This window comes from Leopardus geoffroyi, chromosome A2 (genome assembly GCF_018350155.1).
Source record: "Leopardus geoffroyi isolate Oge1 chromosome A2, O.geoffroyi_Oge1_pat1.0, whole genome shotgun sequence".
In the NCBI taxonomy this organism is placed as follows: Eukaryota; Metazoa; Chordata; class Mammalia; order Carnivora; family Felidae; genus Leopardus; species Leopardus geoffroyi.
Genome location: NC_059331.1, coordinates 145,197,791 through 145,338,473, shown reverse-complemented (window position 1 = coordinate 145,338,473; position 140,683 = coordinate 145,197,791). Strand labels below are relative to the sequence as shown.

Genomic DNA, 140,683 nt, shown 5'->3' with positions numbered 1-140,683 from the left:
CTTAGCTCAAAACAACACAGATTTATTATCTCATATTTGTGGAGGTTGGAAATCGAAAATAGATCCTCCAGGCAGTGCTCCTTCTAGGGGCTTGAGAGGACAACCCTTTATCTTGTCTTGTCCGGCTTCTAGAGGCTGCCTGAATTCTTTGGCTCGTGGCAACTTCCTCCAGCTTCAAAGCAGCAGCTCATTGTCTGTCTGACCTTTGCTTCCATTTTCACATCTGCGCTGACTCTGACCCTCCTGTTTCCCTCGTATGAGGATTCTTATGATTACATTGGGCCCACTAGGATAATCCAGGATAATCTCCCACCTCCAACCCTTAACATAGTCACGCCTGCAAAGTCCCTTTTGCCACGTAAGGTGACATAGTCACAGATCCTAGAGATTAGGATGTGGACATCTTCGGAGGGTCGTTATTCAACTTTCCACACCTAGCCAGGATGCTCACTTCCTCCACAGCTGAGGGAGTATTTACAGCACGTTTATGATGAGCCTCGTTCTACCCCATGCTAAACACCATCAATATTATCTCTCACCATCCCTGTGAGGTGGGCGTAGGTCCCCACTCTATAGATGAAGGGCCTGACTAACTCCAGAGCCTGTGGGTTTGCTGTGATCCCAAGGCTGTCTCCTCAGCCTGGAAACGAGCGCCTCCTCCAGGAAGCCCTCTGCTGGGGCTCCAAGTCCCTGGGGTTTGCATCCTGATCTGGCCTGCAAGCTCCCTGAGGCAGGGGTTGTGTCTCTGCCCTTGGGGCCCTGGCGTGGGGCACCGAGGAATAAGTACCTGGGCAATGCTGAGACAGAAGGAAAGATCGGATTTGTGGACTGGGGTTCAGGGATGGGCTCCGGAGGACCTATGACCCCCCTGCTGTGTGTGCCAAGATTGTGTGTCTGTTCATTTTTCTGGGCAGAGGGAGCAGAATTTCCACTAGATTCTCAGAAGGGGCTCGATTTCTAAGGATCAAGAAATCCTGCTCTAGGGTCTGCCCCCAGCCCCCTTTCCTGGGCTTCCTTCTCTGAACCAGCCTGTTACCAGAGTTCACTCAGCACCAGGGGCCATGGCGGCAGGGGGGTGGGGGTGGGGGGGAGGCTGTGAGGACGTGCTGGGAAGAGGGGCTGGTCAATGGAGCACCCTGAATAGCATGGCTCTAGAGGAGCCACCTTTATCCCCTTCTCCCCTGCATCCTTTCAATGATTCAATGCTTCTGAGTTCTGAGAATATATCATTGTCTGCCCTCCCTCCCATGTCACCCCCCACCCTGCCTCCTACGCACACAATGGCTGTGAGGACGCTTCCTTACTCTTAGCAGTCTGGTCCTTTTGGGGAGGAGCACAGCCTTCCTCAGGGGGACCAGGATGAATGAAGCAGGCTCTCCTCACCTCTGGGTCCCCTTATCACCTTCCAGGCCTCCCAGTGGCCCCGTCCTCCAAGCTCTTCCTGTCATCGCCCTTTGCACACATGACCTCACCCTCCTATCAGCAGTGGCCCGGTCCTGAGAGAAGCCATGGAACATTCTTCACAGCTCTGCCCAAGACAGGACTGGAACACGGGCCTTCTGGTTCCCGAGTGAGACTGATTCAGACACATCCTTCGGGTGTCAGAATTGAGGATAGAATTCGAGGAATGGCTGCTTTCACCTTGTAAAGCCAGAGGTGTGTTGTTTTGTTTTTTGTTTTTTGTTTTTTTTCAACGTTTATTTATTTTTGGGACAGAGAGAGACAGAGCATGAATGGGGGAGGGGCAGAGAGAGAGGGAGACACAGAATCGGAAACAGGCTCCAGGCTCTGAGCCATCAGCCCAGAGCCCGACGCGGGGCTCGAACTCACGGACCGCGAGATCGTGACCTGGCTGAAGTCGCACGCTTAACCGACTGCGCCACCCAGGCGCCCCAAACCAGAGGTGTGTTTTAAGCAATCTGTTCCAATAGCCCGAAGCAATAGGGTTTCCGGTTTGTCCCCTTCACCTGTGCCCTTCTTCCTGGAAAGGTTCTACCAAGGAGTTCCCGCGGGCAGCTGATCAGGGGCTATGCCCGTGATGGGGGCGGGCAGGGCGCAGAGGGCAGACACAGGTAGAACACAAGCCTCTGTACCCACAGCCTGCACCCTGGTAGCGAACTCCCCACTCCCTGCCCAGGAGAGAGGATAGGAGGGGCGGGTGAGGGAGAGAAAGGACCGGAAGGTATCCAGAAGGGTTCCTCTCTTCTCTCCCAGCAGCCCAGACACAGAGAACGTCCCCTCCCTCATTCCCTGCCCAGCCCAGGCCCTCTGGGAGGCGAGGTGGATTTTTGAGTGTCCCCAGCATCAACTTTGCCATTTGGTCATCCTGCCATTTACATAACCAAGGCATCGCGTCTCAGGAAGCAGGGAGGAGGGCTGAGATGAGGAACAGAGATTGCTTTAAGGTTCCTTCCCAGCCCTCGGCGGCAGGGGTGAGGGAAGCCCGCTGAGGAGAGCTAGCGCCTGGGGCCTGTGCTGGGGCTGCTGGCTTCTCTTCTGTTGGAAGGGGGTGCCCCCCTCCCGCGGCACCCTCACCAGGCCTCACGTGGGTGCCAACGTAGCGGCTCTGGTGTGGCCTCCAGCGCCCTCCACCCCCACCCCACAGGCCCCTCGGCTGTTCCTCTCTGTCCTCCGAGCCCGTGAAGGATGGGGACACAACCAGGGAAGGGGGGAGGGTCACGGGCAGCAGGGGCTCAGGGTGGCCGCTCCCCCTGCTGTGGGGAAACAGCTGAGTCCCCCTGGCAGTTGTGGGAAGGCTTCAGGCTGTCCAACACCAAAGCCCGGCTGAATCTGCCCCCCGCCCCCCTACATGTGTGGGAGGAGGGGCTTGCCGCTGAGCCCCCAGCTCGGCCATGGACCTGTCCGCTCAGCACCACCCCCCATCCTGCGCCTGGGTGGTCCAGAGTAGGGGACCTCTGCTCTAAGCAGGGCGTGTGCTTTTTCACAGGGATGTGAGAATCAGGACACTTTTCCCTGGGGCCTACTCTGCCCTATAAAACTTAAACAGATCAAGCTTACAGATGGTATCACAGCTCCTCCCAGCCACAGCCTCTTTACCTCTACCTGGTGGCTAGTGCGGCCCTTGTGGCCCATCCCCTGGTAGGAATCCTTCTCCCCCAGACACCTTCATCTCCCCCTTGTCCCCGCTGCCCCTGTTTCCCCATCACCCCGCGATCTCTTCGGTCCCCTGCCCCCAAACTTCTCCGCCTCCATCCGCGCCCCCCCCCCAGCCCCCGCCCAGCGGCTTTATTTGTCACTCCTGGAACCCTAACACCATAGTAACATGGTAGCAAACGCTTCTACGGTACATCTGTGTTCAAAGCACTTCATAGATACTAACTCACTTAGTGGTCTCAGTGACTCTGTGAGGGAAGGGCTACTATTATCCCCATTTTACAAATGAGGAATCTGATACACTGGAGCACAGTAAGGTTGAGTTAAGTCTAAGGGCTGCAGAAACAAGGAGATAGAGACCCACCAAGCAGACTCCTGGGAGCAGCTGTCCTTGTCAAAAGATTAAAGCACCGGTCCTCTCTTTCTTTCTTTCTTTTTTTTTTTTAATTACAACATAATGTGTGCAGCAGACCTCCCTGACCCCTGCCCTATCCACCCTAATCCCCAAGAGCTAAAGACACAAAGAGATGAAATGCAGGAACTCACTGGAGGGACCCTTTGCCAGCCTGCCTCAGCTCCCCTAGCCTAGGAGCCGGTGGCAGGAGGAAAGAAGGATGGGGACCAGAGCAGAGTAGGACTCCTTGGTCCCCATCTCTGTTCCTCAGGCCTCCTTCCCTTCACCGCTGCTCCTTCCATTCACTTCTACATTCTTCGTGTCTCCTGGAGAGAGCCGGCAGTCACCTGCAGGCACTGGCCTTCTGGACGCCCGGGAAGATGCTCTGACCTCCTAGGGGAGGGCTGCCCCACGCAGCTTTCGTTTATGCCTTCACCACATTTGTGCGTATTCCTAAAAAAATGCCGAGAAGCAAGAATGATCTAGCTGGTAAAGGAAAGGATGGTTTTGTACTAGGTGGAGACTTCCAGGAAGAGGGATGCCGAGCAGAGCCTCTGGTTCTTGGTGTGGCTTTGGCTTCTCTGAGAGTTTACCAGAACCTTTTCTGGAAATGTCAGCGGGCAAGGTCACCCTAAGTTCTAGCATTGCTGTTGAGAAATCCAAAGCCTTTCTGGTATCTAATCCTTTGTATGTTACTTTGTTTTGGAAGTTTCTAGAGGCTTCTCTTTAATTTGCCTTGGTGGGAGTTTATTTCCATCTAAAGCGTTGGGTCTTAGTGGACACACCTTTAATGACCTGGCAACTCACGCCCTTCTGTTCTGGAAAATTAGTTCATTGAGGAATATCTTCTCTTCCATTTTCCTGGGTTGTTTTTTCCTTTTTTTTTTTTTTTTTATTTTTTTTAACGTTTATTTATTTTTGAGACAGAGAGAGACAGAGCATGAACAGGGGAGGGGCAGAGAGAGAGGGAGATACAGAATCTGAAACAGGCTCCAGGCTCTGAGCTGTCAGCACAGAGCCTGACGCGGGGCTCAAACTCACGGACCGTGAGATCATGACCTGAGCCGAAGTCAGACGCTTAACTGACCGAGCCACCCAGGTGCCCCTTGTTTTTTCCTTTTTTAAAAAAAAGTTTATTTATTTTTGACAGAGACAGAGACAGTGCAAGTGGGGGGAGGGGCAGAGAGAGGGAGAGAGAATCCCAAGCAGGCTTCACAGAGCAGAGCCCTCCGCAGGGCTTGAACTCAAGAACTGGGAGATCATGACCCCAGCCAAAATCAAGAGTCAGATGTTTAAATGACTGAGCCACCCAGGCACCACCCCCTCACCTTTCTTTTTTCTTATTGGAGCTTCTGTTATTTTGATGTTGAACTCCTGCAATTGTCCTGTAATGTTTTACTCTTTTGTTTTATTTTCTTAGTATGCTTGGTTGGTTTTTAGGGAGATTTAGTCAACTTTATGTTCCTATCTTTCTGACATTTTGTTTCTGCTGTCATGATTTTATTTTTCGAGACACAGTTGTTGCTCTTGCTATATTCTGGGTGTTCCTTTGTATAGCATATAGTTCTTGTTTCATAGATGTACTATCTTGTCTTATCTCTCTAAGGATATTAAAAATGGGCTTTTTGGACCCTTTCTTCTCTCTGTATAACCTGTTTCCTGCAAGTTACTTCTCTTATTGTTTGTTTTGTCTCTCTCTTTGCATTAGAAAATTTCCTGCATGTCTGGGAATGTTTGGCCATGATTAAGGTTGTGGAGGGCTAGAGGGCTAGTCAAAAACTCTGAGCCAACTCACAGGCTGGGTTTGCGACTGTAGGGTGACACCGCTGGGTTGTTTGGGGGGAAGCCTCTATGTTAGTATCTTTAGGTCTTCCCTCTAGGGCTGGTGAAATACCCCAGAGTAGAATCTTCCAGTTTCCTGCCTAAACAGCAAAGGTCCTACTCTGAGCACTTTGGGACCCCAACAGTAGAAGGCTAGGGTTCTGTGCCATAGGACATGGTCACTTAATCCCCTTGTTTCTAGTATTTTCGGTATGGTATCTCTGTTCACAACTGCATTTGAAGCTTCTCCGATCCAGATATGCTCTTTTTTTTTTTTTTTTAATGTTTATTTTTGGGAGAGAGAGAGAGAGAGGCAGAGGGGCAGAGTGAGAGGGAGACTCCCTATCTTACCATCCTGAGAGGAAAATCTTCCAGACCATGGCTGGGATGGGGAGGGACTTGTAGTCCCCTGGCTTGGAGTTAGGGAAGAAATCTAGGGATTTAACTGCTTTTCATCATGGCCTTTATTTTAGCAACCTCTTCCACCGTTCCAGAGGGACCTTGGTTGGCAGTTTGTGTGCCTTCTGAGAACCTTGCAATGTAAATCAAGTTGGCTTCATTTTCCCCACTGCCAGTTGAGATGTCTTTTTCCTCAGGGCTGATAAGTCAGTAACCGCATGGCTGTCTGCCATCCTGCTTCAAAAATTCTGTGGCTGTTGTCTGTTTTCCTGCTCTCTCCATCCTTCAGGGTTTATCTCTCGATTTAAAAATTTCTTTATTGAAATTTTAGTGGGGTTTTGGGAGGGAGTGAAATTAGATACATGCATTTAATCACCATCTTAACCCAAAACCCTAACTTCCCTTTTCAATATATTTTTTTAAAATATAATTCCTGGGAATAACCCTACTTGGTTATAACCCTACTTGGAAGATTGCTGTTTTAATGTTCTGGGGTGTGTTTATTTCTGTCTCTCCATTTAGAAGTCTTTAAGTGAACACGATTAGCAGGAAATGAGCCCTTCTATGGGGAGGATTCAAGGGAAGTGTCTCTAGTAGGATAACTTTTATTAAGTATATGAGAGAAAACTAGAGGCTGGATCCCAGTATGCAGCCTTCGGGCAGCCCCTAAAGGGCTTGGGGGGAGGATCCCTACTAAAACAGGGATCCTATAGCGATCCCAGAGGATGCATCCAGGGAATGCCCTTCGCAATGTTATGTTTAGCGACCCAGAAGAAATACCAGCCTTCATCGTAGGCATCCCCTGGAAAAGGGATCAGTGGGTTGCCTGATTTATCTTACACCAACTGAAGGGATTCTGTGATGAGAAGGTGAGCCCTAGATGCCTTTCTGAAACACAACCCATGGTCCCAAGGACCCCAGAATTATTCATTTGTTTGTTATTTACTCATCTGATATTCATTGAGCACCTAACCCGGGCATCTCTCTATGTGAGCTCTTTTTTTTTATTTATTTATTTAAAAAAATTTTTTTTTCCCAACGTTTATTTATTTTTGGGACAGAGAGAGACACAGCATGAACGGGGGAGGGGCAGAGAGAGAGAGAGAGACACAGAATCGGAAGCAGGCTCCAGGCTCTGAGCCATCAGCCCAGAGCCCGACGCGGGGCTCGAACTCACAGACCGCGAGATCGTGACCTGGCTGAAGTCGGACGCTTAACCGACTGCGCCACCCAGGCGCCCCTAAAATATTTTATTTTCAAGTCATCTCCACACCCAACGTGGGGCTCAAACTCACAACCCCGAGAGCAAGAGCCGCATGCTCTACCGGCAGAGCCAGCGGGCGCCCCTAAATACTAGCATTTTTGGAGGAACACTTGGAGGGATTTAGCGACCCAAGATAATACAAACAGAAGAGCTGGAACTACTTAAATCAGTCGCTGGGACAGTATAATAGGGTCCATAAAGTATCCACAGTGACCACTCTGCTCATTTGTCATCTTCAACACTGGGTTAGCCTTGGCCTGGGCTTTCACATTCCTGAAGCTGCACACTCTGACTTCACTGTTCTCCTTTCATCTCTTACTGGAAAAAAGTTATAATCCACGCCTCACATGCAGTTTAGGCTCAGCATTCTTGCTGGCATACATTTCTGAAACTCTTGAGTATTTGGGGGAGATCAGTTTAAAAAAAAAAAAAAGGGTACACACTGATTGACATCCTGCAGTTCACCTGTGAAGGGTTGCCGGCACTCCCGTGTAGCGGTACAACTGTCGAAAGCCACCAACCAGGTTGTAGAGAGGGCAGCAGAGAGACTGGGTACTGAGGTCCCTGACAAGCTGTGTAATCTTGGGCAAATTCGGTACTTTTCTGAGCCTTAATTTACCGATCCGTGAAATGGGGACACCCAGAGGATTGTGGTGAGGACTAATGAGATATTACACTTCTACTCACGGCTTAACAAACGCCGTGGTTCTTCCGGCCCGGGGTGCCGTCCTGGGGCAGGCTGCCGCGTACGCGCGCGCGCGCGCGCGCGTGTGTGTGTGTGTGTGTGCACGCGTGTGCGCGCGCGGGGCTTCGGCCCAAGGCTGTGTTTCCCGGGGAAGGAGGGCGTGCGGATGTGTGTGCTGGGCCGCCCAGGGAGTGTGCGGCGGCCGGCGCCGGGCCGAGAGCGAGGCTCCCGCGCTCGCCGCGGCCGATTGGCGGCGCCGGGTGAATGAGCGCGCGTCGGGGCGTCGGGCACAGAGGCGGCGGCGCTGGGCGCTGCGGTGCGCGCCCGCCTGCCGGCCGGGGTAGGGGGCGGGCCGCGGGTGGGAGGGGGAGGGGGAGGGGAGGAGGAGGGAGGGGCGGGATCGAGGGAAGCTGGCGGAGGGAGGGAGGGAGGGCGGTCAGAGCGCGGCTGCCGCGGAGCCCGGCGCGGGCGGCTCTGCCGGGGAGCGGGGGGCTCGCAGCCAGGAGGCGGCGCCGCGGGGAGGGAGCGCGGGACGCAGGGCCGGACCGGGCCGGCCGCGGGGGACCGCGCTGCGGGTCGCCGGCAGGGCCAAGCCGGACCGGGGGCAGTGTGGCGGCGTAGCCGCGGTCGCCGGGACTCGCCGAGGGGGCGTCGGGCGCGACCGAGAGAACGGGCGAGACTCGGCGGAGCGTTGTCCAGCTGGGCGCCTGGGCCGCCGCGACCTCCGGTTCTCGGGGGACTTGGCAGAGGAGACCCGCCTGCGGGAGGGAGCGAGAGGAACAGGTCGGCGGGTCCGGGCAGGGGGAGAGAGAGGGCGAGAGCAGCGTGAGCGAGAGAGCGAGCGAGCCTTCGAGGGGTGGTGGGTGTGTAGGGGGACGAAGGTGTGTGATGTGTCTGCACGGAGTGTGTGAATGTGTGTGTAGGGGTGTGTGTGCCTCTCTGTGTGACTGTATACACTGTGCGTGTCTGTGAGAGGCGTGTGTGTGCGTGTGTGTGTGTGTGTGTGTGAGAGAGAGAGAGGGAGAGAGAGAGAGAGGAGGCTGGGAGCTCACAGAGCTTGGGTCTGAACCCGTGTAAGAGGGAGGGGGCTTGGCAGAATCGGATGTGGGTGTGTGCACACGTGTGTGTGCAGGGGTGTGTGAAGGGTGAGTGTGTCACGGGTGCTAGGTGTGGCTGTGTGTGATGTAAGGGGGCCGGGTGCACGTGTATCCCTGGCTCACCCTCCCCTTCCCCCACCAGATGTGTGTTCATGGAGGGGGTATTCAGGGAGGAGGTAGGACGCGGCTGCAGCAGCCCCTTGCGGGGCTTGCCTGCCTGGCCATCTTCCCCGGGAAGCCGGAGCTGGCCAAGCTGCCCCTCCCCCCAAATACTTCTAGGGTTAAGGGGAAGGGAGCAGGCCAAGCCCCAAGAAAGAGGAGAAAGGCCGAAGGGACAGCTTCTGCCAGACCAGGGCACCCTGCCTCTCTGGCGGGAGCCTGGCTGCCTTCTCCACCTCAGCCTGATCGCGGGGCTCTGCGCTTTGCCCCTCCCAGGGCCCTGTGTTCCTTGGGGTCTGAGTGAGAGAGGGTGCCAACCTCTCAGGTTGGAGCCCAGGGTGGGGGGTGGGAGCAGCGTGAGGCTTCTCCATGAGTGTTGCTTGCTCACAGTTGTACTAGCAGAAGGGTGCTTGGCACGTAGTAGGCCTCAATAAATATCTGAGGGAGGACAGGAGGCGAGACAGAAGAGAGGGAGGGAAAGGATCTGAGTCGGGAAGTCTGAGTGCCCCCCCTCAGCTATCAGGGAGGATGAGGGCGGCTGATTGCCTTTAGGCCCCAGCCCCCAGATTGAGCAGGTTGGGGAGCAGGGGTTTGGGGAGAGGGGCTTTAGCTAGAAGAGAAGGGGAACCGCAGGGAAGAGATCTGTTCTGGGCCTGAATGGAGGGAGGAGCTGGCAACTCTCCTTGGGCAGAGCCCTTTGCGTCCTGTCCCCACCACCTGCTTCTCTGTGATCAGCAACCTCTCTCTGGGGCATCTGATCCCAGGCAGCGAGCGCTCATAGCGCCTCTCCTCTCTCCAGGATCTTCCAGCTCGAAAGGTGCTGAAGAACTGAGCCCCCTGCCCACTGAGGCCACCACCCAAGGCCAGGTGGGGCCATGGCAGGGCATGGCTGTCTGGGGCTGTTCTGCTGGGTCCTGCTTGCTGTTCCTGTGGGCCCCCAGCCTGTCTCCTCCGTCTCGGGTGTCCCTCTCACCACTTTGACCCCACCACCTCAGAGTGAGGCCTCTATGCTGTCTCTCAACCTGGGACTTAACTTCAAATTCCACCTTCGGGGACCCGCTGCTGCCTGGGGGATCTCTGTCACAGAGACCCAGCCGCTCTCTCCTGGGCCCAGCCGGGAGCCAGAGGAAGAGGTGGCCAGGGGGCTGAGGACTGACCCCATTTGGGAACTGCTGGTGGGCTCCCTTGGGAACTCCCCCCCGGAGTGGGGCTCTGCTGAAGGCAGCTCTACGCCCTGGGCCCCCTCCCAGTCTCCAGAGTCCACATTCCCCCTCTCTGGGCCCACTGACCGGCCCACTGCTCCCTATCAGCCCGGGATGGGCACTGTCACCTGGGACACTGCTCTGACAGCTACGGCACCTCTATCCAGTGCTCCCAGGCTCCGCCAGAGCGAGCTGGAGCTGAAGTTTGACATGGCACTGAGAGCAGGCGCAGCCCCCACGCTCGGGCATCGAACGCTGCCCCTGCTGCCCAGCCTGCGGGCCAGCCTGGCAGAGATTGCTGGGCGCCTGGGACCCTTTGGTGAGTACCTACCCCATCTGGAGAAGAGCCCCTGCCGGGCAGCCTGGCAGGTAGGAGGAAGCTTCAGCCCGGGCTCCTTTTGCAGGGTTCTTCGGCACTACTCTGTCCCCGCTGCGGAACTTCTCAGGCCCAAGCCCTCTAGGCCCCACTCGATCCCCAGGCTCTGCCTCTAGAGTTTCAGATTCTCCAGGTGAGTGTTTATTTTGTTGCAACAAACACTTAGGGCACACTTCTACGTGCCAGGCACTGTGCTAGGGGCCTAATCAGACCTCCCTGTCTTCTTTGACTCTGTGTTGCTTTTCCCCCCCCGGGCCTGGGACACGGGCCACTGCTCCTATGGGGAAATGCCCTCTTTGCCATACTGAGTCTGATTTGGTCCTTGTAGCTTAGCTCCCAGTGTACATGTGGCTACAATTCCTGTTCGGTATACATTGGCTCCCTTAGGGCAAGATCTGGGGAAGGACAGGATTTTCTCCAAAGCCCCAACTGCCAAGACTGGCTGGCAGGATAGTGCTTGAACCCCACGTGCTCCTTTTGCAGGGTTCTTTGGCACCACTGTGTCCCCACCCCCCACCCCCCTGGAGAGAAAGCTCCCAAGCTCAGGCCCTTTGGACCCAGCTGATTCCCTAAGGTCTGTCACGGTTGCAACAGCATCACTAGGTAAGTGTCTAGTTCACTTGCACGTGACATTTATTTAGCAGTTACTACATGCTAGCCACTCATTGGCGTTCTGGGGCTCTTTTATTTCGTTGTCATCATAATCATAATCACCATTCTCTTCATCGTCACCATGGCGATACATATTCATGGTCTGAGAACAAGTGTTGCTGGGGACGGTCCCACACAGAGTTAAGTAATGGTCCTCCGGGAGTTTTGCAACCACAGGCAGCGCAGGATGTAGACAAATGTATCAGAGGCAGACAGACACAGGGACTCCTTCATGATTTCCCACAGCCTCGGTGCCAACTGCACCCTTCACTCCAGTCTGCCTGGCCTGCCTCTCCACCCCCCCCCCCCCGCCCCGCGCCCCAACCTTGGGGCTCTCTCCTTTGCCGTCTGATCTGACATGACATGTTGTCAGATATGGGCAGAACTGGGCCCCTCGTTGGGAAGACAGTGAAGAGAAGACCTTCAGCAGACGGACGCCACCCTTATTTAAAGGAGTCTTTCAGAACATGCACCCAGACAAGCTAGTGGTGCAGAGGAAAGACTAGGGGCTCTGGAATCTTGAGACTCGGCTTAGAATCCCAGTTCACTGACCAACTGGCCGGGTGACCTCGGGAAAGTTATTAACTCTTCCTGAGCCTAAATTTGCTTGAGTATCTAGGGCTTAATAATAGTACCTATCTTGTTATTGTGAAGCTTCCAGAGCATGTAAGCTCCTGGCCTGAGGCTGGGCATGAAGTTGAAGTTTCTTAAATAGTAGCTGGTAACCTTGGTTCTGCCTTGACTGCATCCCAGATGCACCTCCAGAGCCTACCTCTCTGACCCCGCAACCTTGGCGCCAAGATGTGATGGCCACCATGACCCACAGGGCAGAGAGCACTCTCAGGCTCCGGTAGGTGAGGCCAAGGGAGCCACAAAGAGGGTCCCCTAGGCCCAGCCTTGTTCTGCAAAGCATTTACTATAGCTGTGAATCCGCTCAGCCCTTCACAGTAGGAACCAGCTCCGCAGTGGAAAGCACTGGTCCCCCAGCTTCTTCCAGTTCCGGACTTAACACAGCACCTGGCTGTAGCTCACTCCGGAGCAGTCACTGCGCTCCCGCTCCTGGCATGTGGGCGAGGAGGCTGCTGTCCCCTCCCCATCCAGAGACCTGCTGTGGGGTCGGGGGCAGGCTCTGTGGCCCCGGGGGGAAGGATGCTGGCTGGCTGGCGGTCTGTCAGCCTTGGTGACAGTGCTGGCCAGGCAGGTTTAATGAGTCTGGACAGTATCAGAGGAAGCGAGCTCGCTGCCCCACCCCCTCCCCCCTCCTTACTGACGGCTGCAGGAACTCAGCCTCTTCCTGGCTAGTTCTCTCAGATAAACCCAGGAGGGCGACAGGCCCCTTGAAGAGAAGGCCAAGGGGCCTTGCTCAAGCCAGCAGTGTATTAGGGGACAAGGGGAGTCCCTGTCTCCTCTGGGATCTTTCTAACCTAGGTGTGGTTAACCTTTGACTCTAGGACCTCTCTTTTGAATTGGGTCCCCTTCACCTTGGACAGAACCAGCATGCAGCTGGAAGAAGTTGTGCAGGTCATTAACATATCGCAAGACTTTCCTACAAGTTGATAAGTACCCACTGGGCTTAGCCCCCTGAGCACTCGCTCCCCTCCACTCCCCGGACACCCTGGCCGACATCTATTCTGATTGGCTGCCATCTGTGCCCTTTACAGTTGTCCAGTATTTCAAATGCCAGTGGCCCTTACAAAGAGGATCAATCTTCTATGATCTGAGAGGTGGGGGTGGGGAGAGGAATGGGGCCAGGCCGCTGAATGGACCACAGCTTCTATTGGGAGAGAGAGAGATTCCCCAGCCCTTTGATCTGGGCAGCTGGTAGATAATCAGGCCTGACTTTTCCATAAATCGAGCAGGCCCCTCTCCCTGACTCCATCCCAGCCAGCCGTGACCTTACCAATTACTCACACTGACATCCTATCTCCTTTCTTGCCCCTGAGGTCAAGAGGGGCCACAGGGCCAGAGTGGGACTACCTTGTAAGAGAGGGCTCCTCCAGAGAGGGTCTAGGAAGTCACTATCTTCTGGACTCCTCTGGGGGAGACTGAGGGCTCTTTCTGGGCAAGCCTCAAGTGGGAAAACAGGGGATGAGCTCAAATGGACTCTCCAAAGACAGAAGCTGGGTATTCTCTGCCTGTCCCTGCCTACAACATGGCCCAACCCCGGGTACACAGGGTATGCCCAGTCTCCCAAGGAAGGAATGCTCCTAGTCCAGAACTGCCTCCTCTGACACCTGAGCTACGCCTACGCTTTGCCTGTTTTCTGCTTTTGATTTTCTTCTGGCTTCTCGGTAATGTCCAATCCTTGCTCTCCTTGCCACAGTGCTTTGGGACAGAGGTGAGAGATGGGGTTTCTTTTGGCCCTTGGGTAAGGAGTGGAGCTGGGGGAAGGTGAGGTAGGACAGACCTCTGAGAGCTGTATTTGTCTGCACAGTGAGCAAAGAGGAGGCCGTGAGGGGTGCCAGGCTGGCTCAGGCTGTGGGGCTCCCGGGCACAGTCTCCTTGCCTTTCCGCAGAGCCTGCTAAAGCCGAGGAAACGCCAAGCGAACTCATCCACTTTCCAGAAGCGGTTGGGCAAGAGCATCTGAGAGGACGAGGGAAGGGGGTTGAAGGAGGAGGTGCAAGTGTTTGATCCTGTTCATGTGGGACTGATGCCTACCCCCCAGGAGCAAGCCATCCCAGCTGAATGGTTCCCCTTTTAATTCCTGTCTGTGTCTTCATTAGGCACTCAGGGGTGGTCAGTCCATCCAAAGGGTGTTCTTCAGATAGGGTTCGCACAGTGAAACGATGTTTTGATGTTTGCTCATTTGACTAACGGTGGTCTTCCTAAGCAAGTTTCGGACGTGCTGAGAGACAGCAGCCTTTCGTTAGTTACATCAAGAACTAGTTTGAGGCCAGAAATCGTCATACTCCCGTGGACACAAACCGATGACTGATCGGTGATAAACATTAGCTGATCATGATGATACCAACAACGATCACATCTCGAATGCTCATTATGCACCAGGCACTCGGAGGAGCTTTGGACACGTCGTCCATTTATCCTCCTAACAGCCTTATGCAATAGGTGCTCTTCCCCAATTCAGACTTGAGGAATGTGATGGACCAGGAACCAGGGCGCATACTGCCATTTGCAGTAGGCAGCAAGCTGTGTATATTTAATTTTTGGCTGCTCCCTCTCTGCCCTCCCCAGTTGTCTGATTCTATCTTCCCCTCCTCTCTCTCCAGAGCTGCTTTCTGCCCCCCTCACTCCTTTTCCTTGTCCTCAGGATTGCTGTGTTTTGCATGTTCCCAGCCTGAGCTGGCAGTGCCTGGGGGTGGGAGTGCACCTGGGGTCTTCCTATATCGTACAGCTGGGGCAAGGCTGGAGCACGGCCAGGCTGCTGGGGCAGGGGTCTGGCTGTCAGAAGACCCGCCCTCCCTCATTCTGCATCTGCCTCCTGTGCACCTTCCCCTCCTCACCAGGGTGTCTCCATCCTTCACCACCATGTTTCTCCCTCCATAGTGTTTGCAGCTGCCGTTCTGCTGAGCTTGCTAGGTGGAGTAGGGAGAGGTTCAGCCTGAAGCATCTTCTTTTGCTGCTTGGCCGTGGGAAGAATCCTTGGATCTCTTTCCAACTCTTCTCTTGCTCCAGGAAAGTAAATTAGGGATCTTACTCCTCACCCTCTTTGACTTGACTTCCCTTTCCCCAGGGAGGGTGGGGAAGGTGTTGGTGCACGGAGTGGGGCTAGGGGCCTAAGTTAGCAAACCCTAGGGCACCTGAGGGGCTCACTCACGAAGATGGCACCTTATCCCACTATGATCTTCCCAGTGGTTCCTTCCTGGGAGTTCAAGGGTAGCCTTGAGACCCCCGGGGAGTCCATCTCAATGTCACCTATAAAATGGAGAACTGAAGTGGCTTATATATTAAGAGTCTTAGACCAATGGCTTTGTGATTGAGTCAGGATGGGGACGATGGCCATGAGTAAGCCAAGGGTTGGGGGTGTGGCAGACGGGAAGGCCTGTGGATGGGAAAGGTTGTGTTCTCCTCAGGTGCTGGGGACGGGAATGTCTTACCTCTCCCTCTGCTGCCTGCATGCATATGTGTGTAGGGGCTATTCCTGAAGAGACAGAAAGGGGGAGGCGGTTGAAAAGGGGCAAGGGAAGCTTCTCTTAGCACCAAGGTGGGAGTTGGGAGTCAGGGGCACAGAATAAGAGATAAGCAAATCAGTGTCATGAAAAAGCTCTGGAATCACGAGAAGAGGCTCAGACTGGTGCTTCAATCTGGATTCTAGTGGCAGCTCTGCCGATTTGTGACCTTGGACAAGTCACTTCGCTTCTCTGTAGAGCCTCGGTGTTTTCATGGGGGCAAAAAGAGGATTCATTTATTCAGGGAATATCTGCTCAGTGCCAACTCTGGGCCAGGTACCATTTTAGGCATGGAGATTCAGATGTGAGCAAAGCAAACAAAAATCTTTGTTCTCATCAAGCTTTCTTTCTCGTCAGAGGATTGAACTAGAGGGGGCTTCTCCAGGTCCTTCCGGTTGTAAAGTTCTGTGGCTTCTTAAAAACTCTTTTCAGTAGAATCACAGAGTGATGAAGGGAAACGAACAAAGCAGGGGGCGGGGGTGGGGGGTGGGTTAGGGATGGGGGGAAGGGATGAGAGCTGAAAGTGTTGTGTGAGGAGTTTGATGGGGAGGGGAAGGCGAGCAGCTGAGAGGGTGAGCCTTGTATTTCAGACAAGGGTGTCCTAGATGCTATGAGACTCTGACTGGTATACAGGTCACCGGCTGTGGGGAGGGGAGGAGGAGGGCTGCATAATTGCCTCAGACAAACGTTCTTTGCCCACAGACCCCACCAGGCCCACCTCTGGCCCGGATGACCCCTCTCCTGCCAGCCTTGGGAAGCCTTCCGTGCAGCCAGAGTGTGGGCCAGGGTCCTGCAGCGTGGGAGAATTGCCTGAACGCGAGGGGCAGCCTCCTGTGGCCCCGAGGGCCCTCTTCTTCCTGACCCTGGAGGCCGACTGGGCAGAGGCCAGAGCTCGCTGGGGGCTGGCCTGGGAGGCCCACGTGTACGGGGTAGGCACGCTCTTCGGCCTAGTGGCCCTGCTGGCGCTGCTGGCCCTAGCCCTTTTGCCCTGGCGCTGCCCGCCAGGCGCCCCCTGCCTGGCGCTGCTGGACCTGCTCCTGCTGTCGGCCGGGACCACGCGGGCCTTCCCGCTCTTCTACGACGCCTATGGGCACCGCGACCGGCTGCCCCCGCTCGCCTGGCTGCTGCTGCAGGACCTTCCGCTGCCCTGCCTGGCCGCCGGCCTGGGCCTGGCCTGCCTGCTGCTGGCCCGGCCGCGCCCGCCGCGGTGTCCCGCCGGGCTGGCCGCGCTCCTGCTCCTGGGGCTGGGGCTGGCGGCCGCCGCCGCCCTCGGGAGCGCGGCCCACCGCCCGCTGCGGCCCCTGCGGCTCGCCTCCCGCGGACTGCACGCCTTCCTCGCCGCCCTCCTTTCTGGGCTCCTGCTGGCGCTCTCCTGCTGGGGGGGAAGGCGGCGGCGGGCCGGAGCGCCCCTGGGAGGGTCTGGTTTCAAGGGCGCCACCCCTCTGCCGCAGGCGCGCAGCCCCTTCGCCCCGCGCGAGTCCTGGCGGCGCGCGGCCCGCACAGCCCCGGTGGCGGGCACCTTCGGGCTGCTGAGCGGAGCCCTGCAGGGCTACGAAGTGCTGCACGCCCTGGGCTATGGCGGCCAACCTGGCCTGGAGGGACCCTGGCCCTGGTGGGCCTTCCAGCTAGGCCTGCGCTTGGGCGAGGTGGGCGTCGCGCTCCCGTTGGCGCTGCTGGGCCTCTACCCGGCGCTCTGCAGCCCCCGTGTGCCGCCGCGCTGCTGGGCCAAGCTCTTCCGCCTGTCCCCGGGCCACGCGGCCCCGCTGCTGCCCGGGGGCTGGGTCACCGGGCCCCCCGACAAGGAGCCCCTGGGTGGCGCCATCGCGCGTGGCGACGCGGAGCTGCTGCAGCTGTGCGCCCTGGCGGGGCCGGGCCCCGACCTCCTACTCCAGGGAGGCGGCTGCCGGGGCTTCGAAGGCGCGGCGGTCAACCCGGCCCCTTCTCCGGCCTCCTCCCCCTGCAGCGATTACACCGTGGATTTCCGCCCGCCCTCCCCAATCAACCTGCGGCGCAGCATTGAGGAGGCCCTCTGCAGCGAGGCCCTGCTCACTCCCGGCCTTTTCCAGGGCCCTGCCTACGGGGAAGCCTTGCCTGGGCTGGGCCTCTACCGCACCGCCTCGTTGGGGGCGAAGACCGGGGCCGGACCCAGTGAGAGGTCTGAGGAGGCCCTTGGCTCTCCAGCACCGCAGGAGCTCCCCTCTCCCGGGGCCTGGCCCGCGGGCAGCAGCGCCTCTTCCGGCTCACTGTGCGGACTTTCGAGGGACAGCTCGTCCATGCTGCTATGCTCCAGCCCCGACAGGCCTCCACGCTGTCCGCTGGTCTGCGTCCTCAGTCCCCCGCGGCCCTCGGGAAGCCGCCCTAGCCTCCCGGGCTCAGGCTCTTACCAGGCCCTGTCCCCACCCTCCCGCGACTCCCCAGAGCCTACTCTTGAGCTGCAGGCCGCAGAAGCTTTGCTGCAGGAGCAATTCCTGGACGCCTGCCGACAGATCGACGAGCTGAGCGTGGGCAGCGACACCATAGACCTGTGAAGAGGCGCCCCCCCCCCCCCCAGGTGCACCAGCCTACGCCCCCTCCTGGCGCCTGCTCTGCCCGAGACCTCCACACTGTAACCCTTCCTCAATCCTGCCTGGCTCAGATACCTCTCCCCGCTTCCTTCTCCATCCAGGGGTCCCTGGGTGGGTGGGTCAGCAGCCAGGCTCTGTTGATTGGGAATTAGTGCCACCTCCTCTGGAGCCCTGGGCTCTGATGCCCTCTGCTGCAATTCTAGGCTGGCAGGGGTCCCACTTTCCTTGGCATTCACCAGCAATAAAGCCCCAAGGTGCTCCACTCCTGACCACCACTCCCCACTCTGGTGCTGAGTGAGAGGGGCTGTCCTCAGAGGACCTCGAGACCGGCTTCAGTCCCCAAACCCACCTCTGCCATACCCAGGAATCCCATTCCTGTATGAGTGAGCCTCCCTGTCCTCCATGTGATCCTTCCCCATAGAAGGGTCCATAGCTCATCTAGGAGACTCTACAGCAGTTGGGTGGGAGGTGAACGCTTTCAGAGTTAATTTATCAATAAAATATTTTCAGAGAAAGGTCTGATCTTCTTGGAAAAGCTTAGATGAGGCAACAGCAGCAGCGGTTCCATCAGTTCGGGAAGAGAAGCGGTGTTGGGGTGGGGTGGGTTCATCTCAGACCCCAGTGACCCTCCTTCCTGACTGCAAGTATTGTCCTGTAGCTGGAATGAGTGAGGGTCCTGGGAGTGACCCCTGGAAGGCCCTCTGACTCTCTGGGAAGTGGCTTGTCAGAGATGAAACCGGCCTTGAGAGGTGAGGCGGGAACTCCACGGTCATTGGTGGAAATGTCTGCATTCCTAGGAGCCTGGCTGCAGGTTGTGGTGGACAGCTGGCTAGGGACCAGTTGCTGGTAAAGTCCTTCACGGAAATGATACGTCAAGGGTTGGATCACTTTGATCTGGGATCCCCAGCCATCTCCCTGCCACGTTACAGAGGATTTCTGGATTCACAGAGGAAACCACCTGCCCCACCTACCAATAGGGCCTCTTCAAGGTCGGACTCACAAACCCTCTTCCCTGGCACTCCCCTCCCACAGGTGCAGATCCTCCCTGAAGAAAGCCTGCCTTTCCCAAACCCCTGCCCTGTCCTACTCACCAAAGCAGAACTCACCGTGCAGAGACCCTGGCCACCAGGCACTCTGTAACCCCTCCCTTGTTCAGAGCATTTGGCTCTGCGCTCTGCAGAGTGCATTTGTCATTTGGCTAAAATGCAGGAAGTTCGGAGTGGCGCCAAAACAGGGTCGTAAGATGAGGTTTGAAAGTGAAAATCGGCCAGTGCTCTGGCAGACATCTCGCACATCACACGGAAACCTAGAGGGGCACGACATATCAGGCTTGAAGTGGAAAAACAGGAATGGGAGTGTTTTTCCTTCCAAGTCTGCCCATCAACTCTTGGGAATCCGAGAAGGCAGGCGGGGGACCCAGAAGGAAAGCAGAGAGGCCCGGAGGGGTGGGCCCTCACCAGACCAGGTCCACGCACTACTGGAAGAATTAATGCACTGCTCTCCTTGCGCATGAAGATCTGTCTTGCCTGAGGGGCGTGTCCAGGGTCTGGGACCTCAGAGGAAGGAAGAGTCAGTGATGTTTGGGGAGAGTGAGGGTCATAATAGGGAAGACAATGAGAAGAGGGTGGGGCAGGCACCTTGGGGGATGGAACTAGAGTGGTGTTGACCGTGTCTCCTCCATCACCTGGCTCAACTTGGCTCAGAAATTCTTGCTGCATAGTCACTCTGGGCTGAGGCCCAGAGAACTGCCAGCCTCCTAATTACAGGCATTTCTCACTGCTGTCGTAGCCGCCGCCGTAGCGGACCCAGCATCGGAGCTGCTTTGTCTCATGCAAGGAGCGCTTGCTGCTCGGATAAATTGCTCCCTTTCCTCCCCACTTATGCTCCCATCTGCCTCTGCTCACACTCAACTCTCGGCCGCCTCTTCCTCGCCCTAACGCTCGCCAGCCTGCTCATTCACTCTACCCACCAGGGGACCCCGGAGTTCATGCACGCGCGCTCTGATAGAGCAGTCCTAGCCCACATACCCCCAGTCAGTCTGTTGGCCTGTCTGTCTGTCTCTCCCCCCTCCATACACCCACTCCTTTTCTGTCTGGAGGCTCTGAATGGGGCTGGTGAGCCAAGGAGGAGGGATATAGCTCAGTGTTCACCAGCTCCAACTTCTTTGCTTTTCCTCAGCAAGAATGACCTCAGCCCTTCGACTTTGTACAGAGGCCAATACTTTGGTGAGACAACCCTTCCCTTTTGTCCCATGCCTCAGCCCTTACCCAAAGCAGGTTTCCCAGAGGAGCCCAGGTCGATCCTAATGCATACACCCTTCAGCTTCAGTTCTTAGCCCTGTAGGGGACTGAGAGACAGACTCACCCTTGTTTACTCAATGTCTTTAAAACATTTTATTGAATGCTTACAACGTGCCAGGTGCTGAAGGGACAGAGGTGAGTGAGGTGGACACCAGCCCGGAACTTACGAACTTGAAGGCCTTTGGGGGAAGGCAGACATTGAAGAACTAATCGTAAGGGCACCTGGGTGGCTCAGTCGGTAGGGCATGTGACTCTTGAGATTTTGAGTTCAAGCCCCACGTTGGGTGTAGAGATGACTTAAAAATAAAATATTAAATCAAAGAGCCAATCATATAAATAATTACAATAGCACTAACTACAGCTGTGAGAGGTGCTAAGAACAAGAAGTAAGTGGTATTATATGAAGGTTTGGCTTGCAGGGGGGAAGGGAACCAGAGGGATGGGGCCTGGGAGAGGCTGGCTGGGAGAGAGCACAGCCCAGGCCTTTCTTCCTTCCTTTCCGGGCTCCTGCACAGTGATGGATGAGAGAGAAGCCAACAATTTATTTCCCCTGGAAGCCACATTGCTGATGTGGTGCAGGGCACCACAATTCCTGCTATTTAATAAAGAACCCTGCGTGTGTCCTGGGTAGATGGATGAGCAAATATTCCTGACTGAAGCACCACGTGGCCTCCCAGATGTGAATGGGTAGGAGGGGAGGGGCTGAGGTTGAGGCTGGAAGCCCGAGATGGGGGGGGGGGGGGGGTGGGAGGCAGGTCGGAAACTGGGTATCTGAAATCGATGTCCTCCTTTGGGGACAGAGAAGTCCTCCGCATTGTGAGTGGCTGCTGCCCCCTGTTGGGCACAGGCACACAGTTTTGTTTTGTTCTCTAAGGATGGTCTGAGTGAGACAACACTCATTTAAAACAGCACTGTAGGGGGGCACCTGGGTGGCTCGGGCGGTGGGGTGCCCGCTTCGGTTTGAGTCGTGATCCTGCGGTGGTTTGTGGGTTTGAGCCCCGCGTTGAGCTCTGTGCCGACAGCTTGGAGCCTGCTTTGGATTCTGTGTTTCTCTCTTCTCTGTCTCTCAAAAATAAATAAACTTAAAAAAAATAAAAATAAAATAATAAAACAGCACTGTAGGGGTAGCCCAAAGGGATGTTGGAACAGCCCTCTAAGGGTTCTTACCCTGTGTATACTGCAGCCAGCACTGGGAAGGCTTCCCTATAGCTAGAGCCCTGAAGCTTGCAGTTTAGTTTTTGGGGATAGAATTTTGATTTCTAAAGTGGTGAGTGGGCAGAAGAGGAGGAGAAAAGAAGAGGGAGGAATGTGGAATCCCAAACCAACTTTATTTCAATGACCCACCTTACTTCTTTTGTCTATTTGTTTCTGTTTATCCTGGATAGGATTAACCCTACAGCCTTAAAAATCTGTTTTGTATTTGAGTACTTTGTCTCTTGAGTTATGTGTTTAAAAATAACTGGTGTTTTCTTTTGAGCATACACTATTTACTTGGAGCTGGGGCTTCATAAATCTTTTTTTTTTTTTTTAATGTTTATTTATTTTTGAGACAGAGACAGAGCATGAGCGGGGGAGGGGTAGAGAGACAGAGGGAGACACAGAATCCGAAGCAGGCTCCAGGCTCTGAGCTGTCAGCACAGAGCCCAATGTGGGGCTTGAACTCAGGAACTGTGAGATCATGACCTGAGCTGAAGTCGGACGCTCAACCGACTGAGCCACCCAGGCGCCCCATAGCTTCATAAATCTAAAGTTAAGTGTTCTCCCCTCCCCCCACCCTGCCATTACCATCAATCAGTCATCCCATCTATCCAAAATGTATTGAAAGCAAATGGGGTTTGAAGAGAAAGGGAAAATTACTTTTCACTGTACTTTTTGAATTTTCTACCTACCGTGTGTTCAGATTATACCACTTAAAAGTAATTACCGAGGGGTGCCTGGGTGGCTCTGCGGGTTAAGCTAAGCGTTCGAATTTGGCTCAGGTCATGATCTCCCAGTTCATGGGTTCCAGCCCCGCATCAGGCTTTCTGCTGTCAGCGCGGAGCCCACTTTGGATCCTCTGTCTCCCCTCTCTGTCTGCCCCTCCCCCCCTCTTAAAAATAAATAAACATTAAAAAATAAAATAAAATCAAAATCATTATTGAAAAAGTGCATTTTCTCAGCTGGATGTCCTGCAGGGTACTGCAGTCTTGCACACAGGTTGGTTCCCGAACCCAGTGAAATGGCAAATAGTCTCTGCCTTCCAGGTTCTAGGGGCACCCAGATCTCCCACTGGTCAGTAAGATCCCTCAGCCTTGGGTCTGACCCATAAGCTGACCTGAGGGAAGGTCTTCTCCTGTCTCTGGGAGGACCTGCCTTCTGGGTCTATGTGTATGTGTTATGTTTGCTTTGGGTATGTTCCCATGTTATCTTGTAGCGTGCATGCTGTGATTTATTTGTAAAGTTTTTAAATGAATGTCTGTCTACCCCTACTAGACTTGATTCTCCATGAGAGCAGGGACTCTCTCTCTCTTTTTTTTTTTTTAGCTCACCAATTTTATCCTTAGTGCCTGGCACATAGTAGGAGCTCAGTAAATATTTATTGAAAGAATGATTGTGTGTGATCTGTGTGTGCGTGCGCTCTGGCAGCTATATTTTGTTTGTCATTGGCACAGTTATAGTTATCTGTTATAGTGTGACAGATGTCTCATATTCTCTGAGAATATGAGAGTTGTTCGAATAATGTGTTTGATGTGTGCATCTATGTGCATTCTGGTTGCATTTTTTTTTTAATTTTTTTTCAACGTTTATTTATTTTTGGGACAGAGAGAGACAGAGCATGAATGGGGGAGGGGCAGAGAGAGAGGGAGACACAGAATCGGAAGCAGGCTCCAGGCTCTGAGCCATCAGCCCAGAGCCTGACGCGGGGCTCGAACTCACGGACCGCGAGATCGTGACCTGGCTGAAGTCGGACGCTTAACCGACTGCGCCACCCAGGCGCCCCTACTGGTTGCATTTTTTACACATAATCTGGGAGTCTGTGGTGGCACTAAAGAAAGCATTTATTTATTTTTAAATTTTTAATGTTTATTTCTTTTTGAGGGAGAGAGAGACAGAGCACAAGCAGGTGAGGGGCGGGACACAGAATCCAAAGCAGGCTCCAGGCTCTGAGCTGTCAGCACAGAGCCCGAAGCGGGGCTCAAACTCACAAACATGAGAGATCATGACCTGAGCTGAAGTCGGATGCTCAACCGACTGAGCCACCCAGGTGCCCCTAAAGAAAGTATTTATTAAATAGCCAATACATGTAAGGCCTCGAGCAAAAAAAAACGACTTCCTCTGCCTGCCGTGGTACTTTGGGATCCATAATCCTGGAAGTGAGATTTTAAACTGGGTAGGAGAGGGACGCCTGGGTCGCTCAGTCGGTTGAGAGTCAGACTTCAGCTCAGGTCATGATCTCATGGTTTGTGAGTTCGAGCCCCGTGTAGGGCTCTGTGCTGACCGCTCAGAGCCTGGAGCCTGCTTCCTATTCTGTGTCTCCTCTCTCTCTGCCCTCCCATGCTCACACTCTGTCTCTCTCTCTTAAAAAACAACAACAACAACAAAATAAATAAACTGGGTAGGAGCTAGCGATACCTGTTCCCTACAGTAGCCCAGGGTGTAGGGGACGGGGCGAAAGTACTGGGACTAGGGGTGGAGACCCGCTCAAGAAGCTCCGCTCCTGGGCGGCACCTTTTTTTTTTTTTTTTTTTTTTTTCCTTCACTCCGGAACGTTTTTTCTCCCTTCCCACCATGTTTTCCTCCGGACTCTTTTGAATGACGAGCACTTCCGGAATCTCCGGGCAGGTTGGCGTGGTCGGCCTGCTAAAGCCGGCTCCTTGACTCGCGTGCGCGGGCCTGGTTTGCTTGTGGTCTCGCGCGCCTTCGTTTCCCAGCCTCATGGCGGGGCTGACCCTGTTTGTAGGCCGCCTGCCACCCTCGGCCCGCAGTGAGCAGCTGGAGGAGCTGTTCAGTCAAGTGGGGCCGGTGAAGCAGTGCTTCGTGGTGACTGAGAAAGGTAAGGGGGCGGGGCAGCTGAGGCTAGGGCTGGGGTTCCTGGGAGCGGGATCCCGGCGAGGACATCAGCGAGCCGTAGAATCCTTGACCCGCCCCAATGAGAAGGGAAGGGGGATTGAGCTTCTTTTTTTTTTTTTTTTTTTTTTTTAATTTTTATTTATTTTTGAGACAGAGAGAGACAGAGCATGAACAGGGGAGGGGCAGAGAGAGAGGGAGACACAGAATCTGAAACAGGCTCCAGGCTCTGAGTGGTCAGCACAGAGCCCGACGCGGGGCTTGAACTCATGGACCGTGAGATCATGACCCGAGCCGAAGTCGGACGCTTAACCGACCAAACCACCCAGGCGCCCCTTGAGCTTCTTTTTTAAACTGACTCGGCTCTGGAAGAGTCCATAGAGGCCCGATTCTGAAAGTCAAGGCATTGCCTTAGGTTTACAAAGCGCTTTCCGTTTAGTATGCGCGCTCACACATGCTGTCTCATTTGGTAACAATGTAATAGTTAACTTTTAATGAACCTTGTTGAGAGTCAACTGAGGGCCAGGCACGGTGCTGAATTCCACTCGTGTTAATCTCGTTTAATTTTCTCAACAGTCTTGGGAGGACAGTCTTAACCTCATTTTACAGACAGGAGTCTGGGGCTTGGGGAAATTTGGTAACTTTGGTTTAAGTTCATACAGCTTGTAAGTAATGGATCCAGAATTTGATCACGAGACCCGAAACTCCTAACTAGTATGTTATTCATTTACTCATTTATTCAGTAAATATTTTTCGAATGTCTGCTGTGTACTAGGCACTGTTGGAGGTCATTAGGATACAGCAGTGCCCCAAACCAAGCCAAAAAACTTGCTCTTAAGTCTTCAAGATGGAGAAGACAGGCAATAAATAGGCAAAACGTATAGTGATACAGGCGCCTGGGTGGCTCAGTCGGTTAAGCATCTGACTTTGGTTCAGGTCATGATCTCACTGTTTGAGGGTTCGAGCCCCGAGTTGAGCTCTGTGTTTGGCAGCTCAGAGCTTGGAGCCTGCTTTGGATTCTGTCTCCCTCTCTCTCTGCCTCTGCTTGTGCTGTCTCTCTCAAAAATAAATAAACATTTAAAAAAATATATATATATATATAGTGATAATGGTGGTAAATACGAAGGAGAAAAATAAGGATAAGGAGTCTCTGTGTTGGTAAGCGTGTGTGTGTGGGGCGGGGGGGAGGGTTGGGGGGTGAGAAATGACAGTTATCTATAGAGTAGCCAGGGAAGGCCTGCTTGAGATGAAGGAGTGAACATGTATCTGTCCGGGAGGAGGAGTCTAGGCAGAGGAAACACTAAGCTCAAGGATACTAAAGAGGACTACTCCTGGTATATTGAAGAAATAGCAGCAAGAACAGGATGACAGAATAAGTGAGTGAAGGTAAGAGAATTAGGAGATGAGATTCTAGGGTACCAGATCATGTAGGACCTATTGCAAAGATTTTGGAGGACTTTGGCTTTTACTCTGATACCAGAAACTACTAGTTTTGGATAGGGAGCAGTAAGTATGATCTGGCTTACATTTTGAAAGATCCTCTGAGGCCGCCCTTGGAGAAAAGGACAAAAGCAGGGAGACCAAACATTAGCCTCTTGCAGTCCAGGTAAGAAATACAGTGTGTTGGACCAGGATGATAGCAGTGGAGGTGGTAAAAAGTGATTGGAGTATGGATATTTTCAAAGGTAGAACCGAGAGGATTTGCTGATGGGTGAGATGTGGGGTATGAGAAAAAGAGGAGTTAAGTCTGACTCCCAAGATTTTTGGCTTGAGCCACTGGGGATATTTGCTTATTGGTGGAATACTGCTACATGGCTTATACTCTGTGTGCTGCTCATCGCATCACTAGGAGAAAGGGTTGGCATGTATTGGAAGGAGGAAGAATTGTAAGGGTTTTAATTGTAGAAGCATTCCTTCTTCTTAACCTAGACTTCAGGGGACACTTGACAGGCACCTGATGTTAAATTTCACTCCCTTCTAAGTCATCAGTCTGTCTCTGTAAGTGGCTGCTTCTTTGCCTTGCAGCAGAACAACTGGTGGAAACTGGCATTTTGAGGATCCCTGTTTCCCCCCGTGGTATCTGAGTATGTGAGTAGACAGGCTAACTTGTGTGCTAATAATCCTCCATCATTAACTTCTATTTTGTTAGTAACAGAGGTTAGAGTTAGGATTGTCGACATGGCTCTGATTGCTCTACAGGCTATGACACCTGCCTGGTTCTTTGTCATTTTAAGCATAGATATGGGTGAGTGAGAGATGAGAGGGCTCCACAGTAGTGTTTCTTCAACTGCAGATCATTCCTCATTAGTGGGTCTTGAGTGGGTCAATACTTTTTTTAAATAGAGTGTATCTATCTATACGTGGTAAAGGGTTAGTACTCATAAAACTTTTTTGTTTTTGTTTTTAGGATTTTATCTTTAAGTAATCTCTACACCCAGTGTGGGGCTCGAACTTAACAACCCCAAGATCAAGAGTCACACGCTCCACCAGCTGACCTAGCCAGGCATCCCTTTGGTTTTATATAAAAAAGGCATATGTGTACTGGGTTCTACTATAAGTTACATTCATTACTGTGGTTGTCAAACTGTCCAGTGCTTGGTGGTTCTGTCCCAGGGAAGAACAGACCATTGAATGGGAATTCTCTTTTGTGTCCTCAGAATTTCGACAGAGTATAACCTTACCTTGTATTCTGTGTATGTGGTCTAAATCTTAAGAAATACAAAGCTTTATCCCCTGTTTAAAATAGTATGTATTTTCCTGTCCAGATAGGCAAGATGTGTTGGAAAGAGTGTTGTACTTAATGGGATGGGAACAAGGAGTGGGGGTTGGGGGTGGGTGGGATGAGGTCTTAGTAGAGGTGACTTCACCTCTTTAAGATGGGAATAATTTTACAGGATGGTTGTAAAATATGATGCTTTGTGCAAATATGTTGTGAGCACATACTTTTATTTTGGTACTGAACTGCTTTACATTTCAACTGCTTTGTCTTTGATCAGGAAGAGCCCTGATTTTTCTTGTTCTAATTTTCTGACTTTGAGTGGGCAGGCTTTTGTGAGAAGGAGTCCCAAGAAAAAAGACACCAATCTCCAAATCACAGTATGCTTTCCTAATGCAGTGTCAGCTTTAACCAGTGTATGTGGATCAACATCCTGTGTTTGAGGGCTTCTACCTTGAAGTAGGTTCGAGTGTAGTTCAAAAAGAAGCAGAGCATGTATTTCTTCTTTGGGTCATAGGCGGACTACTCGGTCTGTCTTTTTCCTTTTTTTTTTTTTTTTTCAACGTTTATTTACTTTTGGGACAGAGAGAGACAGAGCATGAACGGGGGAGGGGCAGAGAGAGAGGGAGACACAGAATCGGAAACAGGCTCCAGGCTCTGAGCCATCAGCCCAGAGCCTGATGCGGGGCTCGAACTCACGGACCGCGAGATCGTGACCTGGCTGAAGTCGGACGCTTAACCGACTGCGCCACCCAGGCGCCCCATGTCTTTTTCCTTTTTGATGCAGTAAATGACTTAACATTTTAGTACATAAAAATGTTATCGAGAAAAAGCAAACCAGAAAGGGCAAAGGTGGGTTACAGTTTTTATTTGCAACTATTCATCTGGTTGGTCCTAATATTCTTCTCTTTATATTCGCCTTTATATTGGTGGAGTCCCATGGAAAGAACATGGGGCTAGTCATGAGGAATTCATTCAGCTACTAACACTCCGGTGTGTTAGCCAGTTCACTTACTTTCCTCCATCTTAAGTTATTTATTTGGAAAGAAGGGATGATAGTATTCACTTTACCTACCTTAGTGTGGTTCTGAAGATAAAAGTGAGTTAAGAGATTTACAGCTAGTTTGAAAAAGGTTAGATTTGATATTGATTGCTAAGGCTTGGTAATAATGGTAATAGTATCTGCAGGCTCCCAAAGCAATGCTTATTGTTTATTGAGGTTCTTTTGTCAGGGCCTCAGGCATTAGTTTCTGATCTGGATAATTGTAGTTTTCAAAGCTGCCATACTTCCCTTTCCCACCTTCTCTGGTGATGTTCCATTCTATTTGAGGTTGAGTTCTTCACTGGGGATGTAATAGATATCATGGGCCCTCCATATTCTCAAGATGATCAGAAAAGGAAGAAGAAGAGAGGCTAACAGTGAAGGCACCAAATTAGAAGAGGAAGCCTGACAATTTCTGAGCAAAGTGGGGAAGGGGCCACGGATGCCAATCTCATTTTTGTCCCTCCTGAGAATTTTGGCAAACTAATAAATGGGATGGCTTGACAGTATCTGCTAGTTTAGGGCATTGCCAATTTAATGGTTTAGGGCTCTTGGCTTACAGTTCTGTCCCTTTCCCCTACTGTTCAGGAAGTAAGGCATGTCGAGGCTTTGGCTATGTCACTTTTTCTATGCTGGAAGATGTTCAGAGGGCCCTCAAGGAGATTACCACCTTTGAAGGCTGTAAGATCAATGTGACTGTTGCCAAGAAGAAACTGAGGAAGAAGTCCAAGGAAAAGGGGGAAAATGGTGAGTTTCTAGTAACTTAAAGGAATTTTCCCTTAGGGTGAGGAAGAAGAGGTGGGTGGTTGGGGGGGATAGCTTCTGCTTTGAAAGCTTCCTAAATTTCCCTTTGATGTCCAAAATCATCTAATGTATTTTATTACTCATTTTTGTCTTTTATTTAACTCTAACTTTGGAAATCTGGTGGTCCTGGGTGTTGCCATACTTAGTCCTGTGGGAAATGTCATCTTTTGCTAGTAGCTTCTTTCCTGTGATGTTCTGGGCCTAGAGGTGAGTGGTTTGGGATCACAGATTTATTCTGTTGCCTCTTATTTTTTAGAAAATTCAGAGTCCCCAAAGAAGGAGCTGAAGCCAAAAAAACCCAAAGTGGCTGATAAGAAAGCCAGGTTAATTATTCGGAACCTAAGCTTTAAGGTGAGTGACAGAGAAAACTAACATTACCTGTTCTGAAGGCTGTTGGTGCTCATTGGTTGAACTCTTCACCAGGATGGTCTAATTGGACATAATTCCTTCTGGGAATGAATCGTAGCCTTGTTGAATACAGAAAATGGGCCTGTATAAATAAGGACTAATTAAGGATAGTAAGTGTGAAGATGCCTTCCTTTTGGGACACTACTGCTGAGATAGGGAGGAGGGAGGAAGAGCTCTTTGATATCTGTTCTCTTTGTCTGTTAGGTACAAAGCAAGATGGCTTCTGTTCAGAGATGTTTTATGTCCTAGTCTCAAAAGTCAAAGAGTAAAAATATTCAAGCTCTTTGTGATGGACTAATTTAATGGTTGATGTTTCATGTTTATTTTCTGTGATAAGATCTCTTTTTCTTCACTTTTGGTGTCAGTGTTCAGAAGATGAACTGAGAACGGTGTTTGCTCAATATGGATCTGTCCTGGAAGTAAGCATCCCCAGGAAGCCAGGTACTAGCACGCCATCATTTGTTGTGAGTTAGATTAAGATGACGTAACATAATGGTCTTTTTCCATTTCACCCTTGAACTAACCACTATTTGAAATAGAAATACAAGAAATACAAGGTTCACGTCATACTCTCTGTGAGCCCCAGATGATAGGAGATATATATATATGTGTATATATATATATATATATATATATAGTATAGGAGGTATATGTATATATATATATATATATAGTATAGGAGGTGTATATATATATATATACCTCCTATACTATATATATATATATATGTATGTAGTATCAGGCACCGTGCTTGACACAGCAAAAACTCAAAAATAGTGCTTATTTCCTGGATGGCGTTTTTAGTTAGATTAAAACTGGTTTTAGAAGACAAGTTATAGTTTAGGGAAATGCATTGCTCTCCCCAAGCTTGAGCCAGGGTATACTCAGCAGGAGGACATTAGCTATTGCTTCGGGGCTGACTGGTTGGCAGGACTTGGGCCATCTTTCCAGCCCTGGTTGCTGTAGTGTCCTTCTTGGTGTTTGTTGGCTCCTCACCTGCTGCCTCTAACTTCTTTGTACATCCTGCACACAGATGGAAAGATGCGTGGTTTTGCTTTTGTCCAGTTCAAAAACCTCCTAGAGGCAGGAAAAGCTCTCAAAAGCATGAACATGAAGGAGATAAAAGGTAAGTTTTTTATACCCATACCGTTCACCCAGATATTTCTGGTGTTTGGGTGGAATTAGCACAGTAACCCACTTTCTACATTTTCAAAAAGTGTTTGATTTGTTGAGAGTCTTACTGCTAATATAGAAGCTGTTTTGGTGAAATATTCCTAGTGCTTGATCTTAGGGTTCAACTTGAAAGAACCCATGACATTATTCACTTGTCTTTATTTGGTTATGAGTGTGCATTTAAATCCGTAATGGAAAAAATGTCCCTGAAATAATCACTGATAGATGCTGGTTGCTGTCTAGGGGATGTGGGATTTGCAGATTTCTCCCTCGGTGTCATGATCACTATTCAGCACCTGTGGGCTGTTAAACGGACTGTGAGGCCACTCGGGGTGTTCATTTACCAGGTACTAAAGAGGGGCTTGGCTTAGAGACTTGGTAACTTTCTGTTAATCTTGGGCTTTGGGTATCTTTCACCCAAAATTCTGACAGACTTGGTAACTTCTGTGTAGATTGCAGATTATTCCAGATATTTGTTTTGCCTCTTGCTTAGTCTAACTGGAAACTTGTCTAACTGTAAGCACTGCTCCCATTCTTTCTTTCTTTACTTTTTTACTCTCTCATCCCAGGTGCGGTGGTTATATAGAAAGGTGAAATAACTGCTTATTGATAAAAAGCTTAAAGTTCAGGGGCACCTGGGTGGCTCAGTCAGTTAAATGTCTGACTTCAGCTCAGGTCATCATCGCATAGTTCTTGAGTTTGAGCCCCGCATTGGGCTCTGTGCTGACAGCTCAGAGCCTGCAGCCTGCTTCGGATTCTGTGTCTCCCTCTCTCTCTGGTCCTCCCCTGCTTGTACTCTATGTTTCTTTTTCTCAAAAATAAACAAACATCACAAAAAAAATAACAGCTTAAGGTTTAAAAAGGATAGGCTACTCTGAGCTTTATTTTAGGATGAACATTCTCTGAATCGGCAGTTTCTTTGTCTGTTTTGGTTCCATCTTTCTGACTGGTTGGCAGGACTTGGGCCATCTTTGGTGATGTCTTTGATGAATAGGAAGTCATTTATAAGAGATGTTAAAAAGAGGAGGACCTTCTGACGCTACTTTTCTGTCTGACAGGGCGGACAGTGGCTGTGGATTGGGCCGTGGCAAAGGATAAATATAAAAATACACAGTCTGCCTCTGCACCAGGTAAGATGGAGTGGTGGTGGGCAGGAGGGATTGTATGTCCTGAGGTGAGTATGGAAACAACTCTACCTACGGTAAAATTATAAGGGAACCTGCTAGTCTGTCAGAATTTTGGGTGAAAGATACCAAAAGCACAAGACTAACGGAAAGAATGAGACTGAGGATAAAGAAAAATTCTGAATTCTACAGGCTCAGAAATGAGTGTAGAGCTGTTTATTGATTCGTGTTGTGCCATCTGGTGATCTAGTCTCAAAACATAGGATCATTTGAATCTAAGCCCACCCCTGGGTGTGAACGTGAGTGAGGAGTGGGGCCTGAGTTCATTTTCCCCTCTGCTGGCTCTCTTTTCCCAACTTCTCATAATAGAGGGTGATGGAATATTATGAATAGGGAGACTTACAACTTAAGTTTTACTTAGAAAACAGTTGGCTTTTAAGCCACCAGGAGCTCAGAGAACAGAACTCACCGAGATTAAAGTTGATGCCTGGGCTTCACGGTGAGCACCCTGCTGGCTGTGGTGCACGATGGCAGGCTGTTTGTGGAGTCTCAGTGGCTGCTTTTCTCCTTCTGAGTCTGATTTTCCCTCAGGCTTCTGATGAATAGGACAGGCTTCCAGGCAGTCTTTGTGATGAGGGGTTCTTGTTGTTGTTTTAGCTTTTTTCCCTCATGCTTTCTCTCACATACAGTAAGAAAAATACTGGGGGAAAATGGCACTTAAAGTCCTAGCCCTAGTCCCGAGGAACTAGGAACTTGGGGTGTTAGTTACTCTTGTCCAAATAACCTTGTTTTGGATACTAAGTGAATTCCTAATTTTCTTTACTTCCATGTGTAGGTGAGAAGAGGCTTGGACCTAAACATCAGGAATTAAGTAAAGAGAATGGCAGGGAAGAAGAGGATGGTACAGAAGAGGAAGAAGAGGAGGAGGAGGAGGGGGAGGACAATAAAGAAGCAAGGGTGACCAAGCCTACACAAATTCCAAAGAAGTAAGCAGCTCAGCTCGTTGGAGATAATGGAGGAAGATTTAGGATTGTCTCTGGGAGGAGCATGTCTTCCCTGCCCCCATCGCCGCAGTGGTGACGCGTGTCATGAGGTTGGATAGGATTAGATCCTAACCCTGTCAGTTCTGAACTGTGCCATTGCAGAGCCATCAAGAAGGCCCCAACTGTAGAGAGCAGCGAGGAGGATCATTCTGACGAGGACAGCGACCTGGAGGAAAGCGATAGCGTTGATGATGGAGACGAACTGGCTCAGAGTGACACCGACAGTGAACAGCAAGAGGATGAAGGTTTGCCTGGGATCTTTGTAGACAGCTTTGCACTGAAAATCAGTTACCGAGGGGCGCCTGGGTGGCTCCATTGGTTAAGTGTCCGACTTGGTCTCGGGTCACGATCCCATGGTCCTTGAGTTCAAGCCCCGCGTCAGGCTCTGTGCTGACAGCTCAGGGGCCCGGAGCCTGCTTTGGATTCTGTCTTCCTCTCTCTGCCCCTGCCTCACGCTTTGTCTCTCACTCTCTCTCAAAAATAAACATTAAAACAAAATTTTTTTTTAATAAAGTGAAATCAGTCACTGAGAAATGTGTAGCAGTTCAGCACAGGCCTCTTTTTAAATAGGATCCTAACTTATGTTCTGTCAGATGTGCTAAAAAGGATACCTGATAATCCTTCTAAAGTTCTTGTTTTGATTTTTAAATACGTTTGGCATGATGTTTGAGGGTGAAGATTCCCAGGGAACTTAAAACCTGGCTTAATGCTGAGGTCCTACGTCTCTTGCTTATCCAAGGTGAGTGAATAACTGGATCAGCAGGATATCGTGTCCTAACACTGAGGTGGATTTTAGACAACTTTTAGGAGTTAAGATGGGGATAAAGGGCCTCTTGGGGCATTTTGTAAAACTGTAATCAAACCCTGTTGCTACCTTTATAAAGAATATTGGGTGAAACTCAACTTGTTTATTGAAGGAGGACAGGTCATTAGGGAATAAGGAATGGCCAATAACTGGTTCCTTAGGTTAAGTCTGGCATATTGGTTTGGCCATATAAAAAAATGAGGAAATAAGCTTTTTCCATGAGGAGAGAATGGTCGACACCTTAGAATCAGAGAAGCTTGTATACTGAGGGGACTATGAGACCTCGCATTCAACAGCCATGTTCATCTATCTCGTACCATTCTTTACCTTGAAAAAATTACTGGGCCAATACATAATGCAGAAAATTAAAAAAGAAAGTGCAGAAGAGTGTAATATAGAAAGTAAAATGTTCTTGGGACACCTGGGTGGCTCAGTTGGGTGAGCATCCGACTCTTGATTTCAGCTCGAGTCATCATCCCAGGGTCGTGGGATTGAGCCCCACATTGGGCTCTATGTTGAGTGTGCAGCCTGCTTGAAGTTCTCTCTCTCCCTCTCCGCCTCTCTCCCCCCCCCCCCCACTCTCTCCCTCTCCTCCTCTCCTCCCTTTCCCTCTCTTTCTCTCTCCCTCTCCCCCTCTCTCCTCTCCTTCTCCCTCAACCCCTCTCCCCCTCTCTCCCTCTCCCTGTCCCCTTGCCCCTCTCTTCCTCCCTCTGTCCCTCCTCCACTCATGCATATGCTCTCTCTCTCAAATTGAAAAAAAAGTTTCTCACCAATCCCCCAAGAGTCCCTCAGAGTAACCACTGTTGTTTCTTTCACATTGTTTCAGAAGTTTTCTATGTATATGTATGTCTATTTTTGACATACATGCATATATGTCTATTTTTGAAATCAGTGAGTCTCCCTTGTACCCAGCCACTTAGGGCCCCTCTCTGGAGACACCCAATATTAAATGTTTCTTGTGTATCTATTTAATACCTTTGTAAGGAAAAATGTGTGTGAGCACGCACATCCAATATAGTGTATTCTTGTGTATGTGAATGTGTATTTTTTTCTCTTCAAATATTCTAAATGTTTATACAGTCACGATAGTATGTATGAATGTCTTTTTCCCCACACCCTTACCACATTGGATTTCATTAGTTTTTTTGGTTTCTGCTAATCTGTTGGAATGAAAAATAGCATCTTATTTCTTGTGCTATGAGAGTAAGTTTGAGCATCTTTTCAAGTGTTTTGTTGTATATTCTTTGCTCACTTTTAACTAGATTTTTTCTTATTCGTTTATGCAAGATTTTTATATATCTGTGGAGTAACCCCTTGTCATGTGGGTGGCACTAAGTCTTTTTCAGTTTATGGTTTTTTTTTTTTTTTTTTTTTTTTTTTTTTACTTTAGATGTACAAGTCTCAAAGAAAAAGAAGAGGAAGTTACCCTCTGATGTGAATGAAGGGAAGACTGTTTTTATCAGGTACGCTTTTGTACCTTGAGAACTGCTGTTTATGTTGTCTGCACAGATTTTTTTCTTTCTTTCTTTCTTTCTTTCTTTCTTTCTTTCTTTCTTTCCTTCTTTCTTTCTTTCTGTCTCTGTCCATTTTTTTAAAAATGGAGTAATTTCGGAGTAATTTTTTATTTTTGAGTAATCTCTACACCCACCATGGGGCTTGAACGCACAACCCTGAGATCAAGGGTTGCATGGTCTACCAACTGAGCCAGCCAGGTGCCCCACTCTTTTTTTTTTTTTTTTTTTTTTTGTACTAGTTCTTCTAGGTAAGCCAGAAAATCAGATGCCTCTAAGATCGTTAATATATCGGGCCCTAGGAATATAGCCAACAGTGAGAATTTATGAGAACCAGAACTATATACAGAAGATAAATAGATAAATAGCAGGGATCTTCATATTTTATCCTCATTTACATTTCATTCTTTGTAATTTGGGTAGCATCATTTGGAACAAATCAATTCTTCAACTGTTAGAAACATTTTGCTTCTGGCCTTTGTTTTAGGGGAAGTACTGGGGAGAGGTGACATCACTTGTCTCCGGTAGTTTCTGTCTTCTTGCCAACTCACCTTTATCCAGAATAGAATAAGGCATCCCATCTGTTTCCAGGGAAACTTAAGGAGGGAGTCAGGTGGAAATAGGTTTTATTTTATGTTGTCATTGCCGTTTTAGTCTGTGGTAGATTGGCCTTTTCACAGAGTCAGGCTGTCTTCAGTATACCTCAGGCATGCCTTCTTGTCTTTTCTTAAGTGCCAATGTACTAGGGCTGTTTGGGTCATATTTTAAAGATGTGTATTCTTTCTGCCTGTAAAGTCTTTTTTTTTTTTTTTTTAATTTTATTTATTTTGAGATAGGGTGTGTGGCGTGCAGGGGAGGGGCAAAGAGAGGGAGAGAGAGCGAGAATCCCAAGCAGGCTCCGCACTGTCAGCACAGAGCCCGATGTGGGGCTCATGAGATCATGACCTGAGCCGAAGTTGGAGGCATGCCCAACTGAGCCACCCAGGAGCCCCTTCCTATAGTCTTTTAAGATTGTTTTTATACACAAGTAATTTGTGCTTATTGTGGGAAATTGAGGAAATAAGTGAGCAAAAACACACCCAAAAATATTAACCTTAATTATTACTCAGAGAACACCCACACACATGCCCACATCATAGCTATTTATAAAGGTGGGTTTAACCTATACAAGCCATGCTGTAGCCCATTTTCTGCCTTAACACAGTGTCTCTCCATAGTTGTTTTTACTGTTTGGAATTGGCCATATAAATAATTTTGTGTTTGTAGAGGATTCTGTCTGATAGGAAGGAAGAACTGTCACACTTAAGAGCCTATGACCTCAATCCCAAGGATACCATTTCTTAACATTCCTACATCTTTTAATTAATAAAAAACTGAGGGGGGTGCCTGGTGGCTCAGTCGGTTAAGCGGCTGACTTCAGCTCAGGTCATGATCTCGCGGTCCGTGAGTTCGAGCCCCGTGTCGGGCTCTGTGCTGACAGCTCAGAGCCTGGAGCCTGTTTCAGATTCTGTGTCTCCCTCTCTCTGACCCTCCCCTGTTCATGCTCTGTCTCTCCCTGTCTCAAAAATAAATAACACGTTAAAAAAAATTTTTTTTTTAAAAAAAACAAAACTGAGGAAAGTTAAGAGGTGGGAGAGAGAAAACTACCCATAATGCAAATTAGAAAAAATAACGTGGCTAGGATATGTCTTATTGCAGAACATCATTTTTTTGTCTCGATTACTTCATAAGATGGAATTGTTTATGGGGTTGTTAACTGAGTCTAAGAGAAGTAAAATTATAGATATTTATTTGGGACTGTTTGTTTGTTTTTACCCTGGAAGGATGTTCATAGCTGGGAAAATGAAGGATCTTTAGAATGTATTGAAATTTAGTAGAACAAAATCTTCCAACACTTTTTAATTACGTTGAGAGAAATACTTATTCTTTTCTTGTTTTGCATGTAGCTAGTAAACTTTTCCATGTTTTGCTTTTGAGTTATTATTTGAAGGATTTTGTTTGTTGTTTTTTGTTTTTAGGATTTTCTGACTTTTATATAGTTTTAACTGAAACCTAGTTTTCACAGCAATGCAAGGGGGGAAGTGAGTAATTGAGAGAGCTAGATACACACACGTGTATCTTGACTTTTCTTATTAGCCTGCTCTTTTGGTTGTAGTAAGAGAAACTAATTTTGGTCAATTTAAGTGAAAAAGTCTGTTTGTTGGATGAACATGGGTGGCTCACAGAATCAAAGGTGTCAAAAAAAACAAACCTTAAGGAGATGAAAATCTGGGATGTTTGGGGCCCTAGCTGTAGGAGGCTGGGGTTTTTTTCTCTGGGGACACTGCCTTTTTTTTTTTTATTCCTTCTTAAGGTATAACATATATTCTGTAAAGTGCATTAATCTAGGCGTACAGTGCAGTGACATTTTTCATACATATATGTCCATGTAACCACCACCCAGATCAATCTATAGAATATTTTCAGATTTCAGCTTCCCAGGAGTTTCCTTTGGATTGAGTACTACTATTTTGAAATGAATCTACATCTTCGCTTCTGGTCTTTTTATATGCCTGTTCAAGTTTTAAATTCCTGGGGGAGAGAATCTGATGGACGCAGAAAGGCCAGTCAATAATGGCTGAGGGACAGAATCACACAGCAGAGGCTAGGCTGGTGGAGGCCGCCCCTGTGCATTGGTGCTATTCCCGAACAAGAGAGGGTGGCCGTGAGCAAGAGTGCCACTTCAGTTGGTGTCTTACCTTGTACTAGAACACAGGATCTCACTTTTGTAATTGGCTTTTCTTGTGACCTGTCTTCCATAGAAACCTGTCTTTTGACTCAGAGGAAGAAGAACTCGGGGAGCTCCTCCAGCAATTTGGAGATCTCAAATACGTCCGTGTCGTCTTACATCCAGACACAGAGCATTCTAAAGGTATTTGCTGTCAGCTTGGCAGGTCCTAAAAAGGTTGAGACCGCTGCCATGGGCACTGACTAGGTTACATGAGAGCACAACGTGTGCCATTCTGAGGGGTCTACGGTCCACCCAGCCCGGGTTTCTGTGGCCCATAGAAGCACCAAGGACATTCTGAGGTTGTCTTCTAAGATATCACACTCAGCATCTTTAATGGTGCTGCCAGCCACAATTTTGTCTAAGCTTTTTAAGCCCTTGCTTATTTACTTTAGGGTAATGAATTCCATTTGTTGTTCTCCTTTGAATTTCAAATGTGATAGCATCTCATGGGTATTAATCATTCCACATTGCTTGAAATTACTGGGATCTTTTTCAGTTGCTTTTGTTAGAGATGGAAGCTAACAGAAATTTTGTTGCAGCAGCAATAGTCAGAAGGAAAACTGTGTATAGCAGGACTGCTGCCTTAGATTTTTTTCCTGAAGCTATTTCCTTTGAACTTTAAGGATTGGCCACAATTCCTTTTAGTATACTGTTGTTAGGTAAGCAGCATCTTTACAGCCTATTCATGATCTTTGATTTCATCAACTGCAGTCATTCTCCTAAAGCAGTGAGTTCTTAATTCATTCTGATTCTTGATTCCTTTGAGATCTAGCAAAAGCTATGAACCTTCTCTCCAGAAAAATGCCACTTCTGAGGGTTTGTGGGCTCTCTGGAATCTACTCAAGGATTCACAGAACCTCTATTCCAACCTTACTTTCCAAATTGATGAAACCTGATTGGTTTTGGTTTTTGCTTAGCCAAAAAGATATAAATAGGGCAGTATGATGGAAAGAAAACTGAACTGCTTCCTGGAGATTAGGGATCTAATTGTAGCTGAGCCATAGACCAGCTGGGTGATTTTTGGCAAATTGTTTAACCACTGCGGGCTTCATTTTCTTATCTGTAAAATGAATGGGTTCAACTAGAGTAATCACTTAAGGTGCTTTCAACTCTTAATATTCAACTATACTTCTTGGACCTTCTCCATTTCCAGTATGCTTTTCTAAAAACAGATGACTAGAATTGCATAGAATGTTCCAAGTACTGTAGGATATTGCTTTATTTTGATGATATCTTTTGTTTCTTTTTGAGTGCAGTAGTGTATTGGGTTGGTATTTTCAGAATGTAGTCAATACTTAACTTGCTCAGTCTCTTTCTCGGTCTATTAATATTAGCTCAGAGTTAATAATCTTAGCATAGTTTTCATTAGTTTTTTAACGTGTTGTCTTTTTCTAGCTCATACTAAATTTTTTTGCCTACTCACACAGCCTTGGCCTCCTCCTACCATTTATCTCTGTCAGCATGCCATTTTGCTGTCTAGGAGAGCTAAAAATTTAGACTTTAGGAAAGTGTTAACTCTAAACCCAATACTGACCCTGGGAATTCCAGTAATAAAATTCTTACCCATTCAGAGAGAAGTACACATTTTCTTCAAATTGGATGAATAAGCTATTCTGCCTATTAGAAACATTTTCCTCCATCTTCCTTTCTTTCTTTCTGTATCATTCGTTTCTTCTATTGAGTGTCTGTTAATGCCAGACACTATGATAGGTGCTAGCAATATAGAAACAGCCAAGAAACATGGGCCTTACTCCTGAGACACTCATTCTGTTTGAGATAATGCCACCTGACCAGTGCTGTAATAGAGAGATGTGATTGGAGGACTGAGGGGGACGAGGGCGGGGGGTGCTTGGCTCTGCCTGGAGGAGGCAGGGAAGACCTCACCTAGATGGTGACTTTTGGGTCGGCCTGCCACATGTGTTGTGTCAGTCTCCTGCCATTCATTCTTATAGGGGACAAAAGATCAATCAGTGCCCCAGTAGCTCTAGGAAGTTTGACATTTTTTTCATATATGAGGGAATATTTAAATTTGTATAAAGGAATACTAGCAAAATATTATGAGACTTGTATTTCTTTTTTGGAGTCTACTATAAGGTGAACTTTTTTCCTTTGCTTATAAAAACTGCTTTTTATCAGTAGCAGAAATTAGGATGGGTTGATTGGCCCTGCATCTAACCAGTCAGAGGTGTGTCTTTGCAAATTCTAGAGTATGAGTCAGGAATTGAGCTTATGGCTTTCTGGTTCACTGCTGTATTCATGCGATAGAGGCCAGGGACTTGACTCCAAGAGGTCAGTCTGCTCATATCTGATGTCTCCCACGTAGCTTTGATGACAGTGAGATGTGTAATTAATTTCAGGTTAAGTGGTTCCTGCCTCGTTTTTTACTCCTCTAAAAGGCAAGCAGTAAGTGATGCTGAATCGAGTGGAATTTCTCTACCATATCTTGTGGCTTTTTCTTACCAAGGAGAGCAATGGTGAGACTGAAGTTCTAAGAAGCATTGGAAAAGATGATGAAGTAATAGTAAAATTTCATGATAAGCACCTGTCCTCTTTTGTCTGCCTTTGAACCTTCAGTGCCCGACACGGTGCCTGTCTCGTAGCACCCTAACAAGATGGGAGTCTTGTCCACTTCGTCTCAGGCTGCCGCCATGTGTAGTGTTATCTTTGGCACCCTGGTGGGCCAGGGGAGTTTGGCATGTCACTTAATTTTGTCTCTGTGCAGGTTGTGCATTTGCCCAGTTCATGACTCAAGAAGCAGCACAGAAATGCCTTGAAGCTGCTTCTCCAGAGACTGAGGTAAGGAGGACATTTCTTTTACTCCATAATTTAGGGGATAATGGCTCCAAAGGCCAGAGCCTGCTGTTCACATACAGCTTGATGATTTCTGTCAATAATGTAATAAGATAAGGCCAACACTTACTGAGAACTTAGTGTGTGTTAGACACTGAGCTTTATATGTATTACCTTATTTAATCCTTATATCACTTCTACAGGGGTATGTAACGTAAGTAAAATTATTATACCTATTTTATAAGTAAGGAAACAGGTTAAAAATGTATCTAATGTTTATTGATTACTGTCTGTACGTCAGCCTCTCTCCTAGGCTGATGACATGAAAGGTTGGGACAAGAAGGGATTAAGGTCATCTATGAAGTGGAGTAAATGAGAGAAAATGTATGGGTGATGGAGAATTTTTCTGTGTGTTCTATAGCCCAGTATAAATTGTTCTGAGATAAATTATCCTGTGTTGCCATTATCTCTTAAATTCTCTTAAGTAGAGTTAACACTACCATTTTGTTAGCTTTCTTTAGAATTTAAAGATCATTTTCTTTAATTCTGGCCTACTTTGGTACTAATCAACTCCTATAAAATAAATTACTGCTAACTGCCCTAAGTGTACACGTGGCTTTTTTTTTTTTTTTTTTTTTTTTAAATTAAGTAGGCTCCACACCCACCGTGGGGCTTGAACTCACAGCCCTGCAATCAAGAGTCGCATGCTCTACCGACCGTGCCAGCCAGGCACCCCTACACGTGGCCTTTTGCACAGCTATACTAAGTATTAGACTCAGTGGTCAACCTGCACCCGCCTGGGCTAAAACATCCTAGGGGTTGGGTTCCACAGCATAATTGGGGTTTGCTGTTTTCCCTTTCCTTGGCATTCCTTGTTAGGTGCTTAATTTCTACCCATTATGAATTTTAAGAGAGAGAGTTGCGGTCTGTTACAGGGTGGTGGGCTTAAACTGGATGGCCGACTGCTCAGAATCGACTTGGCCGTGACGCGTGACGAGGCTGCAAAGCTCCAGACAAAGAAGGTGAAGAAGCCAACTGGAACCCGGAACCTTTACCTGGCCAGAGAAGGCTGTGAGTAGTGGGAGGGAGCTGTGAACCAGGCTTGAGTAGCTGGCCCTGTGCAGTGGCAGTGAGCAGCAGTAGGATGTTTGGGGGCATGTTTCAAATTGAAAACCCACATGTCCTCCTTACCAGCATTATATTATTCCACTTTAGCTTATAATATAACACTATAGCTTATAATATAACAGCATTATATTATTCCACTTTAGCAGATGTAGCTTTCTGTTAGGAAGACTTCGCCCATCTCTTGTCTGCCTGCTAGCTTTTAGACCTTTAGATCAGAGGATTAGCAGGGCAGAGAGGGAGGAAAAATTCAAATTGCCTTTGCTTCTTGTCATGAGTTCTGATAATTTTCCTGAAGGAGTTGAAAATTATCACTAAAATTATTGCTTTTTTGGATTATGAATATAAATTGTGTGCTCAGTACCTTCCCTTTAATGTCAGAAGGATAATCAGAAATTAGCTTCAATTAAAAAAAAAAATCCCTTCCTCTAGGTCATGCAGTATTTGTCAGCCCACCTGCTGCACAGCTGCACAGCCTGGACTGGTGATGTAAGGCTGTTAGCCTTCAGTTGTAGGCCTCTTATGGCCATATTGCTGTTTTCGGGTTGGCTTAACTCACTGCTTTCTACTGGCAGTACTAAGTACAGTACTTAATACATGAGGGACAGTAAAATTCCAAGGGCAGGTTACAAGTAGAGCGGTTTTGTATTCCAAATATCTAAAATGTACTTCCTTTCAGACCTTCCTCTAGGCCTTTCCATTAGACTTCGGGCATGCACATGAAGTTTTTGAGGGGAGGGAAGGAGAAAAGGAACAAATTCACAAAATGTTCAGTTTTTAGTCCTTGAGAGCAGCTCAGAGCTGAGAACTTAGCCCTGTAGCCTATTTCTGGACCTACCCAAATGCCACTATGTCCTGGCCAGCATAGTCCTCTGGGCCTGTACAAAGAGCTTGCATCATTCAAATCACATTCCTCTTGTTGCTCAGTGAAAATTCCCTTGCTGATGTCTTGGCCTTTTTCCCTCTTTCTGCAGTGATTCGTGCTGGGACTAAGGCTGCTGAGGGTGTGAGCGCCGCCGATATGGCCAAAAGAGAACGGGTGGGTAGATTAGGCGCCAGCCTACGGGATCTGCATGACTTCGTACAAATCAGTAAATAATAACTGTTGAATGCTGGAGGTGCTTATCACAGAGCTAAGCATCAGTCACAGACCCTGCTTATGCTCTTGTTAGAGGAAAACATACAGATGAAACAGCAAAGAAGCCAACACTGAACATAATACACGAGTACTGTATGCCATTATAAGGACTGGGTCTTCTTGTGTAATTTCCCGATGCCCAGCAGTAAGTGTTGGCCATATAGTATGCTTTCTACAGCATAGAGGCCAAGGCTGTGTATAATTAAGTGTCAGTGTAAATACAGAATGACGTAAGAAAGGAAGATGAGAATAGGCTGGAGTTAGTAGGGAAAGAGGTAGATGGGGTTCTTGGAAGAGTTAAGATGTCCTTTTTTGGTAGGAGGTTATGTTCAGATTAGAAAAATCATATTAGGGGGTGCCTGGTGCCTCATTGGTTAGGTGGCCAACTCTTGCTTTCAGCTCAGGTCATGATCTCCCTGTCTGTGAGTTCGAGCCCTGTGTCGGGCTCTGTGCTGACAGCTCAGAGCCTGGAGCCTGCTTTGGATTCTGTGTCTCCTTCTCTCTGCCCCTCCCCCAATCACACTGTATCTGCTGTCTCAAAAATAAATAAATGTTTTTAAAAAAAAAAAAAAAAGACAACTAGCTTTGGAGTCTGAGGGTACAGAGATGGAGAACAGAGATGAGAATATAATGACACCAAGAGGCAGTGTGTTTTTTCAGTGTACAGTTTCTAGACTCATGTTCACAACTTTTTTAGTAGTGAACATCTGGAAACCATGGTGTTTGGGGGGCATTATATGCCCTTTATCACATCGCCTATCACAATGTGATAGTGACACATTTAATTTTCCCTTAGAATGAATTTTTCTAGCAAAAAACTCACTGGATTATATGCATCATAATTCACAGTTGTTTCTTTTAAGACTGTTGAACGTAGGCATGAGAGCCACTTCGAATAATCCTTTAATATTCATTTTCAGAGAATCTGATCATTTTGTAATTTGTTAGGACCTTTACCAAATAAGGAACAGCAGAAATGAGACCTGATTAAAGAAAAAATTTAAAACTTTTTTTCTACTAATCTAATTAAAAAAAATTTTTTAATGTTATTTATTTTTGACAGAGAGAAAAAGAAAGAGATCAGGAGCTAAGGAGAGGCAGAGAGAGAGGGAGACACAGAATCTGAAGCAGGCTCCAGGCTCTGAGCTGTCAGCACAGAGCCTGATATGGGGCTCAAACCCACAAACAGTGAGATTATGACCTGAGCCCAAGTTGGACACTTAACTGACTGAGTCAACCAGGCGCCCCCATCTACTAACCTAATTTTAAAAACAAAGCAGGAAAAGAATGTTATCCTCTCACTTTGGAGAGTGGACCCCTGGGACTGGTGCAACATCCTTGAGGCCAGTGCTCTAGAAGCAGAATTCATCTCTGTGATCATAGACAGTCTTCTGCCTCAAGGTGGCAGAGTCGAGACAACATTCTAGCAAGTATTCTGTAAATAAATTCCACATCCTTTTGGAAAAACTAGAAAATTAGTTTGAGTTGGTGGACAGATAAGGACTGGGCATAGACGTTAACCACAGGATTATGTATTATTTGCTTTAGGCCAGCTTTTGAGTTTGGGATTTTTTGTGTATTACTTCATTTCAGCCTCACATCAGTGCTGAGAGATTGGTATTTTGATCTACAGTTCCACTTTGTAGGGGGAAAAACTGAGGCTTAAAAAATTTCATGTAACTTCGCCAGTTAGGATGGATTTCTAATTTAGTCTGAATCCAGAGCCCATGATCTTACCACATACCCACCATCTGGCCTCTTTGAACCTGTCTTTCCCTAGGCTACACATCATAAGGCTGTGGGTGGGCGATTTCCTTTCTTTTTTCTATATGCGTGGTTATTGGATTGCGGGGGGCGGGGGGGGGTTGGTCACAGTTTGTTCCTTTTGGAGAATTAGGAACCTGCATTTTTAAAAGGTAGATTGTATTGTTAACAGTTTATTGTTCTTTCAGTTTGAGCTGCTGAAACATCAGAAACTCAAGGACCAGAATATCTTTGTCTCCCAGACCAGGCTCTGCCTGCACAACCTCCCAAAGGCTGTGGATGACAAAGAGCTCAGAAAGCTGCTGCTGAATGCCACACGAGGGGAAAAAGGGGTGCGCCTCAAGGAGGTGAGAGTTGGCCCTGCCCACCCACAACTTCAGTACTCATCATGGGTCGTTTTGAGCATTTTTTTCAGACTGTGGTGCTAGCAGATTGACAGCGGTTTTTTTTTGGACACGTTGTCAACAGTTAAGGCAGTTTTCACGTTTGCTTGTTTATTTTCTCTTCTTAGAACTGCCTTTCAGAGGCACCTGGGTGGCTCGGTTGGTTAAGCATCTGACTCTTGATTTTGGCTCAGGTCATGATCTCACAGTTCGTGGGATTGAGCCCTGAGTCAGGTTCTGTGCTGACAGCACAGAGCCTGGTTGGGATTCTCGCCCCCCGCCTCACCCCCATGTGCCTTCTCCCTCTCTCTCTCCCTGTCTCGCTCTCTGTCTGCCCCTCCCTCATGCCCCTTCTCTCTCTCTCTCTCTCTCTCAAAATAAAGAAAAACTTTTTTTTTTTTAATTTTTTTTTTTCAACGTTTATTTATTTTTGGGATAGAGAGAGACAGAGCATGAACGGGGGAGGGGCAGAGAGAGAGGGAGACACAGAATCAGAAACAGGCTCCAGGCTCTGAGCCATCAGCCCAGAGCCCGATGCGGGGCTCGAACTCCCGGACCGCGAGATCGTGACCTGGCTGAAGTCGGACGCTTAACCGACTGCGCCACCCAGGCGCCCCAAAATAAAGAAAAACTTTAAATGACAGTCTTAAAAAAAAAAAGAACGGCCTTTCACACACACTGTCCAAGTTGCAGCAGAATGCGAGGAAGTGTCTGCCTCATGAATTAATTTGCATGCTTGCTATGTGCTCAGCATCATAGCAGGTGCTGTAATGTTAATTTTTTTTGCAGAGAAAATAATCTGTGTAGTTTGGTCTTTAGAAGAACATTTTGCTGCCATTTAGGCCCGTACTGTATAAAAAGAGTCCTCAGTGGTATGTGGTAAGCACAGAGAGCCACACGGGTCTTCAACAGTTGTATTAGACAAACACTGGATTCAGACCAAGACTTGATTACACAGTGAGTGCAGACACTGTTCCCCTGCCCCCACAACACCCTCTGTAACCCTTTGTCATAGCACTTACTATTACACTGTCCTGTAATTGTCTGCCAGTCATTTCTCCCGACCACACTGAGCTCTTGGAGAGTAGGTATCCCACTGTTCCTAGTCCTTGGCAGAGTACCTGGAACATAGTCATCTCTCATCAGTACCTATTGAATAAGTAACGTAGCCAGTATTATAAATCTGCTTTGCTCTGATTGGTGACTATAAGCTGTTTTCCTAATCCTGGAAAATCTCTTAAAATGTATGGCATTGGTATTTGGGGAATTACATGAGGGAATGTGAACATATCAGCACATATCTGACACTGCTCTTAGTAAAACTGTTCAAAGTGTTACTGGTGTAGGGGTCACTTGTGAAATTTCTCATATCAGCATCCACAGTACTTAGTAAGTGCCTGTACATCATCAGTTAGGAAAATTTAGGAGTTTACAGTGTTTGCACTGTATTGAATTTTCTCTTTAATTCTTTCATATGCTCACCTCATGAAGGTATAGTATGTCAGCAAGATTATAAGCTTCTTGAGGACAGGAACCTCATTTTATGCTTTTCTTGGTTTCTCTACAGTACATGGCACAGCTCTAGGGACAGAGAAGTACCAGAAGTATACCAAATGCAGCATCCACATGTCCTTAATACCTACATTTCTCCATTATGTGGTAACTACAGCTTCCAGGAGTAATAGCATATAAACAGTATCCTAAGATAGACTGCTATGATATGGTATCTTCAATGCCCCAGGATGCTTGTTACATTTAAGTAAAGGATTTTTTTTTTTTTCAACGTTTTTATTTTATTTTTGGGACAGAGAGAGACAGAGCATGAACAGGGGAGGGGCAGAGAGAGAAGGAGACACAGAATCGGAAACAGGCTCCAGGCTCTGAGCCACCAGCCCAGAGCCCGACGCGGGGCTCGAACTCACGGACCGCAAGATCGTGACCTGGCTGAAGTCGGACGCTCAACCGACTGCGCCACCCAGGCGCCCCTAAGTAAAGGATTTAAGGAAACATCACACCAGAGACAATCTGAGCTCTGAGCGAAGCCAGCTGAAGCTTCTTCCTGTTTTTCTAGGTTATATGTTAGGCAGGTTCTTCCCCACACCTGAATGTATTTCTTAACTAAAGCCATCAGACCTTCTTTCCCTTCTTCAGTTATTTCCTTTTTCAGTGGTTTCTTCAGTGATGAGATCTATGGATGGTGCTTCATCCTTAGTGATAACTTGTATAGTTTAAAGTTCTATAAACCTCTCAACTTATATGTATTATTAGCAGTTAGCTGTCATAATTTTGGGGGGAGGAAGTTTGTTTTATTTACGTGCTTATATATAGGTTTTTGGTGGTCTCTGTAAACTCTTAGAAAGCCAGAAGGTATCTATTTAATTGGTTTTGTGCTTTCTAGTAGGTGTATTCTATTAAGACAGACACTGGTAAGTATATTTTCCAGTATGACTGTTGTGATGGTGATATAGATCAGGATTCTGTTCCAGTAACCTGATTACTTAGTGAATCTGTTCACGTTCTTATCCTGTAATCAAGGATTTTTGTTTTCTTGCTGTACTCTTAGTGTAGGGTGATGCGAGATCTCAAAGGAGCGCATGGAAAGGTTAAGGGTCAGTCCCTGGGCTACGCCTTTGCAGAGTTCCAGGAGCACGAGCATGCCCTGACAGCCCTTCGCCACATCAACAACAATCCCGAGATCTTTGGGCCTCTGAAGGTGAGCCTTTTCCTGTGGGGAGACCTGATCCTCTGAGGGCCATTTGCAGAAAACCATTTCTCTCCTTTATGTCCAGTGTCCTCTGACTTGTGTGTGGTGGGGAAGAGTAGCCAGTCGGTGGAGGGAATAGCAGTGATTCAGCTGATGATTAGAAGGAATTGAAATCTAAATTGGACAGCCTGCTTGCAGAACTGGCCCCCTACCTTTAAGTAGAGTAAGTGAGCAGGAGAGAGGGGAGTAGTGGAGGACAGCTTAGGTCATTGCACTCAGAAATTAAGAAATCTATTGAATGACATTTTCCTTTTGACACAGAGACCGATAGTGGAGTTCTCTTTGGAAGATCGAAGGAAACTTAAAATAAAGGAACTGAGGATTCAGCGCAGCCTGGTACAGCACTGAAATGTTTTTCTGTTTTTGTTTGTTTTTAATTGTGGTCAGATACACATAACACAAAATTTGCTGTTTTTAAGTGTACAGTTCAGTTAAAACGATTTATTTCAGGGACACCTTGGCTCAGTTGGTTAAGTGTCCAACTCTTGATTTCAGCTCAGGTCATGATCTCACGGTTTGTGAGTTCAAGCCCCGCATCAGACTCTGCACCAACAGTGCAGATTCTCTCTTGGGATTCTCTCTTCCTCTCTCTCTGCCCCTCCCCTACTCACGTGCACACTTTCTGTCTTTCAAAATAAATAAATAAGCTTAAAAAAAAAAACTATTTCAGTTAAAACAATATATTTAAACTCCTGTTTTGTTCAGTTTGTGGTTCTGCACCCTTGAAATAGGTCTCTCTACCTGATTTGGTTCTTTGTTACCCTTTACTCTTAGTTCCCTAGAACTCTCAGGCCATCTTCTCCTCTGCTAGCCTATCCTGTGATAGCTCCACAGGAGGGAAAGGAAGGAGAGAGGAGAATCAGGCTGATATTATTAGCGATGAGCAATGCCAGTACAGTGTTTGGTGATGGTACATGTCAGAGGTAGTGGCCCAGATGAAAGTTTTACATTGCTGTAGATTTCATCTACCTCTTCCAGAATTCTTAGATGGCTCCAGAAGTGTGATTCCTGATAGTGTTTTAGTGTTGTTTTTAAGCCAGTGTGGTGTCAAGGAAAGAACAAGCACAGGAATACTTATGGTCATGGTCGGGCTCAGGCTCTTCCTCTGAGTTCCTTAGCAAGTTAGTACCTTTCTCAGCTTCAGTTTCGTTTGTAAAATAGGATCAACAGCATCTACCTCGCATGATTGCCAGGGATTAAGTGGTAACAGTGCATGGTCAGCACTCATTTTCTTACCCATCTTGCCCCAGGGCGTAGGAGGCCAGGTTATTCTTGATACCATAACTCCTACAGCCTCCATTGGTAGCATATCTAAACTTGCTTATATACCAAATATTTGTACTCTTTGTGGTGTGTATGGTGGACTGACCAATAGAAGAGCAGTTTCGGTGGTTAATACAGTGGTCTTGGGTCGGAAAACCTGAGATCTGGTTCTTGTTCAAGGCAGCTTTGTTGTTCTAGATGTAGACTTATTTACTGCTGTAAGCTATTGCTGTGGAGTGATTCTGAAGCTAGTGACTTAGAAAACTACTCAGATGGCTCTTTTGTTGCCTATACTTGTGTACATACTGCTCTTTCTGTGTAAAATTGCCCCTTTCCCTTGGCTCAAGGATACTTCTACACAATTTTCATATTCAGATCAAATGTGCTTCCTCTAGCATTTTTCTACCTCTCTCAGAAGAGGTAAGACCTTACTTGTACTTTCGTGAACTTCCCTAAGATCTTTAGTTTTCACTTTGCTTTGTTTGTGTGTCTCTTGTCTCCACTAGGCTGAAAGTACTGAAAGGGAAACACTATTCTTTCCCTCTGGACCCTTACCTTAGAAACTGACACTGGCACAGTACAGGCTTATAGCAGATCTTTGTTGTGTCAATTATGACACTAATTTCACGTGAATCTGCTTTTTCTTCTTCTACTACAGTGCAACATAAATCTGTAACACCTTATGCCTTCCTTCTCATAGCATCTTTTCCGCATCTTCATTTATTCCTTCTCTAGTGTTCTTCCTTTCGTTATGTAGATTTGAGTTTCTGACCTAGGTCATCTTCCTCCTTTGAAGAAATTCACTTAGCCTTTCTTGCAAGATAGGTCCCCTGGTGACAGATTCCTTCCTTTAGTTTTTTGGGGGGTGTGTGTGTGTGTGTGCGTGTGTGTGTGTGTGTGTGTGTGGTTTTTATTTCTTTTTTTGAGAAAATCTTTATTTCTCCTTCACTTTTGAATGATAATTATACTAGATACAGAATTCTAAGTTGGTGACTCCCCCCCGCCCTGCTCAAACTTTAAATATTTCTGTGTTCTCTTCTTTCTTACATGGTTTCTGAAGAGTTCAGTGTAATCCTCTGTAGGTAAGGTATTCTCTACCCTTCCCCTCCCCCCAGCTACTTTCCAGATTTTCACTTGGTCTTTAATTTTCTGCAGTTTTGTATGATGTGCCTGGGTGTAGAGTTACTGGTATATATTTGGCTGAGCTTCCTGGATCTGTGGTTTAGTATCTGTCACTAAGTTTGGAAAACTTTCAGCCCGGTTACTTCAAATATTTCTTCTCCCTCTGGGATTCCTCTCACACATGTGTTACACCTTTGGTAATTGTCCCATGCTACTGGCATGTTCCTACTGGCTTTTGAGTCTTGGACATACATGTACTTTCCCCTGTCTCTGCATATGGGGAGGGAAGTAGTGGTTTCATGTCCCCCAAACTGGTAACCATCTGTTACTGTGTATTCACTTTCCTATAATTTGTAACTATTCAGGGGAAGAACTCCCCTGCTTTCACTAGGCTCACATAAAGCTCCTTTTCTGCTGAGTGTTTCCAGCAAATAAGCCTCATCCAGAAACCTGATGGCAGTCTCTTGTTTTATGCAGCAAAAAGTGAAATCCAAGCCTGCAACTGGTGAGCCCCAGCAGGAACAGCCAGTGCTTGGAAAAGACCGGCAGCGGAAAGCAGCTCAAAACCACACACAGGAACAAAGCAAGGCCGCCCTGGAGCAGAAGGGAAAGGTGCATTCTACCTCGTGGACGGGGTTCCAGACCAAGGCTGAAGTGGAGCAGGTGGAGCTGCCTGACGGAAAGAAGAGAAGGAAGATCCTGGTGCTCCCCTCACACCGAGGCCCCAAAATCAGGTGAGATGCAGGACTGTGGCATAGAGCAGTGGGTGGCTTCTAAAAGGGTTTGTTCTCACTTAATGCTTTCTTATTGTAGCTTTTGTTTGGATGAAAGGGATGTTTAGTACCGTGTCAGTCCCCCACGAGGGGTTCGTGTGCAGGCATCTCTACACTAGCAGAGATGTGCTCTTGGACCACCGGGAGGCTGGAAGAAGCACTAGCAGAGGGGACCTCGGGGCAGCCTTCTAGGGCAGGCCTTCGTGCCTTTTTCCCTCTTCTGAAGAGCCTCCTCCCATCCGCAGGGCTGTCTCTGTTGGCTGACGGCCACCTACTCAAGGTTATTTTGCAGATCCTATTTGAGGCAACAGATTAGTGCTATCCACAAAAGTCAGTCTTTACAAAATATTTGTTAAATAAGTGAAGGTTTTTGAGGATCCTGTGAGGTTTTAAGCTGAAACAAGAACAAATACAAAATGTTGAGCCTTAGGATATTCTGTTACAGTATTCTTTTTTAGAATGACTTGTCATGGACTTAGAGCCAGTGTTAAAAAAGGAATTTTATCTTCTGGCTTAGACAGCCTCAGAGGTGCCAGTTAGAGGAAGAACTCAGAGTGACACTTACCTGACCTCTTATTTCAGGCTCCGGGACAAAGGCAAAGTGAAGTCTCTCCCTCCCAAAAAGCCAAAGCCCCAGATAAACCAGCAGAAGCAAGAGAAGCAGAAATTACCTTCCAAGCAGGTGAGTTCTGTAGGGTACCGGGCTTTGGTATAGCATAGCTCTGCCCGGGGCTGGCAGCCACTTTTGTGCTCTGATTAGTTAAGCAAAAAGAAAGGGCTTCTGGATTGCAGCTACATGCAGGACTACAGCTTTATAGAGGATGTTGAGGTAAATATATAGTTTTCAAAGTGGAGAGAATCTGGGACACCTGGCTAACTCAGAAGAGCATGCAACTCTTGACCTTGGGGTCGTGAGTTTGAGTCCCATGTTGGGTATAGAGATTACTAAAAAAAAAAAAAAAAAAAATTAAATAAAGTTAAAAAAATAGGGGCACCTGGCTGACTCTTGATCTCAGGGTCGTGAGTTCGAGCCCCACATTGGGTGTAGAGAGCACTTAAAAATGTTGAAAAATGAATAAATAAAAGATAAATAAATATTATAAATAAAATAGTGGAGAGGACCAAGTGTATCAGTTACTCTGTTTTTCAACAATTATCTTATTTTACTTATTCCTCATACATACTGTCCCCTGCCCACAACATATTAAAGCAAACTGCTTCGCGTATAAATATGCCTTATAAGAAAATGAGGTATATTGCTCAGAAAAATACCTCAGAATGCATCTCCAACTTACCAGGCCTTAAAAATATACATATATTATGCCATTATCATATTTAATGAAATTAATAGGAAGCCCTTAATATCATTTAATATGCAGCCCATATTAAAATGCCCCCAGTTGCCTCAAAAATGTTCTGTTATAGTTGGCTAGTACAAATCAAGGTCCAGAAAGAGTCCGCACATTACATTTGGTTTTTATATCTCTTAAATTTTTTTTCCCCCTATAATACTCTTCCTTATCACCTCCCTTTTTCCATGCTGATAATTCCTTGGAGAAACTGAGTCATTTGCCCTTTAGAATTTATTACGTTTTAACTTAAGCTGCTTGCTTCCTTGTGGTATCATTTACCTTGTTCCTGTGATAACCATGTAGTGCCTGTAAACTGGTAGCTAGATGTCCCGGCTTGATTAGAGTCAAGTTCCATTTTCTTTTTTTTTTTTGAAAGATTTTATTTATTTTTAAGTAATCTCTCCACCCAACATGGGGCTGGAAGGCACAACCCCAAGATCAAGAGTCATACGCTCCACCAACTGAGCCAGCCGGGTGCCCCTCAAGTTCACTTTTCTTGGCAAGAGTATTTCATGGGTAGTGCTGGGTGCTTTCTGGTGCGTTGACACCCTAAGGCACATAATGTCTGGTTGCCCCACGTTTAGCGATGCTCAGGGGTTGATCAGTAGATCTGTAAGCTTAGGGGTTGTCTGCCTGTCTTCTGTTTGTAAAGTTCCCATCAGCTTCTCACCTGATGGTTTTAGCACATACTGATGATTGCTATCTAGATCTGTGATTTCAATATGGGTTCCAGATGGTGGGTTTTTAGGGGTTTGTTTTTGTTTTTGTTTTTCCTCAGTTCTTCTACATTGTTTTAGTAGAACTTTAGAGAAAAGAATTTTCCCTTGTCAACTATTTGGTTACCATGCAATACCATTTGTGTTGGAAAGGCAGGATAAATGCTTGATTTCGTTTCTCTTTTGTCCGTTTTCAGAGTAGTGATTTGGTGCCCTACCAGTGAGATTTTTTTAGTATTATAGATTCGTAAGTTTTTGTATACTTGATATGTTTCAGTCAAATATAGTTATTATTCTTGTCCCATCTTAAGCCAGCAGAAGCCCTTCAGGGTGGCTCTCGATGCTTTCTGATATGAGCCTGTCTGTGGTAGTGTCCTTGCTTTCTGGTACAACCCGATGTTGCAGCTCATCTTACATAATTTTTCCCCTGGTCCTGGCATTAGCCATTTTCCCAAGCAGCCCTAGTTTCTTTTAGTAGAAAATGGTTGTTCTACATTCTTGAACATCTGAGGTCAAGCATTCTTTTCTCCTTCCCTAGTCCCTTTCTGTTAAGTTTCAAGGGCAAAGGAAGCATTAGCTTCTCCTCCTCCTCAAGGAATCTGTCTCTGGGAAGTCTGATCCATGTTGTACTATCTTATGGAGCTCTGTCTCTGAAATCCCATAAGCAGTATTCTTTTTTTTTTTTTTTTTCCAACGTTTATTTATTTTTGGGACAGAGAGAGACAGAGCATGACCGGGGGAGGGGCAGAGAGAGAGGGAGACACAGAATCGGAAACAGGCTCCAGGCTCTGAGCCATCAGCCCAGAGCCTGACGCGGGGCTCGAACTCACGGACCGCGAGATCGTGACCTGGCTGAAGTCGGACGCCCAACCGACTGCGCCACCCAGGCGACCCAAGCAGTATTCTTGTTAAGGGAAAGGGCCAGCGAGAAGGTCTAGACTCTGGGCTGACTCTTTTGCAAGAAGACTCACGTGAGCATCTAAGGGCTAGAGCTCAGGAGCACCTGCAGTGTTTTAGAGGGGCCCTTCTCTTAGGCATTCCTGGTCTGGTTTCTTGCCAGTGGACAATTCATTTTGCATTTTCTAAGGGTCACTCTCTGGAAGTTCACCTCTTGTGGTGAATAGGATTTCTTATTTTCTCTCTTGGGTGGTGTTAAGGGTAAGGTGATATTCAGTGCTTGAAATTCATAATCTTGTTTTTCCCTATTTCCCTATTTTCCCTATTTATAGACACCTAGGAGAAAAGCTAAGGGAAATAAGACTGAAATCCGCTTCAACCAGCTGGTCGAACAATATAAGCAGAAATTATTGGGACCTTCTAAAGGAGCACCTCTTGCGAAGAGGAGCAAATGGTTTGATAGTTGATGATGGTAGCAGACTGGATAAGAAGCTGGATTGTGCACTTCCTGGTAAAGCTCCCAGATCTCCCTCCACGCCCTCATGTTATCCTCTGATAGGACACTCCCTTTCCTACCCAGTTCACCACCACTTTGGTGAGAGGCCCCCTGGGCTCTGCATGTTTGAACTTTGGGCCCTCCCCGGTGGGTGATTAGTGAACCACAAAGAGAAAGCTCAGAAAAACATTTGGATGCTTCTTGTGTATTATTCAGGTTACCGTGTGAATTGTGTCTATAACTGTTACTCAATCCTTTGTTTCTCAAATGGAAAAAATTGTAAAGAGCATTCTTGAGGGGTGAATTTTTAAGATGTCTATTTTGTTAAGGGTCTTCTTTAAATGAGATCTTTTGTGGCTTTTTTTAATAACAAATGATCATTTCTAATAGATGTGAATCCTTTATTATTAATGAACGTTTTTGACTTTCCTCTCATTCAGTTACATAGTTCCACATACTGCAGGCATTAAGTAAGAATGGAGAAAAATGATTTCCAGCCTAATCTCTGAGAGATTGCTCTCTCTCTCCCCCACTTTTCTCCCAGTGACTGGGAAAGTCACTGAGGGCAGTGAGTCCTGGCAGAGAGCAACATCTGATCATTGTTTGCCAGATGAGTGGGTTATTATTAGTAGTTGAGTAGAAATCAGTCTGCAGTGCCCCCACAGACACTAGCCTAGCTGGTGATAACCCACATTTTCTTTCCTCCTTAGGACTTACAGAGGTAAGGTCTGATGGAAGGAGCTCTGAGCAGGAGGCCTAGGGTCGAGCCTGTCCTGCCCTTAACCTAAAGGGGGGCCTTGAACCAAACACAGACTCTCTGAGCCTTAGGTTTCTTATCTATAGCGTAAAGAATATAAAGTTTTTCTCTTATCCTTTTTGGCTCTACTCTTTTTCTAACTCATTCATTGTAATTCATACTCCTTTTTTTAAATGTTTTCTTTATTTTTGCGAGAGAGAGAGAGAGAGAGAGCGAGCAAGCGAGCTCACAGTTTGGGGAGGGGCAGAGAGAGGGAGACAGAGGATCTGAAGTGGGGTCTGCACTGAGAGTAGTGAGCCCAATCTGGGGCTTGAACTCCAGAACCGCGAGATCATGACCGGAGCTGAAGTTGGACACTCAACCGAGTGAGCCACCCAGGTAGGTGCCCCCATACTCCTCTTTTAAACTCAGGATAGAGATGATTGGTTACTTCCAAAATTTTAGAGGTATCGCAAAAGCTGGGAGGGATGGCGAATAAATACTAGTGTAGATCCAAAAAGATCATGATAGCCTGAGGAACGGGCTAAACCTGATAAGGTGAAAATCACTGGGAACAAACATAAATTCCTTCACTTGGGTTCAAAAACCCTACTGCATAAGTTCTGGTGGGAAAGTCGGGTCCACCGAATTCACATTATGAAGCAACAGTGTGGCTGCCACACTTGTAATCGGACTGTTTGGCTGTTGTAGTGGAAATGGGATGTCTCTGGTGAGTCAGTTGCTAGGCCTCTGGGTTGGCCAGAGCACATGTGTAAGACAAATGTGATGACCAAGTTGGCGAAGGAAATAAAAATGTCAGACGGAAAACAGTGAGTCACGAGTTGATTATTGTTGAAGCTGGTTGTAGGTAAATGGAGATTATCTATTCGCTCTGATTTTGTGGACATTTGAAATTTTCCATAATAAAAAGTTTAAAAAGTCACATGAGTAACTCAAGGAAACTCGTACTGACATGCCTGAGAAGGGAATTCTTGGGGTCTTATTAGCTTTTAGTAGAGCCCAGAAGGATACGTGGAAGCAGATGAGTAAAAGTCACAAGGAATCAGATTTTAGAAGAACTTCAATGTGGCTGCTCCATGTCTGGAACAGTCCGAGTAGAGTTAAGTCCATGATATTGCCAGGGGATTCCAGTTCCAGGGGATTGGGCTAGAGGAGGTGATAAGGATTGGCCAGCCCATTAATGTTTGGCCCCAGGATGACCTGAAGATGTGCTTCATGTCTCACCCTGGTCCCTGAGGCCCCTTTCTAGAGAAAACCTCTTCATTCTCTGTTTAGTGTCCTTCATACCCGTGGTCCTCAATAAGTCTGCCTCAGGGTTGGGATGGTGTAGCTCCTGCTTAAAACCCTTCAGTGGTTTCTCATCTCACTTTGGTTGAAATGTTAACTCCTTCCTGTAACATGCAGTGCCCTCAGTTCTAGAGCCCCTATCACCTCCCCTACTTGTCTTTATCCATCTCTCCCGCCAGGCCTTCCTCCAGTTCCTTTGTCTCTGCCACCTCAGAGCTTTTGTGTTTGTTCCCTTCACCTGGAGAGCTTTTCCCTCAGATCTTTTGCTAATCAACTCAGATCTGTAACTGAGCTGTAAACCCCTCCTGGAGCTCTTTCCTGGCTAAAGAAGGGCTTTTCTTCCCCTCTGTCCTGCCCCCATCACTGAACTGTGTTACTCTGCTTATTTTTGTTCTAGCATTCAGGTCTATCTGAAATTATTTGTTTGTTCTCTTAGTTAGAATGTATGCTTTGTGAGAGGAACTTGATCTCTCATTGGTCCTGGAGACAAAAGCACCTGGAATTGAACCTGGCACATAAAGGTAATGAGTAAATATTTTCTGAATGAAAAAAAAAAAAAAAATGGTCAGAGGAAGAAACAGTACTCAGTAGGTCAGAGTAGAGTTGGAAATGTCCAAAGTTCTGGACTCTCTAGTCCAACCTGATGCTGTAATAAATGATGCTTTCTTCAGAATCATTGCAACCCTTGGGATATGGCCAATGCAGTATCTTGCAGTGAATGGTCAAAAATGCCCTTTATTGATTTAAAAATGGATAAAGGAAAGACCCTGGAAATATTTAATTAAACCTTTCTTGGGAGAGAACAAAAGGACAGGGGCTTTATCTCCAGCATTATCTTGAGACTGGAGACTTGGCGAGTTTGAAATGTTCTTACAATAGCTTGGCCACACTTCTGTCCTAGGAAGGTCTGTGCACTGTGGAGGGAGTAAGATACTTTATTAAGGTATAATAATAATAATATAGGTATATAATATGATAATAATCATATAGGTATGATAATAATTAAGGTCTAATTCTGTAAGAATATCTACCACCTGCCGGTCAGCTAACCTGTTTTCCCTTTGCCAACTCTGCTCACCAGATACTTTTTGGGGGTATACAAATATATATAATTAACATTCAAAAGTATAAATTCATATTTAGAATAGATAAAAATTGGGGTTCATTCATATAGCTTTGCCTTATTCTCTGAGATCTGGATGCTTCTTCTGATAGCTTTAGCAACCCAGTATGTTTAAAACATCGTTCAACTGCTTGGAAAGTTATTGCTCAGTTCTTTTAAAAAGTGATATGACTGGGGCGCCTGGGTGGCACAGTCGGTTAGGCGTCCGACTTCAGCCAGGTCACGATCTCGCGGTCCGTGAGTTCGAGCCCCGCGTCGGGCTCTGGGCTGATGGCTCGGAGCCTGGAGCCTGTTTCCGATTCTGTGTCTCCCTCTCTCTCTGCACCTCCCCCATTCATGCTCTGTCTCTCTCTGTCCCAAAAATGAATAAACGTTGAAAAAAAAAAAAGTGTTTTAAAAAAATAAAAAGTGATATGAGTGATATGTGGACCAGTCATCACTTTCTCAACAACCGGATTCCTTATATGGTATTGTCTTTGGGGACACCTTACCACGGGTTATCTGAGCAGCTCCATTTACCTTTGCCTTGGGAGTATTAATGCACAAGACTTGTGCTCACTTCTTTGCCTCAGGGCCTAAAGTTTCATGGAGTGGAACTTTCTGAATTAAACATAAAGGTGGAGGTACGTAGTTAAACAACAACAACAAACCTTTTGTCAACATCCAAGACCGAATGCCATCAGTCAGACTGGCAGGTTTCGGTAGCATCTTCCTGCTTGGTAGCCTGGTTAAAGAAAGAGTTGTAAGATTGTGTGCTTTCTTTGCTTTTGGGGGGCTACTTGGTGGTCTTGAAGAATCCGCTCTGACCCAGGGTGTACAGTCCCTTCGCTTAGGGTCAGCCTGCAGCTAGCATTATGTTTCAGCTGTCTTGAAGTGAGATCTGTCAGCTGCTTCTGTTACAGTTAGAGTGTATGAATTCATTCTTTTTTTTTTCTTTAAGTTTTAATTCCAGTATAGCTGACATATAGTGTGACATTTGTTTCAGGTGTACAATATAGTGATTCAGCTATTCTCTACATTACTCAGTGCTCGTCATGATAAATGTACTCGGAATCTCGTCACCTTTTTCACCCATCCCCCCCACCCACCTCCCCTCTGGTAACCATTAGTTCGTTCTCTTTAGTTAAGAGTCTTGGTTTGTCTCTCTCTCTTTTTCCCTTGCTCGTTTGTTTCGCTTCTTGAATTCACATATGAGTATTATCATATAGTATTTGTCTTTCTCTGACTGGCTTATTTCACTTCACATGGATGCAGCTCCATCCATGTTGCTGCAAATGGCAAGATTTCATTCTTCTTTATGGCTGAATGTGAATTCGTTCTTCAGAATACGTCCAAACATCCTTTGGTACGTTTTAGCCTTGAAAAGAGTTTTTCTAACCAAACATTCAGAGCCCAGAACCTCAAGGTCCCAGAGATCCCATCTATTTAGCCCTCAGTCATCTGGGGAAGCAGGAGGTCAAATATGCCAGAGTGAGTGCAGGCCATCTTCCGTCTCCTGCCTACTGACTGACCCATGTGGCTAGTTCTCTGCTTTATATCCCCATAACTCACTTTTTGAGAACCGATTGACAGACATCTGCCCTTTCTGTCATATAAGTAGCAACTCTGCCCATGCTACTTGGAAAGTTCCTGGAATCGTCTCCGCTCCAACGTAGCAGTAGCTCCATCATCAGACTGTGAGGATGCCCAAGGTGAATTTGCATTTCAGTTAGTTTCAGATGGTGCTCACCTGTGCTTTCTCTTACTCAGACCCAGCTGGTGCTTTAAGGGCCAGGATGAGGTTGCTTTTTGTTTCTGTCAGGCCAGATAGAGATTTTCAGACTTCTTTGTCCAAGGTTGACCAGTTTAGAAGTTATCCATATGTGTGGTCTTATTTTGGTTCTTTCGGTCTTGTGCTAATGCCTCTTCCTTACCAGGATGAATTGCGGAGTCTGAGACTGCTCATTGATTGGGGTGTTACTCAGTGGCCCAGCCATGGATGGGTTATGGGTACATCTGCAATTACTTTGGCTTCTGATTCTAAACTGGTGTTTGGCTGCAGACAGGCTTCTGTGCTTAAGAAGGAATGTCCTGGGGAAGAATATGGAAGACACAGGACTGAGCCCGGTAACTAATTCTGAGAAGAAAACTGCAGAGTCACCAGAATACCTTGGACCACCCACAAGTGGAACATTGATAGATGGCTAATCTAATTTTCCTTGGACTTGTCCATGCTGCCCAGAACCTGCTGCCATTTATCAGACATAGGACTTCACTGCTGCAGAGTCATCCCGAATCTCTTTCACTGGCCATCTGACAGAAGGAAAATCCTTTCTGCCCTTGAGGGCAGGGACTATATTTTACACTTTTCTGCATACTCTGCAATACTTAACAATGATTTACACATAGTAGGAGTTCATTTCATTCTGTGGAACTCCCTGAAGGCCATCCGTTTCAGGGTTTAGCTGGGCTTATGAAGGACAAGAGAGTCATTTCCTGAGGTGACGTATGTGAAAGGGCCCCAAAACACAAAGTGATAGAACAAGAATAATAAACTGCTGGTCACAGTCCTTTGAACACACTGCACATGTCCTTTTTGCTGTTCTTGTCCACACCAGTTTGTCCCTCCTTTCCACTTGTGTGCTACCCAGCATCCAGACTCAAGCCGGATTTCTCCCCGGGGACCCTCCCCAAACCAGGGAACTGCAATCCCTCCCTCAGTTTCTGACACTTAACTAGTTGGCATCCACTGACAGAGCATATGCTACTGTGGCTTGTCGTATCTTTAGGTCTTGCTTCCTCAAGGAGACTTGTGAGCCTCCAATGGCAAGGACCTGCTTCCTGTAATCCCAGCCTCAGGACTTGGCACATGGCTGACTGTAGAGATTGGTTATTGAGGATGATGAAGACGAGGGGTAAACCAGACATGTCTGCTGCAGTGACTTCTCCCCAGCTTGTCATTTTGTTTTCTTTTTGCTCAATCTCCTTCCTTACAGTAGGTGCTCAATAAATGTCAGTTCCTCCCCATCTCTCCTTTTGTCCTCCTCCTCTTCCCTGCGTTGTTGTCTGACCTTCAGTCTGCTCAGATGCTGCTTGGTCTGCCTTGTGGCCAGAACCCATTCCTGTCCCCCTCTGCCCAAGGGACTCCCCGCCCTCCTGCATAGGGCTGGATGTTAAAGGCTCTTTCCACAAAAACCTAGCTGTAAGAAACAGATTCTCAAGTGTCTGCTCACTCCCAACCTCTCCATTTTCCCCTCCTTTCCCTCTTTCCTGGATTGACACTCTACTGTCCACATCACTCTTCAACCAAAAGGTATTCAGATGCTGTGTCTTGATGAGACCACTTCAGAAAAGATTCTTTGTATGCTAGCTCATGTTGGGGAAGACCCTGTCATGGCACTTGGCACCTTAGACGGAGAGAGAGGTCCAGAACGTTGTTCTGTTGTAATGAGAGGACAGAATGCTGGTGCAACCTTCTAATAACATTGTGATTTATAATAAATATATATTTGGTCTTTGCCCCTTGGTCCTGGCACAGAGCTCCTAAAACCCTTGGAATTTCCTGTGAAGAGAGCAGTTTAAGGTGTCTTCTGTTAGGTGATTTTTGGGGGTGCCTGGGTGGCTCAGTTGGTTAAGCATCTGGTTCTTGGTTTGGGCTCAGGTCATGATCTCACAGTTTGTGAGTTGGAGCCCCGTGTTGGGCTCCATGCTGACAGCACAGAGTCTGCTTAGAATTGTCTCTCCCTCTCTCTGCCCCTCCCTCCTCTATAAATAAATAAATAAACTTTAAAAAAAAAAAAAAAAAAAAAAAAGGAGGTGATTTTTGGATGCACCTAAGGATGAGGGCTGGTGGCCAGAACAACCAACCATGTGATTAGAGGCTGGAGATTGAGTTCAGCCGCCAGTGGCCAATGATTTAGTCACTTGGGCGTACGTAATGAAGCATCCATAAAAACCCAAAATGATGGGTTTTGGAGAGCTTCCAGGTTGGTGAACATGTGGAGATTAGGGGCGAGTAGAACACTTGGAGCGGGCATGGAAACTCCACATCCTTTCCCCCTACCATGTCCTACGCATTTCTCCTGTCTGGCGATTCCTGAGTTCTATCCTTTTATAATAAGCTGGCAATCTAGTGAGTAAAATGTAAGTTCTATGAGCCACTGTAGCAAATTAATCAAACCCAAGGTGACGGGGGCGCTCGCCAGAACCGCTGATCTTATAGCTAGTTGGTCGGAACCACAGGTGACAACCTGGGTTTGTGACCAGCATCTAAAGGGGGCGGAGGTGGGAGGCAGTCTTGTAGAACTGAGCCCTTGAACCTGTGGAATCTGACGTTATCTCCAGGTAGATGGTGTCAGAATTGAATTGCAGGACGACTGAACCGGTGTCGGAGAATCGCGTGGTCTGGGGAAATCCACACGTTGGACTTGGGTGCAGAATTGTAGTTGGTGTCAGAATTGTAGACAGTAACTTTTAAAAGCGTCCCAGCAAACGTAACTGCTCCAGTAACCCAGTGGCCATCAGTTGCCAAGTATGTGAGGTTGTCTAGCCCTCATAACACACCACCAGCTCTGCAGCAGAGTTCTGGGGAGCAGAGCAGGCCTGTGTTCCCTCAGAGTTGAGTAACGCCACCCAGAAATGAAGAACAATGTAGAGGCGGAGTGCTTTGGCTCCTACCAGGCCCGTGATGTCCACAGGAAGTCTGAAAGCAGCCTCCCTCGCTTAATCAGACCCCAGGCAAACCACAGGCCCACGATGGTGTCACTTAAGCCAGGTCACCAAACCCGGGCTTAATGCCTAACCTAATTGCAGTTTCGGTCTCCCCCAGAAATGTGAATCTTAGCCTGTCAATCAGGGATTTTCTGATAAGCACTACATGGGCCCTCTCCATCCCCCAAAGAAAAATGATGAGCCCACCTAATTAGACCCCTGCCCTTATACCTTAGGGGAGGTGACTTTGCCTTTCTTTTCCTTTCTTTTCTTCTGCTAATAACTTTCTTGCTCCACACTCCTTCCTATAAAAACCTTCCATTTTGTACATCATCACAGCAGCTCCCCTCTACCAGCATCCCCAGCTAGATGGGAGCTGTGCTATTCATGAATTGCTTAATTAAATCCATTAGATCTTCAGATTTACTCAGTTGAATTTCGTGTTTTGACAGTGTCGTAGTGGAGTGTGGGCAAAGCAAGACTGGGGCTTGCCCATCAACCTCAGCCACCCCCCCTCACCCATGGGAGAGGGCAGCCGAGACTCGATACTTGAGGGGCTTTTCCTTGATGGGAGAAAGAACACAAAAGAGAACATCTTCCTTCTCATTTTGCCTCCTGACCCTTCCCAGAGGCGGAGTGGGGGTGGCCTGGTGGTTGGAGAAGCTTGCCTGAGGGCAGGTGGTCCGGCTGTGACAGGTGGAGAGCAGCATCAGGACCCGCAGTCCCCACCCCCCCACCCCCATGTGGGCTGGGTTGGAGCGCCACTCCTCTCCCTGAAAGGCCAGCTGAGTGGGGGGGGGGGGGCGGGGGGGGCTGCTTTTTCAGAGCCATTGCCTACTCTCCCCTCAGGTGCCCTTTGCCACAGTCCTGGCTGAGGTCATCAAAGGGCAATCGTTCCTCCCACCATCTCACAGCTGGTACAACTGGATGCCCCTCCTAAGATCCCCTGGCCACCTGAGCTGGGACCAGAGCAGGACTCCAACCTGGCCCCAAGTTATCTCTGGGGCCTATTTAAGGAGCTGTCTTGTATTTGAAAACACTTTTTGCCAGGTACATCGAACATTTTTAGGATGAAAAACGGTTTGTCTTTTTCAAATTACGTGGTAAGAAAGGGAAGGACATTTTTATTCTCACCTGTTCTTTGGATGGCAGCAAAACCTTTTAAAACCTCATTCATGGACTCAATAATGCCAAGTTTTCATGATAAATTATTAACTTAAACGTTGAGTCCTTTGCTTTACCACCTCCGTTCCCCTCCAGGGCAAAAGAAAGGAGTCATCACTGATTTTTGTAGTTGTTTCTCTCCCTCTGCCTCTCCCTGTCTCTCCCTCTCCAATGCTACCAGAGGCCAAATGTACTCATATACATCAAAATAGGTGAAGAGAGTTGGAGCAGTGAATACATTTACTTTATGATTTCCTCCTTACCCTGGCTTTGCATTTCTGTAAGGGTGGATTGGCCCTACTGGGTTTTATAACAGCCTTTCCTGGAATTCTGCAGATGTTTTCATTGCCCTGGAGGTCAGATAATGGCTATTTTCCATAGTCATGAAAATCTCTGGGGTGAGCGGGGCGGGCACTTAACGAGGACTATTAAAGGGATGTTAAGCTTGAAGAGGCTGCTCAGGAAATCACACACCCTTGCTCCCCGTCTGTGGGGACAGCTGCCTGCCGGGCTCTCCTGCCCTGTGGCCAGCTGTGTGTGGATGTGGCTGGCGAAGGGGAAGAACCCTTTACCTCCTGTTCTCTTACTCTCCGCAAGACGATAGGTGCCCTAAACTCAATCAAGTACAGTGGTTCAGAAAATAGCAGCTGACAATTCCTGAGCACTCAGTCGGGCGTCTGCTAAGGATCATCTCATTCAGCAAATGCGTATCCCATCCCTGTCCCCACACCCAGGGCCCAGATGAAGACAGAAGGGAAATCTGTGTAGGTAGACAGGAGGTCCCTTTGCCGCCTGCTCGCACACCTTCTGGAACAGGAGACTCCCCACCTGCACCAAGCACCCCATGCGTTTCCATATAGTTCAGAATATACATCCTGGACCTAGGCTAATTAGCTGAACCTGTCCCCTCTGTGCACCTGGAACACCAATAGATCCCTCAGTGGCGCCACTGACAGTCTCTTTCTGGGCCTGTCCTCTCTGCTGGGGTACAGCTATAGGAGGGTGGGGGGCGGTGTCTTTCCTTCTGTCTGACCAGCTCCCAGGGCAAATGTAGAGAGCAGGCATTTAAGTGAATGCAGTGAGAGCAATCGCCGGTGGGGGGGAGGCCCCTAGTGGTGAGCCAGCGTGCCCCAATATTCCAGGGAACATCAATGTTCTTGGGGGCAGGGCCCACATGGCTCCCAGAAACCTGCCACAGGGCCTCTGGGTTTTGACCCTCTTGGTGAGCTTTAGGCAATGTAGGGTTTTAACAGGGGACTAGTATCCCCTTTCCTGAAGGCAGTGAAGAACCTGACCTGCTCCAGTGGAGTGAGGGACAAACGAAGGAAAGCCAGAGAAAGGCCAAGTCTCCTCCCAAGAGATTCCAAGTTCCCGAGGGTAAGAAGCACCACGGGAGCCATGCAAAGCCAAGTGTGTCCCCAGTGGTGCTGAAGGAAAGAGAGTGGGGCTGCCCCTCCCTGACGCTGGAGCGCACCCTCCGCCCCTGTTCACAGCCCATCTCCCCAGGAGGCTGTGGTGACACGGAATAAAGGCCAAGGGACAAGACCTTGGACACATCACTCAGACACTCCAGCCTTTGCTCATCTGTAGAGGCGATAAAGCCCACTTTGCAGAACTATTAGTGTGTACTGACTGGAGAAGCATTGTGAAGGGTGGGGAAGTCCTCGGTCGGGGCCAGCAGTATCTGGGGCGCATAGGAAGAAGGGGCTCCATGATGTCTTCTGCACCCAGTGCCCTGGGTAAATTCACAGGAAGGAGGAGAAGGGCCGATTGTCCTAGAAGGGTTTGCCCACTACCGGATCACTGGCTAATTTCCACCTCTTTCCTGCCCGGGGTGAGGGAGCCCACCCTGTCCTTCAGGGTAGGAGCACAGCACTGGCCCCACCTCTGCAGGGAGACCCAGATGTGTGGGCGAGGCTCTGCCCCAGGGCAACCTGCCCTCCTCAGCCTTTCCTTCTTCCGCACAACGCGGCAGGGAGAACATTCTGTCTGGTTTCCATGTTTTATCTTGGTGAGGAGCTGGCTCCTGCCACCCAGCCCAGACTTGACCTCAGCATCTTTTCAACACAACAGTCTAGGCAAACTCACCCGACAACTACGATGAGTTGGCATGTGAGGTGAAACCTTCTTGCCAATTTTGCTATAGGGAACAGCCTTGTTTGCCAAAATGTAACAGTGTTAATAACTGCTTCTTACCGAGCTCTTGTTATATTCCAGGCATCTTGTTAAGGGTTTCAGGGGCATTAGCGTCTTTAATCCTCATAAGGTCAGGAGGTGGATGCTGATTAGTGTGCTTATTTAATGATCAAGTGAGACCCAAGAGAGACTGCACCTCCCTTCACTCAACGACTATTAATGGAGTACCGACTTCCTGCCAGGTGCTCCTATAGGAGCTGCTGAGGGCAGCGAACAGAATTCAGTTCCCAGCCAGCTTGGGGCTCACATTCTAGGATCCAAGCCCCGATTCACCCCCGGATGTTTGGTCCGGACCCAGGTTCTCACCCTGCTCTGCTCCTTGGAGGAGGGACAGAGAGGAACCCAGAGGCCAGAGCTTCGGGCTGGAAGGAGTTTGCATGGTCCTTGAGGGTTCATGTCCAGAAATTGTGCCTCCACCTTGAGCTTCTTTCAAAGCGTTTGCCAGCATTATAACCAGGAAATTGGGGCTTCCGGGGGGAGTTGAGAAAGGGTCTATATTACCTTCCTAAGGCTACCATAGCAAAGCATCACAAGCTGGGAGGCTTAAAATTATAGAAATTTATTGTCTCACCGTTCTGGAGATTAGAAGTCCAATATCAAGGTATTAGCAAGGTTGGTTCCTTCTGAGGACTCAGAGGGAGAATCTGCCCTTTGGCTCTTCTAGCTTCTGACATTTGCTGGTAATCCCTGGCCTTGACATTCCTAGGTATAAGATGTATCACTTCAATCTCTCCCTCGACATTACTCGGCCACCTTCTACTTGAGTCTGGTCTTCACATGGCATTCTCCTCTGTGTGTGTGTGTGTGTGTCCAAATTTCTCTCTTCTTCTAAGAACACCAGTCATATTGGATTAGGCCCCACCCTAATGACGTTGTCACAACTTGATTACATCTTCAAAGACCCTATTTCCAAAGAAAGTCACATTCACAGGTACCAGAGGTTAGGACTTCAGTATATTTTTCTGGGAGATACAGGTCAACCTATAACAGGCATAATAGGACCTCTGGCCTTTCCCCCACTTCTTTTAAAACAAAAATGTTAATATAGGGGTGCATGGGTGACTCAGTTGAGCATTCAACTCTTGATTTCAGCTCAGGTTATGATCCCAGGGTTGTGGGATTGAGCCCCGCATCGGGCTCCACACTGAGCCTAGAGCCTGCTTGAGATTCTCTCTCTTTCTCTCTCTCTCTCTCTCCCTCTGCCCCTCTCCCCTGCTCGTGTGCAAGCATGCTCTCTCTCTAAAAAAAAATTTTTTTTAATTTTAATGTTTATTTTTGAGAGACAGAGCATGAGCGGGGGAGGGGCAGACGGAGAGGGAGACACAAAATCCGAAGCAGGCTCCAGGCTCTGAGCTGTCAGCACAGAGCCCAGCGTGGGGCTCAAACCCATGAACCATGAGATCATGACCTGAGCCGAAGTTGGATGCTTAACCAACTGAGCTACCCAGGTGCCCAGGACTTAAAAATCTTAATATAATTCTTTTAGATATAAACAACACACTCACATGGCACAAAATTAAAAGATATAGTACCTCTCTATCCCTCCTAACCTTGGTCCTGAAGCCAGTGAGTTCCCTTGCCTGGAGGCACCCGTGTTAGAATTTCTTGGGCGTCCTTCCAAAGATACTCTCTGTACTTACAAGCACCTGGGCCCATATGATGGAGACCTTGGTGTTTTGCACCAGGGTTTTTTCCTTTTTGTGGCACCTCTTGGAGATCCTTCCATTCTTTTTCATGACTGCATAGCATTTGATTCTATTACTGTGACATCACATTTAACCAGCTCCTTATTTCCTTATATGGAAATTTCACTGGCTTCCAATCTTTACTATTACAAACAGCTTTAAAGAGAAATCTTGCACACACATCACTGCATTAATCGTGTTTTTTATTTTCTGTATTTTATGATGCTCTGCCGTCTTGGGACTTTGATGGTCCTCCTAGGGTTAGCTCATTCCTAGGGATAGTAAACACCTTGCCTGAGAGCACTTTTCATATGCAAACCACCTCCTTTATCTACCTCTCTCACACCAAGTCAGTATTCCCCCTGCCCTAAATCACCTGTTGGGCCAGGTACCCAACAAGGAGGGGCCTCCCCTTTAGCCCAGAGCCCACTGGAATTATTCAAACTGGCCAATCCTAAATCTGTCCACACTGGCTTGCCTTGCCTTTTCCATGGAAATCACAATAAACGCTTGTGCCTACGCTTTCCCCTTGCTCCTTCAGCCTTCTGAATGACTCTGGTTCCCTGTGGGGGCATGGCAGACCCCTCTGCTTGGGAATTGTAGGCAATAAGCTATTCTTGTAAAGGCAGTTGTCATGGCAACATATGAGGCGATAGGTGCGTGAACTAACCTTATTATGGTAATCACTTTGCAATCTATATGTGCATCAAATCATCGTGCTACACACCTTACACTTACATTATGTTATTTGGCAATTACATATCAATAAAATGAAAAAAAAAAAAAAAAAAACAGGCAACATCTCCATGTCCGATATCTTACCATGCCTGATTAAAACAAATCCCAGGTGCATGTTGGAATAGTCATTCTGTGGATGTGTGCAGCCCTTGCTCTCAGTTAAGGGGAAAATTTGAGCAATCTTTTTTTGCTTGGCTCCATGGGAGCAGTGCTTTATGTGTAAAGAGAAGAAAGAAGAGCAACGGGAGGCATTGGAAAATAATATGTTCATTTTTTCCCTCTGATTATAAAAATAATGCACGCTCAGTGGAGAAAATCTGAAAAATGCAGAAGAAAATTTTTAAGACTTAAAACCAACCATTCCTCAAAAAGTTAAACCTAGAATTATCATATGATCCAGCAATTTCACTCCTTAGGTATATACCCAAAATAATTGAAAGCGGGAACTCAAACATTCAAGTGTGCTAATGTTAATGGCAACATTACTCATAATAGCCTAAAGGGGAAAACAACACAAGTGTTCACAAATGTCATCCAAATGGATGAATGGATGAACAGCATGTGGTATGTAAGTTACATATAATGGAATATTAACCAACCGTAAAAAAGGAATGATATTCTGATTCATGCCACAACATGGATGGATCTTGGAAATACTATGCCAACTGTCATGATCTGTTCAGGTTGCTGTAACAAAATACCATCGTATGGGTGGCTTATAAACAACAGAAACTTATTTCTTGTGGCTCTGGAGGCTGGAAGTCCAACACCATGGCATCTGCAGATTCTATGTGTGGTGAGAGCCTGCTTTCTCACTGATGGTCATCATGTCACTGTCACTTCACATGGCAGAAGGGGTGATGATACTCTCTGGGGTCTCTTTAATAAGAACACTAATCCTGTTCATGAGGGCTCCACTCTCTTCCTGAGGCCGCACCTCTAAATGCCATCACCTTGGGATTGGGATTTCAATATATGAATGGCGAGGGGGGCGGGCAATAAACATTCAGTCCATGGCGATAAGTGAAATAAGCCACAAAAGAAGAATATTTGTATAATTTCACTTACATAAGGTACCTAGAACAGGCAAACTCATAGAGACAGCAGTTGGAATAGAGGTCACCAGGGACTGGGGGAAGGAGGAATGGGGAGCTTTTGTTTAAGGAGTATAGAGTTTCAGCATGTGGATGATGAAAAAGTTCTGGAAATGGATGAAAGTGATGACTGCATGGCATTGTAAATGTACTTAATGCCACTGAATTATACACTTAAAAGTGGTTACAATGGCAAATTGTATGTTACATATGTTTCGTGCAATAAAAAAACTAAAACCATCTATAAATCATGCTGTTTAGGAGAAAAGATACTCTGTTTCATTTTAATCTCCGTTGTCCCCTGCAGGTGTGTGTTTTGTGAAATACATGTAATAATGAGCTTTTTAGTTTTACATTTTTATTATAAATACATCCATGTCATTAAATAAGTTGAAATCACCTCCTTTAATGGTTATATAATTTAACATTACACGCTGTGCAATGATTCCCCTCTTGTTGGATATTGAGGCTGTTTCTAATTTATCATTATTATAAATTGTGCAGTGATGAACATTTTTGTAGATAAATATTTGGCTAAATTTTACTTGCTTCTTGAAGATAGATTTTTAGAAGGAGAATCACTTGGTCCAAGGGTATGAACTTTTGGGATGCCTGGGTGGCTCAGTGGGTTGAGTGTCTGTCACTTGATTTTGGCTCAGGTCCTGACCCTAGGATTGTGGGATCAAACCTGATGTCAGGCTCCACACTGAGCATGGGCTCGCTCTCTCTCTAAAATTAAAAAAAAAAAAAAAATTTAAGGATAGGAGTTTTTATTTTTATTTATTTATTTTTTTTTAATTTTTTTTTAACGCTTATTTATTTTTGAGACAGAGAGAGACAGAGCATGAACGGGGGAGGGTCAGAGAGAGGGAGACACAGAATCTGAAAGAGGCCCCAGGCTCTGAGCTGTCAGCACAGAGCCCGACGCGGGGCTCGAACTCATGGACCGCGAGATCATGACCTGAGCCGAAGTCGGCTGCTTAACCGACTGAGCCACCCAGGCGCCCCAGGATATGAGTTTTTAAAACTTTCTATATCCAGTATCAGAGATTGTATTCTAAAAAATTTAGAATTTTATGCTTTGAATACTAGAAATTTATACTTTGAACGATATGATGGGAGGAAGGACAATTTTTACTATTCTCTTACTAAGTGTACTGTCATATAAAATATTATTAATTTGTTGTTTTTTTATTTTTTTTTAATGTTTATTTCTGAGAGAGAGAGACAGACAGACAGAGTGTGAGCTGGGGAAGGGAAGAGAGAGAGACACAGAATCCAAAGCAGGCTCCAGGCTCTGAGCTCCCTGTCAGCTCAGAGCCCAATGCAGGGCTTGAACCCGGGAACTGGGGGATCATGACCTGAGCCGAGGTCAGATGCTTAACTGACTGAGCCACGAGGCACCCCTAAAATATTTATTAATTTGAAAGGCAAATTTCCACCTTTTAATTGACGTGGCTTTGATTATTAATGAAATTAATGATTATTAATTTGATTATTAGCATTTTTATTTATTTTTTTAATTTTTTTTTATGTTTATTTATTTTTGAGACAGAGAGAGACAGAGCATGAATGGGGGAGGGGCAGAGAGAGAGGGAGACACAGGATCGGAAGCAGGCTCCAGGCTCCGAGCCATCAGCCCAGAGCCCGACGCGGGGCTCGAACTCACGAACCGTGAGATCGTGACCTGAGCTGAAGTCGGACGCTCAACTGACTGGGCCACCCAGGCGCCCCTTTTTTTTTTTTTTTTTTTAATTTTTTTTTAATGTTTATTTATTTTTGAGACAGAGAGAGACAGAGCATGAATGGGGGAGGGGCAGAGAGAGAGGGAGACACAGGATCAGAAGCAGGTGATTATTAACATTTTTAATGTTCACAGTCATGCCCATTTTGTGAAATGTCTGTGGGGGTCATTCACCCAATTTTCTACTGGGGTTTTAGAGTCTTATACATTAAGAATAATGGCCACTTGTCCTTTTGTAGCAGTTTACTCTCCCAATTTGCTGTTCACCTTTTAGTTTTGATAAACCTATTTCCTATGTAGGTTTAAGTTTTTTTAATGTATAAAAAATATTGATTTTCCCTTTGAATTTTTTCCATTGCTTTTATGCTTATCAAGGCCTTACTGCTTTTGAAAAAGTATATATATCTTTCTCCTATATTTTCTTTGAATGTTTTTAATGGTTCTAATTTATACGTTTGTGTCGGTTTCCTTGGGCGGCTGTAACAAAGCACCGCAGACTGGGTGATTTAGGATAACAGAAATGTGTTGTCTCAAGTTCTGGAGGCCAGAAGTCAGGGGATGGTGGACCGGGCCATGTTTGCTCAGAAATGCTCTTTCCTTGCTTCTTCCAGCTCCTGGTCGCCTCAAGGTTCCTTGGCTTGTGGGAGGATATGACTCCCATCTCTTCTGACTTCACGTGCTATCTTCATATAAGGACACCAGTCATATTGGATTCAGGCCCACCATGTTCTAGCATGACCTTATCTTAATTCATTACATATGCAGTGACCCTGTTTCCAAATGAAGTCACATTCTGAGGTGCAGGGAGTTGGGATATATAATATATATAATAGAAATCTATTAATATTATATTAAATATATTAATATTATATTAAATTATATATTAATATTATATTGAATATATAATAGAAATATATACATAATATAACATATATAATATATAATAGAAATGTATATATTATATAACATAATAGAAATATATAAAATATATATGTATAGAAATATATAAATTATATATAATTTTAATGTCTTATATTACATTATAATTTTTAATTAGATATAATTTTTATTAAAATGTGTGCATATATATATTTATTTATGTATTTCTTTATTTATAGAAAGTTTTTCCAAGGGATACAATTCAACCTATAACAATGCTTTCATCAACTGGAATTTTATTTATTTGGATGTGTGGTGGGAGAGAAGGTATCATTTTTTTCCCCCAGATGGTTAGCCAGTTGTCTCTACACCGCTTACCAAATAATGCTTCCTCTTCCACCAGGATTGTGGCATGGACTTCATCAGACACTAGATCCTTGCACACTAGCTTCTGCTTGTGAGCGTGACCCACGGGGGCATCTGCCAATTCTTGCATCAGGGCTACGCTATTTTCACAATTTTAGCTTCATTGTCTATTTAATATCTGATGAAGCAAAATTCCTCCTTCACTCATTTTCACGTTTGTTCTTAGCCGTTCCTGCCTGTGTATTTATTCTGAGTAAACTTTAGAATAACTGTGGCATGTTTAACAAGAACAAAACAACAACCTCCTTGGACATTTAATTGGCTGGTGTTAAATCAACAAGTTAACGCAATAGCACATTCACTCTTCCCATTTAGAAACATAGCATGTCTTTCTATCTAATTAATTATAGCGTGTGTTTTAGAAAGTTCACAGAGTTTTAAGATGTAGTTTTCCCGTTTCCCATGTTTGCTGCTAAAGTCAATCCTGAGCATTTTGTTACCGTTATTACTGTTGTAATTATGCTCTCTACCCCTGCCACCCCCCCCCCACTTTATTTTCTAATTGGTTGTTGCTAGTTGATGAGGAAGCTATTGAATTTTGCATGCAGCCACTTTATTAAATTCGCCTGTTAGTTCTAATAGCATTTCAATTTATTCTTGTAGGCTCTCTGGAGCCTTTTGCACAAACCAATTCAAATGAATAATTAACTCTCTAGCTGAATCAATGACCTTCCCTAAATCAAGTCTCTTATAAATTTAGGAGTTTGGCTGAAGGAGAATGAATGCTGTGTAAGGGCGATGTGAACAGGGGCCTTGGACAGTTCTGGTAGCCTCAAGAGTGCTTATATTCTGTAATTTCCAATTTCAGTGCTCAAATCTGGGCTAAAAAAAAAATTGACTAGAACTGTGGACAAAAGAATTTAGGTATCAAGATGTGTATTCTGATGTTTTTTACTTATAACAATGAAAATTGGAGACGACCTAAATTCCTAACATGAGTGATCGGCTAGGTCAGTGCTTCGTCCCTTGATTCTCTCCTTCTACCCACTCCATGTAGACCTCTCCCTCAGACTGCAGCCTCAGAAACCTTGCTGCCTGTGGGAGGCTCTGCTTCCATTCCAGAGGCTCTCTCTAACTCTTCCTGGCCCAGTCAGAGCTCAGCCTCTTCCTTCTCCGCCTCCGTGCGCTGGCGGGACACATCCTGACAGAGGTTTGTGTCTAGTTACAGGGAAGGATTGGGAGCAGCATCCCTATGGGAGCAGGAGTGAGGGAAGAGGACGGGACCAGAGGAGAAGTTGAACTGCGGCATAGTTACAACAGAATCATCAGCTGATCCCAGGGGGAGATCTCCAGCGGGGATGGCCCTTCCGAGTTGTCCTGAAGAGAGGTGAGGGGGCTGGGCTCTGGTAGCCCCCCACGTCTTCCAGCCATTGGGTGGGGGCTGTGCTTTGAGAGGGTGTAACTTTGGGGGAGGACGGTTCCTGGAGAGAGACCCAGCTGTGAGCGGCCAGCACTCCCAGCAGGGAAACGAGTCCTCCATCTGGAATGGGAGGTGGGTGGCTGTAGTGCTTCAGAGGATCCAGAGCAGGCTCCGTGCTGACAGCATAGAGCTCAATGCAGGGCTTGAACTCATGAACCACAAGATCACGACCTGAGCGGAAGTTAGATGCTTAACTGAGCCACCCAGGCATTCCATGAATTCTTTCTCTCTGCCTCCCTGTCTTCTAGCTGAGGCATTGGTCTCCTCCGGCCCTCAGACTCAGAATAGGGATGGAACTTCACCATAGCTTCTCCTGGGTCCTCTTCTGAGTCTGAAGGCAGGAGAAGACAGATGCTAGCCACGTGGGAGGAGAGAGAGGCCCTGTGGAGGAGAACCAAGAGGCTGGGCATGTGAGTAAGACCATGGACCTTCCCAGTCAATGGCTCAATGCAGCCAAGTGAATGACCCCAGAGTGTGAAACAGAAGTACCCAGCCCATTTCTTTCTTTCTTTATTTACTTACTCACTTATTAAGTTTATTTATTTATCTTTGAGAGAGAGACAGAGACAATGAGCAGGGGAGAGGCAGAGAGACCGGGAAAGAGAGAATCCGAAGCAGGTGCCATGCTACCAGCGTGGATCCCGATGTGGGGCTCGAACTCACAGACTGTGAGATCATTGACCCGAGCTGAAACCAAGAGTCGGACGCTCAACCGACTGAGCCACCCGGGCGCCCCGTACTCTCATTATCATGAGAGATAATAAATTGTTGTTTAAGGCCACATTTTAAGCAGGTTTTTAATGCAGGAATAGAAATAACTAAAATACCTTCCAGCTCACTCCTTTTCCTACATCATCTGTTCCAGTTTGTGGCATCATGATCTACCAAATCATCCAAGCTAGGCACCTCAAGGTTGCTGTAGACTTCTCTCTTGCCCTCACCTCTACGCGACATTGCCACGCTGTACCAATTCTGTCTCCTAAATAATTCTCGAGGCTGCCTCTCCTTGATCTGCCCATTGCCACCACTGCGTGAGCCAGACCTTGCTTACCCTGGACAGGTGCCATCTAGACGGGTCATCTCAAGCTCTGTCCTTAGCTGGGGTCACGTCCCTAACATGCATGTCACTCTCTCCCTTGCTTAAATCTTCACGATGGCTCCCTATCAGCCGCAGGATAAATGTTCAACTTTATTGGAAGTACTAAGAGCTCTTCTTAATTGGGGCCATGCTTACTTGACCAAATTTTCCTGTTCTTCTAACTAAACTTTACATCTTCAGTTTTTGCCCCCCACTCGCTGTTTCTCCTTTCCACACCTTCTCTCCAGAGTGCCCACTTTTCCCTCCTTCTCCCAGCTGATTCTCAGCTTCTTTCTGGAAGCCTTTCTCCTCTCCGCCTTCCACATCTACCACACATGCTGGAGACTGGGCACCCTTCCTAGGCGTTCACTGCTTCCCCCGTATCATTTAAAAAAAAATTTTTTTTTTGCAATGTTTATTTATTTTTGAGAGACAGAGACAGAGCATGAACAGGGGAGGGGCAGAGAGAGAGGGAGACACAGAATCCGAAGCAAGCTCCTGGCTCTGAGCCATCGGCACAGGGCCCGACGTGGGGCTCAGGCTTATGAACGGTGAGATCATGACCTGAGCCGAAGTCGGACACTTAACCAACTGAGCCACCCAGGCGCCCCTCCCCCGTATCATTATGTGTGATGTGTCGTCTGTTCCTTCCAGGGGACCAAGCAAGTTGCTTGCTTGTTTGTTTACTTTAATTCCAGTGTGGTTAACATACAGCGTGGTTCTAGTTTCAGGTGTACAATATACCGATTCAACACTTCCAGATACTTCTCAGCGCTCATCACGAGAAGTGCGTTCTTATCCCCTTCACCTATTTCTCCCATCCCCCCTCCCCTCTGGTAGCCCTCTGTTTATTTTCTATAGTTAAGAGTCCGTTTGGGGGTTGTCTCTCTTTTTTCCCCTTTTGTTTCAATACCTCATTTTGAATAAATACGTGGGTAGATATATGATATGGCTTTTGCATTAGTTGGGGTTCTCCAGAGAAGAGAACTATCTATCTATTTTCTACCTACCGAGATTTATTTTGAAGAATTGGCTCATTCGGTTATGGAGGCTGAGAAGTCCCACAGTCTGCCATCAGCAAGCTGGAGACCCAGAAAAGCCAGTGGTGTAATTCAGTCTGAGCCCAAAGGCCTGAGAACCTGGGAGCCGATTGTGGGAGCTGAGGGCAGGAAATGTCTGAGGGCAGAAGAAGATGGGGGGAGATGCCCAGCTTCCACGTCCGGGGCAGAGAAAAGGGGCGAGTTCTTCCGTTTTCTGCCCTTTGTTCCTTTCAGGCCCTCAGTGGATTGGATGAGGCCCACGCACTTTCGGGAGGAAAACCGGCTTTACTGAGCCCATTAATTCAAATGCCAGTCTCTTCTGGAAACACCCTCACAGACGCACCCAGAAGTAAGATGTAATCCGGCCAACCCACGGCCCGGTCGGTCGAGCTGACACAAGATTGAGTTCACCATCACGTACAGCCTTTAAAACAGCATCCCGAAGTATTTGGAGCGTTTAGCACCGGAGTGGACAGCTTATCACCTGCTGATAAGAGAAACAAGCCACGTGAAGGGAGACAGCAGAGAAGGCTGCAGACAGTCTGTGCAACTTTTACTCGCGCTTGCTTCTGGGTTACGGATCATCCGTTATTGTTCTTACATTTCTTTACATTTTTCTGCATTTGCCGTACTTTTCCGCAATGAACGGGGATCGCTGTGATGAGGAAAGGAAGGAAGAAAGCAAACCCCGGGGGCTCAGGCAGTACTGGAATCTCTTCGCCGCCCAGAAGAATCAGTTCAGGGGGTGCCTCCACACCTCGGGCCGTGGCCATGTGGCTGTCCTCTTCCTGTAGACCCTCAGCTGGACCAGCGGCCACATCCCCCTCCTCAGTGACCCCTCAGGCAGGGGAGAATCAAGGTGCCACAGGGCAGGCAGGAATTCTGTCTGGGACTGGGGTGCTGGGGGTGGGTCCTAGGGGGTCCCTCACAACTGTGACCCACCCCAGGAGCCCTGGGTGAGGCCAAATGGAGGGGTGTGGGGGAAAGGGAAGGCACACGAGAACTGGGCCTCGGCCCCCTCTGACCGCCTCTTGTCTGCCTTTCTCCAAGCTCAGCCCAAGGCAACTGTCAGCAGTTGTCACGTGCCCTCTGTGAAATCGCCTGGGAACACGGGGAGGGGACATAACCCGGTCCTGTCCTCCTGTGGCAGGCTCGGGGAGGGCAGAGAGAGGCATGGAGACAGGGGGTAGGGGCAGCGTGGGAGGCGATGCGGGCTCTGCAGGAGAACCGCATGCGGCAGGGGAGGCCCTGTCAAGGTCCCTTGTGCTTGCAGGCAGTTTCCCTGAGAGGCCCTTGACCATGGCGAGTTCCTACGACTGCGGCCACCACACTAAGACCGAGCCATCTTCCACCTCCTGGAGTCTCTCTGGATGGCCAACGTGAGCTGCCAGGGAAAAGTCACAGGCAAACAGGGCTCCCTGGCTGCCCAGGAGAATGGCCAACAGGTAAAATCGAAAACCCCACACTTTCTCCTTTCCAAATCCAAACACAGTTACAACCCAGATCCCTCTTGGCCACAAACATCCACCTTGACCAAACATAGGCACGAGCAATTTTAGTGTTGTGGGGCTGACGAGTGTGGGCTGGCTTCCAGGCTTGGAGGGAGGACTTCTCTCCCTTTCCCCTCCCTTCGGTCCCAACCTATGTCTACTGTCGTTTTACTGTGGCTACCCAGACAGTGGACCAACTGGTGAATTCAGGGGCCTCAAGACTGTTCCTCTTTTAACAAACATTATTGTCAAGGAGGACCTAATCTATTGGAGCACTAATACCAGAATTTTCTATGTGAGGTGTAGGATTTGGTTACTGTAGTATTCAGTGGCCGTAGCGCTCCATGGCCCTCGGATTCGGTCTCCCTCCTATGCAGCGGTCAAATTATTGAGGGGCTGTAGAACTTGGTGACCTCCTGGAATTCAGTGATTACGAATGTGCTCCAAGTTTCCTTTGCTGCCTCCGAACAAGCTGCCCTCCTAGCAGTTCTGTCCGCCCTGTCAGTTCGACTGCTCCTTGGGCCAATGTCCTGTGCTCATAAGCAATTTTTCAGTCCCTTGGCACAGCTTCATTGAAAAATGCACTCCTCTGCAGCACCCGAGAGATGTTTCTGCTGTTTTTCAAAGTTCAGCTGTTTCTAAATCATTTCCTATGCTTCTCTCCTCCTTCCACCCTGCCCTTGCCCCCAAATTGAAGTTCTTTCCAAAGTGGAATCTGGATTTTTCCGTCCCCTGCCTTCCCCTCTACCTACACAGAACAAGACCGTGATTTGGCACAGGCTCTGGGGACAGACGGGGCAGGTGTTTATCCGGAGGGATGGATCACTGAGCTGGGGAAGAGAGGGCTACTTGCTGTGACTTCAATCCAGGGGCTGGGGCTGGGGGGCAGCGGCAGTGGGCTCAGGCTGGGAGGGCGGAAGGAGGTTTCGTGGCCCAGGCCCGCCCCTCTGGCCAGTCAGCCAGGGGCCTCTCTGAGCCTGCAGGTCCTGACTGTCAGACTGCACGTAACAACAGCCCCCCTCCACCCCAGAGGCAGTGGTGAGGTTGAAACGGGGTCAGCTACTTGGAGAGTGCTCAGCTGGGCGCCCAGCCCTCACTAGCTGCAGAGTTGACCTAGGCCACCGTGAGCAGGGCGACCTGAACGGACTGCTGGAGCAGCAGGGCCCTTGGGGCAATTTGAGAAGCAAAGGGAAGGCTCTTCCCACCTTTCCTCCATCGGGAAGAAAACTTCCACAGAGAGAGCCGGAAGCCTACCGTCAGAGAGTTAATTGTGCTAATATTTCCTTCCCTCTCCGAACTTAAATTTAAAATCTGGCTGGCAGGGAAGCATAACAAGGCCCCCACCCTTCCACTGAAACGCTCTCCCTTCAAATAAATTCTGTTTAATTCTACAAACAATTACTGAGCACCCACTAACCTGCTATATGCATGCCACTGGGCTGGGTAGCACGAATCCATACGTGAGTAAGAAAGACCTGGTTTCTGCAATTTGAGAAAACTTCCCACCATTCTTACATTCCTAGGGCTTGAACAGGGGTTTTTCTGGGTCCCCGTTTGGGTCGTTGGAGGAATCCGACTTGGCCAGCTGAAATCTGGTCCCACCTCCTGCCTCCTGGTTGATGCCTCATTGCCTTTGAAGCCTCCTCCCTCAGACAAGCCCTGGAGGCAGCCACTCCTCCTCTGGGAGCTGCCGGCAGGGTGGTCCAGTGAACTGACCGGACACTTGTTTTCTGGATTATGTTTTGTCCTGTGATTTGGGACACAATCTGAAGCATCTGATACATTCAGACTCTTATGACAAAGACAGGAATTTAGTCTGGTCCCTGGGGGAATTTAGATTCTCCACCAAGCCCTTTAGCCCTTTTTAATGAAAATAGAGGCGATTAATATCATTAAATGGTGCTCCCAAACACCCTCCGGCTCTACACATTAGTTTCTCCTTCTTGCCTCTCCTAAGAAGACTTTTCTTTTTTTTCCCTCCCTTCTGTCCTTTTCTCCCTCCGTTGTTCCCTCCCGCATATCCTCTTCTTCACCCAGTGCTCCCTCTAACCCAAGTCCTGCCACCGTCCCTGGAGACACCAGCCTCCATGGAAATGTCCAACTCCTGGGCTCCTTATCCTCAGGGCCCTGCCCTCCATTCCAGCCCACACCCGTGGCCACGCTGTGCACTGGAATCCAGTGGCCCCAGCCCATTCATCATCCCCAGGACCGTGCCCCCTGACATAACACCTGCGGCCATTGTGTCCCCCTGACTGCAGACCCCACCCTTTCGGCTACATGCTCGGTCACTTGCAACACCGCCGCTCCTCAGGCTCTTTGGGACCTCTGGCCCACGGACACCTTCGCACCGTCCCCATCACCCAGTCCCCACTGCCTTCACCTGCCCCCCTTCCCAGGTCAGATTCCACACTCCAGCTTCAAGCACGAATTGTCTGCATCCCAGATTCCCTCTCCATCTTGTCCTTCCCTTGCAGGCACCTGGCAAAGCCCCCACCGTCAACAAAGGCAGCCAACAGCTTTCCACAGCGCTGGGCCGCCTGGGCCACCTTGAAGTCATGGTCTCCACCCTCACCTCCACCACAGCAGCACCTAGCAATCCTTGTGTCTCCAGGCAACTCTTGATTCTGTGCCCTGGAAAGACGATTCCACTCCAACAAGCAGGCCAGTCCAGGGGTGTGCTGGCAGAGTAAACAACGGGCTCTGCGGTGGCGAGGGGCGGGGGGAGCCCTGATTTCCGGTGTCTGCCGATTCTTACGCTATAAATACTCCCACCGTGACCCATTTCAAGCTACCAGCAGGACATCAGTCAGCGACCATGTAGATACAATAGATGTAAATAGCCTCTGGAGCATAGATAGTAGTGAAATAATTAGGAAGTGAGTCGTTTCCAGTGTTCATCGGTTCAAACATAATGTATTTCATTGTAATTTATATAATTTAATCTTTAAAATATTTCGTTTTGTGATAAGTGTACATTCGCGTGCAGTTTTAGGAAAAAATACAGAGAGCTCCCTTCACCCAGGGATAACCTCTAATAGGACACATCACAGCTAGGAAGTTGACATTGACACAATCCACCTGCCTTGCTCAGATTTTGCCACTTTTGCACGCACTTATTTGTGTACGTCTCTGTGTTTCTGTGTATTTGATTCTATGCAGTCTTATTACATGTGCAGATTTGTGTGACCACCTCAGTCAAAGTACAGAACAGCTTCATCACAAGGACCCCTGAAAGCTGCAGCCCTCCCTCCACCCACCCTTCAATCCCTGGAAACTCACAATCTTTATAATTTTGTCATTTCAAGTATGTTATAGCAATGGAATTATACAGTATGTAACAGTTTTTAATGTATTTTTATTTTTAAAGTTTATTTATTTTGAGAGAGAGAGAGAGAGAGCGAGCATGTGCACAAGCAGGGGAGGGGCAGAAAGAGAGAGAGAGAGAGAGGGAGAGAATCCCAAGCAGGCTCCATGCTGTCAGCACAGAGCCAGGCGAGGGGTTTGAACCCACAAACCATGAGATCATGAGCTGAAATCAAGAGTCAATTAACTGACTGAGCCACCCAGGCGTCCCTTAGTTTTGTAAGAAACTTCCCATACTCTTGTCCAGAGTGGTTTTACCATTTTGCATTCCCCCAAAGCAATGTATGAGTGATTCAGTCTCTCCACATCCTTAACAGCATTTGGTGTTACCATTATTTTTCATTTTAGCCTTTCTGGTAGGTGTGCCATGTTATCTTATTGTGGTTTCATTTTGCATTTCTCAAAGTGTCCAATGATCTTGAACACTTTTTCGATGTGCTATTTGCCATCTGTATGCCGTCTTCAGTGAAACTTCCATTCGTGCCTTTTGCCCATTTTTCTAAATGAACTGTTTGGTTTTCACACTGCTGAGTTTTGGGAGTTCTTTATATGTTCTAGATGCTGGTCCCTTGTCAGGTACGTAGTTTGCAAGTATTTTCTCCCAGTCTGTAACTTGTCTTCTCATCCTCTCAAGGAGGTTTTTCACAGAGCAAAAGCTTTTCATTCTGATGAGGTCCAACGGCAACCACTCACTGAAAAAGCAAAATGGTTTTGCACCTTTATAAAAAAAAAAAATAGTTGAGCATTTTTGTGGGGATTTACTAGAATTTAATAACAGCTGTGTTCAATAACCGGCTCACAACATCCTGGGAAGTTTAACATTAGGCTCTCTGAGCCAGTTCAGACATATGCTGGGCCAGTCCCTCTATTTTGCCTAGAGCTTCCGTGTTTGACCTTGTGCCCTGCTTCAGCGATAAAATAGAAGTCGTGTGGCGATTCCCTTCCCTCATCTCCGGGCTTACAAACCCTGGCACCACCCACCTCAGCTCTGCCCGTTCTTCTTCCCTCTTGCTAACCAGAAACCTGTCCATCCCTCCTCCCACAAGGAGGCCAGTGCTCCTGGCTCCACCCACTTCCTTAGAAACCCTATACAGCCGCCTGTCCAGGCTCTCAGAATTCAAACAAGTTGCTTCCCTCCCACCTTTAGCCCTCCCATCCTGCCAGCTCTACCCCTGTTTCACTTCTCCCCTTCACAAACCTGTTCCAAGAATCAGTTTCTGCTTCTTCCTCCTCCATTCAGCCTCCTCAATCTGCCTCAGTCTCTTATCAGTCCATCCCTGTCCCCTCAAGGGTCATCAGTGACCGAGCTGTCCCTGAATCCAGTGGACGCCTGTGTGTCCTCACCTGCTTGACTCCCTGTGGTGTTCCACAAGGTGGACCACACCATTTTTCTCAAGACATCCCCTCCTTTGGGCTTGCCCCCAGGCTTCCCTGTCCCGGTAAATGGTTCCCAATCCGTTTCCCTGGGGCCCACCCCACTCCTTCCTCTTCCCACCCTTCCCTCCACATCCAGCCATCCCCAGCCCTGTCGTTCTGCCTGTCTCTCCCTTGAATCCTACTTCTCTCCTTCCCTGCTGCCCCGGTTCAGGTCCCCACGATCCCTCATCTAGACTATGGCAGCAGCCTTCTAACTGTTCTTTCTGGCCCCCATTCAATGCACCCTCCACACTGCAGCCAGAGGGGTCTTTCTAAAGTGACAAGCTGACCAGTCTCAGCTTCAAACCTTCCCCTGGTTTTCCACAGCCCTCAGATCAAGTCCATCTGAAGGTGATCTTGAAGGAACTGGCCTGGCCTACCTCTCCCTTTCGTCCCATGTGAGCTGGGCTTCATTTAGCTGCTCATAAGGGCCTCAGGTTCCCACCGCAACCCCTTTTTGAAAAATTGAGACATAATTCACATACCATACAATTCATCACTTTGAAGTGTAAAATTAAGTAGTTTTTAGAATAGCCACAAGTTTCTGCAACCATTACCTCTCTCTAAACCCTGTGACATTTTCATCCCCCAGCCCTGGCAACCACTAATCTGCTTTCTTATTTTTTTTTAAGGTTTATTTATTCATTTTGAGAAAGAGAGAGAGGGAGAGAGAGAATCCCAGGCAGGCTCCTTGCTGTCAGCACAGAGCCCAATGGGGGGCTTGATCCCATGAACTGTGAGATCATGACCTGAGCTGAGATCAGGAGTTGGATGCTTAACTGACTGAGACATCCAGGCGCCCCTATTTTTTTTCTTTATGAATTGACCGATTCTGAACATTTCATATAAAGAGAATCATACAATACGTGGCATTTTGTGTCTGGCTTTTTTCACTCAGCATAATATTTCCAAGAGCCTCTCTCTTGTTTTGGAAACTTCAAAAATATTGTTACTCTATCCCCCAGCTACCCACTGTGACCCTCTACCTGGAGACCTCCTGCTCAGCCCTCGGGTTTCAGCTCATCTCTTCTTTGAGGGGTCCTTTTCTGCCCCAGCCCCCTGACCTCTGGGTGCACTGGGACCCTGCTGTGTGCTGTCTCCCGGCATGACCTTTGTCACCTGGCGTTACTTACCTAGAAATTGGTTCTGCTAGATGTGTGCTCCATCAGGACCAGGATGTGCTGTGCTGTTCACTCCTGTATCCCTGGTACATAACCACGTGCTGCATGAATGTATCAATCTACTGGCTCTCTGGCAGAGTCCATTGGTAATTCAGCACAGACATCTGGAAGCTTTGCTCTGCATCCTCTTATACTTTCTTGTCTTTCTCCTCTCTGACATCAGGATGGAACTAGGGCTGCAGAGGAAGGACTTTGGACAAGACCCTGTATCCTTTTTGCAGCATCCTAGATGGCCAGCTGTGGGGCAAGCTGCTCGCCTGGGCAAGGTTGCCGGGCAAGCAAGCCGGGCTGGGGGCTTGTGAAGTTGGCAATAGGCAATAGGAGGAAGAAGAAGAGATCCTGGTGAGTATAATCAGTAGAACGGAGCAGAAACAGGAGTGACCTGGGGCCTCCCACCTCTCCCACCCCTTCTCCCCCCTCCTCCCCCCACCTCCCAGGCCCCAGGGGAGGGGATTGCCAGATTTAGCAAATCAAAATACGGGGTGCCCAGTTGAATGTGAATTACAGATAAACAATAGATCATTTTTTAGTACAAGTATATCCCAGACAAACAACAGAGAAATATTGCATGGGACATACTCCTGCTAAATACATCTACTGGTAAACTTTTAGACCTGAGTGTAGGGTAATATTTCTGTGGGCAGGAGCCTTTCAAATATCCCTTCAAATCTTAATGCTCAGATGAAAAATTGCTCGTTTGCTATGCTCGGATTATTATATTATTATTATTGCTTGGTTTGCCTGCTGACAGCAACGGTGTGCGATAATAATAGGATCGCTCACAGACTTGTAGTGAGATTGAAATGAGTTCAATATAAAGCACTTCTTAGAGGTTCTGGAGTCTTCAGGGTTCAACGAGCTAAGGAAAAAGGAGGAGGCTTTGCAGGGAGCTGTAGGCAGGCAGGGACCTGCCCACCAGACCCCAGGTGATGGGCACCTGCCTCCCCTGCTAGTGGCCGACATTCAGTTCCGGGTGGGGCGGTGGGGGCGGGGACGGGAAAGAGGGCCAGAAGCGCGCGTGTCTGCAGCGCGGGGCTGGCCTGGGACGAGGCAAAGGGACCTGAGGGCCTGCGCGGGGGTGCGTCTACCCCCCCTTCGCCCCATCTGCTTCGCTGGACTCTGCGTTGCTGACTCAAGGGAAGAAAGGAAAAAGAGAAAGGAGGGGGCGGGGGGGAGGGGCAGACAAAACCAACAACAAAGGGAAATTTGCTGAGCCGGTGGAATTCTCTCCCTGGACCCAGCACGTTAGTGAGCATCTGGGAAGGAGCCCGTCTGGTGGCGGTGCGTTTAGCACCCGCACCTCTGGAGTCCAGGGGCAGGACCGGGATCTGGAGGAAGACCTGTATAAGGAGAGGCCTGAGCCCCTCCCGGACAAGGTCAGAGGACCAGAGACTGCCACCCACTTCCTGCCGTCTGGCCCTAGAAAGGGGCAGAGGGTGGGCTCCGTGAAGAGAGGGATGGGGGCGCCGCAAAGGCATTTCTGGAAATGATAAATCTCCTCCGGGATAGAAAGAAAAAAGGGGCGCCTGGCTGGGTCAGTTGGTTGGGAGGCCAGCTTTGGCTCAGGTCATGATCTTGCGGTCTGTGAGTTCGAGCCCCGCGTCAGGCTCTGTGCTGACAGCTCAGAGCCTGGAGCCTGCTTCAGATTCTGTGTCCCCGCTCTCTCTCTCTCCCTCTCTCTCTCTCTCTGCCCCTCCCCCACTCGTGCTCTCTCACTCTGTCTCTCAAAACTAAATGTTAAACAAATTTTAAGAAAGAAAAAGAAAGGATCAACGTAGTTGTTTCATGAGGATTTGGGGATGGGCCGTCTCCTCTGACTTGATTCTATCCCAAGGAGATTCCTAATCTCACCCCTGGGAGAAACAGGGTGAACAGCCAGGATGATCACTGCGATGTGAGAAAGGAGATACTGTGACAGGGCAGGGCTCCGTCCTGGCCCACCTCCCTCCCTGACCCTCCTATGCCCGCCCCAGACAGCCCTGATGCATCTGCGTGGGGCATTGATTATGTGCCTACCCCATGCGAGGATTTCACTGTGCATTATCTCTTTCACCATCACAACCAGCCCAGAGCTGGGAGAGATTGAGTAATTTGCTCACATCAGACAGCTCTTAAGGGGAGCAGTGACTGTCTCTGAGCCCAGCTTTTAACCCTAAACCATCCTGTCTCCTGCTGGATAAGGCTTCAGATTCCTTCTTCACCCAACACTCCGGAGAGACACTACCCACAGACCTGAGTTGGCACATGAAATAAAATTTGTTTTCCACACATTATATTGGTATGTTGGCTCAGAATTATATAACTGGCTGCTGGATGACTTGGCTGGGTGTCTTTGCCCCTGATACATTTATTTATGGACTCGTACAGGGGTAAATCTAGAGCAGACCTAAGAAATGGAGTCCAGCATGCAGATTTTGCAGATGAGGAAACTGAGGTCCAGAGAAGTGAACCCACGTGTCCAGGGCCACCCAACATCCGAGGTAGAATGGCTGTGTCTGGCTTCCCAGCACAGGATTCTTGTTAATCCTCTTACATAACTTTGCTGCTCTCCCGGAGCCCAGCCTGTATACCTGAGCCCCAGACTTTAGACTTCGCTTCCTGACCTCCCCCTTCAGCTGGGCTTAGAAGCCCAGAAGCAGAGCAGGAACACATGTTGTCAGCCTCAAGGCAGGGTGGTTTCTGGGCTGGACGGAAGGGATAGCAGAGGAGGTTAAGTGCATGTTCCTGATCATCAGGGGTGGAGAATGAGGCTGGGCCTTCTGGTCAACCTTGCCTGGGGGTGGAAGTCTGGTGAGGATGCGAGTCCCTGTGGCCCAGACATCATGGCAGTGGGGTAGGAGGAAGGGCCAGCGTTTGCTGGGCCACCAGGCACTGGGAACATCAGTTTGAAAGATTGGCAACTGGGCATCGCAGACCCATAACCTCCCCTGCCCAGATCCCAGGGCAACTTGGCTCCCATCTAGCCTGTTTTGGATGGCCCTGGGACTGCCTTTTCAGATGCCTGATGCAGGGTCACAAAATATGGCAGTTACAAAGACGCCACCCTACACACACACACACACACACACACACACACACTTAAGCATAAGGGCCTTTTGTCTTCTGTTTACCCTCATTAAATATTGTATTATTTCAACAACTATTTACATTTTTTTTAACGTTTATTCATTTTTGAGAGACAGAGAGAGACAGAGCATGAGCGGGGTAGGGGCAGAGAGAGGGAAACACAGAATCGAAACAGGCTCCACTCTCTGAGCTGTCGGCACAGAGCCCGCCACGGCTCGAACTCACCAACTGTGAGATGAGATCCTGACCTGAGCAGAAGTCAGACGCTCAACCGACTGAGCCACCCAGGCGCCCCAACAACTATTTACATATAAATGAGTGTGAACAGTGATCCATAGAAAACTCAGCAGCAGGGTGCCTGGGGGGCTCATTCAAAAGAGCATGGGACTCTTGATCTCAGGGTCCTGAGTTTGAGCCCCAAAATGAGTGTAGAGATCACTTAAAATAAAAAACAAAACTCAGCGGCAAGTATATACTAGGTATGGGAGGAAGGGATGTGTTATCACTGTGGTCTGAAGACAGGAAAGGCTCCCACTATGCTTCCCCCTTCCCAGTCCCATCTGCCATGTCACCTAAACAGTGCAGAACCCCAGCGGGTAGGCTGGAGAGTTCTGTTGCTTGCCCCAACTCACCCAGCTAGAGTGACAAGGCATGGACCAAATCCCAAATATCCTGACTCAGGCCAGTGTGTGATTTACTGAGGACCTTCCCCTAGATTCCTCCCCTTCCCCAGATCTGTCAGGATTCCTAAAAACTTTCCATTATAGTGCCCCAACAACACCCTTACTATTGGAGGCTTTGGAGGTTTCAAGAACTTCCTTTATAGGGGCACCTTCATGGCTCAGTTGGTTATGCATCTAATTCTTGATTTTGGCTCAGGTAATGTCTCATGGTTTGTGAGATTGAGCCCTAAGTTGAGCCCCATGTCGGGTGCTGATGTGTGGACCCTGCTTGGAATCTTGGAATTCTCTCTCTCTCTCTCTCTCTCTCTCTCTCTCTCTCCCCACCCCTCCCCCACTCCCCACTGCATGTGCACATGCTCTCTCAAAATAATTAAATAAACTTAAAAAAAAAAAAAAAGAACTTCCTCTTTAAACAAATCATGATGGAAGGAACCCTTCATTAAGTTGCTGTGACTGGAAAAGGATTTTGGCACCTGCAGTGGTGAGGGAGTGGGGAGGGTATGGCAGGGGCATCAGGACCCCAAAGACCACCTTTGTGTGTCCCCACAACTCCGGGAGCCTCCTTTTCCCTCTGTGCAGCTGTCTGACCATTGGGGTGTGAGTTCCTCTTTTTCCTCTCCATTGTTTTTGTTTTTCCAGAGTCCGGCACATAGTAGGCACCCAAGAAATGTTTACAACTATCTTTACCCTAGACTGACCAGAACCTGCCAGGACTGGCCAAAGGGCTGCCCTTTGCACTCGTCCCCCAACCCTCCCACCCACTGGCAGCCCAGGATGAGCAGAGTGGCAAGGAGGCCACAGGATTCCTCTGGAAATGTTTTTCATAATCTAGTCTCCAGCGAGGGATTTGGGAATTCCTTAAACAGCCAATGTGCATTTGGGCATAAACACTCGGCCTGCCAGTTCCCAGCATGTCTATTAAAGGCATCAATCAACCAGCCCTCCTGGCCCGGCGGGGCCGGGCAGGGCAGCCCCAGACCTCCGGGATGCTGCACGGAACCCCTTAGGGCTGCCGGTTCCGGGCCAGTGCCTCCTTCTTGTCCCTGGGCCCCCCGCTGCGGGCCGCAGCTGGCCCCTGAGACAGCAACTGCTCTTCCTTCCTCCTGGGCTGGGGCCACATCTGCATTTGGCCGCGCCCGGATTAATCCCTATTACCTTCCCCACTGACTGTGCAGGAGCTGGGCAATTTCCCCGGCCCCCGCCCCCGTCCCGCGGGGGAAAACAAAGCCGAATGTTCCCACAGCCGATGTCCTCACTAACCAAGGAGATTATGGCTGCATCCGGTTCTAGGAAGAGCGAGGCCAGAGTGTGTTCTTAGGAGGGCAGGGAGGCACCGAGGGATCTTGTAGTTCCCAAACGGGGCAAGTGGAGCGAGGCTGTGAGGCTGCATGATGCAATACTAGCCAGTGGGGACAGGAGAAGATTCGAGAGAGAAAGGGGTGAAGGAGGAGAAAGAAAGGCTCGTTTGCAGATTTTATTTATTTCTATTATCTGTGAAGTCAGACTGCAAGTAGAATCTGAAGCAGTAAAGGAGCAGGAAGGAAAAAAGCCGAGATGTCGGGCAGCTGGTGCGTGCTTTGGGGGTTTGTGGGGGGACTCACTCCCTGGCCAACCCCACGCCAAAGGCAGAATGCCAGGAGTCTCCCGCCCTTTGGGACACAAACCGGTGACCATAAGAGAGGAAATTCCTGGGCAACATTTTGCTAGAAGACAATAACATCCTGGAGAGCAAGGACCGTATCTCTCTGGCTTATTTCTGTAACTATTATGCCTGGTACGGAGCCTGGCATGCAGTAATTGCTCAGTAAAGAACAGCTACATGTTAGGAGCTACCCAGAGGCCTTTGCGAAAGTTAACTCATCTTATCCTTTCACACGTTTACGAGACAGAGACTGTCATCTTCGTTTTGCAGAAGCAGGAATGGAAGCACAGAGAGGTTAAGTTATTTGCTCAAGGTCACACAGTTAGAAAGCAGCTGAGCCTGGATTCAAACCCATGCAGACTGATTGCAAAGACTGTGCTCTTACCCTGTTCTACAGGCTCTTGAAAGAAAGAGCAGAAAGAACGAAAAATATCTTTGTCACGGAATTGAAAGGCAACCTGAATGTCATTGAGAGCCAACTCTGTTTTATCGACCACGGATTAGAAAGAAGAGACTTGTCCAAGACCCTTGGCACTAGCCAGCTACTGGCAGAGCTAGGATTCGAACCCAGATCTTCCTGGGGCTTTCTGTCCCTTCAGCTTGTCCTGGAAGAGAACAACCAGTGCCCTCCAGTGTTTTTGTAAACTGGCCTTTTAATAGCTTTGGTGTCCACCAGGCTTGGGAAACCAGTGGAAACTGGGCCTCTTTTTCTCTCTCCCCCCATCCCTTACCAACTTGCTCTGGCCTTGGACTGGCTCCACGGGGCATTTCCCAGTTCTTCGGGCCTTGGCAACCCAGCTGAACAGGAAGCCATGGAAACGGCAGGTCCCAGAAAGGTGGCAGAGGTGTTACTGAGGGAGACTGCCAGGCCGGTCCTCAGGAACCAGGGCTCTGTCTGAGGCTGTGGCCCAGTCTGGGACATGTGGGTGTCCAGTGTGGACTTTCTGTGCTTGGACTGCGGCATAAATTCCTAGTTCTTTAGCAACCTGAATACTTAAAATTTGCAGGGCAATTTTTCTCCCAAGGCGTTCATTCTGGATCACTAATGTCTGGTACATAAGATATCATTTTTGATCTAACATATTTAAAACTCATTTTTCCCCTAGACAAGACAAATTGAATTTGTATCTTCCCATATGGAGCTTTTCAAAAAGATTGGTGCTGGGATGCATTGGGTTCCCAGAGTGATGTCATCTGATTAGTCCTGGCTTCCTTTTTCCACTTATAGGGGGTGCATAATTGCAGACATTCTAACTGGGAGAAGGTATGATTGTTCTTTGTTTTTTGTTTTTTGTCCTGTGGGGGAAATCGTTTCAGATGGATACGTTTCTGGCATCTGATATTTTTCTCTGCCACCTGGCGGAAACTTCTAGAATAGAGGTGTCCCAACAGCATACAGCCTGGATCCTCTAGGCAAGGCTTCGCTGATGTTGGGAAGGCATAGCGAGCTCACTGGGTTCCTTCTTTTCTGGCCCAGGCAGGCTTTGATGAGCCCTGTCCCATTCATCTCAGATAAGGCTGGAAATCTACCCTCCCCGTCGTGGGGTCTGGGGCCAACACAGTAGGTTTCCCAGAGTGCTCTGGGGTTGGGTCACTTACTCTCTGGCCAGTCTGTCCTGGGTCCAGAGTGTCTGGGTGAGAGGATGGCTTGGAAGCTTCCAGAGGCAGGACAAGGAATGGAGGAGGGTCCCCCAGTTCCCCAGAGGCTCTTCCTCCCGTGAAAGGGACACTGTCTCCTCTGGCTACTTGGGTCCCTTCTTTTCTTCGGTGGCAAGCAGAATTTGTGAGTGTGTGGAGACCAAGCCAAAGACGACTGCCAGCTAGCTCTCTGACTGGGATTTCAGCACAGAGGATGGGCACAGAGGGAAAAGGCAAGGAGGTGGGTAAGGAAGAAGAGAGTCCTTGGAAGGGAAGCCCTAAGTATATCAGCCTGGAGTATCTACTCAGGCTTAAGATCTCTCCAGCATTCCAGGCCCTACCAGACGTATCCCTTCCCTCTCTGTAGACCAAAGCCTCAGTCCCATCTGTGGCCCAACTACCAGTCTCTCTGAGGAGAGAAGGAGCTAGGTAGGAGCGGAGGAGTTCCACAGAAGAGCTGAGCCACAGATGTAGGCTCCCGGGTGCTTGTGCTGAATGGAGAACTGCTCTCCAGGGGGCCAGGCTGGGACTGCATCTCTTGGACTTGCTCGTGGATGAGCCCAAGGGCAGACACGCTGGGCTGGGCTCTAGTCATGGCTGTGGGTGGCCCTGTGACTCTGTTTGTGTTTTGGTCCCTCTGAGCTACTGTGGTTTGCATACTGCAAACTAGCTCCTCTGGGGTTTTAGTCCTGATTAGCTTTGCAGCAATAAAGTCTAATCTTGGTAAATAAATGAAGCCTCGAAGAAATGCCTGTTTATTCCTTGCCAACACTTTCCTTCTACCCAAGGCGACAGGGCTCTGTGACCTTCAGCCAGTCACGTGACCTCTCTGAGTCTATTTTCATATCTAAAGAAGAGAAGTATAATACGACACTCCTACACCCTGGTTATTGTGGGCATCAAATACAATAATGAGTGAAAGTCCTTTCTAGAAGGAAGGTGTTATTCTACTGTAAAGGATTGTTATGGGCATCATGCTTATTGGAAAGCCATGCCTTATAAGATAAAGTATTGGGAGCATGAGCTCCATTATAAGGGAGGGGAAAAGGAACCAATTTTCTCAATGGAGAAGAGTGACCCCAGACAAAGCAGAGAGACCAATAGAATAAGCCTAACGTGAGCAATGACAATTTGGGTGATTTCATACCAAGGCCCAATCCAATATAACCAATAGCAAAAAATATTCTCCATTCTTTTCAGAAGTTCTCAGGGCCAAGGACAATCGTCACACCCTCTTCAAAGCCTGAGGTCAAACATCATTTTTTAATTTGACGCTGTGTGGTTGAAGTTAAAAGCCAGTTGTAACTGGTTTTGGTTCTTCACACGAGTAAGTAAAGGGTCTAAGTGAACCCCCTCTCTTCGCTCTCGTAGAAAGAAATCCATGTTGGAACAAGGCTCTGGAAGGATATCAGAGAGGCCAGGACAGAGAAGCTCAGAGCATTCCTGGAGAGGTTGTCTGTTGTTTCTGCCTTGCAGAATCCATTCCTCTTTTTGGCAATTGAACCCTTTTTTCCTTTGGGAAATTACCCCTTACCCATTTTCATTCCAAGTGGGATTGAGCCCTTTCCAGTTTCTGGGATGACTCAAATCTCTCCAACCAGAGTATTGTATCCCCCTGGCCACCGCGATTGGCTCAGCAAGAGGCATGTAATCCAAGCTAAGCCAATGAGAGTCAGCCCTGAGACTTTTGCTGGAATAATTAGGAAGGAGAAGTTCTCTTCTTTGGGGAGTTGCCAAGCTGCAGAGCAGAAGCCTAGAGTTTTTGGTGGTCACCATTGCCACCACCTAAGAATGGCCCCAATTTTGAAGGAAGCAAAACTGAGAGTTAGAGAATGATTCCTATGGACATGATTTGGGCACTGGTTTAACCACACCAGAAAAGCAAGGCCAGGCAGAGAAAGCAGGTTTAGGATTGGCCAGCTTGAATGATCTTGGCAGATTTTAAGGCACAGGGGCTAGCTCTAGTTATCTGCTACCTGGCCCTAGGGTGATTAGAGCAGGGGGTTGTGGCCCTGAGTGTGAGAGCCCAACAGAGGTGGTGGCTGATTGGTTAGTTTGCATTTGAAAGGAATGCTCCCTGCAGACTTGTTTGTTATCTCTGGGCATTAGCTAACCATGGTGGGTGCAGTCCCTCTAGCGTCAACAAGGCCCCCAAATGTCAAAGCATCAGAAAATACAGATTAAAAACATGCTTAGGAGCGCCTGGGGGGCTCAGTCGATTGGGCATCCAACTTCGGCACAGGTCATGATCTTGCAGTGCGTGGGTTCGGGCCCCACGTCGGGCTCCGTGCTGACAGCTCAGAGCCTGGAGCCTGCTGTGTCTCCCTCTCTCTGCCTTTCCCCTGCTTGCGCGTTCTCTCTCTCTTTCTCAAAACAAAACAAAAACAAGCAAAAACAAAAACAAAAACAAAACAAAAAAATAGGGGCACCTGGGTGGCTCAGTCTAAGTGTCCGACTTCGGCTCAGGTCATGATCTCACGGGTCTGTGGGTTTGAACCCCGCGTCAGGTTCTATGCTGACAGCTCAGAGCCTGAAGCCTGCTTCAGATTCTGTGTCTCCCTCTCTCTCTGCCTCTCCCCTGCTTGCACTCTCTCTCTCAAAAATAAACATTAAAATTTTTTAAATAAATAAACATTAATCAAAAATAAAAAAATAAATAAACATTAAAAAAAATATGCTTAAGGGGCGCCTGGGGTGGCGCAGTCGGTTAAGCGTCCGACTTCAGCCAGGTCACGATCTCGCGGTCCCTGAGTTCGAGCCCCGCGTCAGGCTCTGAGCTGATGGCTCGGAGCCTGGAGCCTGTTTCCGATTCTGTGTCTCCCTCTCTCTCTCTGCCCCTCCCCCGTTCATGCTCTGTCTCTCTCTGTCCCCCCAAAAAATAAATAAACGTTGAAAAAAAAAATGCTTAATACAACGGGAATGGTTGGCAACGGAATGGTAATTATCCCATTGGGCAAAGCAGGTCACATGGCCAGGCTCTGAGTCATGTGGAAGGAGACTACTTAAGGGAACGGAGACTAAAAGTCATGACTCATGGGATGCCTCCCTGCAAAAGTCCTCCCATACCCCTATGGTAGGGCAGTTCCAACTGTGAGTTTAAGCCCAAATTTGCCTTCTACTAAATTCTACCTATTGATCTCCAATCTTCCTCCAGCATTGTCCACACGGCAAGGCTTTAGCAACCATATCTGTCTTGGGATCATCTAAGTAGACAGACTGCCCAGAATTCTGCCTCCCCTCATGGGTGTTCTTCTGTTCTTAAACTTAATGGCCCAAATGCAAAGTGTATGTGTGCATTCAGCTCTTGAAGTCGGATACCCATTCAGCCAACAAATAATTGTTTTGTACTTACTCTGGGCCAGGATCTGGCCAATGTGCTAGAGATAGAGTAGAAAATAAAACAGACCCAGGGCACCTAGGTGGCTCAGTGGGTTAAGTGTTTGATTCTTGATTTCGGTTTAGGTCATGATCTCATGCTTCATGAGATCGAGCCCCACACCCGGCTCTTGGCTGATGATAGCTTGGAGTCTTCTTGGGATTCTCTCCCTCTCTCTGTCCCTCCCCTATTCATGCTATCTCTCTCAAAATAAATAAACATTAAAAGAAAAGAAAACAGACCCAAAGAGCATCCTTGCCTGTCAGGGGCTTATATGTGTTGGGTGGGGTGGGGTGGGTGGAGGTAGGAGGGAAATGTTAACAAATGTATAAATAAAATATACACAAGTGAGGGGACGTAGACAGGTGAGGGTTGGTTTTCTTTTTTCTTTAAACTGTTTTTTAAAGTTATTTATTTTTGAGAGAGAGACACACACACAGAGTGTGAGCAGGGGAGTGGCAGAGAGAGAGGGAGACACAGAATCCAAAACAGGCTCCAGGCTCTGAGCTGTCAGCACAGAGCCCCATGTGGGGCTTGAACTCATGAACTGTGAGATTCTGATCTGAGCCAAAGTCGGACGCTCAACCAACTGAGCTGCCCAGGAGCCCCAAAGCGTTGGTTTTCTGGTCTGCGATTTTGTTTAAAGCTTTTGATTTATTTTGAGAGGGAGAGAGTGCAAGTAGGAGCAGGGGTGGGGCAGAGAGAGAGAGAGAGAGAGAGAGAGAATCCCAAGCAGGCTCTGTACTGTCAGCCCAGAGCCCGACTCAGGGCTTGATCCCACAAACCAGGAGATCACGACCTGAGCCAAAATCAAAAGCCGTATGCTCAACTGACTGAGCCACCCAGGTGCTCCTTCTGATCTGTGTTTAAAGGGCTCCTTGCCCAGGAAAAGTAACAGGACAGGTGACTAATGCGGGGAGCTTCAGGAGTGCTGGTGGAAGGTAAGCACACGGAGGGTGAACCCTGGAGCCCTCTGCACAGGCGTCTGCTTCCACGCCATGTGTGTCTGTGCACAAGCAACCCACACTGCGAGCTCTTCACATTAGGAGAGTGACGTGGCCTGCGAGTGTTTTTCCAGACGGCTGTCCCTCTGATGGGGAGGGAAGGCGGTGGGACGGCAAACAGAAGATACCCGGAAATCCGTACGTGGGTGTGGGCTTGGGTGGGGTGGGGGATAGATAGACACTTATATCCCTCTGGGTCTGGCGAGTCTGGAGGCTCAGGTTCTAATCCGCAGATACGAGCTTTTGGGCAAGTCTTGGGCCAAATCTCTAAGCCATCATCCAGTATGTGGGACAAATAACAAACACGCTGCCTTGCTCTTGTAAGGAATGAAAGGTCACAAATCTCTCCATCCTGAAGTAAGGAAGGGGGTTCTGGGCCGTTGCCATGATCTCCAAATAATTACTGGCCTGTGGAGACCAGGTCCAGATTTTGAGTCCTATGGGAGGTCCAAGCCCAAGTGTGGAAGGGAGCAGGGGTTTCCCCTTCTGTCACTGTCTCAGGCCTGGCAGGGTGGGGGTGGGGAGCTTCACTCGTGCTGCACCTGCTAGTTTTCCCTCAGATAAATACACAGATTTTATAAACAGAAAAGTTGAAACTACGAGCGTTGGGGTTTCCTCAGGAATTACGGCCAAAAATAGGATGGGACAGTTGAGGCGATCTCAGGGTTGGTTTTCTGGTCTGTGATATTCCTCGGGGACATCTGCCTGAGATGAAACACTGGCCTTTGACAGGAAGGGCCTGTCTGAGGTTCAATAGCATTCAGTGCCAAGGGCTCTGGCTTAGACCCAAAGGGGGAGGCCTCACTCTCCCTCTGAGTAGGTCCCTTGGCCTGCTCCGCTCTGAACCCTCCGAATCTTCTGAAGTTTCTGTCGCAGGTGGCTGGGTGGAGAGGAATAGAGATTTGCTCCTACACCGGGCGGGTCTGCCATAAGCCAGGGGAGAAAAGGGATGACCCTGCTCCAGGCTGCAGCCAGATCCAGAACCCCGGGGACAAGGTTTTGAAGGTAGGAATGAAGTGCCTTTTTATTACAATAACTTAAGCTGGGGAAAAGACACAGGAATCCCATTTTCCTTTACGAATGGTCTCAGGGCTTCTTACCCTATACTTTGTATTTAATACAGAGGGACAGCCATGGGGTGGGGACACCACAATTCCCCGTTAGGGAGGGAGAAGCGGAGTTCCGTGGCTTCCATGGGGCACCCCAAGGCCCAGCAGAGCTAGGGCAACACCCGAGGGTCTAATTTCCACTCCTTTGGCTTTTTCTCATAAGCATCAGGACTTGCCTCTCCAATATCTTGCAGCTGGCTCTCACCACTGTCTCCTTGTTTGATTTGTTAAATCTCTGTTTTAGTTCGCTGTTTCACACCCACACTGACAGTCTGTCATAGCCCCCCAGGCCCTGGGACATCTGCCAGGCAGTGAAATCAAATGTGAAGTTAAATACAACTCAGCTCCACATCGTATTCTCCTTCTCCCTCTTCCCTTCACCCCCTCCTGCTTCCACCCGTGGAGGGGCCAGGCTGGACTGCACCTTACCCTAAAGTGTTGATCTGGAAATCCTGCCCCAAAGTAGAGAGTTTGCTGTAATAAAGTCTTGTGTACCTATTACCCAGTTTTAACAATTATCAGCATGTTATTGACCTTGTTTATCTAACCCTATATATATATAATTTCTTTTTTTTTAGAGATTTTTTTTAATGTTTATTTTTGAGAGAGAGAGAGAGAGAAAGAGAGAGAATGAGCAGGGGAGGGACAGAGAGAGGGAGATGCAGAATCTGAAGCAGGGCTCCAGGCTCTTAGCTGTCAGCACAGAGCCTGACACAGGGCTTGAACTCATGAGCCATGAGATCATGACCTGAGCCAAAATCAGACGCTCAACCGGCTGAGCCACCCAGGCACCCCTCTGTTTGAATTTCTAATGAGTAAGGAAGCATTGAAAAATAACCACCATGCCATCACCACAGCTAATAAAATTAATAATAATTCCTTTCATCATCTAAAATAGAATTCCTACTCAGATTTCCATCATTGTCTCACGTTGTCTTTTACGGATGGTATCTTCGAACTAAAAAGGAAGAAGTTTGTTGAGCAAGTTAGGAGTGAGCAGAATTTATTTTTATTTTTTTAATGTCTTTATTTATTTTTGAGAGAGAGAGAGACAGAGAACAAGCGGGGAAGAGGCAGAGAGAGAGGGAGACACAGAATCTGAAGCAGGCTCCAGGCTCTGAGCTGTCAGCACAGAGCCCGACACGGGGCTCGAACTCATGAGCCATGAGATCATGAGCTGAGCCAAAGTCAGATGCTTAACTAACTGAGCCACCCAGGCACCCCGAGAGTAAGCAGAATTTTAAGAAGTTTACCCTTTCATGGTAGGGCTGTTTTCAGGCTTTTTATAGAATTTGCTGACCCGATATAACAGGCTTGTTACTATAGGCGTCTCAGTTCCTTTGGTCACCAAGTAAGAGCGGGGGGCCTGTACTGAGCCGCACACAACAGCCAGGCCCGGGGCGAGGTGACTCTGTCCGCACAGGCTTACAGTCAGGGGCAGGGAAGGGTGTAGGGGTGAGACCTCAACAGAAAGGATTCCCCGTGAGCTGCGTTGAGTGACCAGGGGCTATGGGAACTCAGTAGAAGGAAGAAATGCTAATATTAGGCCCCTTTATTATAAAAAGAAATTTTATGCAAGAAATAGTGGTTGAGACTCCCTTGATTTGACCTGATCTTTCCTCCAATCAGCGATCATAAAGCAATGCCATAGATTGAATGTTTGTGTCACCCCAGAATTCATGTTAAATCCTAACCTCCAAGGTTAGGTGTTAGGAGGCGGGGCCTTTGGAAAGTGCTTAGGGTGAGGGTGGAGCCCTCATGAAGGAGATTAGTGCCCTATAGGAGAGACCTCGGAGAGCTCCCTTGCCCCTTCCACCAGGTGAGGACACAGTCACAGATGTGGTCTTTGAACCAGGAGGCAGGTGCTCACCAGACATGGAAGCTGCTGGCACCTTGATCTTGAAGCTCCAGCCTCCAGAACTGCGAGAAGTAAATTTCTGTTGTTTACAAGCCACCCAGCCTCAGGTAGTCAGTTCTAGCAGGCCCACATGCACTAAGACAGGCAATGTTTTTTGTTTGCTTTTTAATGTTTATTTTTGAGAGAGAGACAGAGTGTGAATGGGGGAAGGGCAGAGAGACAAAGAGAGGGAGACACAGAATCCGAAGCAGGCTCCAGGCTTTGAGCTGTCAACACAGAGCTTGACCCGGGGCTTGAACTCATGAACTGTGAGATCATGACCTGAACCGAAGTCGGACGCTCAACCGACTGAGCCACCCAGGTGACCCTGGCAATGTTAACTTTATATTTATTTCTTCTCTTTTCATTTCCTTCCTTCCTTCCTCCCTTCCTTCCTTCCTCTGCTCCCCTCTTTCCTCCCCCCTCCCTCCCCCTTCCCCTTCCCTTCCCTTCCTTATTAATCTTGTAATTCTTCCATTTAGTAGATTCCTTTTCCTGTCCTCGCTTTCTTTCCCGTGTCAAACTTTCCCCAAGTGGATTTCCTTTCTCCTCAGGAACGCTCTCTCCTTTTCTCCCTTGGGCTCCTAGGGACGGTTCTCTGAGTTCTGGCGTGTGGTTCCTACACCTCTCTGGAGTCTGGCTTCACAGTTCTGGCAGCATCCAAATCTATCTCCATTTGCTCTGTAGTTGCCTGATCTGTGTTGCTCCACAAGCAGCGCTGGAGACAAGGGTTCTGGTGCAGGAGGCGTATTTAGGAGGCGACGCTAGGAAGCAGGAGCGAGGAGCAGGGACAGCGGGGCCAGGCAAGGGGAAAAGCCAATCAGGAATGCCCCATGGATGTGACTGGTGTGTGCACCCAGGCCCCAGTCCTACAGATTGCCCCTTAAAATTGCCCCCCTGGAGGGTGGGAGCCTGGGGGATTTCTCCACAGACCCCCATTCCTCACTGTTTGAGATTTGCTCCACTGGGACCTTCCCTCTCCCCCTCACCTTCTGGCTGCCCCGTGGGGGCTGAGAGGGCTTCCTAAGGAGCCACAGGGGAGCCCTGTGCCCGGGCGTCCCTACCAAAGCTGTGGCTGTCTCAAGGAGGGCTGTCCGCGAAAGCAATTCTCACTCCTTTTGCTTCCTGGACTCATTAGTACCGATAACAACCTTATGATTTTTTGACTGCTTTTTGTACCTCACCCATGGGGCTAATAGCTTCCCAAATATTTTATCATCCTATCTTCTAAAGACCTCTGATGAAGGTGCTATATTATATTCCCATTGTACAGATGACAAACTGAGGCTAAGAGGGATTAAATAACTGGCCTAAGGGTTAGGCACCCTCTGTGCTGGGAGCTGGGGTTGAGATGAGGGCTGGGCATGGAGGCTCCATCACCTTCTTTCCATCCTTGACTCACTCTACCATCTCAGGTCTGAGACAGTGCATTCCTGGGGAAGGACCCCAAAGAGCTGAGGGTGACGACGTACCAGTGAACTGATCAGTGACTCTGGCTAGTCAGACAGCACTAGACTCAGATCTTGATGGTGAAAGCCTGGAATGAACAACTCTGAATTCCTTGAGGGGAAACGGGGCGTCATGTTTTTGGTTGTATGCTGCTGTGCACGAATCTGAGATGGGGTTCTTCTGAAAGGTCCTCCTGGGTTGACCTGACTTCTTTCTCACCAGACTCTGCAAAAGACCTGCCTTTGGAGGTTGGACATGGTCAGACGCTGCCAGCTGTTTGGGAGATGTGAGCTCAGCCTCGGGGGGAGAGCAAGAGAAAGCCCGAGGATGGGAAAGGTTCTGGAAGGATACTTGAAGAACATACCCTTCCACTCTGACCCTGGGAGCCACCTCACCGAGAAGGGAACGACATTTCCAGGCCTCTGTTCCGAGACCCCTGTTACTGCGGGCTGCCTTCCAGACCACTTCGGGGAGCTACTAAGGCTCGTGCCTACTCAGAAACAAGACATCTCAGACAGTCCCAGATGGCCAGCAAGGGGCAAACCCATTGTCCCCAAGCCCCTGCTACCCACCTCAGGCAGGCAGGGACTGGAGAGGTCATGGCATTGGTACCTTTCTAGGTCCTTGGCGATGAGTGCAGAGGAAAGTCTTGTAAGAGACCATGCTGGACTTCTAAGCAATGTGGGCCCCAAATCCTTCTATGTTTAAGTTGGTTTGCGTTGGGTTTCTGTCACTTGCAGCTACAGGAGTCTTCACGGGTACAGAGGCCAGCCACTTCCCGAGTTGCCAAGTGACCCATTTAGGCTGTTCCCGCCTTATCCGATACCCCCCCCCCCCCCCGGCTGTGGTTTCTCCTCATTCCGCAGCTCTGTCTCCCTTTCCTCCACCACTTAAACGAGTACTCAGGAAAGGACTGGCCGCTGTCAACTATACTTTGAAATTGCCCATGGAAGTGATTATTGGATGGGCCAGCCCCCCACCCCCACCTCCAGTCCTCCCTGGGTTGGAACTGTCACGTTCTAACTGCACCGCAGAGACGATTGTGCTCTGCGCCCGGAACAAGAGGAGTCCTGTCTTTCCCAGGGTCGATGCACCTGCTTGGGTCTGCTGTTAGGCTGCACGTTGTTTGTTTGCTTACAGCTTTGTTGTTGTTGTTGTTGTCGTTCTTTTTTGTTTAAAACACAATTTGGCGTTTCTCAAGGCTGATTTGCAGACCCACAGAATGCGCTCATTTTGCCAGCTCTGGGCTTTGGGGGAATCCTTTAGCCTGAATAACTGGCGGCCGGCTGTGGCCAAGCCCGGGCAGAGCTGAACCCAGTGGGGGTTGGAGGCCAGCCAGGCCGTGGCCTGTCACCCACAATAGCTCTTCTAAAGCCCCTCCACAAAGGGTGACGCAGAACAAAGACCAGGGGGCAAAGTTAATTTATTTGGATTTTTTTTTTTAACAACCAAAAAATTTTTTGAAGTTACAAAAAAAAGACAATCATTTACATTTTAGAACTTTTACACTCTGAGAATAAGCCACAGTGCCCGGTTTTGGTGAATGAAAGGCTTAAAAGATCCCAGCCTGACTGGATGGTAGTGATTATCTAGGTCGTATTCTCCAGAACGGGCCTTACTCTGTCCATCTCATGAATCGCTCTGCTCTGGAACTTTCAACTCTTAACCCTTTCGATACCAAACTTCTTTGCCCCAGAAGGCCTCTTCCATGTGTCCCTTTCCCTCTCTCTGTCCTTTGTCTGCCTTTCTTTGTAACTGGCTGCACGCGCCTTCACCCTGGTGTCTCAGCGCCAACAAAACAGCCTCCACCCTCCAGGCAATTCACATCCCTCACCTCCTGCAAAGTTGCCTCCAGCTCCTCTCTCCCAGCAATCACTCCTGGTCTCCCTTGCCCAGTGCCTATTTGTACCTCCGGGGAGCACTACCTGGCTGCAGGGACACTCTGGGGAGCCAGAGGACCTGAGCTCTAGTCTTGGCCCAGCTACCTATCAGCTGTTATGGTCTCAGGCATTTTCTCATTTTTAAATTGTCAGCCAAGCTGCTTCAAAGGGATGTGGCTACACGGTAATTAATGCTGCCGGGCCCTGAAAAGCAAAAATGCTACCAAGTACAAGCAGGGTTAGCCAGTGGGCCCCTGAGGACTGCCACCCTCCGCCTAGCATTTCCCACCTGCTCAGGAGCTCACTCTTTCAGCAGCTTGGTTACCATGGTGAAAGGCCAGCCTTAGCGCTGCTGTGTAAAGTGTTTACCATCGGGAATGCAAGGTCCCTGAGGGCAAGACTGGATTTTAACGTTTACTTGGTGAGCTTCTCTAGCCCATAGCACCAATCAGGGCTGAGCGCGAAGTAGGTGCTCAGTCTGAACGTTGATAGCTTTGATTCGTATTGCCTTGGACAGATCCACCACCTGTCACGTGATGGCCTCATAAGAGTGGCAGGACGGTGGAAAACCCAAGCCTCCTTGTTCAAACATGACCTCTAGTGGGAACGGCGCTCCTGGCAGCCTGGCCCGGGAGTCCTGGCACTCAGCATTGCTGGCCCAAGTTTTGGGACCACCCGCTAAAGCCCACAGACCTTCCCACTGGAATAAAAATCCACACCAAATGGGTAGGAAACATGGTCGTGCTTTGGGTGAGCCAGTCTGATGAGAACCACAATTTGGCATGCAAATCCCAAGTAGGGGTACTGCCATGTAATAAATCCAGTGTGGGATCATCCCCAGACCATTCCAAGGGCCATTCCAAGGACCCCTGCTCTGGGGATCATGGTCTCCAGTGAGGGATCCTCACTCCCTGATAAGAAAGACCTCTCTCTCGCAATTGGAGAAGGCCAGAGCTCACAACTGTCCCAATAGACAGTCCCCAGCCTCCCTCCATAGGTGGCTGTCAAAACCCCACAACCCCCCCCCCCAAAGGAGTCATCTCCCTTGTTATTTTCCAGAAAACCACACTAAGTGGCTGCAGAGATGAGAAAATGACTCCACCCCATCCGAAGAGCCCATCACACAAATGTAATTCAGAAAATACATTCTGATCCTTCCCCTTCCCACTAACACGTTCCCCCACCTCCAGGTACACACATCTATATATCACACTTGACAAAATTCATCTTCTTTTTGGAAGAACCTGGTCCTTGGAGATCTGCTCAGGGCAATGCCATTGCAAACACTGTAATTTCACATCAGTCACGGTAGAAACAAAACCAGTTACCAAAGAACTAACTTGAGAGCCCTCAAGTCACATAGAAATGGGTTTGCCTTAGCCAGGCCCACCAGCGGGGCTGGAAGCAGCATCCCTAGCCCTGGCTGGCCCCAAAGAGCCTGGAAAAGCTGCTGTTTTGCTTCAGCTCCATCCAGGATAAAACGCAGAATAAATAATGTGTTGCTTGGGAGTTTGCAGCTATGTGGATGTAACCGTCATGGTGTTCTCAGAATTCTCAGACAGAACCTCGCTTGATGGTCCAAAGGCTCAGCGGGTGCCTCCTGAAATCACCCCAGGTCACGCTGAAGCATGCGGTGAGAGGGGAGGTGGCACAGGAAGGAAGGCTTTTGTGAGATCCTCAGGTCCGGTTCACTGCCGGGTGGGTCTCCCTTCCCGGTGAGCACGGAATCATGCATTCTATCTTTGGTTTCGTGCCTTGAAGGCTTATGCCTTTGGAAGAGTGGCTCAAAGGTGTGAGAGACTAATGGCCTGGGGCCTGGATAAAGGACACCCACACAGGCTCTCTGCTGAAGACACCTGGGAGCCATGGGTTGTCTCCTCAACTTTGGGACGAGGGGTCTTCCAGGCCTCAGCACCCAGGGCTGAGGTCCAGCCGCCAAAGCATGTCCTGTAGAGAAGCCTGCAGCCTGCTCAGGGCCACCACCTCCGTGGAGTAGAGTGAGCCTTCCAGGGCACCGCCCAGGCTCTCGAGGGTCTCCAGGCCCCTGGCCCGGGGCAAGGGACAGTTCTTGGAGGAAGCCAGCAGGTGGAGAAGGTCCCGGAGGTTCTCTAGGTCATTAGATATTTGGACCACGTTTCTAGAAGGCAGACCGGTGAGGATCTGTTGGTAGATGGCCAATGTCTGGTCCATCTTGGACAAACTCAGGACAGGGTGGAGCCCAGGAATGAAGTCAAGACCAGCGACTCTCTGTTTGGAGGAGACAGACTGCTGTGCGAGAGGAAAAGGGAGAGCAGGGGCTCAGAGAAGTTGGTTCTGCAAGGCTCTCGGCCTTTCCCATGAATGTGGAGGTCCGCTCTCTTGGCTGCCTCCTCTCCCCTTCCTCACCGCCCTGGCCCAGGCCCTTGATTCTTGTGCCCCGGGCACTGCCAAGCTTCCAAGCTGATCTCCTGGACTTCTATCTTCCTGCCCTTCCCGAATCACCCTGCCCTCCCCTTCCAGATGGATCTTCGAAGATCGTTCGTTCCCTCCTCCAAATGACCTCTGCTGTAGAACCAGCCATGAGGCCCGATTCCTGCTTAGTTAAGTCTCTTCCCCAGGCACTGAGGTCCTCCCTAAGTGCCCCTTCCCTAGCCATCCTCACACCCTTCCACTCCCAGAGGACTCCTCCTTCCCAGTCAGGTCCTCCAAGGCCTCTGGCCCCTCGGGGATCAGCGCTGGCCCCGCCTCACTCCTCTGCTCCAATAACGCTGGATACCAGGAGGGGGTGGCCTGCAGCCCTCACTTTCTGCGCCACCCAAGCTGGGACACTCTGGATCTACCCCATGTGGCCTTGTCGGATAGCTACCGTGAAAGCAGGGACACTCACACGCTGCTCTCCATAAAATGCCCAAGACTCTGGTTCTGAGCTGTCCGAGACCACTGTCAGACACGTATGGTGTCCAGGAGACGTGGAAGTCTCTAGATTGCCCCATGCTGGGTAAGCAAGCAGGCTTTTAAGACTGGGGGCCATCAAACCCACAACGAAAAACCTTTAAAGAAGGCACACTGTAGTCTGGTTCTATGAGAGGGTTTATCTAGTTGCTTTATCTAATTTAATCTCATGACAACCCTGTGAGGACTGTACTAGCTAGCTGATGAAACCAAGCCTTAAAGACATGGAGGAACTAGCTTAAGGTTTTACAGATAGGGAACCAAAGTGTGGAGATTCACATTTAGTCTTCCTAATTCCAAATACAGCCCGCATGTAGGAAGCGGCTGTTCGTGAGGTAGGGAGGAGTCAAGGCCACCATGGCCCCTACGTGTGGCTGCACAGGCTTCAGCTGACATCTGAGGTCCTGGTTCCCCCATGGGCAAGCCTATTGTCTTCCCAGGCTCTCCCTACCATGTGTGAAATGTCATTGATCCTGGTGACAATCGTCTTGATGAGGGTTTTGGTGTCATCCTGGACTTTTCGGATTGGCACAGCTTCAACATAGGACAGATAGGGCCAAAGCCACAGGAATCGGCACAAGGGTCCACAAAGCATTTTCCTTCCGGGATGTACGTCTCGGGCCTGCCAACAGAAGGAACCACACGTAGCAAGTCGCCGGTGATCTCAGAAAACACCCATATGCCCTGTGACCAACCATATTTTCAGACGTGGATAAAAAGGAGACTCGCTTTGTGCCATAGCGATCATCTCCTCAGAGTCAAAGACAATTCATTATCTAGAAGCACATTAATGAAATGCATTTCCTTGGGGAGGCAAGACCTGACCAACTCTGTGATGCGGTGTGGGATAGATCACAGAGCAGTAAGCCAGGGCCTGAGCAAATGGACGTGGTGGTGACGATTCGACTTTATTGCATGCTGTGAGGAAAAGAACCAGCTTTTATGGTCTGGTCTGAATCCAGCCATTTCATAGCTGCATGACTTTAAGCACATCACATAACCACGAAAACCTCCACCTCCATCTCCTGCAATATACCTACCTCGAGGCTTTTATGAGGATCAAATTAGATAATGCATGTGCAAGAGCTTTAAAGGTGTTGTGAAATGTACTCTATTACTACCCTTATTACTAGAGATTACGTTACTTGTCCTCTCCATTACTCTCCCACAGCGGCCTGCTGATATCTCTGTGATGGCATTTCTCACTGGCTTTATAACTTCCTTTCTCTCCCTCTGGGAGCCTGAACCCACCCGGCACTGGTGGAAGGTCTTCAAATGTGTCGGATACAGCACCGAGCACCAAGGATACAGTGGTGAATAATAGATGTTCTCTACTCTCAGGTGGCTTATGCTTTAATAGGAGAGATAAACAGGGAAGCAGTCCATTCCAATACAGGCAGAACAAACTGTACAAGAAGGACAAGTGCAAGATATCACAGGAGTACAAAGGGAGCTCCCTGGAAGAGGTGTCACCTGAGCTGGGTATTAAAGACCAAGCGGCTGTCAGTAAGAGTGGACAGTGGTGGGCACAGTGGCCAGAAAACAGCTGGTGGAGGCAGGAGAGACTATCTAACATGTTCGTCCAGAATGTTTGACACTTTCAAAGTCATGGAACAATGAATTCTAATATTAATAATATGCAGATCCTTGAATAAGCAGCAGTTTTAAGGAGACACGAAAGACAAAAGGTAATAAAGTGAAATGTATGCGAGCCTGTGATCCATGCTAAGTATGTGTGCATGAGCCTGAAATGATAATCAAATGTAAGTAAATATTAGCATGAAGGTGCTGGAGATGGCAAAAAAGTTAATCTCTGCTTTTTATGTTCTGCCTCATCTGGGTATTGATAAAAATAGACTGTACATTTTCTGTCCACAGGTGGCAATATTAGCATAATTCGTATGCTGGCAATATAATAGAAAAAAGTGGCTGTTTATATATTCTTTCTTTATAATGCTTGATCAAAGGTATGCTTTTCATCTGAATTTCATAGACGTGGGAAAACGAAGGTCGAGAAGATGTGTTAACTTGCCCAAAGTCAAACAGGTAAGCGGCAGAGTCAGGGTTCTGCTTAACGCAGAAAGCCGGGGGTGCCTTCCCCCCACCCTAAGGTTTCTCCAGCCTTTAAAGAGAGCCCCAAATTACAAACCACCCCAATGTTCAACCCAGGCACCTCCAGAGACCACGGCCCTTGGAAACAAATACCCGGCTCTAGGATGAAGCTATGAGACTGTGCCACCAAATCAACTTCAAATATGAAAAATACTAGGTAATTCAGGAGGGGCCCTTCAGGTGTTTTTGTGCTTGTTTTCTTTCTTAAGAAGTTGACACCCCCTCTATTACCTACTGATTACCTGAGTAAACACTTGCGCCAAATGTTTGTGGAAGGGAGTTCAGTGGCGCTAACCCCCAACAGGGTTCCACGAAATCCTAATAAAGTTGGAGAGTATTGTGGTTAGGCCCCGAGGGCTCAGCAGCAGCTCTGCCCTTTTTAGCTATGAGTCTCTAGGCAAATACTTAACTTCCCTACAGCATCCCATTCTCATTAGTAAAACGGAACTAATAATACCCATTGGCTCAAAAGAGTAAATGAGATGAACCTGTCAAGCCCCTGCATATTGTGTGTGTATGTGCTGAAGGGTGGGTGGGGGGTGGGGTGGGGGTAGGAAAGGTCAGCAGTTTCTTGGAACTGCGTGATTACTGGGCAGGGCTTAAAACACTGGGGCAACACTACCTGTAACCAATGCTGAATCTAGCATTTTCCTCGCCTTGGGTCATCTCAACAGGGTGCCTGGTATTTCGGGGCGTTTCCCCTGCGGCACAAGATTGAGGGGTACCCTTTGCTAGGATTCTTGCGTTAATGACACCCTCCTTCCCAAGAGAATTTATTGCCAGATTAACTCTGGTCATAGTCGCTCTCACATAATGGCCACCCTGTAACACCTGAATGGAAAAACAGTTTTACAAGCCCCTCTCTCACCACTGATAACATGCTTTGGTGGATGCAGAAAATACATTGTAGTTCCTTGAATTGAGAAGCTGAGGCTCAATCTGCCTAAGAGGAGAGGCCAGATTTAGAGGAGCTCCACAGAGAACTCATAACAAGCCCATCTGGGATCAAAGTGGTGGAGAGAACGTGGCCCACCAGTATACACAACACACGTGCTCACACACATAACACACATCATGGGCACGTACACAAACATGAACAGACCGAACCCTTTTAGTAGAGACTGCTAGTTGTCTCCAATATCTATTCTTCCATTCTTTCCAAGTAATTTATATCCAAGTTTAGATGGGGATGTGGCCATCCAGAATAAATACAACATTTCTCAGCTTCTCCCAACTAGATTTGGCCACGCCACTAAAGTCTGGCCAATCAGGGGTGCCCGGGTGGCTCAGTCAGTTAAGCGTCTGACTTTGGCTCAGGTCATCCTCTCGTGGTTCGTGAGTTCGAGCCCCAAGGGGGGCTCTGTGCTGACAGTTCGGAGCCTGGAGCCTGCTTTGGATTCTGTGTCTCCCTCCCTCTCTGTTCCTCCCCCGCTTGCACTCTGTCTCTGGCTCTCTCAAAAATAAAGATTAAAAAGAAAAAGTCTGGCCAATTAAATTTCAGCAGAGGTACTCTGTGGCAGCTCTCGGGTTATGTGCCTTTGCCTCTTCTTTTCTCATCCCTTCCTCCATCCCATGCCTGGATTGCGGATATAGCAGCCGGCATTCTGACGCCATCTTGGATCATGAGGCCGAGGGCCTCACCTTATGAATGATGGAGTAGGGAGCTGGAACCCAGCTCCCTGAGGACTTTGTGGGGCCAAGGTGACATACTGGCCTCAGACTGCCCATCCCCGGACCTGTGTTGTGTGTGTGAGAGAGACATAACCTCTGTCTTGTTTAAGCCGCTGTGGGTCTCTGCTAAATGCAGCCAAATTTAATGCTAGTTAATTTATACACCTGGATGTGGGCATCAGAAAAGAGTGGATATCAAGTGTTCCTGGGTTCATCTGAGTGTCAATACCTGAGTGGGGTCTGGCTGTGGTCCAAGAAGGTGGTACAGGTGGCTGGTGAGAGCACAGTTTGGGACTGGACAGGGCAGGAATAATTTAAGACGGCGACCATAACTTCACTGAGCCCAGCACCTTATACATAATAATTACTCAATGGACAGCTGACAGTTGACAGTTAACATGTATTAATCGTCCACTGTGGACCAGGTACAAAGACAAAAAAGACATGCATGAAGCCACAGGAAGTCAGGAATCAGGACTAGTGAGGGACCGGCTGAAGACTCCTGGTCTTTCCGGAAGCCCAGTGAATATACCGCAGTATTTCATGTGGTTAAACACTAACATGAATTATTTGTTAGAGATAAAAGTGAAGAACAAAATTGTGCTCTTGAACAACTGGCTTACATAATTAGCTACAATGCAAGGAGGAATGTTTAAACAGATAGCACGCCTTGGGTAACTGAGGGGAGGGAGTCGCGTGTACAAGGATGGGCTGTGAAGTTCAGCAGAACTCTGCTTGAGTGGATGTATAGGACCGTGGGTAAGTTTGCCAAACTCTCTCAGACTCATTTCTCTTAGCTGTAAAATGGGGATGATACAAATCGTAATTCCCACTTGAGGCCGTTCGGCGGACGACATGAAGTAACGTAGGTAAAGTGCTAGCTCATTGCCTGGCATATGGTCAACACCTTAGCTGTTGTCACCAGCTAAGAGATCAAGGAGGCATCTTGGAGGAGGTGGCATTTGATAAGGGCCGTAAGAGCGAGGAGGAACTGGGTTCGTGAAGGTGGAGGAGAGGAGCAGCCCGGCCGAGGACTCAGAGGCTGAAGAACACTTATGAGCTGAGGACACGGGGGCTCACAGCCCGCACGGGAGGTGCAAAGGGCCAGGAGGTGGGGAGGGCTTGGACACCGAGTGCCGCGTAGGGAGGCTAGGCTTCTTTTGCAGAAGTGAGGGGCTCTGACTGTCCCCAGGCTAATGCTTTCAGCCCAGATGACGTGAAGGATGGAGGTGGAAATTGGCAAAGGCAGCAGGAGGGAGGTGCGACGTTGCCGATTTGCTCGTTGCGACTGGTGGGACCTCAGGGGGACCCATCCAGCTGACAGTTCGGGTTGGGAGTCACAATCAGATGGACGGGGCCGCAGATGGAGACCCAGGAGTGCCTAGCTGCAGAGAGCTGAGGTGAGAGAAATGGGAAGGAGAAAGGCGAATGTCAGCCAGCTGCCTGGGCTGCAAAACCTTTTCCCTCTAGAAGTTTCCAAAAACGGTTTTGAACATTTAGGAGCTGTTATTTTCTGCTAGTTAAAAGATGAGCCGCTGAAATGTTGATACAACATCCTGTCTCTTTTATTTCTCTCTGACCATTATTCAAGCAGAGCCTATGGAGGAAATGGGTACCATTGGGGGAGGCATGGTCAGTGGCCTCCCCTCCACTCTGCTGGCTCCCCACCCCGCACTTCTCTGCTCATCCTCTGGGCCTCCTGGTCACTAGTTTTTGCCTCCTGCTGCCTTCCCTCTCCTTTAATTAAGACCCTGCCACTCCCTGTCATCTCTTCTGGCATCCCCTGTCATGGGTGCATCGGAGAAGAAAAGAGAGAAGCCAGAAAATGGAGCCTCCCAGGGCAGCACTAGATAAGGGAATGTCATCACAGAAAACAGTTCCAAGGCCAGCAGGAGAGGCTCATATAACCACACCTCCGATCCCCCCATAATTTCCCACTCTCCGAGTTCAGCCAGGTCCTGAGTGCTGGCCCCACACGTATTCATCCTTAGCGGACTCCTCCCAGCCCTGCTCTATGTCTATGCAGGTGCCACTCACCCCCCCCCCACTTCTGCCTTCTCCTCCCAGACGAGCTCACCTCCCATTTCCCCAAGAAGCTGATGGCCTCCACATGTGACCTCCTTCACCTTCCCTCTGGTCCTAGAGGATGAGGCAGACCATGTGGGGCCTGTTATGTCAGGGTGCTTCTCTCTATACAGGCTGGAGGGTTTGCTGGACCAAGGTCAGGCTGCCTATAGCCTTCTGATGACAGCAGTAGGGGTGATGGGGAGATCTTAGAGTCACAGAAAAATTTGCTGGTGGAGGCTGCTAGCCTTGAGTTATCCAGAGTCCCATGCATCTCCTGGTTTAAAGTGTCAGAGGTTAGCAGGAGCCCAGCACACATTTCTCTCTTCCTTCTTCTCTCCTCCAGCTATTGGGATTTCTACACCCCTTTCTTCAATAATTTCTAGTGTGCTGGTGTGAATTAAATTCAAATAATGTAGTATTTGCTTTTAATTATGAGGGAAAAGCTTTGGATGGTCTGTGCTTCTCCCGGCAGAAATTCTTCCTGTGGGCTCCCTCCCATCCTTTCCTTTTACTCTCCCTTCCTTCCTTTCTCCATAATTCCAAGTTGGAAGGGACTTGGGGACGAGGAAAAAACAAAGGATGAATAGAGACAGGGAAGACTGGATCCTGGTTATTTAAGCTACTCAGAATCCAGTGGAACAGACAGAAGTTTAAATAACTCATCTTAACCCAATCCCATAAAGGTTATGAGCATAGACTTTGGGGAGCACAGAGGAAGGGGGTGACTCTGGGGAGGTGAAGACAGCTTTGCAAATGAGGCAGTATTTGAACTGAGACTTTAAGGACAGGAGTTCCCCCAAGGGGAAGAGGACAAGGAAGGCATTCCAGGCCAAGGCGACAGTGTGGAGTTGGGGAAAACTAGGGTGGGTTCAGGAGGATTCAATATGGCGGAAGGGTAGAGCATGTCAGGCTAGAGAGCTACAATGTCCCAGGCTTGATTCCACCTGTGGGGCATCTGCCCTACTCATAACACACACACACACACACACACACACACACACACAGGACCTGGAGTCTATGTTTGCCTGACCAGTGATAGGCAAGAGACCATGAATACTCTTCTCTCTTTCCTTACCTCTTCCTCCTCCAAACCCTGATTAAGTCAATTAGCATCTCTCCCAGGAATTTAAAGTAGGTTTCAGAGAGCCCAGTTTGTCTCTACTGAGGGCTCAGAAGCTCCGGGGTAGCCACAGTTGCCTTCAAGTGCATGCAGTGGCTGAGAAAGATCAGAGTTCATTCAGCCACTGACAGGTGAGTTACAGTCAGTGCCTGTGCTCCTTCCTGACCTTCTTTCTGTTTCCTGACCTTCTTGGTTCTGGGCCCTCCCTGTCCTTAGCCTCCAGTGTGAGATACTCTTCTATTTACACTCACTTGAGTATATTTCAACCCTCTGAATATATTTTTCTATATCCAAGGGACATATAGATGCACACACGCAAAAGGAACAAGTGTCAAGAAAGAAAATTCCCCCTTACCATGAGTGATGCCCTGCTAAGAGTGCGGTTTTTCAGATGTTGGTTGCCGTATATGGGTTGACACACTGAGCTAGCATGAGTGGTTTTCTCTTATTTGCAATCAAGAGCCTTGTCTGAGAAACAGTAACGTACTTAACCAGCAGCCGGGGTGTGGGTGTGGGGATTATATTCTTCCCATTCATCACACACCACCCTTAGATCTGATCCCATCAAGGATTACGAATTGGTTTCAATTCTGGTGTCAGTCTGATCGATTTTTAGCGGCTCCCTGGAGCACCGTGTGGAGGGAAATCTGAAGCTGCCTCCAGACTCCGAGGGAGAGGGGGCCTCGATCAGCTGTGATGTCTCCCGGGCGCAGGAGCCGTGGGCATGCCACTTTTCCAGCATCTCCCACGGGCCGGGCACAGAGTAGGTGCTCATTAAATATTTGTTGAAAGAATAAACAAAATCCCTCCCATCTCTGATCTTCCCTGTCTCACCAGGTTAAACTACCTCTACCGTGGTTCGCCTGCCCCTGTCTTAAAGTCACATCGTAGAATTCGCTTTTGCCCAGCAGGAATCCCTAGGAAGTGTTCTGGGCCTCCAGCCCTTCCTTCTCAGAGGCTGCTGCCCCTCCTTTCTCTCCCCACCGTGGCTTCTCCCACTGTGTCTGCGCTTCTCCCCAGAGAACAAACTCAAGGTGCACACAGATGCGGGATGAAATCTTCAGTGACATCAGTAAGATGTCCGCCTGGGCATCGATCACCGATCCAGTTCCAGGCAGCTGACAAACTGAGCAGGAAAGACTGTGAAATGCAGTTTGCTGAGAAGTAAGGCACATCCGTTGTCACACATGGAATCAGTGCAAAGAATTCTATGAGCCCCGGGCATCAGGTGTGCTGTTTTTCAGCAGACACAACCTCTTTCTAGTTCTCTGAGACAACTGTGCGGACAAAGAAGAATTTCAAGGCTCTGGGCTGGCAGGCCAGAATGGAGAGCTATGGCCACTGGAATCCTGCTGCTGGGGAGGACAGGGCTTACTGATTGACCGACTGCAGGACAATTTGGCTCGACTTTCCTTTAAATCACATGCATGCTGTTCAAGGATGCACACACACAAGACTCTACTCCCCTGAAGCCCCTCCTCTCTGTTCCCTTGGGTGGCACCTAGGCTGAAGTGGGGACAATGACCTGCGTTCTGTGAGGAGGGCTCTCCCAAGTGGCCACCTCCGCACCCTGCATGGGCCACTCAGACACGAGAGGCATCTGCCTGGGGCCGAGAGGCAGGAATTCATTGCAATCTCCCTGGCTCTGTCCTTGGCGCTCGGAGACATTTCCTGGAACGGAGAGGGGGGGGAAAATATTTCCCCCAAATACCAAGAAGAGTTATTTTGGGCATAAGATGTACAAAATATGAGAAGGACGCTCCTTTGGCCAACATGGAAATGTTCCCCTCAGCCCAATGTCCTCAATCGCTTGAAGAGGGAAGAACCTAAAAACATCCACTGTTTTTCTCTTGCCTTTCCCCCCTACCTAAATAAGAGAAATGATCAGCATGGCATCCTCTCTGCTCCTGAGGACACAGAATGGCAGGCACTATGTTCTGCAGAACCTGGTGAGAAAGAGACTGGGTACCTACCCTCGCTCCCACCGGTCCCAACTGACTGCTGCCCACCTTGGAACTCTACAGAATGAACATAAGAGAGGTGACAGAGGTCAGTTCCTACAAAGGGGAGCCATCGTGCTCCCGGGGTGGTGCCTGCAAGGACCCGCCCTCTGCCCGCAAGACCACCCTTCTAGCAGAAATCAATCATCTCCTCCTTTCCAAAACTGCTATTCTCAAATGACAAGCAGGCCACTTGTCTTGGATCTAACTGTATTTAAAGATTCACAATTCCAAAATGCCACCATCTTGAAGCTATAGAAATTGAAATGTAAAGGCAAGCACACCCACAGTGAAATCTAAACCAAGCCAGGAGAGAAGGCGGACTATAGGCAGGCCTAGTAGGTCTCACCTGCCAACAGTGGGCATTTGCGGTATTGACCAGAGAGGTGGTAACAATGAGAAACATACCATAGGACTTCCGGTGAGCCGCTGCTCTATAACCTCAGAATACCCCAATGTTATCCATCGTGAAGAAAGCAATTTGCTTGGCTTTGAGGCCAGATGTGGTGAGACTCAGAACAATTTCTCTGAGATATTTAGGTTCTTCCTGACAGTTTTCTCTCCACCTCTACTCCGCAGTGGTCCTGTTTCTAGGCCTCCGCCTCAGCCACTGGCATTCAGACTTCGGCGATCAAGACCCCCACTGGAAAATGATGCCTGAATTCTTCTACGCAGAGCGAAGCTAGGCTTCAGGAACTGAACGCTCATACCAGAATTCCCCAGCACCCTCAACTTTATCGCCTCCAGATGGGGGCAGGGTACCCTGATCTTTGGGGGTGTGCTCAAGGCAATTTCCCAAGCATCTCAGCAGCGGGGCTGGCTGCTCTGACAGTCTCCTGGGACCCTGGCTGGCTCCATGGCACAGATTCCTGCCCCATGGGCACCGGCACAGCTCACGAATCCAGATCTGCCCGGCTGCCTTCTCTCCCGATAGAACTCTGGTACAAAGCCACCATAGGCCAGAACCAGGGCATCTGCCCTGCCCCTCGCCCGCCTCAGTTTCCCCCGGCGTTCAGGGAAGGGCGGGGTGGGGTCGCTTGCCAAGAAAGACCCGCGGAGAATGGAAAAGAAGCGTGCGGGGGCCTTACCTCGCAGCTGCTGGCACCGCGATTCCTCCAGGGCTCCATGCCTGCCTGCCCCTCTTATAGCCGCCGAGCACAACTTGCGCAACTGGCCGGCAGGCCCGGGCGCACCCCGAGTGCCAGCTCCGGCCCCGCCCTGCCGGGCAGCGTTGGACACCGTAGGGCCGGGCGGCGGCGGGTCCGGGGCCTCGAGGGAAGGCATCCGCTGCGCCCAGCCACGCGCGCACCCTCGGGTACGGCCCGGAAGGCTGGGGGCGTCTGGCGGGAGCGGGAAGTCCTTGAGATCCCGACCTCTCGGGGCCAGGGTGGTGGCGAGGGGCTCCCTTAAGCCGGCTGGGAGCTCGGACGGCGCCCTCCACTAAGCGGAGGCGCAGCGACAGCTGGGCGGGCCGCGCGACCCGACGGCCCCCGGGCGCCTGGGAGGCCAGTGCTAGCTGGAGCGGCCCCGCGGGGCACACCCCGCGCCCCCGCCCAGGATGGGGGTCTGCTCCGGCTGCCAGTGCTCAGGCCCGCGGACCTGGGTGGTGAGGGGCCCGCCCCCGCGCTATACTGGGTGCGCTGCCCTCTCCGGAGGGCTGTGAGGAGGCGCGGGCACCGCAGCCTTTGGGGATGCTCTGCGCGCCCGTGAGTCCAGTATTTCCCACGTACCCAGGAGAATGTACGAAACCCAGCCTGAGAGCCTCTGTCGGGCTTCGGGGACGAGGAAACTGACGTCCAGGGTGGTTAAGTGATTGCCCCAGAACCCCTAGCTGGTAAGTGGAGATGGGCCGGGAGCCCAGGCGCCAACAACGAGATCCGGCCCGTTCCCGTCCCCACCGCAAAGTGCGGCTCTGACATCGAACCCTTCCATTAAGAACCAACCCATCTCCTGAGGTAGCAGCTGGCAGGTTACGTGGGTGGGCCAAATCCTGCCCCCACCTGCTTTGGTATGGCCCTGAGCTAGGAATGGGTTTTGCATTTTGAAGAGTTGAAAAAATAATAATACAAAGAACAGTTAAGGCCCCGTGACACGATATGAAATTTACATTTTGGGGACCATAAATACAGTTTTGAATTGGGGGGGGGGGGAATTTTTCCCCTCTTGTAGCCACGTATCTCTGATGTTGCCTCTTGGTCTGAAAAGCCTAAAATGTTTATTATCCAGCACTTAAAATTTTTTTTTTCCAACGTTTATTTATTTTTGGGACAGAGAGAGACAGAGCATGAACGGGGGAGGGGCAGAGAGAGAGGGAGACACAGAATCGGAAACAGGCTCCAGGCTCTGAGCCATCAGCCCAGAGCCCGACGCGGGGCTCGAACTCACAGACCGCGAGATCGTGACCTGGCTGAAGTCGGACGCTTAACCGACTGCGCCACCCAGGCGCCCCTATTATCCAGCACTTTAGAGAGAAAGTTTGCCAAGCCCTGAACTAGAGAATACGCTGCCCGTTGGCTCCTGCCAGTCATGGGCGGGCCTGCAGGACTGCTCATCCAGCCCTTCTCCAAGTGGAATCGCCCCATTGCACTGGGGGGTCTCTTCCTCCCTCATTGAAGTAGCTTGTCCTGGTGGCCTTCCCAGCCAACTCCCTTCCTTCCCGTTGGCTTGGGTGAGCTCCTCCATTTCCTCCTAGGGCTGTCAGTGGAAAGCAGGGGTCTGGCCATCCTCCTTTTAAGTCCTGGTACCTTCACAGTGCCAGGCATATGTGGGGTCCCAGGAAAAGTTTCCTGAATGGAGCCCCAGGGACACTATGCACCACAGAGCTGATTTCCGACGTGCACTCTTAGTGCATCACGGTCTGGGGATTCCTCCAGACTCACGGCCGCTGAGAGGTAGATATTTAAAACGCGGGGAAACATACCTTCAGTGATGATGGTGTAGAGAGAACCAGGAAAGCCAGGCTGACACGGGTCCAGGCAGCACCATCAGATGGCATTGGAAACTTCCTGATGGAGACACGTTCCCTTAAGGCTGTGTGCTCCACCAAGATGGCAGGGGTCTGTTTTCTTCACAGCTATATCCCCAGTTCATAGTCCAGGACCTAGCATGAAGCATTTAATTTTTTATAATGTTGAGGGTTTTTTTAAAAAAGTTCTTATTTTTTAAATTTTTTTTGGGGGGGGGGGGTGGTAAAGAGAGAGGGAGAGAGAGAGAATCCCAAGCAGGCTCCATGCTATCAGCACAGAGCCTGGTGCAGAGCTGGAACCCATGAACCTGATCATGACCTGAGCTGAAGTGGGATGCTTGACCAGTTGAGCCACCCAGGTGCCACTAAGACATATTTTTAAATGAAAATTTCAAGCATACGGGAAAGTAGGCAATATACCCGTCACCTAGATTTAATAATTATTATTTTCCTATATTTGCTTCATTTATTTTTTTGGCTAAAATATTTTAAAGCAAATTACAAACATCACAACATTTCTTCTCCTTTTTTTTTTTTTTAAAGTCCTGTTTATTTATTTTTTTAACGTTTATTTATTTTGAGACAGAGAGACAGAGCATGAATGGGGGAGGGGCAGAGAGAGAGGGAGACACAGAACCGGAAGCAGGCTCCAGGCTCTGAGCCGTCAGCCCAGAGCCCGATGCGGGGCTGGAACTCACGGAACGTGAGATCGTGACCTGAGCGGAAGTCGGAGGCTTAACCGACTGAGCCACCCAGGTGCCCCCAAACATTGTGTCATTTCATCCTTAAATACTTCAGTATGTAACTCTAAAAAATAAGAAAAAAAAATAAAATAAAATAAAAAAATAAAAAATAAGCATTTCCACATAACCACAAGACCATTATCACACAATAGCAATTCCTTAGCCTCGTGAAAGAGCAAGTCTACAGTCAAAGTCCCCCAAATATCTCAAAAATGTCCTTCATAGTTACTTCGTTTGAGCCTGGTTGTTTTGCACTTATTTAATAAGTATTTATTGAAGGAAGACAGGAAATTGAGCTAATATTTGTGGAAGTCAGAAATTGTTAGCATTGCCTGTGAGTTGTCATTGTACTGCCGCTGAAAAGGTCAGAAGCCAACTAAATGTCCAACGTAAGAAATTGATAAGATTATTGAAAAGCCACATAAAAGCAATATGCACACATGAAAAAATATGTTGCCAAATATATTTAATGATGCAGGAAAAATTATTCTATTTTGTGAACTAGGAAGAATCCTATTACTGGGCTCCTGGCTGGCTCAGTGGTAGAGCATACAACTCTTGATCCTGGGGTCGTGAATTTGAGCCCCACATTGGGGCAGAGTTTACCGAAAAAAATTGTTATTAATTAAAAAATGAATTCACTTACAAAATAGTGTTTTCTGATCATACACTCACACCAAAATATATGGTATCACTACTGAGAGTGGGATTAGAAATGATTTTTAATTTCTTTTTGGGGCTTTTCTGCATTTAAAAAGTGTCTGCAATGGAATTACATTTTAAAGAGAGATATTTTCGGGTGTCTAGGTAGCTCAGTCGGTTAGGTATCTGACTTCGGCTCAGGTCATGATCTCACAATTCGTGGGTTTGAGCCCTGCATCAGGGTCTGTGCTGATGACTCAAAGCCTGGAGCCTGCTTTGGATTCTGTGCCTCCTTTCTCTCTGCCCCTTCCCCACTCACACTGTCTCTCTCTTTCAAAATTAAATAAACATTAAAAAAAAAAAAACAAAGAGAAATATTTTACCTCTTGAAAAAATGGTGCTTTGTGTTGTTTTCATGTATCGGCTATTGCAGTCATTGCCATCAAGTTTTCTTTGTGCCCAACATCTTTCTAACTTGGCTGTAAGTAAGGACTTAACTTATTTGCAGGGCCCTTAGCAGCCTAGGGTTCTTGCCTCAGCATGACGGGGTGGATTTGAACAAAGCTACCATGGGAACATCAAGCAGCTCTTGCAACCACATTGCAAGGTTGCAGACTGCCTCTCTGTTTATCCATCACCTACCTATTTTCACATCTGGCTCATTAATAAATCTTGATATTATTTTATTTTTAATGAAATATATAAGATTTTTTTTTTTTTTAACGCAAAATGGGGCAAAGAGAAATCAAAATTCAGTCTCTTCCCAGGCCTTTTTCTTTCCCTGGAAACAGTTGTTGTTACCAATTTCTGGTGTGTCCTTCCATGTATATTCATGTTATATCCTTCCTATATCTATTCGCTCTAAAAAAAAAAAAAAAAAAAACCCACACCAATAGTGGTAAACACACTACTACTCTGCTGCCTCTTGACTTGATAACAACAAAAGAAAATTCTTAAGTAGGCTTCCCGCCCAGTGCCGAGCCCAACACGGGGCTTGAACTCACAATTCTGAGATCAAGATCTGAGCTGAGATCAAGAGTCGGACGCTTAGGGGCGCCTGGGTGGCGCAGTCGGTTAAGCGTCCGACTTCAGCCAGGTCACGATCTCGCGGTCCGTGGGTTCGAGCCCCGCGTCGGGCTCTGGGCTGATGGCTCAGAGCCTGGAGCCTGTTTCCGATTCTGTGTCTCCCTCTCTCTCTGCCCCTCCCCCGTTCATGCTCTGTCTCTCTCTGTCCCAAAAATAAATAAAAACGTTGAGAAAAAAAAAAATTTAAAAAAAAAAAAAAAAGAGTCGGACGCTTAACTGACTGAGCCACCCAGGTGCCCCTGAAATTTTTTTTTATTTTGGCAAATTTCAAATCTCCATACTACATTTTTCAAATTATTATTATTATTATTATTATTATTTTTAGTTTATCTATTTATTTTGAGGGAGAGAGAAAGCAGGGTAGGGGCAGAGAGAGAGGGAGACAGAAAATCCCCAAGCAGCCTCCACACTGTCATTGCAGAGCCTGATGCAGGGCTCTCTCTCATGAACCATGCATGAGATCATGACCTGAGCTGAAATCAAGAGTTGGATGCTTAACTGACTGCACCACCCAGGTGCCCCTTCAAACTACATTTATAAGAAAACATGACCTAACAAATCCCCATCATCCAGCTTCAACCATTATTAATCTCACTTCTTCCACTTACTATATCCAGAATATCACCTCTTACCAGTATGCATTTAAGTCATATATTTCATTTTATGGATGCACTGTCATCAATCTAACCATATTGTTGCATACATGATGTTTGAATCAATATATTTCATTGGATTAATTACTATTTAATATAATTATATTTAAATATCCTTATGAATAAATCGTTATTTAAATATGCTTACTTATGTGTGAGTATATCTGTGGGAGAAATTCTGATAATTCTTTTTTAAAATTTTTTTTTTTTCAACGTTTATTTATTTTTGGGACAGAGAGAGAGAGAGCATGAACGGGGGAGGGGCAGAGAGAGAGGGAGACACAGAATCGGAAACCGGCTCCAGGCTCTGAGCCATCAGCCCAGAGCCTGACGCGGGGCTCGAACTCATGGACCGTGAGATCGTGACCTGGCTGAAGTCGGACGCTTAACCGACTGCGCCACCCAGGCGCCCCAAAAATTCTGATAATTCTGTGGGAGAACTGTTGAGTCAGAGGGTATGCACATTCAAGTAGAAATACATTGCCAAGTTACATTCCTTAGAGATTGTGCCAATTTACATATGCAAATGGCTGCAAGTAACAGTGACTTAAGCAGCAACAGCATTTAGTTATCTCTTATAACTAGAAGCCTGAAGGAAGGCAGGTGCAGTAACTCAGTGGTCTCATCAAGGATTTTGCTTCTTCTAAACATGCCTGGATCAAAGGCACATCGATGTATGTATGAATAGATTTTGTTAGTTCAGATACAATTTTTCCACCTAAGATAATCACACATAAATGTTCCATTTCCTCATCTGACTGTGCTTTGTCTGTTTGACCTTACAATAAATAAACTTCAGAGGTAAAACTTAGAAGAAGAAAAAGGAGAAGGAGAAGGAGAAGGAGAAGAAGGAGAGGGGAAGGAGGAAGGGGAGCTGAAGAGGGGGAAGAGGAGGAAAAGAAGGGGAAAGGGAGGGGGAGGGGGAGGTGAGGGAGAGGGAGGAGAAGGAGGAGAAGAAGGAGAAGGAGAAGAGGGAGGAGGGGGAGCTGAAGAGGGGGAAGAGGAGGAGGAAGAAGGGGAGAAGGGGAAGGGGAGGAGGAGAGGGAGAGGGAGGAGGAGGAGGAGGAGGAGGAGGAGGAGAAGAAAAGAACCCTGCTCCTTCAGACTTCTATTCTTCCATTGTGTGCTTGTGCTTATTGCTTCACAGTTGCAAGATAGATCCTACCCCTTCAGCCATCATGTCCTCACATGAGTGCCCAGTAAGACAGAGGCAAAAGGTTTTCTTGTCTTGAAATTCTGTTTCAAGCTGGGGAAGGGAAGTCACATTTTCCCTTATTTCTCATTGGCTAGAACTGGGACTTATGCCCACCCCTAGACCAATCGCTGGCAAAGTGGGATGTGATTGCCATGACTGATTTCCACCAATCCTAAGTCTCCCCCTGGGGCTGGGGCAGATCAAGGTAGTTGAAGCAAAGCTCTGTCCTTACCTGAAAGAGTTAGGGTTCAACGACCTTGGAAGGAGAGTAGAAATGGCTCTTGGGTACACAGCAAATAGTGCGTGCTGTATTCAACTATGGTGTGTTATCAAACTTCTGATAGACCTGACTTATTATTAAGTAGCAAAACTTAAAAGTCCTTTTTGTTTGAGCCTTGACAACCTTCACAATAAACAAAAAGGTAATCTAGCCCTTTGGATTTCAATACTGCTTTTTCTTTTTCGAAGCGCTTTCATAATCTCATCTGATCTTGGCAGTAACTCACATAGAGAGGTAGGGCAGGTCCTACTCCCACGTTACAGGTGGGAGCCTGAGATTCGGAATGGTCAGAGGACTTGCCCAGCAACTGGCATCATTAGATGCCACAGTTGTCAGTCAAGGTGGCCCCTGTGGTTTTGCACGGATGTCAGCCATGAGCTTCAGGATCACAAGGGTGCACTGGGGTCGGAGGGTGGCCTCACAGAGCCCTGTGCTTTGTTGAGGGAGAAGATAGGCAGACAGAGATTTAATCTCCGCTCTGGTTTTAGGTAATCCCAAGGAGCTTCTCTTGTATGAGATATGCCTTTCAATCTACATTGAGGAGGAGTTTACACCGGCCTATAAATTGGACTAAAAAAGCAAACTGGAGGGGCGCCTGAGTGGCTCGGTTGGTTAAGCATCCAGCTCTTGGTTTTGGCTCAGGTCATGATCTCAGATTTTGTGAGTTTGAGTCCCATGTCAGGCTCCAGGCTGATAGTGCAGAGCCTGCTTGGAATTCTCTTTCTCCTTCTCTCTCTGCCCCTCTCCTGCTCACTGTCTCCGTCTCTCTCTCAAAGATAAATAAGTAAACTTAAAAAAAAGCAACTGGATACTTCAGTCAAATAATAGGTCTATTAAATAAAATGAATATTAAATATGTATATATGGGGGGATGGACTGGTATGTATGTGGCCCCTTACCCATGAGCTCCCCAAGGGCAAAGACCTTCTCGTAGGCACCTCACCGTTCCCCGCCCCTGACCCAGAACCGGATAACATAGTAAGGGCTCCATAAATGCCTGTCAGATGCACGAATGGTCTAAGTTATTTCTGCTGATGACTGATGTTCTCTCTGTTATTATGTTAGAGGACCTTGTTTATTTCTACATAGAACCAATCAAAAAGTATAATCAGTCAATCAATCGATCAGTTAGTTACTAATTTGTCTGTATTTTTACCTGCATCATGATAATGTAAGCTCCAAGAGGGTCCAGATCAGGACCTGATATATAGTAAGGGCTCTATAAACTGGTAAATAAAGCTTTGGGCAAATGTTTGTATCCCTAGTTTTTAGCAGGGCCTGGCTCATAGGGGGCCCTCGGTAAATATCCATGAGAGAAACCTCGACTGAACAACAGTGACTTCCTGAAAACACACCTGTCACAGGTTGGGGTGGAGCAGAGCAGGGTCAGGGTGCCAGATAATTCCACAGTGCCCCAGGTGGGCAGACAACCCACCATGAGCTCTGCTGGTTTCCATGGGATTCCATCTGAAGGGTCATGTCAGTGGAGGAGAGACTTAGGGAGAGAGAGATCAAATTCTTTACAAAGGAAGGTAAAGAGGGGCTGGATTTTAAAGGGCCTTGACAAAGAGTAGGAACCATTAAAGGCACCATAGAGGATTCACGTGGTCAAGGAACCATTCTGGGAGATTCAGCCGGCAGAAAACTATAGGAAGGATTGCAAGGAAAAAGCTGAAACCATGGAGGAAAATTAGCAAAGATTATTTTTTGCCCATTTGTTCGTTCGGTCATTCAACCAGGAAGCATACATGGAGAGCATACATGTTCTGGGTCCTGTGCTAGACCCCAGAGATGAAGAGATGGTAAGGTTGGCCTCTACAATGGTCCTGGAGCATGAGTGAGGGGGCGTGGGGAGACAGGAAGGGAAGACCCGAGAGATGTTTTGAAGACAAGAACACCAGCCCTCCCTGTTGGCTGAATGACCAGCCCTAGGAGGGAAAAGCAGTCATGGTTCCATAAACTCTGTTGCCTACGGCTCAGTGACGGTGCTGCTGTCAGAGACCAGGGAAATGGGAGGCACCTGGGTGTGACGGGGAGAGGGTAGGCTGGGGCCTCCATGCTCGTGACCGTGGCTCTTTGGAATGGCCAGTTGCGGACACCCAGCACCGAACCGGGGCTGAAGTCCATGCGAGACGCCGAGGCTGGAGATGTGGTTCCAGGCGTCGTCTTCAAAGACAGGAAGGATGACCTCTCATGACATCAGGTTGGTGCGGACCAGCAGGCTCAGGCCTGTGAAACGCCGTGTAATCTGCAAGGTCTGAGGACAGCAGTATGCAGTGGGGGGTGTGAAAGAAGCGGGGAGATTTGCTGGGGTAAAGGTCAGAGGGAGCTCTGAGGAAGCCCCACAAAGCAGAGGGTGCCCTGGAGCTTGGCTGTCTACAGAAGGTTGGGGAAAGAGCCCTGTGAAGAACAGAGCAAGAATCGTTCGGTTTTCCCCTCCTCCTGCCTTTAATTATTTAATTGCCCAAATAATCATGTTCATTGCAGAAAATTAGAAAATGCAAAGAAGCAAAGCCATGAAAAAAAAAAAAGCCGTCCCTAATCCCCCCACGCTGAGATAACCCCGGTTAATATGGTTGTGCTGATTTGCCCAGGCGTCGTAACAGCCTCTTCCATCCTGGCTTGGAATCCAGCCTGGAGACTCTGAAGAAAGAAATGACAGCCAAGAGGTCGACTCCAACAGGCTCACACTCTGGGCTGCGTGCTCTTTTTTTCTCACCGAATCTCTCCTCGCGGTCGGAGTGGGAGGACTCGGGCCATGATCCTGTGTAGATCTGGACCCTCCCCAGGAACCTGGGGACTGAACAGGCATTTGGGAAGGTGCTGCAGAGAAACGGCAAGAAGAAAGCCGAGAACTGACGCATCCTGAGGCTTCCAGTCTCCAGCATGACGTCTGTCCCTGAAAGAGGTGTTTTACCAGGATGCTTGCAGAATCACCTGTAGACACGCTCCAGCAGCTAGAGGCCAGCTCAGTGGGATACACCCACTTCTCCTGCAGTTAGAGTAGTGATTGTGCTGGGTGTGTGCAGCACCTCCTCCGGGACCCTTAAAGAATTCAGTCTCCCAGGAAAAATCTGGGAACAATTCAAAATCACCACGGAAACATGACTTGACATCAATTGTGTGCCGGAGTGCCCGTGTGGCACGGTGTTTCTGAGGGCTGACCCTCGGGCCACACTGCCTGGGTTTGAATCCTGACTCTGCCATTTATTAGCAGGTGCTTTCGGGGAAGTTACTTACCCCCTCTCTGCCGGTTTCCTCATTTGTAATGAGAGTGCTGTCCTCCTACCTAATAGGGTTGTTGTGAGGACAGCTTGGGTTAATTCAGGTAAAAGTACTCAGTAACCACTCTACAAATGTTAACTATTAATTCGAGCAGGGGCATTCACAGCACACTGCGTGGTGGGGTCAAGTCTGGAGGGCTTCCTGCGGAAGGCACCAGGTTTCTATGGGCTGAGCAGTCAGGGAGGGAAGGAATTCAAATGTGCCTGCTGGGCTGGATGGAACACAGTGTGACCAGAAAATCCGTCCATTCTGCTTTTATGCAACTGGCCGGTCCGAGTCCTGCTTTGTTCCGTCATGACCTGTGGTGAGGCTGAGGAGTGGGAAGGTCTGTGTGCCCAGGGCTGAGCAAGGCTGCCGAGCGCGTTTCTGCAGTACATTGAGTGAGTAGGGTTGCTGCGTGGCGCCGTGCAGGGTTAGGAGCTCTGGAGGACCCTCCTGGGCCGGGCCTGCTCCCAGAAATGTGGTTCCCCAGCACCTGGCACCTGCCTGGGCGTGTCTTGTCCTGTGTCCAGGGAGATGTCACTTTAAAAAATAGAGTATCGGGGTGCCTGGGTGGCGCAGTCGGTTAAGCGTCCGACTTCAGCCAGGTCATCATCTCGCGGTCCGTGAGTTCGAGCCCCGCGTCGGGCTCTGGGCTGATGGCTCAGAGCCTGGAGCCTGTTTCCGATTCTGTGTCTCCCTCTCTCTCTGCCCCTCCCCCGTCCATGCTCTGTCTCTCTCTGTCCCAAAAATGAATAAACGTTGAAAAAAAAAAAAAAAATAGAGTATCTTTTGCTCTGGTTATACAAGTCATAAACATTTCTTGTAGGACACATCCGGAGAAGATGCTTTACATTTCTTATAATTCCATTACCCTGAAATCAACTAATGTTTTATATTTTTTACGCACAACTCTTCTCTCTTCCGTGTGCCTCGCTCTACGTGTATATGTACTTTTTTCTATCACAAATAGGATCATCCAGTGGATACTGTTGTCCAATGTGATTTATTCAATTGTCTTCAACGTTCTTTTCATGTCGTTAAATATTCTTCCATGATGTAATTTATAGTGCTATTGTTCAACTATGCCATAAATTGTTTAACCTATCTCTTCTCGTTGAAAATTTAGATCCTTTTCAATGATTTTTTTTTTCATCTCATAAGCAATGCTCCCATGCATAATTTTATACGTAAATCTTTCACATACTCATGCTTACTTCCTTAGGATCATTTCCACGGGCTGGGTTAACAGGTACGCGTATTTTAAGGCCTTGGAAGCCTACTGCAAGGGCTCCCCTGATGACACTCCATGGTCCTGAGAAGACCCAGCCATACATACCACTTGCGGGGAGCTGGGGAGATGCCACCAAGCACCTTACAAACTCCCCCAAAGCTGAAGGAAAGTGGCCAGGACAAGGAATGTAGCAGAAAGTGGTGTCAGCTGATGTGCAACTAAAAAATTTAGCTGCCCCTTGGAGAGCCGGGTAACCTGCCCAGAATTGATGGAACCCAGGAGCCCGGCGGAGGTGAGTGCAGTTCCTCAAAGAGGAAGGACTCAGAAAGGACAGACTTCCCAGCTCCAAAACCTGCCTGTAGCTTTCAAGGGAGGCCCAGATGTGCCCACGCCTCTGGACTGTGGTCTGTCTATCCCACCAGACTGAGCTCCCCAAGGGCAGGGTTGTGTCTGTTCCCCGCTGCTCGCCCACCCCCAGCCCAGGGACTGGTAAATATTTGTTGAACTGACATGACAAACTCTACCCCAACTCACAGCCTCTGCACTTCCTTGTCCTGCATTTTCAGGTCAAGGTCAAGGCTGTTGGCACCTTAACGGCCAGCAAAGCCTACATGAAAGCATGTTTTCTGGAGGGCACTTGAGCAATGTATACCAAAGGCCTTAAAATATGCATACTTTTCGACCAGCAATTTCACCTGTAGGCATACCCTAAAGTAATCCAAGCCCCTCCCCCCCCCCAACCGCCTGCCTTTCCCATCAATTTCCCATTGATTCTCTTTATACCCCCTTCACTCACTCCACTTCTCCGTTTGCATCCTGGGCTCCTTGGCATCTGTGCCATTGGGAGGAAGCATTTCCTGCCCCATGACCCTCACTCCCCTCCTCCTCAAGGCGGTAAAACACTACCTCCTCTAGCGCACCTGCCCTGACCTGCCGCGGGACATCTTTTCCACTGTGTTAGAGTGAGTTACATGCATGACTTATTTGAACTTCGAGACCACACTGTATTGGAGGGTAAGCAGGCAGAATCCGCACCTAATTTATCTTTATCCTCCTCCGCACCTGGCCGATCACAGTACCAACATCAGGCTCAGAAAGTCTGACAGAAAGGTGGCCTTGGGAGCAGAATGTTCTCTGCATGCCCGGCAGTGCTGGGCAGCTGCACCCTTCTGCCCGCTGATGTCGGCACGTTGGCATCGGGCACGAGCCCTGGAAACGTGTGCTCTTCATAGGAGCTGCGGACGTTTCAAACCCATTTTCTAGGTTCTCAATCTAAAATGTAGTTGAGCTGGGAATGCAAACTGATGCAGCCACTCTAGAAAACAGTACGGAGGTTCTTCAAAAAATTAAAAATAGAGCTACCCTACGACCCAGAAATTGCACTACTAGGCATTTATCTAGGGGGTACAGGTGTGCTGTTTCGAAGGGACACATGCACCCCCATGTTTATAGCAGCACTATCAACAATAGCCAAAGTATAGAAAGAGCCCAAATGCATGCCCATCGATGGATGAATGGATAAAGAAGATGTGGTGTGTGTGTATTTGTATATATATATGTATATACACAATGGAGTATTACTCGGCAATCAAAAAGAATGAAATCTTACCATTTGCAACTATGTGGATGGAACTGGAGGGGATTATGCTAAGTGAAATTAGTCAGAGAAAAACAAAAATCATATGACTTCACTCATACGAGGACTCTAAGAGACAAAACAGATGAACATAAGGGAAGGGAAGCAAAAATAATATAAAAACAAGGAGGGGGACAAAACAGAAGAGACTCTTAAATACAGAGAACAGAGCGTTGCTGGAGGGGTTGTGGGAGGGGGGATGGGCTAACTGGGTGAGAGGCTTAAGGAGTCTACTCCTGAAATCATTGTTGCACCATGGGCTAGCTAAGTTAGATGTAAATTATAAAAAATAAATCATTAGATTAAAAATTTTTTAATAAAATAAAATTAAAATTTAGTTGAGCAAATGGAAGCTGGAGGGGGTGAGGGACCTCGGCCAAAGGCACACAAATGGTGTAGACCCGGTGTCATCAGATTTTAAGTTTGAGGCTCATTTCCTGAGCCAAGCTGCTTCATATTTATATTGTGATACAAATACGATTATTTCTAATAGCAAAGAGTGCCTTTCTTAACCATCAAGCATACAGGAATTTAAATATGTGCCAAGACTTCTCCTGGTAAATTGCAGGGGAGGATTTAATGAGCTTAAATTTGATTCAGAAGTGCCAGCACCATGAAATGGGGTTTTTTTTTGTTTTTGTTTTGTTTTTGTTTTTGTTTTTTTTTTTTTTTCAGATAAGGAGCCACTGTCATGACACTTCCCAAGACTGGAAGGACAGCAGGCCCTGGCATCCTCTGTTCCCCATCTCAAAAAGCAGCCCCTTGTACTAATACAAACTGAATTTTTACTGGTAGTACAGTTGATTACTGACAGTAAATTTGCAAGAGAGAGAGAGTTACTGAGATACTTAACCCATGCAGTGCCAGGAGCATGGAGAAAGCCCCCAGGATGTCAGCTTCAAGGTGGGTAACACCATTCCGATGTTGAGAATGAGAAAGTTGAGGCTCAGAGAGGTTAATCAACCTGCTCAAAGTCGCCCAGCAGAGCCCCGATTCTAGTCGTGATCAGTCTGAGTAGTCAGGGTTCTTTTCCCTGCCGGGATGGCTCTCGCCCTGGCTGTCTATCAGTGTCTCCTGGTGCCCAGGTCTGAACCGAGCCTAAAAAAGTCACAATCACTAGGCCTGGTGCCAGCCATTGGTATTTTTTGAGAGCTGCCCGGGTGCTTTAATGAGCAGCCTAAGAGAGACGGCCTGACCTGTGCCACGCTGCCTCTCAGCCCTCACCTCTCTCACCTTAGAACAGCTCAGGAGCTTTTAAGCCAGACGGTTGCCCTGGGCACCACCCAATGAAGGCAGAAATTCTGGGGTGGGACACGTGCATTAGGCACACCCATTTTTAAAGCTCCCAAGGTGATGGAGAAAAGTGTGGCCTGGCCTGTGTTGAGAATTAGAATCCGGAGGCTTGAACCAAATGGCCTCTCCAGGCCCTTAGGCAGCCTAGGGGCCCCAGCCGGAGCAGGTCAGAGACCAGGGGACGGGGAGCCACCCTCTGTGGGCTTCCTAGCCAGCTGTGGGCAGGAAAGACAAAGGAGAGAAGGCTCGACATCCAACAATCCAGTGTGCAAAGACATCATTAAATGCTCGGGAAAAGTCTTTACTCAAGTCAATTAAATGCTTCCCCGCAAATTCGTTGACAAATTTACTCGACATAATCTTTCTTCACAGAAAAAGCAAAGTGCACTTTAGTCTTTGCGTAGAAAAGTGATGGAAAAAAAATGGTCATGAACGAGGTCCAGATGAAGGAGTCTCTCGGTGCGAACAAAGGGGGCTCGGGGAAAGAGAGCACGGGAATCTGCAGCCTCCACCAGGCACCTATCGTGCCTGGGCTTTGTATGCAAAGCAGGAGAGAACTGCTCAACGGGGTTGTGACTGGGGGAAACAAAAGGAGAGCTCTGAGAACCCAGGGCAAAGGGCCTCGTGAGGAGGGCAGGCTTGGGGCTGGGGGGCCCCCGGGTCTCCGGCTTCTCCATCCTCCTGTCCTCCCTCCCCTGCTCAAACTGCCTCCTTGGCCTCCCTTCTCTGCCCAGGCTGGGCCTTGTCCCGAACTCTCTTCAGGAAAGAGGGGGACAAAATCTCCTCGGAACTCAGCAAACCTCTCCACAGAGGAAGAAGGGAAAGAAAACCAGTTTTCTTACCGAATTAGCGTTAAACCAGAGCCTGATGCCCATCACAGGCAATCTGCTAAAAGTTTGCAAAGACGGAGAGAAATCGCCCTGTTATATAAGTAGCTATCACCCATCGGGTGACAGCACCATTTGTCACGCAGAGTTCCTCCCCGATTCACCTGGCTTTGGGGGTGGCCATCTGTGTTTGCTAATTGCTTTTATTCCAAGGAAAGGAAACATCTCGTCTTTTTATGACAAGAGCTGGTTTTGTAATTTGGAGCCCAAGTTAGGGTCCGACCCTCCCACAGAAACTAGGAGATGGGGCGATGTCTTCTTCCCGGATGATTGTATTTCAAAGAAACGGATCCAGGGTCCTTGAGAAAGGCAGGCCTGGGTCATAAAGCTGGCAAGAGGCTTATTTAGCTTCTGAAAAGATTTACATACATTTCAGAGAGACAGAGAAAGCCCTTGCAATTATGAATTTCCGAAAGTAAATGCTCTAAGACAAAGGAGAGGAGTGGCAGTGGGGAAGCCTCTGTTGTTTTCTCAACAGGGAGAATTGGCTTTTCATTTTTTCTTCCTACCTGCCCGGCAGATCTCGGCCTTGCCCGGCAGATCTCGGCCTTGCCCTCAGGTGGTACCTGATCGGGGAAGATATGTGAATCTTCGACCCCAGGGCCCAGGGCAGGTGTGGCCCCAGACCTGAGCAAAATCTGAGAAGTAGTCTTAACACTATGCTTGATCTTGCGACCCGGGGAGGGAGAGAAGGGTGGACGCGCTTGGGGAGTTTCTGGATTTGTCTAGGGTGTTAGCAGTGATGAGTGGTCTCGCAAACCACAGATCTCAGGGTGGGGGTGGGGGGCCTCTGCCTTCCTGGACTCATCCCCCGCCCCGCGTCACACTCTCCCCCTGCGCCCCCAGCAGGCTCTTGGGGACTCTCAGCTCCCTGCTGGGGAGGAAGATGGTTGGGAGACCCTGGCCTGGTGTGTGGCTCCCAGACTGTGGCTCCTCCCGGTCCCCCCCGCCCCCCACCACAGCTCCTGAGCTCCTGCCTTCTGCTCCACTCCAGTGTGACTCTAACCCACTAGAAACTGCAGCCAATTCTGCGGAAAGTTCAGATCTTTAGGGACTTCATAAATTAGGCTTTACTGCTAAGTATTCTCCAGAAAAAAAAAAAAAAATTGAAGGGTTGAGGGGGTTGCAGAGCACAGCATCAACTGTTGCTTATGCTTCTCCAGCTCCCAGTGTTCACTGTGACAAGAACCCGGCGGGGCCATCCCTGCGGGGGGGGGGGGGGGGGGGGCGAGGGGGGGGCAATGGGGCTGTGGGGTCCGAACTGGGACTGCTGACTGGTGGAGCAGTGGGTGGCTCTGGGCTCTGTAGGGGGTACGGTGGGGAGGGCGGGACTGTTCTGAGGGGCAGGGACTAAGACAGCGACAGCGGCTGGGCTCCTTTTGTGTCAGCAAGTTCTGAGTAGGACCTTGCATTTTTAGTTTGTGAACGTGTGGGGGGTGTGCCGTTTTTGTGTTAGGCAATTATGGTCAGGATCCTAAAGTTTTGCCCCCATGTGCGTCTCTGGACATGTTTTGCTGTCTGAGTGTTAACGTGTGTGTGTGTGTGTGTGTGTGTGTGTGTGTGTGTGTGTGTTCTTGCCCTTGGTGCTGAGGGAGGTTTCCGTGAGATTCTACCTTGGAAGCCATGGCTGTGAGGCAGTCCGGTGCTTTCTTGGTCATAACCAGTGTCAGCAGAGAGGGGAGGGTCTTTGACAGTGGGATGGTGTACTGACAGGGCCTCGTCCTCATGGGACTAGGAAGCAGCCTCCACCCGCCTCTCCACATCCCCTAGGCTGTACCCTCGTCCTCTGTTCCTCATGTTCCTGGCCCAAAACTTGGCTGCTGACGGCCGGGGGCCATAACTCCAGATGGGTCAGCTCTCATGCCTCCGTGCCTTTGCACCTGCAGGTTCCTCTGCCCGGAACACCCTTCCCCTTTTTCCTCATCTGGCTAAATTCTGCCCATCCTTCAGAAAGGTCACCTCCTGCAGGAAGCCCTCCTCCACTGCTCTGGGATGAGGAAGGAGTCCCTCTTCTGGGACCATGACCGTCTCACCCAGGACACGGGTCTCCCAGGCACACCCACACCCTATTAGACTCCCTTGTCTGTTGGTCCATCTCAGCCCCTAGAACTCCTTGAGAACAGATCGTATCTTTCATCCTGGGCTTTCCCGGCACAGCTCTTGGCAGACAGTGGGCTTGTGAAACGAGTGACTCTGGGGTGACAGCACTTCATATTTGCATCACACTTCCCGTTCACGGAGCACTTCACGTCTGTGATTCTCTGTTCATCCTCCGGCAGCCCAGTGTGCAGGAGAGGCGAATGCTGTCATTCCTGATCCTGCGGTTGGACTGGTTAACAACTAGCCACGTCTCCCGACCACCGAAGTCCCTGCTCTGCAGCCCAAGAGCAGTCCTTCCTTTTGGGCCGGGCCCACAGAGAGAAGAAGGCTGTGACCTGCAGCAAACAGGCTTTGGGGAGCTATGCCCTAAAGCCCCAAGCCACTGACACACTGGTTGCTAAAAGGTGCAGGTGTCAGCAGGGCGGGAGGAGGGACAGATCATATTTTGGAAAATGAAGGACGGAAGCAGCTCACGGATGGTCTGGGCTCCTGGCCCCTTTGAAATGTTCCTGGCTGGACTCCCATCCCTTCTCCACATTTGGGCCCGGGGACCCACTCTACTTTCCTGTGGGCAAATGTATTAGTAAGGATTCTGCAGAGAAACACAACCAAAAGGGTAATCTAATAAGGAATCGGCTCATGTGGTTATGGAGGCTGACAAGCTCAGAATCTGCGGGGTGGACTGGCAGGCTGGAGGCCCAGAAAGACAGACATTCCAGTTCAAGACTGAAGGCTGGGGGCACCTGGGTGGCGCAGTCGGTTAAGCGTCCGACTTCAGCCAGGTCACGATCTCGCGGTCCGTGAGTTCGAGCCCCGCGTCGGGCTCTGGGCTGATGGCTCAGAGCCTGGAGCCTGTTTCCGATTCTGTGTCTCCCTCTCTCTCTGCCCCTCCCCCGTTCATGCTCTGTCTCTCTCTGTCCCAAAAATAAATAAACGTTGAAAAAAAAAATTAAAAAAAAAAAAAAAAGACTGAAGGCTGTCTGCTGGAGAAATTTGTCTTACTTGGTGATGGTTGGTCGTTTTTTTGTTTGTTTGTTTTTTCCGCAATTCAGGCCTTCAACTGATTAGACGAGGCCCACCCACATTATAGAGGGCAGTCTGTTTTACTCCAAGTCCACTTAATCAAATGTTAACCTCATCCAAAAACACCCTCTCAGAACGCCCTTCCCCTCCCTGCATAAGGTGTGACCAACTACCCGGACACCTTGGCCCAGCCCGGTTAACACACGAAATTAAAAATCACAGCGAAGGGTGGCTGGGGTCCTTGGGGGTGCAGGGAAGGGGAGGGCACACTGCTGAGGCTAAACACCTTTCCAACTGTCCCAGCCCCCTTTCGAACGAAAGAGGAGTCAAATGGGAGGATGGATGGATCGATAAGGTAGATGGGGAAACATAGATCCGGCCGGGCTCCGCCGCGGGAACTCTGCCTTCGCACCTCCAGGCCTCTCGTGTTCGCGCGCAGTGAACTCAGGCTGCTGGAGGAGTTCTACCCCACATCCTGCCCTGACATCTCTCTCGCGAGAGACGGTAAAAGAGCTGGGAGTGTGGACGAGTACACGGATATCTGGTGAGAAAGATGTGTTTCTGACACCGGGTACTTTTCTATCTCTTTGTTGGGATCCCAGTGTTTCCTTGTCTACATCTCCGAGCCAAGGAGCTGCCCCAGGGTATCTCAGGACCCCAAGGATCTTGCTTGGGCTCTCGGAACCTGCAAGGAGTCGGAGTTCACTTTGCACAGAACGTCCCCACCGTCTCTGCTACAGAACTTACACCGCTCTGTGTGTGCGAGGATTTTAGGGAACATTCCTGTCGTCCCTTCCACCTAAACAAATGGAGCCAGAGGAAGAGGATCTGCCAGAAGTCCTGGGCCTCCCTCTGGCCCTATTGCCTGGACGATTTACTCCCATTTTTCCTAAGGCTCGGGAGCATCACCCCAGGGAAATGCTGTGTCCCATTCCCCCTCACGGTCAGTTCACTCGTGGTTAGAACATTGGCTATCCGTATTTTCAGGCTTTAAAATCTTTTCCCTGCCAGGGTGGGGTTTATTAATGAGTACTGGTCAAACATTACGGCATTTACCAGAACTCTGTGGGTTCACAACACAGAACAGAACAACCGTTCTCTTGAACACAGATTGTCTAGGCCTTTTGAGGTTCGTCTCTGTGCGTAGACCAAACTGCCACCAGGTAGCTGGGCTTGAATCGCGTAGTTCCCCGAAGGCATCAGTGATAAGCTGGGCTTAGTTCCCCCGAGGCATTAGTGATTGAAGTGTGCTTCAGATATCAGTGGCACTGGTATTCTTTCAATAAATGAAAATAAGGCTTTTTATTAAAATAGCCAAGAACAAAGAATTAAAAATGTTATTTTTAAATAAGATATGCAGTTGGGGTTAAAGCCAGAGAAATGCCAGCACCTAGGCGTAAACCGGTGTCTTCGTTACCCGTGCTGGGGTCCTTTATTTAGTGTAAGCCTGGTCCTCCTTAGGCTTCTGGAGAATTCACGGACTCTGAGTCTTTTAACTTTCTTAGCTGTGTGCCAAATCTGATCGGATTTGTCAAGGGTCCTGGTCTGCGGCTTTTCTCCAGCCTTGATCTCCAGTGTTCAATTAAGGACCTCTCTTGACCCCCTTATAACGTCTCGGAAGAGGCCTTCGGTTTCTTCTGTTTTTGTCTTTGTCTTTGTCCTAGCCCTGTTTCCTTGTAGTCTGCAGAGAGAAGGAGAGAGAGTAAATTATAGTGAGGTGCGATGTTTCTAGAATGTTCAAAACTTGTGACCGCCTTTTTCTGAATCAGCAGGAAGAGTCTCCTTACCTGAATTCCTTCCTCAGTGTCAGCTATTTGCTGAGTTATCTCTAATCTCCATTGAAAGGTCCCTTGGCGACCAGGTCCCTGACAAGGTTAGATTGTAAACTGACCCCTGATGTCATTGGACTCTGCAGAGCCTGCTCTTTTGTGGGTACAAAGCAGGCCATCCCGGAACATGGCTTTCAAAGTACTTTTTAAGCCGAAGGTGACACAGAGCAAAAAGGGACGTCTACCCGAGCATCCCCGTGTGCTCAGCACGATCCCGGGGAAGTGCAAGCAGAAAACTGCTGGAAGAGCTTTCGGTCATTTTTCAGCCTGACCCAGGGTGTCAGACGCACGGCACCACGGCCCAGAGGTCGCAGCTCGTTGAGTTTGACTCAGTGAGGCAACCCGCCCTGGGTTCAGTCCACCTGTCAGTGGAGCCATTTCCGGCTGCAGATCTCCTCCTGTCTGCGCTGGTTTCTATCTCCTCCCGGTCGCGGTCACGAGTGCTCTCAGTCCTGGTGAAGGACGCGAGAGCCCTGAGGCAAGCCGGCTGGAGTTCGGCAAAGCCACAAAGCCGAGCTGTCCAACAGCCCACGTGGTGAGGAAGATCAGGAGGTCAGGAAGGACCACTGCCGGGCCTTGCTGCCCCTCGGCTGGAGTCACTAGGGGGTGGGCCTCAGCCTGTTTAATCCCAGGTGTTCGGGAAAGCTTGGAGAAGACGTGGGCGTGAACACAGCTTTCCCTCTTAGAAAAGCCGCACCAAGTTGATTAATAAAGTTCCTCAGTGCCATTCCTATCTAAAGGGTGCAAATTACGCTCAGCCCTGGAACCACAATTGCACTGAGGGGTGGCGTGAAAACGGCTGGTGGGAGGTGTGTAGATAGGAATCGTTAACGTTTATTGAGGGCTTGCTGAGAACCAGGCTGTCTGTGAAAGCTTTACTTCATTATCTTATTTATGAAGATGCGCAATGCTCTCCACAGAGGAGGAAGTTCTCATCTTGTTTGGGAACAAGCAGGAGAGAGAAGAATTCAACTGGGGGCAGGTCTTGATGGCAAGAGAGCCGTTCTAGCCAGATAACTTCCTCCCCGCCCAGTGCAGGTCACCGGGGAGGAAAGATCCTACCCTCCCAGGTACCCCGACCCCTACCGCTGCCAGGGCGAGCAGATCCGGCTCCCCGCCAGGCTGCCGGGGCTTCAGGAAGGACGGCTCCCCGAGCAAGGTGCTATGGGCTTACTGGCACATTATCTTGCTTTATCCTCACTGTGATCCTCTAAGGGAGGATGGTACTTTTGCCCCCATTTTACAGACACGGACACTGAGGCAGAGAGGGGATGAGAGTTTGTCCACGATCCTACAGCCAGAGGCTGAGAGAGCTGCGTTCTCCCGTGTTCAGCCTCCGTCCTCCCCCGCTATGGTAATCTGCCAATATCGTGACTCAGCCTGCGAGGTTTTACCCTTTGGTTTCACAGCGGGGTGACTGGCACCACTGAGAATCTCAGGCAGGGCTGAGAGGGTCTGAAGAATTGTGGAAAGGTGTCTTACATTGCAAAACTGATCGATAAGCAGACGAAAAACAGAACACAAGCGATTCTCCGTAGATTGTGTTAGTTGGCCAGACCTGCCGTAACATATCCCCACGGACCGGCTGGCTTAAATAACAGAAGTTTATATTCTCACAGTTCTGGAGGCTGGGAATCTAAGACCAAGGTGCCAGCAGGGTAAATGTCTGGTGAGAAGTGCAGATGGCCGCCTTCTCACTGTGTCCTCACGTGGCTTTTTCTGTGTGTGAACATGCCTGGTGTCTCTTCTCATAAGGACACCCGTCCTATTGGATTAGGGCCCCACCCTTATGACCGTATTTAACTTTACCTTCTTAAAGGCCTTCTCTCCATATACAGTCACATCTGGGGTTGGGGCTCCAATATAGGAATTTTAAAACATATTTTTTAATGTTTATTTACATTTGAGAGAGAGACAGAGACAGAGCACGAGTGGGGGAGGGACAGAGAGAGAGGGAGACAGAATCTGAAGCAGACTCCAGGCTCTGAGCTGTCAGCACAGAGCCTGACGTGGGACTCAAAGTCATGAAGCGTGAGATCATGACCTGAGCTGAAGGGCGACACCTAACCTACTGAGCCACCCAGGCGCCCCTGTATGGGAGTTTTGAGGGGACGCGATGTAGTCTAACCATAGATGATTCAAAGCTCTGCGTCCCTCCTCCAGCAGCCCCACTGCATGGGGCAGTCAGCTGAGTCCCCAGTGTCCTCTCCTCTGCAAGACTAGGCAGCTGGAGACTGCTCCTTGTAATCCACAACCGTGAAAAACCACTGCTTCCACCGAGGATTTTTACAGACTCTTGCAGCTTTATAAAAGCCAATATTTACATGTAATTTTTTGACTTCAGCGAAAGCTTTTACTTCATCATCTCAACAGAGGGGCTGAAGCCACAGCCCATCTGGTCAAAGTTTTTATCAGTATTATTTTTATTTTATGTTTATTTTTGTTTTTATTTCTCATAGCTGTCTAAGGTTTTAGAGGGCTATTTTCTTCCCATAGACAAACTTGATTTCTTTTACCCTATCCCTGGAATAGCTTTACCAATGAAAGAGATGGCTTTGCCAAAAGCTATGATGCATACCTTGGTAAACTAGCTCAATAAAGAAAGAGAGAAAGAAGGAAAGAAAGAGGGAGGAAAGAAAAAAGGAAGGAAGAAAGAATGGAGGAAGGGAGGAAGGGAGGGAGGAAGGAAGAAGGAGGAAGGGAAAGGAAGGAAAGGAAAGGAGGGAAGGAAGGAAAGAAGGAAGGAAGGAAGGAAAGCAGGCAGGGAAAGGAAGGAAAAGAAAGGAGGGAAGGAGGAAGAAGGAAGGAGGAAGGAAGGTAGGAAGGAAGGAAGGAAGGAAGGAAGGAAAGAAGAAGAAAGAAGGGAGAAGGCAGGCAGGCTCTGATTTGTAGAGTTTGTCCCCTTCTCCCCGGCTCTGCCCCTGCTGCTGTATCAGGCCAGGCTTGGTCAGGAGCAGGAGGAGGCAAAGGGCCCCTCAATCCCCCCTCCTCCACCCCACGTGTATTCTCTTCGTCTCCCTTCCTCTGTATTCTGTTCTCCAGATTATTCCTGCGTCCTGAGTGAGCTGGCTGAAGTGGGCATGATGCTACTAATAAGCTGATCTGAGGGAAGAGTTTAGCTCATTGGACCTTTGGGAAAGACCTTGGCTGGCACTTTGCTTCATAGGATAACAAGCTTCAGTGAAACTCACAGCGGCTCGAGCCTACACCACTGCCGTACTCTTGTTCTATATGCTGAAGTTATCAAGAATCGCTTCTGTAAGTGAAATCCTCCTTTCCTCTGGCAATAGAAAGGCTAAATTGGACATGGTATCCTTGGGGCCTCTTCTCCTTTCTAGAGCTTCTCTGAGCTTGGGGGAGGGTGGGCACAGATAACTTCACACATCCGCTTACCCTTGGGGTCCCTGGCCAGTATCCCCGGTAACGTGTCATGGCATTGGAAACATCAATAATTAATGAGCCTTCCTCTTATACTCCTGTGGTCTCTGTTTACCCATTGGCCTATTTTGAGGAATCGGTGAAAATTAAAATAATTACAATCGAACGTCTATTATGTGCCAAATCCTGTGCTAGGCGTTTTATAAATACCATTTCCCAACCTGATCGCATCACGAGATTGGAATCATAAACTACTATTTTATAGATGAAAAGGCTGAGACCCAGAGAAGTTATGGATTCGTTCAAGGTCAGTGAGTGTTAAGATTCGAGCCAAGTCTCTTAAACTCAAAAGCTCACATTTTCCCACTACGTTCCCGTGTAATACAAAACGTCGCGTCGGTCAGCATAAAATTAGGTCGTGCTATAGTAACAAGCAACCCTAAAATCTTCGTGGCTTATATCAACCAAGTTTTACGTTATCCTCCCATGTGATGTGTCATTCGTGTGCATCACAGTTGGCTGGGGACTCTGCTCTGTAGTCCCCCAGGAGTCAGCTGATGATGGAACAGCCCCTGGTTTGTTGCCAGCCCCTACGGTAGAGGAAGGGGAGACTCTGGAGGGTCTAAAGCTGGCAGTCCAGGTCGGCGGCATTGAATTGACGCACATTGCTTGTACTTGCAAGTCACTGGGCCGAATATTACGTGAATATTCCAAACCGCAAAGTGCAAGTCCCACCGGCCAGCCAAGAACAGAAAGTACACGGCGGGTAGCACTGAAACCTGCCATGAGTATCTGACACAGGACTTTGCACCTACGGCTCAATAAACATGATTTCACACACCCCTTTCCCCTTCTCCAACTCTGAAACGGATTATGGTGAAATAGTTGTTGGATCAAGAGATAGGCGTAATGAGCAGGCCTCTCATTTTGCACTCTGTTCAGCGCTTTCTTTCTCCATTGGCTTGCAGCTGGATCATAGGATACTGACGGCCGTCCCCAACCGGATCAGATTGTTCCGGGGCCTGGGTCTCCAAAGCTTGCCGTCTAACTACGTCTCAGAGGTTTCTATCAGTCATCCTCAAATGCCACGTTGCAGGTGACGGATGATACTCACGTGTGCAACACACGAAAACCTCCCATGGGCATCTCTGATTGGCTCAGGACCACAGGCAATCCCCGGCTGGAAGCTAGAGGTCCAACCCTTCTCCTTCCCTATGGGGTAGGATATCAGAATGCAAGTGAGTGATAGAGATTGTCACAGGCATACATTGAATCTGTCCTAATTGATAAAACACTCATCAGTCATTTCAAAACCTCGGTAGTTCGTTAGCAACAGCAAATTGCCTGTGACACACCTTATAACTGCTCCAGACATGCAGCCTGTCAGGACACCCCCCGCGGAGGACCCGCTGGTCAAGCTGATGCCAGGGCAACCAGTTGTGAAATGAAAAATTGTGTCAATTAACTAGTTGTTTTATCGACACTGTGCCAAAGAATTGATTGGAGAGGACGTTTTGTCCACACCAACTGAATTGGCTGGTGTTCTTGGCATTGTGTATACCCAGCCAGGATTAAGAATGTGAGCATGATACCAAATCACAGAATGTTAGACTGGAAGGAATCTCCAGAGACATTTTTCATACATTCCCTTCATGTTACAGACGAGGAAACGAAGGAACAGCCAGGTCGGAAGACTTGCTGAGGGACACGCAGCCCAATTGTTGACTATTGTTTTAGAAAAGAGGCACGGGCGGGCACATCTTCACCCACAGCATTTTTCACATTTTCTGTAGCTATTTCAGAATCAAGATGCTCAGCTGAATGGTATTGCATACTTTCTAAAAGTAGACAAGAATTTGAGAAACACCCCATGGTGCAATTGTTCGTTGCTTAAACTTGCTGCTGACTCATCTGCCTTACACCACTTCTCTACCGACATCGGTCATGGCATCCGTCACCGACACTGGCTCTTTTGCTCAGCTGGTGCCATCCTCTCAGGCTGGGCTGGGAAACAGGATGTAGTGACGTCACCTCCGCCCATCCTCATTGGCCGGTGGACCAGGGCTCAGAGGTGAGGTCTCCCCTGGGGACCTCCTTGGCATAAAGGTATCCTCCAGCCTGAAGTAAGCTACCTGTTGCCCATGAGGGCAGGCTGTTTAGGGCCAATAGACTCTGTGGAACCGGAAAGCCAAGGGCTTCAGACTTCATATTTTTGAAGGAGGATAAATACAGTACTGCCCCCCCGCAACAAACACCTCGTGCTGGCCATACTTAAAGCATTAAGGGGGCAAAAAAACTCCCATTCAAAAATAGTCCTCGGATCAAGGCCCTCCATACTTCCTCGGAATTGTGAACTGAAACTTTTCGCTCACTTTGGGTTCCTTCCTCTTCAAATACCTCTAGTGTGAGACAGGTGATTTTGTGGAGGTCCCTTCAATCTATCCTCCTCTTCCCAAGTTTATTTCAGGGGCTTTGAAGGCTCCCTGCTTCAGGGCCCAGGAGGGAAGGCAGCCCAGACCATTTCTGCATGGCCCTGGGCTTGAGGGTCAGGGCCAGTGGCCATGATCTAGGCTGTCCATCGTCACTGTCCAGGCTAGGATTTTGGCAGCTCTCCCAACCCTATACGGCCAGACGCAGGAGGCAGCCCTTGGCACGGACAGAGAGCTCTTCGGCTCAGGGCCAAAAAGTCAGCCCTTTCCCCCAGATGGAGCACGCGGGAACTGTCCCTCCCCTGCACAGCACACCTCTTTCCCTGTTTACATGGCTTAGGAAGTATTTGGAGGTTGGCGGGGGGGGGGGGGGGGGGGGCAGGAAAGACAGAACGGCAGCTTGACGTCCTGGGACAAGTCTTTCCCTAACCCATACCAAATGAGACAGGGAGAGTGGAAGGGACCCGGGGCATGAGAGTAGATTCCAGGTTATACCGGGTACCTTTCTCCTGGTTTTATGCATTCGTTGAGCAGACATTGTGAAAGACTTACGCTGCCCAGTCCGTCTTCCTGTTGGCTTTGGTACAAATCTACACACACAGATACAGACACAGACTCACACACACGAACGAACACACACACCGCTTCACCTTACGGTGCCCATGCCAGTCATCTCTTCTTGGCCACTGGGTTCAGATTCGGGAAAACCCCAGTGGTAGGAGAATTTGTGTCTGAAGAACCGAAGCCTTGAAGAGAAAGTAAAGTTGGGAGAAAAGTCAGAAATGAACTTGAGAAAATCTTTATAATTGCTTTTACATTCAGGAAAGACTACAACCCAGGAGCGCACTGAATAAGGAACGCGTTAGGATGTATCATACCCACGTTGATGGCAGCGTGAACTGGTCCAGCCAAGCTTGTGAGCAATTTGGCAACGTGTCTATAACTGGGAATGCCTTCTCCCAAGGGCGAGCAGCACCACTTCCAGGGACATACTCTAGAAAAACAAGTTCAAGGATACTCACTGCAGAATCACTTGGGACAGTGAAAAATTAGAAATAACTTCAGTTGGGGCGCCTGTCTAGCTCAGTCGGAAGAGCAGGTGACTCTTGATCTCAGGGTCATAAGTTCGAGCCCCACGTTGGGTGTAGAGATAAAGAAAGAAAGAAAGAAAGAAAGAAAGAGAGAGAGAGAAAGAAAGAAAGAAAGAAAAAGAGAAAGAAAGGAAAGAAAGAAAGGAAGGAAGAAAGAAAGAAAGAAAGAGAAAGAAGGAAGAAAGAAAGAAAGAAAGAGAAAGAAAGAAAGAAAGAAAGAAAGAAAGAAAGAACTTCAATGTCCAATGGTTGATGGATGAATTGTGGTCTCTTTATACAGTTTATTGTTATTCATGAGTTAAAATGCATGAGTTGGATTTCCTGCAGCCACATGAGCAGACCTTAGAAGCATCATGTTAG

General features: G+C 48.4%; 3 protein-coding genes and 3 long non-coding RNA genes across 11 annotated transcripts; 4 read left to right on the top strand and 2 right to left on the bottom strand.

Annotated features, from left to right (window-relative positions):
* Positions 1 to 8,177: 8,177 nt before the first annotated feature.
* On the top strand, positions 8,178 to 18,369 carry PRRT4 (proline rich transmembrane protein 4). Its single transcript, XM_045495528.1, has 5 exons — positions 8,178 to 8,460; positions 9,733 to 10,454; positions 10,540 to 10,644; positions 10,995 to 11,114; positions 15,993 to 18,369. Exons 2-5 carry the CDS (start codon positions 9,809 to 9,811, stop codon positions 17,816 to 17,818), a joined length of 2,697 nt encoding a protein of 898 aa, XP_045351484.1. The 5' UTR covers positions 8,178 to 8,460; positions 9,733 to 9,808; the 3' UTR covers positions 17,819 to 18,369.
* A 5,576-nt stretch (positions 18,370 to 23,945) lies between these two features.
* RBM28 (RNA binding motif protein 28) lies at positions 23,946 to 55,744 on the top strand. 2 transcript variants are annotated; one of them, XM_045495527.1, is made up of 19 exons: positions 23,946 to 24,187; positions 28,548 to 28,706; positions 29,020 to 29,114; positions 29,537 to 29,612; positions 30,205 to 30,297; positions 31,403 to 31,474; positions 32,304 to 32,454; positions 32,614 to 32,756; positions 34,707 to 34,779; positions 37,629 to 37,738; positions 40,320 to 40,393; positions 41,323 to 41,458; positions 42,487 to 42,551; positions 44,603 to 44,761; positions 47,361 to 47,510; positions 47,823 to 47,897; positions 50,424 to 50,680; positions 51,302 to 51,401; positions 54,017 to 55,744. In XM_045495527.1, exons 1-19 carry the CDS (start codon positions 24,070 to 24,072, stop codon positions 54,149 to 54,151), a joined length of 2,241 nt encoding a protein of 746 aa, XP_045351483.1. In that variant the 5' UTR covers positions 23,946 to 24,069; the 3' UTR covers positions 54,152 to 55,744. The 2 variants fall into 2 exon arrangements, with proteins under 2 accessions (XP_045351483.1, XP_045351482.1); XM_045495526.1 differs by having other exon boundaries at positions 32,593 to 32,756.
* Positions 55,745 to 75,524: 19,780 nt separating this feature from the next.
* LOC123606821 lies at positions 75,525 to 84,499 on the top strand. Its single transcript, XR_006716513.1, has 3 exons — positions 75,525 to 76,359; positions 76,774 to 76,945; positions 83,114 to 84,499. It is a non-coding gene; the product is annotated as an uncharacterized LOC123606821 (long non-coding RNA).
* Positions 84,500 to 96,623: 12,124 nt separating this feature from the next.
* LOC123606819 lies at positions 96,624 to 100,608 on the top strand. Its single transcript, XR_006716511.1, has 2 exons — positions 96,624 to 97,397; positions 99,037 to 100,608. It is a non-coding gene; the product is annotated as an uncharacterized LOC123606819 (long non-coding RNA).
* A 1,713-nt stretch (positions 100,609 to 102,321) lies between these two features.
* Positions 102,322 to 114,725, bottom strand: LOC123606818 (leptin). Of its 5 annotated transcripts, none has more exons than XM_045495521.1 (3): positions 113,684 to 114,725; positions 104,077 to 104,247; positions 102,322 to 102,959 (listed from the first exon to the last, which is right to left on the bottom strand). In XM_045495521.1, the coding sequence occupies exons 1-3, from the start codon at positions 113,720 to 113,722 to the stop codon at positions 102,603 to 102,605; spliced, it is 567 nt and encodes a 188-aa protein (XP_045351477.1). In that variant the 5' UTR covers positions 113,723 to 114,725; the 3' UTR covers positions 102,322 to 102,602. The 5 variants fall into 5 exon arrangements, with proteins under 5 accessions (XP_045351477.1, XP_045351476.1, XP_045351478.1 ...); XM_045495520.1 differs by having other exon boundaries at positions 102,322 to 102,962; positions 113,684 to 114,101; XM_045495522.1 differs by lacking the exon at positions 113,684 to 114,725 and adding an exon at positions 113,004 to 113,640 and having other exon boundaries at positions 102,322 to 102,962.
* Positions 114,726 to 132,931: 18,206 nt separating this feature from the next.
* Positions 132,932 to 140,367, bottom strand: LOC123606817. The gene is made up of 4 exons (XR_006716510.1): positions 140,111 to 140,367; positions 139,883 to 139,978; positions 137,918 to 138,015; positions 132,932 to 133,277 (listed from the first exon to the last, which is right to left on the bottom strand). It is a non-coding gene; the product is annotated as an uncharacterized LOC123606817 (long non-coding RNA).
* Positions 140,368 to 140,683: the final 316 nt, after the last annotated feature.

Excerpts from the sequence above, each read along its gene's own strand:
- PRRT4 (XM_045495528.1), top strand. The coding sequence starts at position 9,809 with ATGGCAGGGCATGGCTGTCTGGGGCTGTTCTGCTGGGTCCTGCTTGCT. Across the intron at positions 10,455-10,539 it reads TGGGCGCCTGGGACCCTTTG|GGTTCTTCGGCACTACTCTG; the intron begins GTGAGTACCTAC and ends CTCCTTTTGCAG. Across the intron at positions 11,115-15,992 it reads GGTTGCAACAGCATCACTAG|ACCCCACCAGGCCCACCTCT; the intron begins GTAAGTGTCTAG and ends CTTTGCCCACAG.
- RBM28 (XM_045495526.1), top strand. The coding sequence starts at position 24,070 with ATGGCGGGGCTGACCCTGTTTGTAGGCCGCCTGCCACCCTCGGCCCGC. Across the intron at positions 37,739-40,319 it reads AGACACAGAGCATTCTAAAG|GTTGTGCATTTGCCCAGTTC; the intron begins GTATTTGCTGTC and ends GTCTCTGTGCAG. Across the intron at positions 47,511-47,822 it reads AGATCTTTGGGCCTCTGAAG|AGACCGATAGTGGAGTTCTC; the intron begins GTGAGCCTTTTC and ends CTTTTGACACAG.
- LOC123606818 (XM_045495520.1), bottom strand. The coding sequence starts at position 113,722 with ATGGAGCCCTGGAGGAATCGCGGTGCCAGCAGCTGCGAG. Across the intron at positions 104,248-113,683 it reads GCGGTGCCAGCAGCTGCGAG|GCCCGAGACGTACATCCCGG; the intron begins GTAAGGCCCCCG and ends TTCTGTTGGCAG. Across the intron at positions 102,963-104,076 it reads TCAATGACATTTCACACATG|CAGTCTGTCTCCTCCAAACA; the intron begins GTAGGGAGAGCC and ends CCTCTCGCACAG.